At 43.2% G+C, this 144,179-nt stretch overlaps 1 protein-coding gene across 1 annotated transcript; it reads right to left on the reverse strand.

The window, feature by feature from the left end:
• Positions 1–7,397: 7,397 nt before the first annotated feature.
• LOC135008745 (twist-related protein 2-like) lies at positions 7,398–112,729 on the reverse strand. Its single transcript, XM_063952222.1, has 2 exons — positions 111,959–112,729; positions 7,398–8,333 (listed from the first exon to the last, which is right to left on the reverse strand). Exon 1 carries the CDS (start codon positions 112,484–112,486, stop codon positions 111,998–112,000), a length of 489 nt encoding a protein of 162 aa, XP_063808292.1. The 5' UTR covers positions 112,487–112,729; the 3' UTR covers positions 7,398–8,333; positions 111,959–111,997.
• Positions 112,730–144,179: the final 31,450 nt, after the last annotated feature.

Raw genomic sequence — 144,179 nt, forward strand, 5'->3', positions numbered from 1 at the left:
GAAATATGTACTTGTTTGTATAGATGTTTTCTCGAATTGGGTCGAAGCATTTCCAGCAGCTACAAATACTGCTATGTTTACAGCTAAGAAAATTGTGCAGGAATTTGTATGTAGATATGGTATCCCTAGAATCATTGAAAGTGATAGGGGTACCCATTTTACCGGTGATGTCTTTCAAGGAATGTGTAAATTAATGGGTATTGATAGCAAGCTGCACACTCCGTACCGTCCACAGGCGAGTGCGAAGGTCGAAAGAGTGAACAGCACTATTAAAAATAAATTGAGTAAAGTAATGGCAGAGACAGGATTGACGTGGCCAGAAGCTTTACCCATTGTTTTGTATAGCATCAGAACCACTCCCAGGTCCCCTCTTAACCTGTCCCCCTTTGAGATTCTGTTTGGTCGACAACCGCATGTCATGATTAACCCTCAGGATGATTTGAAATGTAACAATGAAGTAACTGTAAAATACTTGATTAACATGAGTAAGCAGTTGAGGAATCAAAATGATAATCTGAAGTTGGTGATTCCTGATTTACCAGATAGTAATTGTCATGACATTGAACCTGGGGATTATGTAATGATACGAAATTTTCTACGCTCAGGTTGTCTTATTGATAGATGGGAAGGACCATACCAGGTCTTATTGACTAGCACCACAGCATTGAAGGTTGCTGAGAGAGAGACTTGGGTCCATTCATCCCACTGCAAAAAGGTTGCTGATCCAGAGAAGTCCCGTGATAAGGAACAGACGGTAGAGGTTGTATCACTGGAGTGTCTGTTCCAGGAGGACTGAGGCGGCACCTGAGCCATGAAGACCGAAAGCAGCTGTCGACTCCCCATTCCCTTTTATTGTTTTCCTCCACTTCCCATCCCTTCCCCCAAAACATTTCTTTTTCCCCCTTCTCATTCTTCTCTATTTCCTCCTCAAAGATGGACTTGCCCCAAGAGACTGTGATCCGGATTTTGATGTTAACCATGATGTTGACCAGAGCAGTCTGTTCCGGCGAGAGTACCATAGAGGTCGAGAGAGGTTCTGGAATGGGTTCCGACTATGATGATGGAGGCGTAGTTTTCCAAGATCAACCAAACCAACAAGCAAAGGCGAGTATCAGAAAACGATCCGATAGAAGAAATTGTGATGGATTGTTAGCTGAAGAAAACTGTATCTGTAGGCTCTGTGACAATTTGATTGAGGATGGGTGCATAAAGAAATGCCAATCCAGTTTTAATATCCATATGGACCGGCATCCATTGAGTGACTATCACTCCTTAGTGGGTAACGTATTAAACCAAACAGATTGTTGGGTATGCTCTCAAGTACCTCAGGGTCATAGCAAATCAGGGCTAGTACCATTTCCTTTAACGTTAGGGGAGGTACTTGAGCTAAGTGGTGGGAGACCGGTGGACCGGAGGTTTAACATCTCCAGCCCTCCTAGTTTGAAGCTCCACCAATACCATGTGGATAGGTCCCTCTTATGTTTTAATATCTCCAATCCCCGTAAGCCGGGAAATTGGGAAGTGTCATGGAGCAACCTTACCATGACCTTTTCACACAGAGCAGATAGAATGCCTACAGATACAGAGCTTGTACGCCACATAGCCAGTAGAGGAAAATCTTTCCGGTATCGATATACCTTAGGAAATAGGATTACTAGAGTTGGAGAAGTATCACCAGGATACTGTGCACATATCGTACAAACTGATACGTGCATTAAGCAGATGGAAGAATTAGGGTCAGGAGAGTTCACCTGGAAGGTGTGTAATATGGTAATGTCCTTCTCCGTCCCATATGTTCTCCCCGATGATGCATATTTCATATGCGGGAGAAAGGCGTACAAGTGGCTTGCCCCAAACTCTGAAGGATTGTGTTATATTGGAAAAGTATTGCCTGAAGTGATGACTGTAACACATGACAAAATGAAGGACATACACCGTGGTGCCCAAGCTCCTTATACTCACACTCATTACGAGCACCGAGTTAAAAGACAACTGTCAGAAAGGTTGGAGCATCCGGCCTCTGACCTGATCCATGAATCCACCGGGATTCAGGTTCTGGTAGCGTTAGATTTCACTCGCACCGCTCGAGGAGTGATGAATTATAGATACATTTCCGCACTCGCCAATTTGTTAGATAATATCACTGAAATGTATGATGACACGTTTAGATACACTGGAAGAGAACTTCAAGCTTATAAAACAGAACTAGTTCAGCATAGGATGGTTCTTAATTATCTTACAGCAGTAACAGGCGGATATTGGGGGTAATTCCAAGTTGATCGCAGCAGGATTTTTGATAGCAATTGGGCAAAACCATGTGCACTGCAGGGGAGACAGATATAACATGTGCAGAAAGAGTTAGATTTGGGTGGGTTATTTTATTTCTGTGCAGGGTAAATACTGGCTGCTTTATTTTTACACTGCAAATTAGATTGCAGATTGAACACACCCCACCCGAATCTAACTCTCTCTGCACATGTTATATCTGCCTCCCCTGCAGTGCACATGGTTTTGCCCAACTGCTAAAAAATTTCCTGCTGCGATCAACTTGGAATTACCCCCATTGTGTTACATTGGCAACACAGTACGGTATAAAGTGTTGCACGTATATCACAAATAGCACCGAGGATCCGGTAGAGGTCATAGACCAAAAGATGGACGATATTCTCCAATTAAAGTGGGAATTTCGCCGAAAACACAATCTCACCCTTGCTGCTGTAGGTAATGAGCTGACTAGTTGGGTGTCATGGTTGAACCCGCAAAATTGGTTCTCCGGTTTGGGAGACTGGGCTCAAGGAGTCATAATGGATGTTGGAAAGTTTCTCCTATGTATTTTAGGTGTTGTTATATCTATTGGATTGATATTTAGATGCGGGCAGGCTTTAATGAGGTGCAAACAAAGTACAAGAGTGATGAGTTTGAGGAGTGAGGAAACTGTAATTAACCTGGATTTGATTTATGACCCAATGATAGAAACCATGATGTGATGAAAATGCGATTATAAGGTCCGTTTCTTTCACCTGTTTTTCTGCTTTTCACCAAGGTACAAAGACCCCCTTGGACGAGGAAGTTGACGAGACGCTATACAGACAACAGACAAGCACCAAAGATGAAGTTTTGACAACCTATGATATGGACACTTGATGAACTTTGCCATGGATCCCCAGTTTCCCTAGTATTTTTAAACTCACGCTAGCCCAACATTTTTGTAAATCTGATGGCACTGACAAAGCTATTTGCTCATGCCCAAGGAGCAATACAGCGCAAAGAAGACGACTCTCAACAGATACCGAACAAAACTTCAACAACAGATGTACATTTCCCTGACATAGAATACCACCGCATTTACCGTAATTATGTCTTTTCTTCATTTCTACAACCCTCAGGTAATGACACACATAGTATAGGGAATACAGGCACAGATATCAGCAATCACATATTCCCCCATTCATGTATCATCAACTAAAATGTGCTCCCCATTTTGTTCAAAATCCGAAAAAGAGCTCGGTAAAGTTTGACAGCCCATCCACAGACCTGTACCACGGGATAAGAAGGAATTCATATGTATACTTCGCAATACCTCGAAGCTTGATTTACCACACGTACGGCACGATGATACATGACCCTCCAAACATGGACTCATACACACATGCTTCTGCTTTCTCACTAGGTCATACCCTCTTCACACCTACTCCACTCTTCTTCCTTACCCCACCATGGAAATCAATTAACCCCTGACTTACATTTTTCTCCTTTTGAAATGTTTTAGAAGGTGGCAGTTATTATTGACTGCCAAAGGGTGGACTGTCAAAGTCAGAAAAATGTTTCTATACACATTGCCATATTTGCACCTCACCCTGGTACGCGCTGCGCATGCGTGCGCTTTCCCGTGAAGGCGCATACCCGCTACTGTGTGCACTCGCTCGCACTCGGTATGCGTATTTACGGTAAAGAGTATGTAGTCGTAGCGTGCGACTCATTCGTTACACATTTTTATAATTAATGTAGTTTATAGATCATGATCCCTTTGATAGTTTCTGAAAGTTTGGTTAATATAGAATGTCCCTGAACGGAGGAATCCCTCTTTGTATTGTACGAAGGGTCTAACAGGAGTCATACAGCAGTGTTTGGTACCCATCGGAAGAGAATTTAGTTAACAATATTCCGGTGTTGGTTTGGAGCGTATTAATCGCTCGTGTGGATAGTTATGGACATAAGAAGTTTATGTCCATTTCTATTATTTACTCATACTCAGGTATGCGGCGGGAAACCTAGTTTCCCACCCACCTGAGCTGTTGGAAATCGTCACAGCCCACCTGTATGAATCAACCTATGATCTATTGTTATGATGCAGGGCCGAATTCCTTCGTCCAATGGACAATGGGATTGTAGGGACTATGAGATTGCATTGTGTGTGGGGCATAAATAGGCAGGCCGACCATATCCAACTTCACTCTCATCAACGGTTTTCTTGCTGATAATCGGGAGCTGGATATCGAGGCGCATGCGATCATACCCTTTGTGCGTAAGTTTCTCTCCGTAATCATTGTCTTACTGTGAGTCAATTTCTCTCATCTCTCTCCATTTCTCTCTCTCTCTCTCCCTTCTCTTTTCTCTCACATCTCCCCTAGACTAGTATTGTATTGTATTAGATAGTATCGTATTTTGGTTAGGAAGTATCTGTTATATTGTAGTGTATCACTTGTACTGTTATTCTCTTTTACAAGTATATTAGATATAATACAGTTAATAGGCTTTGGACCCTAAACCACTATCTGTGTATTTCCTATAGTTTTAAGTGTTCACTTGAGCGTCGGTGACGCTCAAGCAGCTTTGTAATTAGTCAGGTTACACAAGGTTGCACTTACACCCTGTATTCACATTAAGGTATTCTGTGTATTTCATTGATAAAAGGTTTAGACATAAAGGTATAGCGTTGTGAGCGTCTGCGCCATTGGTGATCTCCTCGTGGTCTCGAGCGTCCGCTACGCCATAGCGAATCATTACTCTAGTCATAGCCAATAACGTGCTGTCCTGTGATCACTGGGCCGTGAGCGAACGTGACGCTTGAGCGTCTCGCCTTCGGCTGAGCGATCGTTACGCAACTAGCGTACCCTTACGGTACTTCTTAAGTAAACAGCGTACAGTGTTCTTAGACTTCATTAAGGGTTGTTTATACGACAAAAGAATTTAGCATTGTCAGACGTCACGCAGCCGCCGCAACCCGCCACAGCAACTGTCTGGACACGCCTCCGTTGTCCAGACCGCGCTCCTTAAACGGAGCGTTGATGCCCACAAAACGCGGCATTGACGCCCTGTACCCAACCCCCTCCAGATCTTCTGAAGAGAGCGCAGTTTAGGACCTTGCACATGCGTGTACCGGCGTACGCACATGTGCAGATGTGCAAAAATCACTTCATAGCAATTTTCACACATCAGCGATGGGGTCTGAATTAGGCCCCGTGAATACAGAGTGATTGAAACACATGGCTGGAATATTTTATTTCCATTATCATCCCTTTTATTTGAATGAATCATTACTAAAAAATACGCCTGCCTGCCCCAATGGAAAGTAGGAGCGCAATGCAAATCTTAAAGGAAAATTAAAACCCCCAATCCTTATTCTTGCAAGAAGCTTGGTGGAGGTACATATTGCATATTGTTCTGTTTTCATCCGCAACTATGAGACAGAAAGAAAAATATAATGGGAGAAACAAACATGCACAGCTCCTAGACATACAGTAAAATCCATGCACACCTATGGAATAAAAAGCTCCAATGGCGAAGCCTAGCACGACATGTATGTTTGCTGTGACACTGACACCTCTAGCTGCGCCTATGCTGCAGTCCACCAGTCTGTACACAGAATTTCTGTAACCATATAGACTGCAAATCAATCACTCAGACTTTATTGAGGTTGGTAACGCACAGAATTTCACATGCAGGTATATAAACGTTTATCTAGAATCTTTGAGAGTCAAGTCTATATTTTCCACACTATCTGGGAACTGCCGGCTTATTACCATGTGCAGCAATGATACTCACAGTGTCTGCCTGTTCAGTTCTTCCTAATACCAATGTGCATGCCACAATTCAGAATTGCACAGGAAAAACTCATGGCATGATGCAGCAGTATTGTTCTAGGTTCTAGTCAGTAATTTATAATCCTCCACGAAAGGGGCACTCCCGTGTACTGTGTAATCACCTAATGAGCACTCCTGTACATGATCACAGGACAGGATTCATTATTTCCTTTTTTAATGTCCAGTCTTGATATTACTGTAGGTCTCTGAACATGTGTAGAATGACCATTTTAGTATAGGGTGCAATTAGGGTGATGAGGGTGTAATTGGGGATGGAGAGGAACATCCCCCATTAAAACCCAGTGCAGCATAAGTGTTGCTGCAAACAGTCCCTAACCTCCTCTGATTTACTGAAGCTCCCGATACTGTAACCAAAAAGGAAGCCAGTGATTGGCTAACAGTGTCAGCTGGTTTATATTGGTTGCTACAGTATTACAGCATTCATGGACTGATTGATAGATGGAGCATCAGTAAGCCAGAGGTGATGAGAAGTTGTCTGCTTCATGCACATGGGGACACTTACAAACGTTTGCTATAGGATACAGAAACATAGGGGTCATTCCGAGTTGATCGCTTGCTGCCGATGTTCGCTGTGTATCGATAATTTTTTTTAAAATGGCAAAACTACACATGTGTATGGGGCGCAATGCGCACACGCGGCGTACGGGTACAAAGAGCATCAGCACAGCCGATCGCAAGGAGATTGACAGGAACTGGGAGTTTATGGGTGTCAACTGACCGTTTTCTGGGAGTGTTTGGAAAAACGCAGGAGTGTCTAGGCCAGGCATTCCCAACCACGGTCCTCAAGGCACACCAACAGTGCAGATTTTAGTGATATCCAGGCTTCAGCACAGGTGACTTAATTAGTAGCTCAGTTATTTTGATTTAACCATCTGTGCTGCAGCCTGGATATCACTAAAACCTGCACTGTTGGTGTGCCTTGAGGACCGTGGTTGGGAATGGCTGGTCTAGGCGTTTGCAGGGCGGGTATCTGACATCAGTTCCGAGACCTTTGTCGCTGCAATCATCGCACAGAATAAGTAACTACAGGGCTGGTCTTGTTTTGCACAAAATGTTTTTGTTTCGTTCGGCCGCACAGGCGTTCGCACTCTTGTAAAGTGAAAATACACTCCCCCATGGCCGGCGACTATGCGTTTGCACGGCCGCTAAAAGTAGCTAGCGTGCGATCAACTCGGAATGACCCCCATAGTGCTATTTCCCTCTCTCTGAATAAAACAATGTGTCACTACCTAGAGTGAATGGAAGAGCGCTGCTCCTTTCTTATTCACAAACTTTGAAAACAGATACAAAAAATAGTCTAATAAAGGTTTAATTCTTATTCTATTTCAGTTTCTCAGACAACACATAGATATTCACAGATTTCCTCCAACAGTGGAATAACCACAAAACAACCATCAAGGAGGGCATAAGAATAAGTAAGTCAGTGACATTATATTCTGACACTATACTGCTATTTAAGGACAGAATTGGCCATGTCTGCCTGTGACAATGCATAATATGTTTTTTTTTTATTTCCAAGCACCTATTACAGAAATATAAAATATCTTCCATTTTGTGTAATATAATGTTTTGCCTCGTTAATTTATCACCCCCCTTCTTCACCCCCTTCCTCACCCCTACCAAATTATATATCTATCTGGTGCAAATTTAATCAAGAGATTCCTGCTAGCCACTGGCTGATATATTTTCTTTGGGATATGTGCACAGATCATTGCTTGCTAAAGCTTGGAGTAGAATATACAGAAGGCCCTCTCCTAATACCATATGATGTATGTTGGAAAGCCTGAGATAAATGCAATGGAAGAGCCTTGTCTCTAAAGCTTGAGGAACCGCATAGGCAGTCAGTTGGCCTTCAGGTTACTGCTTGGGTTCAGTATTGCCGGAAATAAGCATTAAAATAAAAAAAAAGTGTTTTAGCTTTTGCAGATTTATTTAGTTTCCTGTTTTTTTCTCCTGAATAAATAACTTCCACAGGATATCCTTACAAGTGGTTGTATGTCCATAGTTGATTTTATATTTTTTGTGATGAAACGCTCAGCTGAATGAAGGTGCCATGTATCAGATGCCATAGATCCTATTTTACTATAGATCTTCCAAAGCATTATCCCAGTTGACTGGTTGTAACATCTTGTACAGTCCATTAGCTGTGAGAGACGTGGCGAATTGCAGCCATCAGATGAAGCCGTTTATCTTTTCCGGTAGTCCTTTTGATGGCCACTCTTGTCATATCTGTTAAAAGAGCATAATATAGTGAGATAATAAAATATTTTGTCCATTTACTTGTCTATATTCAGCAGAGTATACATATGACTTGCCTGTTGTAAATCTTCATCTATTTAACGTCAATACATTATTTTCCACACTAAAATGCACCAAGGACTTTTTCACCTTTGACCAGTTTATGTCATTGCCTAGTGTAGTTGCCCACGGCTTCGCGCGAATGGATTTTTTGTTATTGCTCAGCAGAACTAATTTTACAAACACAGTAGTGCCATCTAATATTGTGATGTCTATTTTATATTGTACACATTGATCACAAAAGTTTTTCATTCAGGGATTGCCACAAACAGATGCTTGGGGTTACTAACTCATGAGCAAGCCACGTAAAGCTGCCCATGGGAGAAACAGCTGGTCCTGAGATCTACGCCTACAGCACTGAGCGTTGCTCCGAGTCTCAAGCGTCTGGTTTTCCTTTATCGCTCCTCTCCCTGATGTCACATCGAGATCATACATACCTCAGTTTCTTTCTAGGTCACTAAGCTATACAATAGTGAAAAGGCAATCCAAATTCATTCAGTAGTTTTTGCATGATGCTGGAACAAACAGACATAAATTCACCAATTTTTTTTTTGTCTCCATAGTTCATAAATAGTCCCTAGAAGAATATTTCTCAAAAATTATTTCTATGTACAGATACAACCCTTACAGTTGCCTACTCTCCTGGAAGTTGCGGGAGACTCACAATTTTTGGGGTATTCCCTCGCAACCACAGAATAGCAGGCAGATCTCTCTCATCCCACCCTCATTCTCGGGCAGGATGGAGAGATAATCACAGGCAATCATGGTGCCGTGGGTAGGGGGCGGGGCTAAATACCATTACTATGGGCCAGATGTACTAATCCTTAAAAAGTGATAACGTGGAGAGTGATAAAGTGCCAGCCAAATCAGCACCTACCTGCCATGTCACAGGCCTTGTTTGAAAAATGGCAGTTAGGAGCTAATTGGTTGCTAGTTTATCACTCTCCACTTTATCACTTTTCGAGGATTAGTACATCTGGCCCTATATGAGGTGTCAGCATCTGTGAGAGATGTTAGGATAGTCTACCTATCTGCCCATCCATACAAATCATTAGTTTTAGCTACAGATGTGTCCTCATACATCATTGCTGACTCTGCGAGCATTGGGTGTCTATTTTGTGTCTTTTTTGACAAAAATGCATCTTAGTCGCAACGTGATGTGGCTAGGACATACCTGAAGATGCTGATTAATTTAATATGTGATGACTATGGGGGTCATTCCGAGTTGATCGCTCGCTAGCTATTTTTGCAGCGCTGAGAACAGATAGTCACCGCCTATGGGGGAGTATATTTTCGCTTTGCAAGTGTGCGAACGCTTGTGCAGCCGAGCACTACAAAAAAGTTTTGTGCAGTTTCTGAGTAGGTCTGAACTTACTCAGCCGCTGCGATCACTTCAGCCTGTCCGGTCCCGGAATTTACGTCAGACACCCGCCCTGCAAACGCTTGGACACGCCTGCGTTTTTCCAAACACTCCCTGAAAACGGTCAGTTGACACCCATAAACGCCTTCTTCCTGTCAATCTTCCTGCGATCGGCTGTGCGAATGGATTCTTCATTAAATCCATCACCCAGCACCGATCCGCTTTGTACCCGTATGACACGCCTGCGCATTGTGGTGCATGCGCAGGTTTGCCGAGTTTTGACCTGATCGCAGTGCTGCAAAAAATAGCTAGCATGCAATCAGGTCGTAATGACCCCCTATGTGCTACTTAGTCTCTGAATCTGTATACAAAGGAGGGTATCCAATTAGCCGTGGTTAATTACCCAATTAGCCCCGTAAAGCCACGGCTCGCACCAGCTTATCAGGGGTTTTGTTTCACCTGCCTCAGGCAGGCAAAACCAAATTCCCAGAAACAACCCCCGGGGCTGTTTCTACTGAAAACACACAGGTTTCACGGAACCTGTGTGTTTTTGGGAGATAATGTATTTTTTTACAGGCGACCAAATTGGATAGACATAAAAAATACAGGTGAAACATCTGGAAAAATTGTGAAAAACATCAGTTTTTCACGGCCGTTACTTCACCTGTAAGTGGATCAGTTACTTACATCAGTTACTTCACCTGTAAGTGGATACCCCCCAAAGTGCTACAATGCAGCAGTGCCATTTTTTTCCAATACAAGTTCCGTTGTGCATACACAGACTCAGGGCCTGATTCAGGTTGGATTGCTCTATGCATAGGACCCGTTCTGCAGATACTGTATGCAGAACAGGTCCTGCGATCGCATTTCAGAAATCAGGCAGCGGCGTTCTGGGGGAGGGACGGGGCGGCCAGCATTGCCAGAAACGGAGGCATGTCACCCCAATTTTCCAGGAGTGGCGAGGCCAAGGATAGCGTCATGAGATGCAGTTTCCTTGGCCTTGAAAGCCGCCCTGCGATGGCAAGCCTGCCGTTGCAGATGAACAGCAAGACTGATGGTCGCAATGTTCATTCCAGACTGTGATCGCATCAATCGTTGTATTGCTATTGCAAATGCAGGAAGGAGGTGCTATGCACCTCCTCCTGCATTTGCACTGCTAAGGATTGCATTTGCAAACCTGTTGCGATCAACTTTACAAATGCAATTCTTACTGAATGAGGGCCTCAGTCACACATAACATATACAAGTGTCATATAATCAGCACAGTCTCCTGGTGTGTCCTAGTCACATCGTGCTGTGACTAACATTTTTCATTAATAAAAAATCACCCTAGCAGAGGTGCACAGGACCTAATGGATCACTTTTGCCAGGCATCTCCCCCTATGTGGCATATTCAGGCTAAATGTATGCGTACACATCTGTCTCTAATGATGGGAATACCTTTGACAGTTTGCTATTAGCATGTATTAGATAGTAAATTGCATTATTCTGTTCCACTATAGATACCACTAGAGTCCAACTCCTTTAAATAAAACCTTGGTACATTTGGTGAACTAAAGCTGCCCAAACAGTAGAATGATATCATCCAAACTGGCATCCTCCCATCACCACCATCAGCACCTTATAGTGTCCCCAACTGCATGGTAGATGCAAGATCCAAGTGGGCAAAAGGACCTCTGACATCAGGGGGAGGAGCAAAGCCAGTGGGATAACACTTTCACTATCCAAGTCAACAACTATTCCCTTTAGTTACCTGGTGGCGCGTAAAACGAAGCAAGCCACCAAGCCCAAAGTGTAGCGAGCGAAGCAAGGGTAAATTTCGGGTCCCATGTTCTGACCTTGCTCCTCCCCCCTACTGTCACGCAACTTGGGTTTAGCCATAACTCTGCCCACAACCCCGTATACACCCCTCTCCCCCACGTTCACTGGCAACAGGATCTCACAGTGTCCCCTGCATGCAAACCGCCCTCCATATACAGCAGCAGCACAGTCTCCCCAGCAACACAGTCTCACCAGCAGCACAGTCTCCCCTGCCCATACCCCCCCCCCCCACACACCTTCCCACATACAGCAGCAGCACAGTCTCCCCTGCCCATACCCCCCCACACACACACCTTCCCACATACAGCAGCAGCACAGTCTCCCCTGCCCATACCCCCCCACACACACACACACACCTTCCCACATACAGCAGCAGCACAGTCTCCCCAGCAGCACAGTCTCCCCTGCCCATACCCCCCCACACACACACACCTTCCCACATACAGCAGCAGCACAGTCTCCCCAGCAGCACAGTCTCTCCTGCAGCAGCAGCAGCAGCACAGTCTCTCGTGCCCATACCCCCCCTCCCACACACACACACACACACACACACACGCGCGCGCACACGCATACACGCACACACGCACCTCCGCACATATAGCAGCAGCACAGTCTCCCCTGCCCATACCCTCCCCCCCCCACACACACACCTTCCCACATACAGCAGCAGTCTCCCCAGCAGCACAGTCTCTCCTGCAGCAGCAGCACAGTCTCCCCTGCCCATACCCCCCCCACACACACACACACGCACACGCACACACGCACACATGCACCTCCCCACATATAGCAGCAGCACAGTCTCCACCAAGCCCAAAGTGTAGCGAGCGAAGCAAGGGTAAATTTCGGGTCCCATGTTCTGACCTTGCTCCTCCCCCCTACTGTCACGCAACTTGGGTTTAGCCATAACTCTGCCCACAACCCCGTATACACCCCTCTCCCCCACGTTCACTGGCAACAGGATCTCACAGTGTCCCCTGCATGCAAACCGCCCTCCATATACAGCAGCAGCACAGTCTCCCCAGCAACACAGTCTCACCAGCAGCACAGTCTCCCCTGCCCATACCCCCCCCCCCCCACACACCTTCCCACATACAGCAGCAGCACAGTCTCCCCTGCCCATACCCCCCCACACACACACCTTCCCACATACAGCAGCAGCACAGTCTCCCCTGCCCATACCCCCCCACACACACACACACACCTTCCCACATACAGCAGCAGCACAGTCTCCCCAGCAGCACAGTCTCCCCTGCCCATACCCCCCCACACACACACACCTTCCCACATACAGCAGCAGCACAGTCTCCCCAGCAGCACAGTCTCTCCTGCAGCAGCAGCAGCAGCACAGTCTCTCGTGCCCATACCCCCCCCTCCCACACACACACACACACACGCGCGCGCACACGCATACACGCACACACGCACCTCCGCACATATAGCAGCAGCACAGTCTCCCCTGCCCATACCCTCCCCCCCCCACACACACACCTTCCCACATACAGCAGCAGTCTCCCCAGCAGCACAGTCTCTCCTGCAGCAGCAGCACAGTCTCCCCTGCCCATACCCCCCCCACACACACACACACGCACACGCACACACGCACACATGCACCTCCCCACATATAGCAGCAGCACAGTCTCCCCTGCCCATACCCCCCCTCCCACACACACACACACACACACACACACACACACACGCACACGCACACACGCACACATGCACCTCCCCACATATAGCAGCAGTACAGTCTTCTCTATTTCTGCATGTTTTGAATAAATAAATATTTGAGTTTTTATCTATTTTAATAAACTGTGGAATATACATATAATATATTTATATATAAAGATACACACACGCACACTTTTTACACAACGTAGAAGGTGCACTATTTCCAATGCATGCTGCACAACACCACAGTAGTCCACAACAATTTTACAAGATTACACATCACAGATCCCGTGCACGTACTTGAAGTCGGCTGAATTAGTTACCTTTGTTAAAGCCAACAAATAGATATTTTTTAATATATAAGATACAACATAAGCAGATACATAATGATACGTAGAAGCCGATATCTCTCTCACTACTCTCATTTAAACAAAATAAGATTTTTTTTTTGCAAATACAGAAATATAATATTAATATAGTGAAAATATTAATACATAATTAGAGATTTATCTACTCTTACAAATGTCCATAGTTGTAATCTATTAACTAATGTATTACATAGTAGTAATAATAATAATAATAATAATAATAATAACAACAAACTTAGCAGAATGTTCATAGACAAGCACAATGACAGTAAAACCTACTTACGAACTAAGTATTTTTTTTTAAATGATAGACTAGTGTATGACTTAAGTGTCTGATAATATATTAATTCCCTGATTGATTTGTCAGAAATTATATAGGCCCTGTGTAACTTTCCAGCATGGACATAATAATAATAATAATAATAATAATAATATAAAACAAAATATGCCAGTATGTGTACTTGATGTCTTCGAAACATGACAGTATGCTTATCAATACTTACAAGTATGACATGCTCTCTATATGGAATATATATGAAAGCTGACGAATTAGATGATCTGAAAAGTCACATGGAATGTTCTGCAAACCTTAGTTACCTGCACTACATTGTTCCTCGCTGTCCCTAAATACAGGAAACATGACAGCTTCTGTGTCTTATACTGCAAATAATTGCTAAAGACCCTGGGGATAAATTACTCATAGATGATTCCTATACCTCTACCTCATAGATGTTTCCTATACCTCTACCTCATAGATGTTTCCTATACCTCTACCTCATAGATGTTTCCTATACTGTACCTCTACCTCATAGATGTTTCCTATACCTTTCAAGAAGAGTTTCTATAGTTAAACTCCTTCATCCAGAACTGGCCCTAACCAATATGGTGCCCTAGGCAAGATTTTGGCAGGTGCCCCCTAGCACCGCCGCTAGTTACGCCTCTGACCCTGCACCCCTTTCCCAGCACCATCACCCCTCACCCTTAGCAGTTCTCATTTTGGTGTTCCTACCCCCTATATTTTAAATAGGAACATTGCGCATTTGGCGCACAGTCCAAAAAGGGGTGTGTTCTTGCTGGGAAGGGGCATGGCCACACAATAGTACCCCCAATTCAAATTACGCTACACAGTATTGAAACTATATTTACACACAGAATGCCCCTTACACATATGCAGAACACTACTGCAATACCAACCCACTTGCACACATCACTCACATGGCCACTAAAACTGTGACCTCTGCCTCTGCTTAGATACAGATGTGTCCTCATACATCTTGCCTCAATATGCCATGCAGCAGGAGATGCCTGGCGTGAGTCAGCTGGCAGCTCTGATAACGTTGGGCTCCTTTTTTTATGAAAATGTGTCTTATTTGCATTACTATGTGGCTAGAATGCACAAGCAGCTTCTGCTGATTACAATGATATGCAGCATGCCTATATTCTGTGTGCGACTGTGACTGTATCTGCATATGAAATGCTACGTTACAGTGATTTCCAGGTATACACTGTAACGTAGCATTTCAGATACAGCCACAATCACACCCAGAATATAGGCATGCTGCATATCATTTTAAACAGCAAAAGCTGCTTGTGCCCCTAGGCCTACCAAATGCCCTAGGCATTTGCCTAGTTTGCCTACGCCTAAGGCCGGCTCTGCCTTCATCACAATTATATTATGTTGTAGTTTTGTACTTCTGAAATTGTACTTGGCAAAGCAATGTGCTTTACTTGATATGTATTTGCATTTATTATTCTGAAAATCCCAGAAATTAAACCTATGGGGCTGTTTCTGAATATATACTGGGGATGGGGGGGGGGGGGGGGGATTGGAGGTGCCGTCTGTACGGGGGGGGGGGGGGGGGATTGGAGGTGCCGTCTGTACGGGGGAGGGGGGGGATCAGAGGTGCCATCTATGCTTATATTTCTGTCTAGTTAAACACTAGAAAATATGTTTTCATCAGTTGCTTATAATATTGCATGTGATCAAACAAAGGTAGGTGCTGTATATTGATGTGTTCAGAGTGATTTTGAATCGGAGGTGCAACGCCTCTCATACTGGCTGAGCTGCTGCTGTCCCCAGGGCCGGATTAAGGTCTGTGGGGGCCCCTGGGCAACAAATTTGTGGGGCCTCCTCGCATAGTCCTCACAACTGCAAAAAAAACATTGGAGTAGGAGTACAGCATTTACCTGTCTCCTCTCCGTCCTCCTCGGAGGCTGAGACGTTCCATTACAGCTGCGGCCGCCGAGGAGCTTCACTCACAGCAAATCTCACTCACTCACTCAAATCTCGCGAGACTTCACACTGCAGTGAGTGAAGCTCCTCGGCGGCCGCAGCTGTAATGGAACGTCTCAGCCTCCGAGGAGGACGGAGAGGAGACAGGTAAATGCTGTACTCCTACTCCAATGTTTTTTTTGCAGTTGTGAGGACTATGCGAGGAGGCCCCACAAATTTGTTGCCCAGGGGCCCCCACAGACCTCAGTTGCCGAGGAGGACAGAGAGGAGACAGGTACATGCTGTACTACTACTCCGAGGTTTTTTTGCAGTTGTGAGGACAGTGTGTGGGGGCCCGCTTGTGTGAGGGCCCTGGGACGACCGCCCCTTCCGCCCCGCCGTTAATCCGGCTCTGCCAATACATGACTTCTAGGGTGGTAGGGGGTGTTTAATACGTAAGGGAGGGGTGGATAGTGGAGTGTGCTTCGTAGTCATAATTTTCCGGTGGGAGGGCAACATGCTTGACTGCAAATATCTCCAGTTTCTGGAAATAGATTTATTAGCTTCCAATGGGATAAACAACTAGAGAGTCCCACCTTTCAGGAGATACTGAGGACTTGGGGATCAGAGTTCAGGAGCCAGAGCAATCCAGCGAAGTGAATCTAAAACTGTATACTAGGCGTGTGGAGATGGAGCAGGGAGCAGCTGCTGGAAGGCTGATATCTCTGGATCTGGGCGTAGTGGAGACAAGCTGCCAGTGTCCACCGAAAGGGGTGAGTCCCAGCTTTTGGAGTATACTCTCAGAAAAACTCTAAGTCAGACAGAACCCGAGCTATCTGGCTGGGAAGAGCAAGTAACAGACTTGGATGGGGACCACTGCTTTGACATTGGATATCTCTGGTTCCCCATGGCCGATTTTGAAAAATCTGGTATCCCTGGAAAGAGGGGACCCAAAGCTAGCAGCCTAGATCCCTTATACTCCTGGGGCCCTTGGGCAAGTGCCCATTGAGCCCATACGAAAAGACGGCCCTGGCTGTCCCCTCTACAGAAGTGTATGATGCCAGCACATCTCTGGCATCAGTATCAGCATGTCCCCAGCATCTCTCCCGCCCACAGCACTGCCACTCCAGACTGGGATGCTGAGAGCCCACACCACTGGCCCTCCATCCGTTCTAGAGGTGCCCATACCAGGATTCAGAGAGGCGGCAGCAGTACTGACAGATCTCCGAGGGCTTGTCATAAGAGGTGACTGTGAGAAAAGTAGGTGGACACTGACGGTCAAAGTCTGCTTACTTATCGTTGAGTTGTTTTTTTTGTATTTTATCAGCGCATGGGAGAAAACAAACGATTTATCATTTACTTCCATACACTGCTCTTTTATCGTTTCAACCAGCAACTAGTTGTCTGGTTGGAACAATATCGTCCTTATGTATGGCTAGCTTTAGAGATAAGTTTGGAATCAGTACGAGATCCTGCCTGATGGAATCCCGGCAGTCAGAATACCGACACCGGGATCCCGGCCGGCACAATCCCGACAGGGGGGCAAGCGCAATGCAGCCCCTTGCAGGCTCGCTGCGCTCGCCACGGCACACTAATTTATTCTCCCTCTATAGGTGTTGTGGACACCCACAGAGGGAGAATATGTCAGGCTTATGCCGGTCAGGATCCCGGTGTCGGTATTCTGACTGCAGGGATTCCGTCCGGCGAGATCTTGACCGCATCCCATTAGTTTATGTAGTCACTGTCCTAATGTGATTACAGTGATGTAACCATTTATACCCCTTTCACATAGAATGTGCAATTACCGGGTGAAGAAGTTCCAGGTGGTAATTTGATGATTAACACAGGTCCTTTTCCTGTGTGAAAGGGTCAACCCGGGAATTCCCAGGACTTTGACCCTTTCACACAGACAAAATACCCGTGTTGATCTGCAAATTACCGGGTGGAAATTCTTGACCTGGTAATTTGCTTGTCTGTGTGAAAGAGGGGTCAGGAAGGGGCCGGCTAAAGGACCCAGCATTGAAATGCTGGGTAAAAGCCGTGACTCTCAGACCTTTCTGTCTAAAAATGGTATCAGACGCCCTGCTGCTCCCAGCATGCTCAGCCAGACAGGAATTAGTATTATTACTAATACAGGTTTTATAACAAAAAAAAACCCCCAGACATTTAATTGTAGCAACACCAGCAAAAAACCACCAAATTAAAACAGCGGTGGTAACCACTTTGTTCAAGTTACAAACATTGGGGTCTATTTACTAAGCCTTGGAGAAAGATAAAGTACCAGCTCCTAACTACAATGTCACAGGCTGTGTTTGAAAAATGACAGTTAGGAGCAGACTGGTTGGTTCTTTATCTCCATCCACAAATGGGCCCTTATAGGTGTGTAAGGAGAAATATCCCAGCGGCCAGCATCCCGACTGCTGGATCCTGGCGGCAGAATGCTGGTGGGGGGAAGGCGAGCGCAACAAGCCCCTTGCCGGCTCGGTAATTATGGGTATCATGGACACCCACGAGTGGGAATAGTCCCTGCTGGTCGGCATGCCGACCATTGGGATTGTGAGGGGGGGGGGGCCCTTATATATGCACACTCGTATGGAGTATATATATGCACTCTTATACTAACTGCTGGGTGGTGCTACAGTGACTAACCTGGCTAGGTCCCGCCTTCCCTGACTCCCTAATATGAGATCTTCCGGAATGACACGTAATGACATCACAAGGCAATATCTGTCTCCTTCCCATCAAGTCTAGAGGAGTTCCAAGGAGGACCTCCAACCCATGCAGACGCCAACTGTGACAGTGTGGCTAAGCCTGCCTAAGGTCTATGAGGTCTATTTACTAAGCCTTAGGGGTCTATTCATGAAGCAGTGAAAAGAGTGGAGAAGTGAGCCGCTTGAGAAGTTGCCCATGGCAACCAATCAGCAATGAAGTAACATTTATAATTTGCATACTATACAATTGTACGGAGCAGCTGATTGGTTGCCATGAGCAACTTCTCCACAGGCTCACTTCTCCACTCTTTTCACTGCTTCATGAATAGACCCCTTGGAACTCCTCTATACTTGATGGGAAGGAGACAGATATCGCCTTATGATGTCATTACATCTCATTCCGGCCAATCTCATATTAGGGAGTCAGGGAAGGCAGGACCTAGCCAGGTTAGTCACTGTAGCACCACCCACATGCCATATCTGTTGATACGGGTGGCGCACAGTGTTACAGCATTCCAGTATCACTGCAGTTGAGTAGCTGCAGTAAGACTGAAACTGAGGCTGGGAGAGGTGGGCCAGCAGGGGAGGAAAGTGTTCTACCTCCAAATATAACTGACGGGATGCATTTCTGCTCTATTCCAGCCCAATTTAAACCGTGGTCGCTTTAACTATGTTACATTGTATTTAGGAAGCCACCTTCATGACATTGTGGGTCTGCAGAGGGACACTGTATCCTGCTCTTTGAATCATTAGCAGATTGTGTTGGCTGTAATATATTTAGTATTTGGGAATCTGACACAGCAATGAGTTAACAATCATCTGTAAACATATGTGGGTGGGAAGCAAGACTTGTAAACATAGAAGATTTATCAAAAAGAAATGTCTGTTTATTACAAAGTTCCCAAAGCTATGTCGGTGACCCTTTCAACATTTTGGCGAGCTCGCAGAGCATTGTAATACTGCTTGGAAACATATGCTCTGCAAATATTCACTCACCAGTAATAAGAATTTAACAAGAAGAGTCAGATAAATTGTGTCCCAATCTGAAGGGAGGAGAGATCCAAAGAACACTGTATCCTGTATGGAAACCAATGGAATCTTCTCACACACATGCATTCCTAAATCATGTCTCTGATCGCCTTGTTTGGCAGGTTTACCAATGTGAGATCATTTAGCATGTCTAGCCAGGGAGCATCAAGATTTATTATGGTGGCAGGTTGAGAAATTGAAGCATTAATACTAAATGGTGCAATTTATACCTTAGAAAACACAACATAATATCACAAGGCTATTTTGCAGGTTGCAATACTTTTCATTTAAACAGCTACATTTGTGATTTTCCAATGCATCATATGTGATGCCATTGTATATCAATGTTACATTATACAGTACCCCCGGTTTACCTGTTACACCTGTGAGTTGGGGAGGGCAGGGCATACTTGACGGCCTTATGACGTCCTCTCCAGGAAAAGTCCTGAGAGAAAACGCAGCTGGCCATTTTGGGTTCGGGCTCTCAAGTCATTAAGCCCCTCCCCTTCCATACAGACCCACAATTTCTGGAATTATCTCCTACATCTGGGTGCAGGAAATACACCTACTCTACTGTTAATCCAGGACCCAAAAAGTTGGGGGTACCTGAAAAATTGTGAGTCTACCACACCTTCTGGGTGGGTGAGTAGGTAGGTATGGGGCAGGGTTGCATCCACCCCTCCCCCTCTCCCCATCCAATGCTATTTGGGGGCTGCCAGCCACATGGGGCATACACATGCCTGGCAGGCAGGGAGACACACAGAGGATGCTCACCGGCTGCCCTTTTGTGTTCCAAAGATAAACAGAACAGCTGATCAGCATCTTCTGCAGGTCTCCTGGCTGCAGCAGGCTTGTACATGTAGCTTACATGCGGTCGTACTGCTAGGCTGTAGATCGGTTGGAGCTAATCAGAGTGCAGGAGGGAGGCTGCAAGGACTGGAGAAACAGCTAGCGACAGAAGAAGCCAGAAGGCATAGTGAGTAACTTGGTGAGTCACCCCATAGATCTGAGGTCTGATTCTTTAAGGAGTAGGAGAGGTCTTAAGGGCCGTACAGATAGGGAGATGTGGAGGGAGATGTTTGCTGAGTGAACCGTTTCTCAGAACTGGGCTTGGTTTTCAATTAGGGATGGGGGCTGCAGATTTTAGGTACAGTGTGGTGTTTTGTTTTGTTTTGTTTTCGGGGGGGGGGGGGGGGGGGGCAAGTTTAATACAGAACTCGCTTTGTTATTTATTATTCATTATACACTGTGTATACTGTGTGTGTGTGTATATAAATATATATATATATATATATATATATATATACAGGTTGAGTATCCCTTATCCAAAATTCAAAATCAGACATTTTTGGCTCCCCTACTGAGATAGTGACACAAATATACGTATATTATATTATATATCTATATATAAATATATCTATATATACACATAATATATAATATATATGTCATTATCTCAGTAGGGGACCCAAAAATGTGGGATTTTGAATTTTGGATAAGGGATACTCAACCTGTATATATATATATATATATATATATATATATATAAAGTAAGTGCATTTGGCCTCATACATAGATTGCTAGACTAAGGAGCTGTCCTTGCTTGCCTCTTATGCTTTTAGAATGTGACGTTATTATGCTGATATAGAAAAGGCGGTGTTCATCCGTGAATTTCTTTAAGTGATCAAATGAGTACATGTCTACTTAAACTATTATCAATTAATTAAGACAAAATTGTATTTTAAAAGACGTTATCAGGGTCACAAGCTTACTTGTCAGCAGGGACAGATGGAGGCCACTTTTCAGCCCTGGCATTTGCCAGAAGTGCCAGATGAGCAGTCCGGCCCTGATTGTCAGTATATAATAATTATAATAATAATAATAATAATAATAATAATAATCATTTTATCTATATAGTGCTCTTTCTCCAATGGTATTCAAGCACTCAACAGGTAGAAATAACATGGCAGAGAGGGATACATTTTCCAAACAGTGTGAAATATAACATAATATAACAAAGAACGTTTGAGTCATCAGTGTCAGGATTAATCATCCTACCCGCAAAGGATCCAGGTGAATGTGAGAACGCTATGAGCTTGTCACATGTCCTTAAGGCATGAAAATTAAACCTACAATATGGCAAAAGTCTATGAGGCAAACATACATATTATCCTTTATCATATACTTTATAATAATCTACCATCATTGCACTACCTTTTTCCCCCTAATAACTTCCAGGTATTTGCAATGTGTCAGCATCACTTTCTTACTTTTGTCACAGCCAGCTTTTAAATATTTTTCTTTTCTGTCACTGAAAGCCCAAATGGGTCTTCATTGTGAATCATGCACCGCTTCCCTGAGTGCTTGGAAGGGCAGAACATAAATAAACTGCATTTCCAAACCCCCCCCCCCCCCCTTAAACTTTGTTATGGCTCCAACAATGGAGTGTTGGGCACCTGCCACCAAGTCAGAGGATCAGGGATTAGACATACAGTACTGTTAGGGAAGCCATGTAGTAGAAACCATAAGCATCTGTATTAGTGACCTGGTTTCCCAGAATGACAAGTGACACCAAACCAGGTCACTGATATAGATGAGACAGATGCTTTATTCTGAAATCTATTAAAAAGGGAACATATCCTTAACACAACACAGTTCCATTAAAACTATAGGACTAAACTTGGAAGCTGCCATGAAATATACATGTTTTTTTTTTTCTGTAGAGTTATATGACTGTGTGCCTTTCTTCTATGTAAGGAGCATATTAAACATACATTTTCTATGTCTATTTTTTACACGTCAATGTACCTACTCTGTGCGTAGAGTAAGAATGGTCTCACTATAACCAACTCCTCTATCGACTACTTCAGACTTCTGTTATTCTGCAAATGTAGCCATTTTGTCCCACAAATCCATGCACTTTGATCAGGAGAGCTGAGACCATTTACAGTCGCATTCCACTTGACTTCCGGGCTATTCGTTCCACCTGTCTCCTCCATCTCCTCTCTCTGCGCCCCACAGGACGGCAGTGACTGTTACTCAGCTGCAGCTCCCGAGTGATGGCTGATACTGGGGGAGATGGGGGTGGGGGGGGGGGGGGAGAGGAAGCAGCATGTATGGTATTCCACCAATGGCAGTGGGGGTGGGACTTCAGATGGCATAAATACATTTCTGGGACACATGAGAGCACCATCTTGAATAAGACCTCTGGTCGAAATGCGTTGGTGTGATGCTTGCAGGAGACATACAGGGACCATTTAGGAACAATTATCCTCTGCACCTCTGGGTAAGACTTTTCCCGGGACTTATAACATCAATACCAGGGATTCATGTAGTGTATTTGACATCGAGAATTCCTAACTGTTGAACTGGATACCTGCATTTGGTTTTTATGTTATGCTGGAATAAAGTGTATAAAGTTTTATCCATACGTCTCTGTGATGGTCCATATTTGACGAAAACTGGAGGAGACCCCAAAAAGATACCTTGATGTGTGGACAACAAAATTACGAGATGTAAGAGTTTATGTGAGCATCCATTTTAAAGATACCTTTATAAGATTCGTCTTTACATTTTTATGTAAGAAACAAAAGGGGTCATTCCGAGTTGATTGCTCGCTAGCTAGTTTTAGCAGCCATGCAAACGCTATGCCGCCGCCCACTGGGGTGTGCATGTTAGCTTAGCAGAAGTGCAAACGCTTGTGCAGCCAAGCTCTGCAAAAACAGTTTGTGTAGTTTCAGAGCAGCTCTGTACCTACTCAGCGCTTGTGATTACTTCAGCCTATTCATGTCCAGATTTGACGTCATACACCCGCCCAGCGAACGCCCAGCCACGCCTGCATTTTTTCAGACCTGCCAATGCCGTGTTGACGCCCCCTAAGCGTAGACGCGACGCCCCCCCCGCCCCACGAACACCTCTGCCCATCAATCAGACAGAAGCATTCGCAGATGTGAGATACCGTCACATCTCACTGTGTGCGCACGCACATTGTGGCTGCTGCACGTGTGCACACTCCAAAAGGCCCCAGCAAGCGTTCCATGCTGAATCGGGCCCTAAATACATAAACAAATGAGCAAAACATGAAAACAGCAATTTACAGTACAATACAATGTAGGAGGACACATACATAGTAGTGATGAGCAGGTTCGGTTCCTCGGAATCCGAACCCCCCCGAACTTCACCCATTTTACACGGTTCCGAGGCAGACTCGGATCCTCCCGCCTTGCTCGGTTAACCCGAGCGCGCACGAACGTCATCATCCCGCTGTCGGATTCTCGCGAGATTCGTATTCTATATAAGGAGCCACGCGTCGCCGCCATTTTCACTCGTGCATTGGAGATGATAGGGAGAGGACGTGCAGCGTTCTCTCAGTTTCTGTGTTCAGTGTGCTGCAAATATCTGTGCTCAGTGTGCTGTAAATATCTGTGCTCAGTGTGCTTGCAAATATCTGTGCTCAGTGTGCTGAAAATATCTACGTTCTCTGCCTGAAAAACGCTCTATATCTGTGCCCAGTGTGCTGCAAATATCTGTGCTCAGTGTACTGAAATTATCTACGTTCTCTGCCTGAAAAATGCTCCATATCTGTGCTGCACTGTAGTATATAGTAGGAGGACAGTGCAGAATTTTGCTGACCAGTGACCACCAGTATCATATAGCAGTACGGTACAGTAGTCCACTGCTCTACCTCTGTGTCGTCAAGTATACTATCCATCCATACCTGTAGTGCATTTTAGTTGTGCGCAGTATATATAGTAGGAGGACAGTGCAGAATTTTGCTGACCACCAGTATATAATATATAGCAGTACGGTACAGTAGGTCACTGCTCTACCTACCGCTGTGTCGTCAAGTATACTATCCATCCATACCTGTGGTGCATTTTAGTTGTGCGCAGTATATATAGTAGGAGGACAGTGCAGAATTTTGCTGACCACCAGTATATATATATAGCAGTACGGTACAGTAGTCCACTGCTCTACCTCTGTGTCGTCAAGTATACTACAAAAGTTCAGTAAAATGACCCAAAAATCAAAATTAAAAGCGTCTGAGGAGAAGCGTAAACTTGCCAATATGCCATTTACGACCCGGAGTGGCAAGGAACGGCTGAGGCCCTGGCCTATGTTCATGGCTAGTGGTTCAGATTCACATGAGGATGGAAGCACTCATCCGCTCGCTAGAAAACTGCAGTGCCACTCCTAGATGGGCCAGGTGTTTGTGTCGGCCACTTGGGTCGCTTAGCTTAGTCACACAGCTACCTCATTGCACCTCTTTTTTTCTTTGCATCATGTGCTGTTTGGGGACTATTTTTTAAATCGGCCATCCTGTCTGACACTGCAGTGCCACTCCTAGATGGGCCAGGTGTTTGTGTCGGCCACTTGGGTCGCTTAGCTTAGTCACACAGCTAACTCATTGCACCTCTTTTTTTCTTTGCACATGTGCTGTTTAGGGACTATTTTTTAAATCTGCCATCCTGTCTGACACTGCAGTGCCACTCCTAGATGGGCCAGGTGTTTGTGTCGGCCACTTGGGTCACTTAGCTTAGTCACACAGCTACCTCATTGCACCTCTTTTTTCTTTGCATCATGTGCTGTTTGGGGACTATTTTTAAAATCTGCCATCCTGTCTGACACTGCAGTGCCACTCCTAGATGGGCCAGGTGTTTGTGTCGGCCACTTGGGTCGCTTAGCTTAGCCATCCAGCGACCTTGGTGCACCTCTTTTTTTCTTTGCATCATGTGCTATTTGGGGCCTATTTTTTAAATCAGCCATCCTGTCTGACACTGCAGTGCCACTCCTAGATGGGCCAGGTGTTTGTGTCGGCCACTTGGGTCGCTTAACTTAGCCATCCAGCGACCTTGGTGCACCTCTTTTTTTCTTTGCATCATGTGCTATTTGGGGCCTATTTTTTAAATCAGCCATCCTGTTTGACACTGCAGTGCCACTCCTAGATGGGACAGGTGTTTGTGTCGGCCACTTGGGTCGCTTAGCTTAGTCATCCAGTGACCTCGGTGCAAATTTTAGGACTAAAAATAATATTGTGAGGTGTTCAGAATAGACTGAAAATGAGTGGAAATTATGGTTATTGAGGTTAATAATACTATGGGATCAAAATGACCCCCAAATTCTATGATTTAAGCTATTTTTTGGGGGTTTTTTGTAAAAAAACACCCGAATCCAAAACACACCCGAATCCGACAAAAAATTTTCAGGGAGGTTTTGCCAAAACGCGTCCGAATCCAAAACACGGCCGCGGAACCGAATCCAAAACCAAAACACAAAACCCGAAAAATTTCCGGTGCACATCACTAAATTACATAGTATATAAACATAGCTGCATCAGGGGACAGGACACTACGATAAGCATTAGGGTGGCAGAAACCGAGGGTAAGGTGCCGTTGTAGGGAGTATAAAGCTGTTTTGTACGTCATAACTATGCCAATTTTTGTCATTTTTGCTAAATATCCAGATACTGTATCTTGCCACCCTCAGTGTAACTACCAGACATTACTTATGCCACTATAAGCAATTGCATTAATGTGTCAGAATTGTAACAGTAAAACCATGGTTGTATGTTAGTTCTAGAGGAAATGCATATAATGAGGATGGAGATGGACTCATGCCAAAATTTGCAATTCAACCATCAAGCATTACTGGTGCTATGTCATGCATGCGGGTGCTTTTTAATGTAATTGTGCTAGAAATTAAAACCAGATTTTAAGATTTATACAGGAATCTTATTCTAGGCTGGACTATTGATAATTTTAGTATTATTATTATTATTATTATTATTGTTATTACTACACATAACATTTGGAAGTAGGTCCTTAGGCTTATTTTCAGAGGTATAGAAAGTAGAACAACTGTGGAAATTTCAAAGTGGTAAAAATACTTTACCAATCTTCTTCCAGTTATAAAGTGTGCACATTGCATAGACGCAGTGGTGGCAGCCATTTGTGGGTTGAAGCCATGAGGAGGCAATCTATAACCGCATTAGGAATGCTTTACCTTTATGCCTAATGCCTTGTCCACATGGGATGCAGTCGATTTACCTACTGTACAATCATAATACCGACGGTCAAATTACCGTCAACCATTGACCGACAGTCAAAATCCCGACAAGGTCAAAATCCTGACATGGTCAAAATACAGAAAAATACTGACAAGGTCAAAATACTGACATTTAAAATGTCAACAGGTCAAAAAGACGACATGAATTTTTCATGATTTTTTCATTGAAACCAACTTGTTCATACTTTACGATCCCAGTAGTCCTGGAGGGGGAATATAATAGTGTTCTGAGCGCAGCGAGGCACCGTGCCTGAAGCATGGCAAGTGCAGCTCGCCATGTGAGGGGACGCTGTATACTTATACCGTGTCCATGTCGACATACACCAAAAAACCCTGAAAAACTTGTGTCGACTTTATGACCTGACGACATTTAAATGTCAGTATTTTGACCTTGTCGGGATTTTGACTGTCGGTCAATTGTTGTCGGGATTTTGATTGTAGGTATTTCATACTAAACTCTTCCATGTGATTGTTTCTTAATTAATTTATAGAGCCTACCCAAAAAGATGCCTCTATTATTATTATCATCATCATCATAATCATCATTATCATCAAGGCTGCACAAAGTGTAAACTGACATCTCAGAAGTACAACGCAAAGTAAATTTGCATATTTTAGGAACAACACAGGCTCGTACTGGCCTGCTGGGGTACTGAGGGATCTACCGATAGGCTCTGCCAGTTGATAGCCATGCCCATGTCTGCAGGGAGGCAGGACAGGAGGCAGGTTCTGTTCCCAGAGGAGCAGCGTCATGACATCACACTGCGCTGCACAGTCCCACCGTGTATCCCGCTGCCACGGTCCGCAGGAGGAGGAGGCACGCCCTGTAGCTGGTGAGTGTGGTCAGCGGGCACCACCAGTGGGAGGGGGCTGAGGGGGTCCTCTGGTGACACAGATGAGGGAGTCCACTGGTGACACAGATGAGGGGGTCCTCCGGTGCTGTCAATATTGGGAGCCTCTGCCAGCGGCAGTCCCAGCCCCCAGCTACTGTGAGCTGTTCAGTGTGCTGCCCGTGACGTCTGTATGTTTGGGGCTATATATTTGTTCTATGTAGACTTTGCAGTGAAGGATCCTGCCACCACAGATGACAGATGTCATTAGCAGGCTAGCTGCCTTGTCTGGTCCTGAATGACAGGCTAATTTTATATATATATATATATATATATATATAGTGTTCACGCTAGGCTGTTTTAAGAGCAATATCCGCCCTGCCTTTTCTGCGGTGCCCTGTTAAAACATTTGTCCGCTTCCTACCCTCCCAGCGTGTAAAGATGCCATGCGAATGCGCACGGCATCCATTCACACTGTGGTAGAGAGCTTGAGGGAAGCCCAGCACCTACAAACCCCCAACAGTGACGCCGCCGGCCGCCCACGCCCCCTGTAATAATATCTGTGGGCCACACCGCCCATTTCAATTACATAGAATGGTCACGCCCCCTATTTTGCATGGCCACACCCCCTTTTCGGCTGCGCACACGCACATGCCCCCCGCAGTCCATTGCCCTGCCCGATTCCTGGAGTGAACACTATATATATATATATATATATATATATATAAAAGTCAATGAAAGAGGCGGCACTCAGAATCTATTGAATAACCAAAAAAGTTACTTTAGTGCAACACTAGGGGCCGCAACATTGGAGACCACATAGTTAAGCTTGATGTCATCCAGCTGACTAGCACACAAGACACCCATTTTTTGAGAGTCAAGTTGGGTTGCTTTAGGTGCCTAGGATGCGCCACTTGTAACACACTAATGACAGGTAACACATTTAACCATCCGTTAACTGGGGAAAAAATGGCTATTAAACAACGTCTTACATGTACTTCTACACATGTGGTGTACCTTTTGACCTGTCCATGTGGTCTTGCCTATGTGGGCAAGACCATACGGCAGTTCCGAGAATGCATGGCCCTACATAGAAGTGCTATTAAAAAAGCCTTAGAGAAAGGTCACAGTGACAAACCTTTTGCTCGTCACTGTCTGGAATATAAACATGGGGTAGCGAGTATCAGAGCTATCCTGATTGACCAAGTTCCAAAGACACTTAGAGGGGGCGATAGGGACAGAGCGTTATTACAGCGGGAATCCAGATGGATTTATAAATTGGGGACTCTATCTCCTCGAGGCCTTAATGAAAACCTTGGTCTTCAGAGTTTTCTGTAACCTACTGAGTATATTCATTGGGTAGGGTCATCTTTGATTGAGTTATGCCATTTTAGCAGTAATTCCTTGATTCTCAGTTTAGATAATTGTGGAACACAGTTAGATGCCTTATCTAGTGTTGTTCAAATGTATAATATGCCATATATTAATTTGCTGCCCTAATAATGCCTTAACATGCTTTCAGTGTTTAACTGAGACCTGCAGAGTATCCTTCAACTAATGTGGCAGGGACGTAATGTTTTTAATATGTCACACATTTTATGTATGTATTAATTTCACTGGTTTTTGTTTGTAGAGTTCATGTGGTTGCCTTGGCAACCTCCCTGCAAAGCGCCGCCAGATGACATCACGGGCCGGCAGCGTGGGATCGATAAGTATCCCCCAGCGTCCAGCGGGAGCAGCATCATGTTACCTAGGTGACGGACCAGCGGCGCGGCTGGATGACGTCAGGGGTGAGCGACGAGTGAGCGCTGTACGGCGTCCGGATGATCAGGAAGGCGCCGTGGAGCAGGTGAGCGGGATTTCATCATGATTGTTTGTTCTGGGTTTGGTATAAATGTTGGTCTATTGCTCAGTTTGGGTTGTTAAGGCCCTGAGGACGGGGCAAGTCCCCGAAACATGTCGGATCATTAAACTGACCTATTTACACTAGCAAAAGCCTGTGTGAGTGCCGCCCTCATCTTTCACTCTCTCTCTCTCTCTCTCTCTCTCTCTCTCTCTCTATATATATATATATATATATATATATATATAAATGAGCAGCACTGTGGTGGCAGAATGTGTAACTAGCACAGAGGGGGATATGTGTATCTGTCACTGCACTACTGGAGGGTATGTGTATCTGTCACTGCACTACTGGGGGGTAGGTGTATCTCACTTCATGACTGGGGGCATATGTGTATCTGGCACTGCTGGGGGGTATGTGTATCTGGCACTGCTGGGGGGTATGTGTATCTGGCTCTGCTGGGGGTATGTGTATCTGTCATTGCACTATTGGGGGCAAATGTGTATCTAGTACTGCACTACTGGGGAGTATGTTTATCTGGCAATGCTGGGGGTATGTGTATCTGGCACTGCTGGGGGGTATGTGTATCTGGCTCTGCTGGGGGGTATATGTATCTGGCTCTGTTGGGGGGTATGTGTATCTGTCATTGCACTATTGGGGGCAAATGTGTATTTGGCACTGCACTACTGGGGGTATGTGTATCTGGCACTGCTGGGGGCACATATGTATCTGGCACTGCTGGGGGCATATGTCTGCTGCATATACTACTGTTCTCTCCCGGTGTAACCCAGGCACATACACAACAGCTAGAAATTGGTATAGAGGAAGATCTTTTTTTCTTTATATACTATGCTAGATGGTGCCTATAATGGCTGTCCACTCCTCTCTGGTCACGTGGCCAGTGGCCACACCGTTTTTAGAATATGGCAACGCGCCTTAGTGGGCCCCTGTGATTGCATTTCCCTGGTCGGCCCTTCATGGCCCAGTTCGACACTGCAACAGTCTATGCGGGACAAGGATATGGGGCAATGGAAGGCTGACTCCTTGTATCTTCTAGAGCAAGCAGTGGTAAGTCACAGGAAGAGGAGGCAAATCAGCAATGGATGAGCATATGCCCAACATAAGAGCGTATCAGAACTGCTGAAGAGGTCTCTCAGACAACAAACAAGGAACACCGATCGCATGGTCAAGGGAAGAAAGCAAAGAGTATATTTAGGAGGAGGATGGTAGGCTTTGATGAAAAAGTGTGTTTTAAAATGGACTGCACACCTTAATTTTAAACATAGTAAAAGGGGCTACCATGCTGAGACTTAAGGCCATGCAGCAAAAAGCCACTCCAAGCACCAAAGGACACTGATGGTTAAAACAATTATGATAAACTGTACAAGTAACATGGAGTATAAATGAGATATATATATATATATATATATATATACATATACACACTCTTCAGTTTAATTGTAGCGTTTATCAGAATTGTTTGAGTATCAGAGTTCTTAGTGCTTGGAGTGTGCACCTGTACTTTCTTTCACATCTCCCAACATTTCAGAGCAATCAGTTGGCACAGTGGGCTTCGTCACATCATGATTAGAGTGTGGCCGAGGCCGCTGGAACATGTCTAGTGCTCGTGAACTTCTAGGCTGCCCCTTAGCCACGTTCTCTACGAACACCAACTCCAGCACCAGTATATGCGGTTGGAAATGTGGGAGGAACTGAGAAATGCTGAGCTTGTGAGCCCATTTGATTGAGGCCACCCTTCTCTGTTTCATGTCTGTGTTAGTTATGTGTCAATGTACAACATTGTGTTACATGTTGACGCATTATACATAACATGTAATAATATTGTATTGTGACCTATTTGTGACTACTTTAAATATATTATATTGTTCTACCATGCAAAAATTCTGTTTAATGAAGACAAAATAAAAAAAGAAGGCATTTCTAAGACTGAAAAATGAATTGAGGAGTGCTCTAAGCATATGTAGACCTAAAGATTTCTAGAATATTACTGGAGGGGAAAATGGCAAGTTAGATAAACAGATGGATAAACAAATAGTTTGATATACTGCTAATTCACTGTGACAGGTCCACTGTATACTGCCAAGTTTCTGCCCAAAACGTTGTTTCTCTTGTACTCATTATGACTGATAGAGGATGTCAGGCATAGCGGTGTATACGACAATGGAGATGTATATTTGTAGGAAAGTCAGTCATGCCAGACCTACTGTATACCGTTGACATGCTGGAAATAGCTCAGCTTCCCGCAGCAAGATCTGCGTCCATTTACTCACATGCTGGGGACAGTCCAGCACAGGGCAAAGCTGCCCAGTATGTGTGTGGCGCCGCCCTGTGATGCTGACGCATCAATTTAGGGTCGACCCCTGCCAGCTCATCCTGGCTGTGCTGACAGGTAGTCCAGCACCATTTTTTATTTTAGCGGCTCCATGTGACGTCATGCAACCACCCTGAAAACTCTCCTGACACACCCGTTTTGTCCACCACGCTCCCGCAACGCACTATTGCCAGTGCACGTACACAGACTAGATGGATGCGGCCGCTGCGTACAGACATGCAACTGCATCTATCTCTGAATCCCCCCCACAGCGTGTTCTAGGTTTTCTTTTTACTCTTTACATAGGTATTACTGTATTAATCTTTTCTACTTTGTGCTTTGTTTTGATGACTGTAATTTTTGTTTTGTAAAATGCCTTGAGTCCTGCTGGTGTATGAGCACTATATAAATAATATTATCATCTATATATTAATATTAGAAGGATGACTTTTATGAGTGACTTATTTCTATGATGCCGTTGCCTGAGCAGGGCACATCAAATACCAAATGAAAGGTCGTGTGCATAGATTTGTAGAATTATATTGGCACTGTTATTGGTTGCTTCATTTTGGAGTTATGTGGCAAAATGTCTGCCTCTCCCTGTGCACCTGCTGAGTGACCTGGAACATGTGACCTGCTGGGTGCTCTGGAAACTGTGGGGTACATTTACTAAGCAGTGATAAGAACGGAGAAGTGAGCCAGTGGAGACATTTCCCCATCAACCAATCAGCAGCTCTGTATCATTTTATAGTATGCAAATTATAGATGTTACTTCAGTGCTTATTGGTTGCCATGGGCAACTTCTCCACTGGCTCACTTCTCTGCTCTTCTCACTGCTTAGTAAATGTACCCCTGTGACAGTTATTTGCAGCCATCCACTAAGCACTGATTTTTGGATTCCTAAGGGGGTGAAAACAAATGCGTAAAATGTTCTGCCAAGCAAACCTTTGCCTGTTTGAAACTGGGCACATCAGCTAGTTATTATTATTATTATTATTAATGTTTGCATCTTGAGTAGATGACAAAAATATAAAAACAATGTCTTTGAGGAGTCCCAGAGTGAAGGACCACATTTTTTTATTTCATAGGCGACTATTTCTGCTGTAGTCGATTATTAAGACATTGCACATAATGGGGTATATGCAATTGCGGTCGAATTCGCGGCAATTTTCGCCGTTTTTTAATTCGACTCAATTTGACAGGTGAATCCCGGAAGGTGGCTTCCGGAATTCACCATATTCAATGAAAAACGGATTCGCCAGAGTCGCGGGCGAAAATCGGCCGATTTGGCGGATTTTGCCGCGATTTTAAAAAATGGTAAAAAAACGTGAAAAACCCGGAAAAAAAATGGCGTGGGGTCCCCCCTCCAAAGCATAACCAGCCTCGGGCTCATCGAGCTGGTCCTGGTTCTAAAAATGCAGGGGAAAAATTGGCCAGGGATCCCCCGTATTTTTAAAACCAGCACCGGGCTCTGCGCCTGGTGCTGGTGCCAAAAATACGGGGGACAAAAAGAGTAGGGGTCCCCCGTATTTTTAACACCAGCATCGGGCTCCACTAGCTGGACAGATAATGCCACAGCCGGGGGTCACTTTTATGCCGTGCCCTGCGGCCGTGGCATTAAATATCCAACTAGTCACCCCTGGCCGGGGTACCCTGGGGGAGTGGGGACCCCTTCAATCAAGGGGTCCCCCCCCCAGCCACCCAAGGGCCAGGGGTGAAGCCCGAGGCTGTCCCCCCCCATCCAATGGGCTGCGGATGGGGGGGCTGATAGCCTTTTGTGATAATAAAAAGATATTGTTTTTTCCAGCAGTACTACAAGTCCCAGCAAGCCTCCCCCGCAAGCTGGTACTTGGAGAACCACAAGTACCAGCATGCGGGAGAAAAACGGGTCCGCTGGTACCTGTAGTACTACTGGGAAAAAAATACCCAAATAACACACACACACCTTGATAGTAAAACTTTATTACACACTACCGACACACACATACTTACCTATGTTGACACGCCGACTGCCACGGTCTCCGACGATCCGAGGGTACCTGTGAAAAAATTATACTCACCTTCCAGCGTCCAGAGATAAATCCACGTCCAGAGAGTAAAATCCACGTACTTGTTTAAAAAAAAAAAAACGCAAAAACCCGCTCCATACCGGACTAGAAAGGGGTCCAATGTTTTCACATCAGACCCCTTTCTCCCGAATGCCGGGACATCACGTGACTCCTGTCACTGACGTCCCTTCAGCCAATCAGGAAGCGCTACTTCCGTGGCGCTCACCTGATTGGCTGTGCGCTGTCTGTACTGTGACAGCACATCGCAAAGCCGCTCCATTACTTTCAATGGTGGGAACTTTGCGGGTAGCGGTGGGGTCACCCGCCGGTCAGCCGCTGACCGGCGGGTGACCTTACCGCTAACCGCTAAGTTCCCACCATTGAAAGTAATGGAGCGGCTTTGCGATGTGCTGTCACAGTACAGACAGCGCACAGCCAATCAGGTGAGCGCAACGAAGTTGCGCTTCCTGATTGGCTTAGAGACCTTTCTGTGACAGCTGTCACTGACAGGTCTCATTCGTGGAAAGGTGTCCCATGTGTCAGCATGGGACCCCTTTCAGTCCGGCATGGAGCGGGTGTTCGGTTTGTTTTTTTGCCAAGTACGTGGATTTATCTCTGGACCATGGCTGAGGTGAGTATATTGATCTTTTCTTTTCAGGTATCCGTGGATTCTACATGGAGAAGAGGACCGATGTCGGCGTGTGAACATAGGTAAGTATGTGTGTGTCGACGTATGAAATAAAGTTTTACTGTCGACGGTGTGTGTGTCCTGTTTTTATTTGGGTATTTTTTTCCCAGTAGTACTACAGGTACCAGCGGGCCCGTTTTTCTCCCGCATGCTGGTACTTGTGGTTCTCCAAGTACCAGCTTGCGGGGGAGGCTTGCTGGGACTTGTAGTACTACTGGAAAAAACAATATCTTTTTATTATCACAAAAGGCTATCAGCCCCCCCATCCGCAGCCCATTGGATGGGGGGGGACAGCCTCGTGCTTCACCCCTGGCCCTTGGGTGGCTGGGGGGGGGGACCCCTTGATTGAAGGGGTCCCCACTCCCCCAGGGTACCCCGGCCAGGGGTGACTAGTTGGATATTTAATGCCACGGCCGCAGGGCACGGCATAAAAGTGACCCCCGGCTGTGGCATTATCTGTCCAGCTAGTGGAGCCCGATGCTGGTGTTAAAAATACGGGGGACCCCTACTCTTTTTGTCCCCCGTATTTTTGGCACCAGCACCAGGCGCAGAGCCCGGTGCTGGTTTTAAAAATACGGGGGATCCCCTGTCAATTTTTTCCCCGCATTTTTAGAACCAGGACCAGCTCGAAGAGCCCGAGGCTGGTTATGCTTTGGAGGGGGGACCCCACGCCATTTTTTTTTATGATTTCACCGTTCCAGCATAAAAAAAATAAAAATAAAAAAATAATATTTTAAAAAATATATAAATAATATTTGTGCCTCCAAAAAAAAAAAAAAAAGTACCTAATCCCTTCTAATATAAATAGATCTGCTATTCCCCCCAAAAAAAACAAAAAAAAAACATGTTTAAAATTATTTTATTTGTTTTCACCCTCCAAAGTGTGGCGGATTGAAAATGACGAATTTGCTGTCTAAAAGCACTGCTGTCGAATTTCCAAACTTGAATTGAATATGCTTTGGTCGAATTGCAGCACTTGTATCATTGCAGAAAAGTCGAATTTGCAAAAAGTCGAATTTCAAAAAGTCGAATTTTGAAAGTCCGTTTTTTGGTCGGAAAGCACTGAATTGCATAGGCGATTTTTTTTTTTGGTCGAAAATGACCCGAAATTCGACAATTTCGGGAATTCGACCGCAATTGCATATACCCCATGTCTGCTGGGTGGTTCATCTAGGTATTGGAGCTATGTTGGACCTATAAATTGCTGTGAGAGATCTGAATGCTATTTACTGTAATTCTGAGCTTGCTCTCACCTTCACTTTGTAGGACTGTACCCATCTGAATTTGATTAAAATGTTATAGTTTGATCACATTATATTTTAGTTCAAAACAGATGGCATACAAAGAAATCCATCCAAGAGGACGGAGAAACATAACCCCCTCCTCCCTTTCCTAAAAGGGATTCTGGTCATAAAGAGAGAGAAGTATGGAAGTAATTGAGGGCTGAGATTAGTTCCTCTTTCATCTTCCAAAACATCCTGTCCCTAGAGATGAAATAGTGAGTGAGGATGATGGGAGCTTCACACGCTGGAAATAGCGGCATTGCTCCATGTTAAAGGAGTGATTCCTTGGATGAGCAGTGGGAGCCCTATTGTGCTGCCAGAACATAACATGGGGCAAGTTTTTCAATTTAGTTCTGGTGAAACATAACATTTAGTTTATGAAATGTGACACGCCCAGACCATCCCTTTGTGTTCCAGGTAGGAGTGAGGGGGAAATGGGAATACGGGTTTAGTGATCTCTGCTGCCTATTAGCCAAGAACTGGATTGTTGTTAACAATCTTATAAACTCTCAAGGCCAGTGCTGTTCCAGTGCATCGTGGTGCAGTATCAATACAATTTGTATCAAACATTTAATCGTCAATTTTGCACTAATCCAGTTTGGTGTCCCCTGTAACACAGATCTGACAAGTTTCTATCTAAAATGACCTAACAATCTTGTTATAAATTGCTAAGAAAACTTGTAAATATCTTACAACACTGCCGGTTCCTTTGCTAAATAAGTCTACTTTATTTCTCTAATATGCACCTACTCCTCTTATGCCTATCTGCCACCTTCAACTTTCTTGTCTGTCTAGCTGCTCGCTATCTAACAATGGGGGTAATTCCAAGTTGATCGCAGCAGGATTTTTGATAGCAACTGGGCAAAACCATGTGCACTGCAGGGGAGGCAGATATAACATGTGCAGAGAGAGTTAGATTTGGGTGTGGTGTGTTCAATCTGCAATCTAATTTGCAGTGTAAAAATAAAGCAGCCAGTATTTACCCTGCACAGAAACAATATAACCCACCCAAATCTAGCTCTTTCTGCACATGTTATATCGGCCTCCCCTGCAGTGCACATGGATTTGCCCAGTTGCTATCAAAAATCCTGCTGCGATCAACTTGGAATTACCCCCAATGTTTTATTTTCATGCCAGTCCCCCACATATCTTACCCACCCTCTACTATACTCCCCGATCCACCCACTTTATCATCTTCCGTCATCCCACCAGCAGCAGCAACACCGCCATTTCCTCAGTCCCACCTCACATCCAGTCTCACTAATGTTCTATCACCTCCATATTCAGATTATTAATAGAATACTCCCTTTTATTACCCAAAATGTTTCATAATTTCTCTCATCATTTCCTGCCTCAGCTACTGCAACCTTCTCCTCCCTGGCATTCTCCTCACCCATCTATCATGGTTTTTGTCCAACCTAAAGGCTTCAGCAGTACTGCTCTTCCTCTCTTTCCCCTCCACATTTACTGTATCACTATGCAGAACCATACAATGACTGCCCATAACCCCCATAACCTAAATTAAATAACACACCCTCAGCTACATAACCATCAACACCAACATATCTTCATATATCTCAAGCCTTATCTAGAAATACTCTAATTCAGTAGGCCACCCCCTTACTCTGACCTGTGCCTTACCTCATCAATGATATCACCTCTCACTATAATTGATATCACCTCTCACTATACATATCTGCTAAATACAATTTACCTTTTTGCACAAGTGGTTTTAACCCCTTCAATCTGACATACAATTGGAGATATGTTTTCAGATTTATTTTGAGTATAAAATATAAAACTCAGAGATTAAAATTTTGGATATTAGAGACGATCGGTCTGATGCAGGGCGAGTGCTGCACCAGTTGGCATAGTGTATCTTGTGTAAATTCTCCTTTTGCCACCCAGATCAGCAGGGCTGTAGAGAGCCAAGCCGGGCCCCGGTACTGTAACAAGGGTGTGGCCTAAATAGGGGGCATGTCTACGCCCTTGAAAAAAAAATCATAAATGATTAATTGTGGGGCCACTAAGCGGACCTGCATGCTCCACAGGGGGCACCATTTATTTTGGGGGGGGGGAGTAGAGCATGAGGAAGGTACCTGCTTCCTACCTTGCTTGCTTGGAGGCGGGTTACTCCTGTGCGGCCGTCACAATCTTCCCAGTGACATCTGGGAAGAGGTGCATGTGTACTAGAGAGCAAAGACTCTGACACAGTGTCAGAGTCTTTGCTTTCAAAGTACAGAACCCATCTTCCTGAAGTTGTCCCCGGGAAAGATGGCGCCACGCACCGGCCATAGGTAAGTATGTTCAGGGAAGCAGACCGGGCTCGGGTAATTACTTGCTCACCCCCACCCCTCTCGGTGCCACTGCAGATCAGTGGATAAATCCATTTGCACCCATGCAGAGTAGCATGACTCTGGGCAGGAGGTAGGATGGGGCGTACTCGTGGTGTGCATTTTGCATATAGACAGTCAATATGTGAAGAAGCATAAGACTGACAGCTATATGTTGATGGCAGTATACCAACAAAGTTAAAATGCATTATAAAGCAATTGAGTGGTGTCAGCAGTATAAATGTACATATGCTGCTTTACAGTATAAATGTGCATATACTGCCGACACTGTTAAAATGCTTTAAACTTAATTTAAACTTTGTGGGGATACTGCTGCCGACATATTGCTGCCAGCCTCATGCTTGTCAATGTAATGATTGTTGAGCAAGCATATGTATTCTGTTGTGATGTAGGCTGACTGCAGTAACTCAGTAAGTGTGTATTTGTCAGGGGCTGGTGCAACTAGCGTATGATGATGCTCACCAGCACTAGTGAACAGGTTACAATTGACTTTTCTGCATGCTCTGCCAGTGACCAGTGATATGCGCAAGGTGATAACGCACCAGCCGATCATTACGGATTTGAAAAATGACAGTTCGAAGCTGACTGGCTGGTGCATTATCACCTTCCATGTATCACCGGTTTATTACTTCTTTATCCCTTCTCTAGGCTTAGGGCCTAACTCTGAGTTGATCGCAGCAGCAAATTTGTTAGCAGTTGGGCAAAACCATGTGCACTGCAGGGGAGGTAGATATAACATGTGCAGAGAGAGTTAGATTTGGGTGGGGTGTATTCAAACTGAAATCTAAATTGCAGTGTAAAAAAAAAGCAGCCAGTATTTACCTTGCACAGAAACAAAATAACCCACCCAAATCTAACTCTCTCTGCAAATGTTATATCTGCCCGCCCCCCGCAGTGCACATGGTTTTGCCCAATTGCTAACAGACTTGCTGCTGCGATCAACTCAGAATTATCCCCTTAATACATCTGCCCCTTAGTTTGAACACAACCCTCCCAAATCTAACTCTCTCTGCACATGTTACATCTGCCCCACCTGCAGTGCAACATGGTTTTGCTCATTAGTGTGCTTTTTTGGTTTGCTTATGAACCTGAAAAAGGCACTTAATGCGCAGTCACCCATAGAATCCAGCACTTTACTCGGAATCTATGGGTTAACACATGATAATCCATGCATTACTACATAGAGAAAATGCTGAATAATTAACAAGCTCGGGGTGACAAACCCAGAGCTTTTCCCTGCATGGCAAACCCAATGCCTAATTGAATTCCCCCTCAGAGTTGCTAGTCTATAATACTGATAGCCCTCTTAATGAAATCACTGAATTGAAACCTTAACATAAATTGATTTAAAATTGCTTGTGTTTTATGAGAAGAAGAAGAAGATGAAGAAGAAGAAGAAGAAGATGAAGAAGAAGAATGATGTTTTTGTGATGTTGCTGTGCTGTTAGTGAAGATTGATGGAGAAACATTGCAGCTATTCCACAAGCTTTATATTGATAACCCATTCCAAGGGGTGTGGTATAGAAGATCTACAATGTCTAGGTCAAAAGTCATTAGGTCGACCCCATATGGTCGACATGCATTAGGTCAACACTGACAAAAGGTTGACATGCATTAGGTTGATGCTGACAAAAGAAAAGGTCAACAGGTACAAAAGGTCGACACAATTTTTTTGGGAGTGTCGTTTTCACCGTCAGAGCACAGGGAACCCCAATTAGTGTACTGTGTCCCCTTGCATTTCTTGCTTCACTCGCCATGCTGCACAATACACTGGTTACTATTCCCAATTGTAGTCCACGTGAATGGTAAAGTAAGAAAAAGGTGTAAAAAATGCAAAAAAAATCTTAAAAAGCAGTGTTGACCATGTGTGTTGACCAATGCCATGTCGACATTTGAACCCATCGACCTTTTGTACCTGTCAACCTTTTCCAGTGTCGACCCAATGCATGTCGACCATATGGGGCTGACCTATTGCTTGTCGACCTAGACATTGTCTATCTAAACATTGGAGCCCCATTCCATGAGTAGGGTTGAGGAAACACAAAATTTCTATCTTACATCTGGCCTTCCTAAACCCCAACTCCAATGTGTAAATTGCTTCATACAGGGACACAGAGATTTACGTGCATGTGTGGGGGCATTCTACAAAATACCCGCCCCTCCACGGGTCTGGGGCAAACACACACCTAAGATGGTGCTTGGCTACACCCCCAAACACTGTCCAAGCTCCCTTCTAGTACCAGAGTCTGAAAGATATCCAGGCATCATGGCTTTATATGAAATAGAAACTAGTATCCTAAAGGAAAATACAGATTTTACATTAAAACTAGGGAAGTACAGAGTAAGCAGTCACCGACATACTCAAACTCGCATGTCTGTTAGTGCAAGAAGAGTTTGCATATTTGCAGTCCACATTACAGTTTTCATCAGCACCATCGTTGGAACATGAAAACCTCTGTGCCTCATGCCTAAGGGGGGTCACCAGCCTAGGGAATAGATAGACTGCACCCTCATGAATTCTGTTTCAGCCCATAAAATCACCATTAGTAGATACGTGGTACAATGGCCCTCATTCCGAGTTGATCGGTCGCAAGGCGAATTTAGCAGAGTTACACACGCTAAGCCGCCGCCTACTGGGAGTGAATCTTAGCTTCTTAAAATTGCGACCGATGTATTCGCAATATTGCGATTACTAACTACTTAGCAGTTTCAGAGTAGCTTCAGACTTACTCTGCCTGTGCGATCATTTCAGTGCTTGTCGTTCCTGGTTGACGTCACAAACACACCCAGCGTTCGCCCAGGCACTCCCACCGTTTCCCCGGCCACTCCTGCGTTTTTTCCGGAAACGGTAGCGTTTTCAGCCACACGCCCCTGAAACGCCGTGTTTCCGCCCAGTAACACCCATTTCCTGTCAATCACATTACGATCGCCGGAGCGATGAAAAAGCCGTGAGTAAAATTACTTTCTTCATAGTAAAGTTACTTGGCGCAGTCGCAGTGCGAACATTGCGCATGCGTACTAAGCGGATTTTCACTGCGATGCGATGAAAAATACCGAGCGAACAACTCGGAATGAGGGCCAATATACAGTAAGTTTCATGGCTCTTAAACATCAAATCAGATATTTTTATTTTGAACTTTTTTAATTTTCAGTCCCAAAGGTTTTCTTTTTATATGCTTAACTATTGGAGTAAGGCACAGATCTTCCACTGAGCTATTACATGAAATGTAAAGTATTACCATGATACTGTCTTCTCTTTATACTCCATTATTTTGATGCTGCAGAATCTAAAGACCTTCCAGGCTTTGTTAAAATGTTGTGGAATATAATATACTGTAAATCCCAGGTTCTAGAGATGGGACAGATATATAGTAAGGTTTCCAACCAATTCTCCCAGCACCTCCTATGTATCAATACAGAAAGCAGAAGTGGTAGGAGCAGTGTAAAGACACCTCTTTACAAATTGTCTTTACTTTGCCATTTTTAATCCTTATCCAATAATTTACTGCAAATCCTACACTAAATTCTTTGTTTTTATTATGGTTTCTGTAAATGCTGCTTTATGACTCACTGTGATTACCAAAACGCTGAAATAGTTCATGCATTCCTTCCTGTGTTTTAAGCCCATAACTAGACCCCAAACCAAAGCGGGGTACCTTATATCCTGAGTAACGCGCACTTCCTGGGCTAGATATGTTGTGCAATTAACCATGCATTGAAGGAAAACGAACAATGATTAAAAAAATAACAGTTAACAATAGTACAGAGACCTTTAAAAGCTCTGTGCATTTCAGAAGTTTGTTTGAAATAATAGTGTAGAGTATTATGTTGCAAATTTTATTTTCAGTTCACTTCTTTAATGTGGGTTCCAGGGTTACAAAGTCACAGCACATTATGATTGTGGTAAATTCCGAAATTCAACCCTTTGCTGAAACATCCCCCCAAACCCCCCCCCCCCCCCCGCCCAAGATTTACACTAATGCTGAGCGATCAGTGCTCTAAAGTAAAGGTAAATGTTTCATCAGTCACTGGTGCAACGTGTAAGGTTTTACATTAACTCTTTACATTTGTGCCAACCCCCATACTATTTTATTAATTTTCAGAAGTACCACTATCCATTAGCAACATAGATATTAGCTGCAATTTGTGTCAGGATAATTGTGTGATCAGAAACATTATAATGAATTGACTGACTGACATATTTTTTTCTTGTGTAAAACAGTGAAGGCAAACATTGTTATCGGCTTGGAAGAATCGTCAGACAATACATGTATCATTCATAATATTAAAACATTGTGACTTTTAAGGGCCCTCCACACTAGAAGACATGACCAATGTGAAAGATGAACAATTTGAAAGATGACCAATTTCCCTTGAACTTCCAGGAGTCCTGACAAACGAAACTGAGTGTACACACTAAGCAATTTTACAAACAATTTGAAAGATGAAAGATATCTTTGGAATTGGCACCTTATTTACATATTTTAATATTGGTGAGGCATTTCTGGGTGTATGGGCAGGGCTGTAGAAGGGGGAACCAATTAAGTTTTTTTTATCACCCACTGCCGCACAAATTATATTTCCACTGTGTCACCAATGTAATTCAAAATTAAATATAATGGGTTCAATAAATGTAGACATGCATGTTGAATGACATTCAACATGCATGTCTCCATTTAAGTATCTCAGATGCCAAGAGTGCCACACCTGCCTATCTACATCATATTTATTACAGGGAGAGCTGGACCTGCATTTTATATATAAATATAAATATATATATGTATATATATATATATATATATATATTTGTGTGTGTGTATATATATATATGTATATATATATATATATCTATATTTATTTATTTTTTATTTATATATATATATATATATATACCAGATATTATCCAGATACACAACAGGGTCCAGAATAGAGGGCACTCACCAATCCAACTTCATTAAAGATTTTATTGGTACATCAAAGTCATCACATAATGTCGACGTTTCGGCTCTAGTAAGCCTTTTTCAAGACAGCCTCAGGAGACATCTGCTCAGCATGCCAGGAATAAGCATACTGACACCCTCTCACGGGCTCCCTTATATAGCACACACTCTCTCAATTAATCAACTTAATTACCGGAAATGCACAAATGGATTAGCCACACATGGCTCATGATATACCATCCGTTTATCTGTACAACAATACCTATTTTTTTTTAAAAAGCTAAATACTGACACACTGCATGACAGAAATGTATTTTAAACTGGCCGTTTATTCATACAAGATAGACAATAGGCTATATGCATACTTAATTTAATAATTACCGGAGTCCCACACTATCGGCATTTTACCGGAAGCGCCTCATTCGCGCTCCACCGGTACTAGATATGCGTTCCACCGCTAATGATGACGTCATTGCCGGAAGTCATCTCACGCTCATCCGGCAATGTTCCGAGCCGTGTACTATCCCAGGAAGCACATCATGTGCGCTCCACAGACAACACTGCCATGCGTTCCACCAATGTAACACCTAAACAAAACAACAAAGCCTATTATATATTACTTTCGGACACCAATTCAACATTGTCACTGCAGTATATATCTATGCTATAGAAAGGAGCCCGTGAGATACCAACACACATAAAAAAATAACTAACAAACAACTAAACTATTATGCTAATCATATCACCTCTGTGTCCAAGGAGAAAACTGCTAAGGGGCAGAGGGCATATATCAGCAAATCACCTCTATACACCAAAAATTAAAAAATAAAAATAAAAAAAAAAATATATATATATATATATATATATATATTCTTTATATATTATTTTAAAAAATTAAGATAAAATTGCATAGGGTATAATACTAAAGTGTACTTCTCGCTAAAAAATACATCAGGATCAAAATTAGATCCCCATTATAGTATTTTGAGATTAGTGAATAAAGATCTTTAGAGGGTTGTTCTCATTAATCCCGCGTGGTACAACCGTATCAAGTGTATAGATCCATCGTGCTTCAAGTTTCTTCAAGGCGAGGACACGATCTCCACCCCTCACTGGTTCTGGAACTTGGTCAATGACCATACAACGCATGGATGACACCTGATGATTATGCTGTAGACAGTGCTTAGCCACAGGTTTATCGGTCTCCTTTGTTTCAATCGCCGATCTGATTGAATATCTGTGGTTTGCCATTCGATCCCTGAATGGCCTGCTTGTCATCCCAGTGTAGTACAAGCCACACGGGCAGATCACCACATAAATGACGAAAGCACTCATACAGGTCAGGTTATACCGAATCCTGATTTTGGTACCATTATGTGGATGTCGGATGTCTCTTCCACTTATCATTGAATTACACGTGGTGCATCCTTTACATTTAAAGCAGCCTGTCCTCCCTGATCTTAACCAGTGTAAGGGAGTCTTGGTCGGCTGCATAGTTGGTCGCATTAATAATTGGCGTAAGTTAGGGCCCCTTCGATAGGCTCTCATTGGGGGTTTGCTACCCTTGAGATTCAATTGCGGATCAGACGTCAACAATGGTCAATGCTGATTATAGATGTCCCCAGTGATATGTGATGTATGGTCATAGGTGCTCACATGTACCATTCGATCACTTCTCCCAGATTTCTCTGTTTCACTCAACGGGTTTCTGAAGCGATGATATGCCTTTTTGATACATCTATTCAAGGTTATAGGTGAGTACCCTCTTTGCAAAAATCTGGTTTTCATTTCTTCTATCTGCAGTTTAGCAAGCTCACTTGACGAATTTATTCTCAGTACTCTAAGGAACTGTGATATCGGCAGACTTTCTTTTAACATTGGTGGATGTTGACTTGTAGCCTGTAATGTGGTATTACGGTCCGTCAACTTTCGGAACAGTGTTGTACTAAGTCCAGTTCCTTCTCTCCATACTTTCACATCAAGAAACGTGACTGTAGTCAGATCCATGTTGTAAGTGAATCTAATAGGTCCCTCAAGTCCATTGAGATTATCTATCATATTGGTCAATTCGTCCCTCGTGCCAGACCAGAGTAAAAAGATATCATCAATAAACCTCATATATTTAATCAAATTAGATGCATAATGTGACAATATATGTCGCCGTTCATAAAAAGCCATGTATAAATTTGCGTAAGCAGGTGCAACATTAGAGCCCATTGCTGTACCATTAATTTGGGCAAAATAGTCACTCCCATACATAAAGTAATTCTGTTTCAAGACCAATGTGATCAAATTAGCTAGAAATTCTACAGGGGTTTTTTTTATGTTGGGCTTCGATCAAATGCTGTTCAATTGCCTCAATCCCCTCTTGGTGCGGAATTACAGTATACAGTGACTGTACATCAAGCGTTGCTAACCACACTTCAGACTCGGGTAGCTCAATGTCTCTAATTTTAGACAAAAAATCAGATGTATCACGTACATAACTACTGGTCTTACCTACCAGGGGTTGCAAAAACTGGTCAACATAAATAGCCAGCGGTTGGAGAAGTGACCCTTTAGCTGAAACTATCGGACGTCCCGGCGGGTCCTCCAATTGTTTGTGGACCTTCGGCAAGGTATACAATATTGGTGTAATAGGGTATTCGACCTTCAAAAATTCAACTGTGACCTCATCGATCCAACCTGCCCTAAAACCTAAATCAATGGTCTCATCTATAGTTTTTTTGTACATATTAGTTGGATTACATTTAAGCTTCACATATGTGCAATCATCAGATAACTGGCGTCTGACCTCCTTGTCATATTGACACCAGTCCTGTATCACCACCGCCCCACCTTTATCGGCAGGGCGTATGGTGATATTTTTGTTATCCTTTAAGGATTTTAGTGCAGTCCTTTGTTCAGATGACAGATTGTAATATTTAGGCGTAGTTCTAACCCTCGTAATTTTTTCAGTTTCAACAAACCGTGTAAACGTTTTAATGCTGGCATTATAGGAAACTGGGTCATAGTGGCTTGGTTGTTTACATTTAATTGGATTTTTTAGGTCACTATTACTGCCAAATTGTTCCCTTAGTCTCAATTTACGTCCCAAGCGGTAGTTATCAATCATCCAATTAAATGGATCATGTTTCGTTGTAGGGACGAAAGAGAGACCAAGGGACAATACTGACAACTCAACTTCGTTTAGGGCATATGAGGAAAGATTAAACACTGTATTCAGGTCCGTGCTTTCGGACCTCTTCTTTTTACACTTCCCTCCCCTCCTTTGTTGGCCCCTCGGCCGCCTCCTCTTCGGAAGGGGGGATATACACGATCGCCTGTCCCTAAAAACGCTCCCTTATAGTTTCATTGGAGTCAGTAGTATCTCCCTCAGATGACGATTGTGCTACCGAATTACCTTCTTGTCGACCTAATCTCTGTCGACGATATCTAAATGGACGTCTGGTTTGATAGTCATTGGAATTTCCAAGTAACCACCTATAAACAGTATGCAGTTTATAGTCATTGTTTACGGTCTCAAGCTTTTTACGTTTAAATTGTAGTAATTCTTGTTGATATATATCAATCTGTCCCTTAAGTCTCTCCACCCAAGGTTCCGTTTTGTCACTTACAATTTTTTTCATATATAGACCTTTAAAGGCATCAATTTCCAACCGTAATTTCTTAAGTTCACTAGTCACCTCCTCTATTATGAGGAGGATAAGGTCGGACGAACACTTATTGAGGACAGCACACCATTTCGCACAGAATGTAGAGTTATTTCTCCCTAGGGTTGGTACATTATGTACCCTAAAACCCCTGGGTATTTTTTTAGACCGATGATATTCGCTGAGAAATTGACCATGCAGGACCAGGTCTGTTTCCCTTTTTCTCATTCTAAGAAGTTTACTATATAAATCAGGTACTGTTTCAGCAGGTAATTCGGAAAACTCAATCAGGTCAAAATAGATTTTATCTGCGTCGTCATCAGTAAGCGATAAAAAATTGGTTTCAGCTGCCCTCAACAAGTCTTCATCAAACACATTAGCACCTGTTTGAGACATGATAAATTACTCTAGTCTGGCACAAGTCTGGACAAACGCGAGAAGTACACACTATGCAATACATTTTTTTTTTACACATATAAGCCATCAACATGTGTGGTTATATGTCAGCATATCCTCCCAGCAAGGAGTATAATATCTCTGGCATTAAAAAGGTAAAAAACAAGACAAACTATTTGAAGAGAGTCATTCATAAATCAACCTTATAAGCGGGTGCTTGACAAAGTAATCCAAAGCAATGTAGTCCTGGATCCACCAATATTCAATGTGAAATGTCCGCACTCACAGCAATAAATGATCACCAATGGGGTGCTCCTCAAGAAAGTCCAAAATCGGACATCCACATATACCAGATATTATCCAGATCCACAACAGGGTCCAGAATAGAGGGCACTCACCAATCCAACTTCATTAAAGATTTTATTGGTACATCCAAGTCATCACATAATGTTGACGTTTCTGCTCTAGTAAGCCTTTTTCAAGACAGCCTCAGGAGACATCTGCTCAGCATGCCAGGAATAAGCATACTGACACCCTCTCACGGGCTCCCTTATATAGCACACACTCTCTCAATTAATCAACTTAATTACCGGAAATGCACAAATGGATTAGCCACACATGGCTCATGATATACCATCCGTTTATCTGTACAACAATACCTATTTTTTTTTTAAAAAGCTAAATACCAACACACTGCATGACAGAAATGTATTTTAAACTGGCCGTTTATTCGTACAAGATAGACAATAGGCTATATGCATACTTAATTTAATTATTACCGGAGTCCCACACTATCGGCATTTTACCGGAAGCGCCTCATTCGCGCTCCACCGATACTAGATATGCGTTCCACCGCTAATGATGACGTCATTGCCGGAAGTCATCTCACGCTCATCCGGCAATGTTCCGAGCCGTGTACTATCCCAGGAAGCGCATCATGTGCGCTCCACAGACAACACTGCCATGCGTTCCACCAATGTAACACCTAAACAAAACAACAAAGCCTATTATATATTACTATCGGACACCAATTCAACATTGTCACTGCAGTATATATCTATGCTATAGAAAGGAGCCCGTGAGATACCAACACACATAAAAAAATAACTAACAAACAACTAAACTATTATGCTAATCATATCACCTCTGTCCCCGAGGAGAAAACTACTAAGGGGCAGAGGGCATATATCAGCAAATCACCTCTATACACCCAAAACATTTAAAAAAATATATATATATATTGTCACTTGGTCTCTCTTTCGTCCCTACAACGAAACATGATCTATTTAATTGGATGATTGATAACTACCGCTTGGGACGTAAATTGAGACTAAGGGAACAATTTGGCAGTAATAGTGACCTCAAAAATCCAATTAAATGTAAACAACCAAGCCACTATGACCTAGTTTCCTATAATGCCAGCATTAAAACGTTTACACGGTTTGTTGAAACTGAAAAAATGACGAGAGTTAGAACTACGCCTAAATATTACAATCTGTCATCTGAACAAAGGACTGCACTAAAATCCTTAAAGGATAACAAAAATATCACCATATGCCCTGCCGATAAAGGTGGGGCGGTGGTGATACAGGACTGGTGTCAATATGACAAGAAGGTCAGACGCCAGTTATCTGATGATTGCACATATGTGAAGCTTAAATGTAATCCAACTAATATGTACAAAAAAACTATAGATGAGACCATTGATTTAGGTTTTAGGGCAGGTTGGATCGATGAGGTCACAGTTGAATTTTTGAAGGTCGAATACCCTATTACACCAATATTGTATACCTTGCCGAAGGCCCACAAACAATTGGAGGACCCGCCGGGACGTCCGATAGTTTCAGCTAAAGGGTCACTTCTCCAACCGCTGGCTATTTATGTTGACCAGTTTTTGCAACCCCTGGTAGGTAAGACCAGTAGTTATGTACGTGATACATCTGATTTTTTGTCTAAAATTAGAGACATTGAGCTACCTGAGTCTGAAGTGTGGTTAGCAACGCTTGATGTACAGTCACTGTATACTGTAATTCCGCACCAAGAGGGGATTGAGGCAATTGAACAGCATTTGATCGAAGCCCAACATAAAAAAAACCCTGTAGAATTTCTAGCTAATTTGATCACATTGGTCTTGAAACAGAATTACTTTATGTATGGGAGTGACTATTTTGCCCAAATTAATGGTACAGCAATGGGCTCTAATGTTGCACCTGCTTACGCAAATTTATACATGGCTTTATATGAACGGCGACATATATTGTCACATTATGCATCTAATTTGATTAAATATATGAGGTTTATTGATGATATCTTTTTACTCTGGTCTGGCACGAGGGACGAATTGACCAGTATGATAGATACTCTCAATGGACTTGAGGGACCTATTAGATTCACTTACAACATGGATCTGACTACAGTCACGTTTCTTGACGTGAAAGTATGGAGAGAAGGAACTGGACTTAGTACAACACTGTTCCGAAAGGTGACGGACCGTAATACCACATTACAGGCTACAAGTCAACATCCACCAATGTTAAAAGAAAGTCTGCCGATATCACAGTTCCTTAGAGTACTGAGAATAAATTCGTCAAGTGAGCTTGCTGAACTGCAGATAGAAGAAATGAAAACCAGATTTTTGCAAAGAGGGTACTCACCTATAACCTTGAATAGATGTATCAAAAAGGCATATCATCGCTTCAGAAACCCGTTAAGTGAAACAGAGAAATCTGGGAGAAGTGATCGAATGGTACATGTGAGCACCTATGACCATATATCACATATCACTGGGGACATCTATAATCAGCATTGGCCATTGTTGATGTCTGATCCGCAATTGAATCTCAAGGGTAGCAAACCCCCAATGAGGGCCTATCGAAGGGGCCCTAACTTACGCCAATTATTAATGCGACCAACTATGCAGCCGACCAAGACTCCCTTACACTGGTTAAGATCAGGGAGGACAGGCTGCTTTAAATGTAAAGGATGCACCACGTGTAATTCAATGATAAGTGGAAGAGACATCCGACATCCACATAATGGTACCAAAATCAGGATTCGGTATAACCTGACCTGTATGAGTGCTTTCGTCATTTATGTGGTGATCTGCCCGTGTGGCTTGTACTACACTGGGATGACAAGCAGGCCATTCAGGGATCGAATGGCAAACCACAGATATTCAATCAGATCGGCGATTGAAACAAAGGAGACCGATAAACCTGTGGCTAAGCACTTTCTACAGCATAATCATCAGGTGTCATCCATGCGTTGTATGGTCATTGACCAAGTTCCAGAACCAGTGAGGGGTGGAGATCGTGTCCTCGCCTTGAAGAAACTTGAAGCACGATGGATCTATACACTTGATACGGTTGTACCACGCGGGCTTAATGAGAACAACCCTCTAAAGATCTTTATTCACTAATCTCAGAATACTATAATGGGGATCTAATTTTGATCCTGATGTATTTTTTAGCGAGAAGTACACTTTAGTATTATACCCTATGCAATTTTATCTTAATTTTTAAAAATAATATATAAAGAATATATATATATATATATTTTTTTTTATTTTTTTTTTATTTTTGGGTGTATAGAGGTGATTTGCTGATATATGCCCTCTGCCCCTTAGTAGTTTTCTCCTCGGGGACAGAGGTGATATGATTAGCATAATAGTTTAGTTGTTTGTTAGTTATTTTTTTATGTGTGTTGGTATCTCACGGGCTCCTTTCTATAGCATAGATATATACTGCAGTGACAATGTTGAATTGGTGTCCGATAGTAATATATAATAGGCTTTGTTGTTTTGTTTAGGTGTTACATTGGTGGAACGCATGGCAGTGTTGTCTGTGGAGCGCACATGATGCGCTTCCTGGGATAGTACACGGAACATTGCCGGATGAGCGTGAGATGACTTCCGGCAATGACGTCATCATTAGCGGTGGAACGCATATCTAGTATCGGTGGAGCGCGAATGAGGCGCTTCCGGTAAAATGCCGATAGTGTGGGACTCCGGTAATTATTAAATTAAGTATGCATATAGCCTATTGTCTATCTTGTACGAATAAACGGCCAGTTTAAAATACATTTCTGTCATGCAGTGTGTCGGTATTTAGCTTTTTTTTAAAAAAATAGGTATTGTTGTACAGATAAACGGATGGTATATCATGAGCCATGTGTGGCTAATCCATTTGTGCATTTCCGGTAATTAAGTTGATTAATTGAGAGAGTGTGTGCTATATAAGGGAGCCCGTGAGATGGTGTCAGTATGCTTATTCCTGGTATGCTGAGCAGATGTCTCCTGAGGCTGTCTTGAAAAAGGCTTACTAGAGCCGAAACGTCGACATTATGTGATGACTTTGATGTACCAATAAAATCTTTAATGAAGTTGGATTGGTGAGTGCCCTCTATTCTGGACCCTGTTGTGGATCTGGATAATATCTGGTATATGTGGATGTCCGATTTTGGACTTTCTTGAGGAGCACCCCATTGGTGATCATTTATTGCTGTGAGTGCGGACATTTCACATAGAATATATATATATATATATATATATATATATATATATATGTATATATATATATATACAATATTTAAACCCATTATAATTCATTTTTAATTACGTTGGTGGCACAGTTGAAACATAATTGGTGGGGCAGTGGTTACATTGGTGGAGCAGTGGGTACATTGGTGGGGCAGCGTCTCCCCTCCAGCGGCTCCCGTCAGCGGCTCAGCTGCAAAGAAGACGCTGGCGGGGAGGGAGCCACTGGAGGGGAGATGCGGTGAGCTGTCAGCGGCTCCCGTCAGCGGCCTCAGACACTGCCGGGGAGGGAGCCGCCTGCGGGGGGAGAGCAATATCACATTGTGAACATCGCTCATCGCGGCTCCGTACACACATGCCGTGATGAGCGATGTCACAAGTGACATTGCTCACATTATGCGTGCTGCAGGGGCGACCGCCAACCTGCAATCAACGTGCGCGGGTGTTCGCATTGTAGATTGCAGGACCATACACACTAGATGATGTGAACGATGTATCGTTCACAATCGTCTGTATTGGCCAAATTAGTCAAAAAAATCGACTGGAGTCCTGGACCCACACAGAAAGGAGGGCCTGTGTTGGGTGGAGCTGCAACTGGCACTTAGATCAGTCAGTCTGCCTGCTAGAACTGTGCAGGGACTGTGGTGGCCACCCCTTCCCTCTCCTCCAGTCCTCACTTGATTGTGTGTGTATATGTGTGGTGTGTGTGTGTGTGTGTGTGTGTGTGTGTGTGTGTGTGTGTGTGTGTGTGTGTGTGTATATATATATGTATATATAGGCAGTACGGATGGTGTAATGGTTAGCATTACTGCATCACAGCACTGAAGTCATAGGTTCGGTTCCCACCATGGCCCTAACTGTGTGGAGTTTGTATATTCTCCCCATACTTGCGTAGGTTTCCTCCGAGTACTCCGGTTTCCTCCCACAATCCAAAAATATACTGGTAGGTGAATTGGCTTCCAACAAAATTAACACTAGCGTGAATGTGTGTGTGTACATGTGATAGGGAATATAGATTGTAAGCTCCACTGGGGCAGGGACTGATGTGAAAGGGCAAATATTCTCTGTAAAGTGCTGTGGAATATGTGTGAACTATATAAATAACTGGTAATAATAAATTATATATATATATATTAGTGATGAGCGGGTTCGGTTCCTCGGAATCCGAACCCCCCCGAACTTCACCCATTTTACACGGTTCCGAGGCGGACTCGAATCTTCCCGCCTTGCTCGGTTAACCCGACTGCACCCAAACGTCATCATCCCGCTGTCGGATTCTCGCGAGATTCGTATTCTATATAAGGAGCCGCGCGTCGCCGCCATTTTCACTCGTGCATTGGAGATGATAGGGAGAGGACATGTGCAGCGTTCTCTCAGTTATGTTCAGTGTGCTGCAAATATCTGTGCTCAGTGTGCTGCAAATATCTGTGCTCAGTGTGCTTGCAAATATCTGTGCTCAGTGTGCTGAGAATATCTACGTTCTCTGCCTGAAAAACGCTCCATATCTGTGCTGCATTGTAGTATATAGTAGGAGGACAGTGCAGCATTTTGCTGACCAGTGACCACCAGTATTATATCAGTACGGTACAGTAGTCCACTGCTCTACCTACCTCTGTGTCGTCAAGTATACTATCCATCCATAACTGTGGTGCATTTAAGTTTTGCGCAGTATATAGTAGGAGGACAGTGCATAATTTTGCTGACCACCAGTATATAATATATAGCAGTACGGTACAGTAGTCCACTGCTCTACCTGCCTCTGTGTCGTCGAGTATACTATCCATCCATACCTGTGGTGCATTTTAGTTGTTGTGCGCAGTATATATAGGAGGACAGTGCATAATTTCGCTGACCACCAGTATATAATATATAGCAGTACGGTACAGTAGTCCACTGCTCTACCTACCTCTGTGTCATCAAGTATACTATCCATCCATACCTGTGGTGCATTTAAGTTTTGCGCAGTATATATAGTAGGAGGACAGTGCATACTTTTGCTGACGACCAGTATATAATATATAGCAGTACGGTACAGTAGGCCATTGCTATTGATATATTACTGGCATATAATTCCACACATAAAAAAATGGAGAAGGGGGGCGTGGCCTGAAGGCTGAACAGAGTGGCTGCACAAACAGGGAGCTCTCTACCCCCTGAGGAAAATATCCATCTGTTTTCCTCCCCTGACCACTTTAACAAACCACCATACCATCCACTGCCCCTCCGGGACCCCCTCACTCTGGTGGACCTGTGCTGCGGAGTCGGGAAGCCGGTATACTGGCTTCTGCGGACTGCGGCCTACCCACCCACCTGAAGCCGGGGCCTCGATTTCCGGCGCTACCCGTCGCGGACGGCGTCCGCCCCTGGAGCCCCCGGAGTGCCCTCACAGGACTCCCATCCTGCTCTGAACGTCCAAACCTCCCTTACCTGGCACCGGGGATCGGCGGTGCTGCGGGAGGAGGAAGAGTCCGGGCAGACGCGGCTGCATGAGGCCCGGAGTCCTGACGGCGGCGGCCATCTTGGACCTCAGGACCCGGGCGGAGAAGTGGAGGACGTGCGGCCTGGCGAACCCGTCGGCGCAGAGGTGAGCCGCTCTCATTGATCCGTGCTCCCTGCGGTGGTCCCTCCCTCTGCGCCCCAGCCCACAGCACCCGCGAACGGCCGGCGGCCCTGCCACGCTTGAGGGGCTGGACGCAGCTCCATCCCCCCCCTCCTGCGACTTCTATTAAGAACTGGCTTTGTGCCCCTCCTGGGACTGAGGGGATCTCCTCCACTCCTGCCACCCACCTGGAAGCCCCTACACGCTCTCTCGGGAGGTGCCGGCTCGGACCACCCTCAACCTCCGGCTCTCTGCAACCCGCTCCAGCGGCGGCCGTTTAGTGGGTCTCTGGGACCGCGGTCCCATCTGCCTCCATCCACCTAAACTCCACTGAGGCCTCCACTGGAGCCCACCTGAGGGCCGCTTTCACACCTGTCCGCGGTCCTCTCCCCCACCGGGTCCCCGCCGCGGGGCCGCCCCGATCGCCGGCTGGTCCGTGCCCGGGACGCGTCCCTGTGGTCCCCGAGCGGTGGAGATAGTCTCCGGGGCCCCCTCTCCTGCGACTTCGGATTTACACTCTCCAGTCCGGGCCGGGGTGCCCTCCCTCTGCTCTCGTGGGCCTCCCTGGGCGGGCTCCATCTGCCGGGCTCGGCTGATGTCCACACCGTGATGTCTCCTTAAAGCCCCCGAGTCACCTTCCCTGGCCCTGAGCCTCACAGCGGGAGCGCCACCCCCATTCCCCACCCTGCTTTCCACCTACCCCCCTACGCCCCCAAGATGACCAGGGGTAACAAAAAATCCCAGGGGTCCGATCTCACACCATTTCTGACCAAAAAAGGCACCCCAGCCACGAACAGGCCCGACAATCCCGGCCCCTCTCAGGGCCCCTCCGAATCGGAGGCCGAGGATGACGATCTCACGCCCCTCACCCGCAAGGACTACCTCTCCCTCCTTAGGGAGATGCGGGACATTAAGTCCTCAGTCCAAGCTCTACACTCCCTGAAATCCGATATAGCCGATATCGGCTCCAGAACTGGCCAACTCGAAAGAAGAGTCGAAGAGGTGGTAACGTTCCAGCAAACAGCAGAGACCGAGCTGCACCAACTCCGTCAGGATGTTGCCCACCTCCGGGAGGAGAACGAGGACCAAGACAATAGAGCAAGGAGAAATAATATGAGGATTCGGGGTATCCCTGAGGAGGTCGAGGCGTCTCATCTTGAACTCCACCTCAAACGCCTTTTCGCACACCTGTCGCCTGACACCCCTGAGGAACATCTCCTCCTGGACCGAGCCCACCGGGCCTTGCGGCCGCGCTCCCAGGACTCTTCTCAGCCCAGAGATGTCATTCTCCGAATGCACTACTTCACTGCGAAGGAGGCCGTTATGAGGAAGGCCCGACGGCTGGGATCTGTGACTTTCCAAAATACCCCACTCCAGATTTTTCAGGATTTATCCCCGCTAACCTTAGCTAAATGCAGGGACTTCAAACCCATTACTTCTCTGCTCTCCCGTCACAACGTGAAGTACCATTGGGGTTTCCCTTTCCGGATCCTAGTGTGGCACCAAGGGAAGCTCCTCACAGCTAGAGACCAACCTGAGGCCCAAACGCTCCTCTCCAGACTGGGCATCCCCACTCCTGACCAAGATGTCCATTCTCCACGCCTCCCACCACGGACACAGCGGGATTCGCTTCGGTCTCCTCGTTCTGAGTGGTTCACGGTGCCGTCCTCCGGGGCCCCCCAGGCTCCACCTCCAGTGCCCTGAGAACTCTCACCTCTCTACGCTACAGCACCCCACATTGAATCGGGACGATCACCTCTGGTCGTACCCCCCCACCTGAAGTGCTACATTACCTTAGGTTCTTCGTGACCTTACCTCCTGATCCCTTGGTTGCTTCACAATAGCATTGTTGTTATTCTCTATTGAAATGTTACATTGTTTGAAAGTTTAAATGCCTAACTGCTTACATACCCAAATGTCACTCTCCTGATATGTTTCCATGCAGATACTTGACCCACTCTCTCCCATCCTCCCCCTCCTCCTATTCTTCACCCCTTGGGGCTGGCGCTCCGGCTGTCTTCTCTTCCTGTCTTCTCTCCAGCTCTCTCCCTCAGGTACCCCCAGGGGAGACTTGCCTCCTGTCCTTTCCCGAGCGGCTCGTGACCCGCGATCGGGGCCCCATGCCACGCCCCCACAGGGCCCCGGGCCCTACCGCTGACCTAGGTGCTCCCCCAACGCCTAGTACTCCTTCCCCTTGTCAGCTTTACCGGTCCTGGCCTCCTCCGCCAGACGACCAACCACCCCCCCCACCCCCTCCGGTCCTCTTTCCCTTCCACCCCTCCTCTGACCACACTCTCTCTCATTTCATATATCTTCGATCTGTCTCCCCCTCCCCCTTCTCCACCTCCAACCACTCCCGCCCTTTCAAATCTGCCTACCTCGCTGCTGCCTGCCCATGGGTCTCCGGGTACTCTCTCATAATGTGAAGGGCTTGAACAGCCCTCAAAAGAGAGGCAAGCTCTTTGCTTCCCTTAAGCACCATAGAGGCGATTTGATTTTCCTACAGGAAACTCACTTCGTGCACGGATCTCACCCTACCCTGCAATGTAAACCATTCCCCGTCTCCTTTCATGCCTGCGATCACCTAGCCAAAAAACGTGGAGTAGCGATCTTAGTTGCCCGCCACCTGTCTTTTGAACTCCTAGACTCTCATGCTGACAAAGACGGCCGATTCCTTGTCCTAGTGGGAAAACTCAACAATAATCTATGCACCCTGGTTAACGTTTACGCCCCTAATCAGCGACAGGAACGGTTTTTTACAAGGCTAGATAATCTCCTCACTTGAGTCCGACAGGGCGACCTTATACTTGCAGGTGACTTCAACTCCGTTCTCAACCCACAGCTAGATCGCTCTACCTCTTCCCCTACTCCTTCCCCGTCGGACTCCCTCCGCTCTAGATCCCTCCTCCGACTCATGCGATCCCAACTCCTCTACGACTCCTGGAGGATAAAAGACCCCTCTGCCCGCGACTATACCTTCTACTCTGCCCCTCATAACTCCTACTCCCGCATTGATATGGTCCTGCTCAGTCATGATCTTGCTTTGAACCTCCGTGATGCCCATATCCACCCACTAATCTGGTCCGACCACGCCCCCATCTCCTGCGACCTGGCAGGTTTGGCTTCCCGTCCTCGCCCTATGACATGGCGCCTCAACGACTCCCTCCTACACAACCCTGAGACAAAGTCCCATCTCCAAGACAAAATCTCTGATTATTTCACCTTAAATGACTCCCCCGATATTTCTAGACCCACCCTCTGGCTGGCGCACAAGGCCGTCCTTCGAGGACACCTCATCAGCCTAGCCTCAAAAGCTAAAAAGCAATCCCTTTCCCAATACAACAGGCTCTCCATTAAACTCCATGCACTTGAGACCCAACACAAGGCGTCCTCCGACCAGGCGGTCTTGTCCGAACTTCGCACCATTAAAGCGGAACTCGATCTTCTTCTTACTACACGGGTGGCCAAGCGTCTTAAGTGGCTTCGCCAGTCCTTTTATGAGAAGGGTGACAAGGCTACACTTTTCACACCCCAAGGAAGTTTGTCTGCAAATGTCTGTGATCCTTCTTCAATGCAAAATAACCTCTGTTAATTAGCTGAACTTCTGATTGCATACCTCCCCCTTTGCCAGCTGATATAGTTGGAGCATTTAAGAGCAATATTATCAAGGCCTGCAGTCAGGACTTGGCCTGCTTGCAATTGTGAAGAATGCAATTGTTAAGAATATGATTTAAGAATGGAGTTAGAACCGGAGTTTGAACTGGATTTGGACTACGCTAAAATCTCGAATAATACAATTTCCCCAAACACTGCAACTCGGGACCATCATGTGGCCTCTCCTCACCTCTGCCTTGAGAACACCAGGACCAATGCCTACTACTTCTCTGTCCAAGAACATCATGACTGCCCCCAAGACTACCCCTCAAGCTGAGCAGGGAACTGAGGGGCGTGCGCATCAGGACCAGATTTTGCTGGGTCAGTTCCATTGGACATTAGTGTGCACTCCACATTCTTACCCACCCGCACTGCTCCCCACACTCTCACACACACCCGCACTGCTCTCATGAGACCAGGACATTTATCATTTTCACAAATTAATGTTTTCCTGCAAATGTGTCTTTCTTTTCTTTCTTCTTACAGGGTACTTTCCCCCCACTGTGTGCTATTCCTGTAATGTGTACCTCCATTGGTTGCACACCCTGCCAGCAGTAACCTACACAGTGCGCCTCACATGGCTGCCTCGGATGGTTCCTCCATGGGCAGGGTGTGCTTCATTTGGATCTTTCCATGCAGGGTATAGCATACTCCTACACTCGTGTCAGTTTTCTCGTGAATGCATTTGGCCCTTGTATGGCTCATCTCCCACTGTGTAACCTTCGTAGTGCGTCCAACATGGCTGCCTTATCTGGTAAACTTGTGGATGGGATGAAAAATACATGGACCTGATGGTTTTACTGGAACCCTACTCTGAACCTAAGGACTCTGCAATCTCCCCGTTTTGTGTTCTCTTCTAGGGGTGGACTATTCCACCCTGGGTAATCCTACGCAGAGCGCCTAAGATGGCTGCCGCACCTGGTACCTTGTGAGGGTGGAATACACAACCCCTGGAGGTTATTACCCAAAATGCTTACACCAACCCTGCATTATGCTTTCTGTCTTTATTGTCTGTGTGGTTTATCTTTTGATGTAATACTTAAATCTTCTGTATTATGTGCATTGTTTGAGTTCTAGTTGGCGCCGCGGATGGCTGCCTCGGTGCTGCTCTGCCAAGCAGCCTTTGTGTTTAGTCCTACATGTATAATATGTCTAATATGTTGAGTCTATTGTACAGTTGCAATGTGCATTATCAACTCATACGTGTAATGTGTGTAATGTATGCTATGTTCTTCCCCCTTCGTATGCTATGTATTCCCCCTTCATGTTGCTGCTTGGCGATGCATTGTACCACAAAGAATTCCTAGTGTACGTGAGTACACCTGGCCAATAAAGCTGATTCTGATTCTGATTCTGATTCTGAAGATCCTGGCGGCTCGACTCCGCTCCACAAGAGCCAAAACCAACATTGTCACTATCAGAAATTCTCTCAACCAACTTATTCAGGATCCCACAGCCATTAGAGCTGCCTTCCAATCCTACTACACCGACCTATACAACCTTCCGCCCCCACCCCCCACCGGGCTCTTCCCCCTGACCCCGATCCGACCTTATCTCCCACTTTCTCTCTGCTTCTAAACTACCCAGACTACCCCCGGACGCCTTGGACCTTCTTAACGGTGAGATTACGGTGGAAGAAATCACCCAGACTATACTCATGCAAAAAATCGGCAAATCTCCGGGCCCGGATGGGTTCACCGCTCTCTACTACAAGAAATTCTCTGCCCTTCTCTCCCCCCACCTACACTCTCTCTTCAATGGGATTGTCCAAGGCGACCCTTTCCCCCCTGAGATGCTAGAGGCTAGAATTGTGGTGAACCCCAAAGAAGGCAAGGACCCCCTTAACTGCGCAAGCTATCGCCCCATATCTCTCCTGAACCTAGACCTGAAAATCTTCGCTAAGATCCTGGCCAACCGTCTTAACCCATACCTCCCTTCCCTTGTTCACTACGACCAAGTAGGCTTTATCCCGGGCCGCCAGGCAAGAGACAACACCAGACGTGCCATTGACCTTATACATATCTCGAATTCCAGGAGATCCCCCACTATCATGCTTTCCTTAGATGCCGAAAAAGCATTTGACCGGATCTCCTGGGACTTCCTGAGACCCGCCTTGGAGGCCTATGGCCTGTCCGGTGGCTTCCTCACTAGCATCCTAGCATTATACTCCACCCCCTCTGCCACCGTCCTTATCAATGGTACCCCATCTGCCCCACTTAGCATTTCCAATGGCACACGTCAGGGCTGCCCCCTCTCCCCCCTAATATTTGCCCTCATTATAGAACCCCTTGCCTCTCAAATTAGAGCACATCCGGATATACACGGAATACAGGTAGGCCCCACAGATCCCAAAATCTCCCTCTTCGCAGATGACATCCTACTCTCCCTGACCCAGCCCCTTATTTCACTCCCAAACCTATTCTCGGTTCTACAAGCCTATAGCCTTATCTCAGGCTATAAGATCAACTACTCCAAATCTGAGGCCATGATGCTACATATCCCCCAACACCAGGCTGAGTCCCTTCGCACCAATTTTAAATTTAAATGGCAGCCCACAAAGATAAAATACCTAGGGATATACCTAACCCCGCGTTACGACTCCCTCTTCCGGGAAAACTTCCCACCCCTTCTTACCAACACACTAGCCGACTTGACCTCTTGGAACAGTCTCTTCATCTCGTGGCCGGGCAGGATCATAGCAGTTAAAATGACCATAATCCCCAAATGGCTCTACCTTTTCCAGACTCTCCCTGTGGCGGTCCCGGCCCCCTTTCTCCGCAATATCCAACGAGCCCTTATACGCTTTATTTGGAACCACAGACCTCCCCGCATTGCTGCCAACACCCTGAAAAGAGCAACCTCCATGGGAGCCAGAGGCCTTCCCGATGTCAAATTATACTACCTCGCCTCCCACTTATCCCACATTGTCACTTCCTACGCTCCTCCAGGATCGGTTTCCTGGCTGGACATCGAAGCAGCCTTCATTGGCATCCCAGATCTGACCCCCCTATGGGGACTTCCCTCCGCCTCTCGACCCCCAACCTCTAAACTTCTTTCCACCATCAAATTCAACCTCAAAACCTGGGACACCCTCTCTCTGAAGTGGGGTCTCACTACTACACCCTCACCCTTGACCCCCATCTGGCAGAACCCCATGTTTCCCTCCGGACTCTCAGCTACGAGATCCCGGACGTGGATAACTCTGGGCCTTAAATTCCCAATTGACTTTGCCGATCGAGGCCAATGGCTGTCCCTCCAGGACCTCCAGCAGAAAACCCCCTCACAACCACTCAATCCCTTTCAATTCTTACAAACACGCCACTTTTTAACCTCCCTCCCTTCCACCGCCTTACTCCGTGCCCTTACTCCCTTTGAATCCCTATGTGTCAACTCCCACTCCTCCAAAGGCATAATCTCCCAACTTTACTCTCTCCTACTGAAATTTTCCCTGCCCCTATCCCGGCCCCATGAACTTGCATGGGAACGGGACCTCGGGCCTCCACCTGAAACTCAGGATTGGGAGGACATGAGACTAGGGATTGCTAAAAGCTCTATTGCCACTGCCTTTAAGGAAACGGCCTACAAAGTTTATTACCGCTGGTACTATACCCCCGACCGTCTTAACAAATTTTTCCCGTCCTCCTCTCCAGCCTGCTGGAGGAACTGTGGGGATAGAGGTACTATGCTCCACATATGGTGGACCTGCCCGGTTATCGTCCCCTTCTGGGATCTGGTTCACTCCCTCCTCAACTCACTTCTAGAATCCCCTGTAATGAAGGACCCTTGGGTCTCCTTACTGTGTTATCCCCCCCCACTCCTCAACAAATTCTCCCAAAAGCTGACCTCACACATTCTGGCCGCAGCTAAATCACTGATCGCCCTCAACTGGAATAACCCCTTACCACCCTCCCTACTATCCCTCAAAGCTAAAATCTGGCACATCGCCTCAATGGAAAAGATAACCTATTACCTCCACGACCGGGGCCACGTCTTCGAGCAGGTCTGGGCTCCCTGGCTCGCCGCTGAACGTGGTTGACCGGTTCCCTCCACCTGCTCCCGCCCCTCCCGTAGACCCATGGGCACCCACTTCCTTCTCCCTCTGACATTCCTCCTCATCTCATCTCTTATCTTTCTCAATTATCTCTTCCTCCTACTACCCTCTCTGTCTTCGTCTCTTCTCCGTTTCCTCCCCCCCCCCTATTATGATCTTGCTGTTCTTAAGACTTATATTATGTATGGATACAAATGTGGTCATTCCCCCCCCCCCTGTTTCTCTTCTCCTCCCCTCCCCCCCCCCTGATCCCCATGTTTGAACTTGATTGTTTTTCCCACACCAATTAACCCTGTTACTCATTTGAAAAATTGTGGTCTATTTTGGACACTGGCTATGTTGGCCATCTGTCCCATGTATTTCTAGAATGCCTTCTTTATGTACCTGACCACGTATAAATACAGAATTAAAAAAAAAAAAAATGGAGAACAAAATTGTGGAGGGTAAAATAGGGAAAGATCAAGATCCACTTCCACCTCGTGCTGAAGCTGCTGCCACTAGTCATGGTCGAGACGTTGAAATGCCATCAACGTCGTCTGCCAAGGCCGATGCCCAATGTCATAGTAGAGAGCATGTAAAATCCAAAAAACAAAAGTTCAGTAAAATGACCCAAAAATCAAAATTAAAAGCGTCTGATGAGAAGCGTAAACTTGCCAATATGCCATTTACGACACGGAGTGGCAAGGAACGGCTGAGGCTGAGGCCCTGGCCTATGTTCATGGCTAGTGGTTCAGATTCACATGAGGATGGAAGCACTCATCCTCTCGTTAGAAAACTGCAGTGCCACTCCTAGATGGGCCAGGTGTTTGTGTCGGCCACTTGGGTCGCTTAGCTTAGCCACACAGCTACCTCATTGCACCTCTTTTTTTCTTTGCATCGTGTGCTGTTTGGGGACTATTTTTTGAAGTGCCATCCTGTCTAACACTGCAGTGCCACTCCTAGATGGGCCAGGTGTTTGTGTCGGCCACTTGGGTCGCTTAACTTAGCCATCCAGCGACCTTGGTGCACCTCTTTTTTTCTTTGCATCATGTGCTGTTTGGGGACTATTTTTTGAAGTGCCATCCTGTCTGACACTGCAGTGCCACTCCTAGATGGGCCAGGTGTTTGTGTCGGCCACTTGGGTCGCTTAACTTAGTCACACAGCTAACTCATTGCACCTCTTTTTTTCTTTGCATCATGTGCTGTTTGGGGACTATTTTTTTGAAGTGCCATCCTGTCTGACACTGCAGTGCCACTCCTAGATGGGCCAGGTGTTTGTGTCGGCCACTTGGGTCGCTTAGCTTAGCCACACAGCTACCTCATTGCACCTCTTTTTTTCTTTGCATCATGTGCTGTTTGGGGACTATTTTTTGAAGTGCCATCCTGTCTGACACTGCAGTGCCACTCCTAGATGGGCCAGGTGTTTGTGTCGGCCACTTGGGTCGCTTAGCTTAGTCACACAGCTACCTCATTGCACCTCTTTTTTTCTTTGCATCATGTGCTGTTTGGGGACTATTTTTTAAATCTGCCATCCTGTCTGACACTGCAGTGCCACTCCTAGATGGGCCAGGTGTTTGTGTCGGCCACTTGGGTCGCTTAGCTTAGTCACACAGCTACCTCATTGCACCTCTTTTTTTCTTTGCATCATGTGCTGTTTGGGGACTATTTTTTAAATCTGCTATCCTGTCTGACACTGCAGTGCCACTCCTAGATGGGCCAGGTGTTTGTGTCGGCCACTTGGGTCGCTTAGCTTAGCCATCCAGCGACCTTGGTGCACCTCTTTTTTTCTTTGCATCATGTGCTGTTTGGGGACTATTTTTTAAAGCAGCCATCCTGTCTGACAGTGCAGTGCCACTCCTAGATGGGCCAGGTGTTTGTGTCGGCCACTTGGGTCGCTTAGCTTAGCCATCAAGCGACCTTGGTGCACCTCTTTTTTCTTTGCATCATGTGCTGTTTGGGGACTATTTTTTGAAGTGCCATCCTGTCTGACACTGCAGTGCCACTCCTAGATGGGCCACCAAAGATATGTCTAAAATCATTCCTTGGGTGTGTGAGTATGATGTGACAAGTAGGGAGACGCAACACCAATTAAGACAGCTGTGGCCCATAGTAGCATCAGATCCTGATCTGAAGATGCTACACGACAAACGCATTATGCCTAGCTATAAAAAAGGAAAAAGCATCAAGGACATTTTGGTTAAAACTGATATGGCAAAACTGAGAGTGAATCCTACACACTTTCTTACCAGGCGTAATGGCTGTTTCAAGTGTACCGGCTGCACAACATGTTCTCACATGTCACCAGGGACTACCATAGCTCACCCCTTTTCAGGGAAAAATTACAAAATCAAATGGCCTCTCACATGCATCATGAAGTTCGTAATTTATGCCATCATCTGCCCATGTGGGCGGTACTACATTGGCAAAACGGAATGCCAGTTCAAAATTCGAATGGCCCAGCACAGATTGGCCATCCGGAATGCCTTGGCATCGGGGAGCGGCGAGCAACCTGTGGCGAAACATTTCGTAACGTTTAGACACTCAATGGCCACGTTCAAACACCGTATCATCGATCATGTCCCTGATTCGATACGGGGGGGTGATAGGGGCCGCAAGCTATTACAGCTGGAGTCCATGTGGATTCATAGGTTAAACACTCTGAAACCTGGGGGTCTGAATGAAAATTTGGGATTAATTAATTTTTTGTGATTTTTGTCTGGCCCAATAGTGTTTATGTTGAGAAAGGTGTAGTGATGCAGTTTGGGCGCTATGCGCTCGTGCCTCTCACCATCTTGCATTAAGCCACAGGGTACTAATACAGGTTTGAGTTGTCAGGCAGTTGTTGCCACTTTTGATTGACATTTAATACACATCAGCAGGTCCTTTTTACATAAGAGGGGCCATGATGTATATTTTTTCCCTTGCACCTTCAGATGTTTTTAATTGTTTTTAATTTATTGTTTGCACCAGCACTTTAGTTTGATTTGTCAGTTTAACATTGACTTTTAAAAGTCATCTTAGTTTGTCACTTATGTTATTGTTTTTGTTTTATGTCTATCTACAGCTGACAGCGTTACCATGGTAACGCAGCGGGCTTCCGTGACGGGGCTTCAGACCTCGCGGTACTTGTGGATGCATTGGCGGCAGCAAGAGAGACGCGGTCAGGGGGCGACGCTCAGGCAGTGAGTATGTCTTGAGCGGTTGCCATGGTAACACGACTCGCTCTCGCGACGTCACTTCCGGTCCCGCCGAGACGCCAGTGAGCCGGGCGGAAGTCCTGAGCGGGCGGCCAGAGCGACACGCTGCAGCTGGTGATTGAATGGGGTCAGGGGGTAAGTGATTCCATGCTTATTTAAACACTCTTGTTTTGCACTCTTGTTATCCTGAAGAAGGGGACCAGGTCCCCGAAACGTTGATGTGACTATTTGCACCATTTGCACCATTATATGATTGCAGTGAAAAGTCTCTGAGTGTCGCCTCGTTTTTTCTACTATATATATATATATATATATATATATATATATATATATATTATGCAGCTCTGTCGTCCGGCACTCTTGGTAAATATGGTAATTCCTGCAGCCAGGTGCTTTTAGGAACAAAGTAGAGGAGGCACTCCACCCACGGGCTTTGTGCTAAAAAGTTTGTAATTGCATGACAAAGATATCAAATGTGCTCCAGTTACATAATGACAACAACATTTCAAGGCATTGCAGCCTTTTCCTCAGGTTGAGTAACCATGGTGAACAAAGCAAAAAAAACACAAACCGTGAACTAAAAAAAAAAAAAAGACACTCTCCTTCTTGGTGGACCACATAGTATAACAGCATACTCCAAAACACTATTTTTAGATACGTGGTCATGTTAATATGAATTAGCTCTAATTTTGATCATAACTAGTTTCCTATAAAGCATAAAGTGTGACCATACTGTAGCAGTTAGAGCTGTAACTTGTATCAGGAGATAATAAATTGTTTATAGGAGTAAATTGCTTATTTGCATTCCTTTAAAATGTCTAAAGAACAATTGTAGAAAGCTAATATAGCAGGATTTTAGATGGTAAGAGCTACTTTGCCCCTCTAAATTGAACAACGTGGTAGAATTAGCCTGTATTTGCTTATGTTTATTGTTAGCGGCTAGGCTCCTTGTGAAGTCATTGCGCCCACTCTCGGATGTGCAGGGGGAAGCAGGGACCTGATCTGTACACTAGAAGGAATTTAAGGTAACATTTGTTCATTATTTGTTCATCCTGATGAGAGGTGCCAATAAAGGAGCACCTGAAACGTTGATGTTAAAGCTGTTGGCTTTATTTACAAATCCGTGGAGTGCCGTCCGTCCTCTCTGTATTGTCTGCATGGCTAGCTGGTCCGTGGGAGGGCACTCAGGTACTTTATTTTAAAAGTGGAGTGCAGGTCTACTTGCATTGTGTGTGTGTGTGTGTGTGTGTGTGTGTGTGTGTGTGTGTGTGTGTGTGTGTGTGTGTGTGTGTGTGTGTGTGTGTATTATATATTTAGATTTATATAAAACTACTTTGAGTATTGAGATAACTTTCTATTGGATGATTTTCATTGTGTGGAGCTAATGGGAAGTGTTTTCATATGTTTTGTATGAATTTTTTTATTAATTTGTGGTGTTTAATATTAATGGTGTATATTTTTTGCCAATATTTCTATATATAATTTATGAAGTTCACATCCACAGTTTTCTTGTGATTAGAGAGGATTGTGGACAGTATTGGGGCTGGAGTCCATCTCATTAGTGGCCTCAGCTCATGAAGACCATAGGCTGCTACTGTGGCTGTCTGCTTTAACCCTGACGTCATCCGGAGTCATTTAGAGTGCATGTAGCCAGGTGTGCTCTTAAATTGTTCTAGATTTCTTTTATGTGGGTACATTTCTACCACCCTTGCTCATCTGAACACTGCAGTTATCACTCATCCTTCTCTACAATGTCACTTGCATTCCAGCAGGTTGAATGGGGACTGTTTAAAGCATGTATTGCAAGCATGTATGTAAACATGTATTCAGTGGAATCTTTGCCACTGTGCTACATTGATAAAGTGTGTATTTAAACAGTTCCCATGTGGATTTTGCAGTTTGCTTTGGGTTATGGGCTAAGAATTCCGGAATAAAATTATTTGTTGTCCGTAATGTCTCCTAATAAAATGTGAAATTATTTATATAGCTATAGCACATTGATTCGTATTGGCAACATTTAATGAATCTTCCACAAGCCATAAAAAGGTAAAGCAGTAAAGGAGCACATAAACAGGCAAATCCTTAATCCATCATCCCAACAGCTGTTTCGGTCCAGGGACCTTCATCAGGGGCCCATTTCAGATACAGTGCCTCAGTGCATATCTGTCAAGAACAATAGTAGTGCTTCTCATAATGTGCTGGGCAATTCACATTATTATAACCACCTCCTACATTTGATGTCGGCAGTGCGTAGCCTATGTAGTACATCACATGTCGTGCGCTGGCTTGGTGGCTATATAAGGTATGTGATAGGCCGTCTGCACACATATCACTCGTTGTTGTCATGGGTAAAGTGAGCGATTTATCCGAGTTGCAAAAAGGGATGAGTATCGGCTTTCGGACCAATGGTGGCAGTATTTCTGAAACAGCGCAGTTTGTGGATTGTTTGCTTGCTGCTGTGGTGAAGGTGTATCGTGAGTGGACAAATGCACCATTGCCAATAACTGACGTGGAAACTGTGGAGCACCACATGCCATTGATGTGAGAGGTGAGCGTCAGCTAAGAAGCTGAGTAAGGGCCAACCAACACGCAACAGTGTGTCTAAAATGACAGTTCAGCCCATCTAGCTGCTGTCCGTGCTGCACATGGCGGTTACTATGGCTGTCAGCTAGTGATCATAATAATATGACTCGACTGTGTGTATATATATATATATATATATAGAGAGAGAGAGAGGGGGGCGTGGTCTCAAAAAGAAAGGGCGTGGTCTCTCAATAGTATCCCCAATTCAAATTACGCTGCGCAGTAGCACAATCTTATTCACATTGCACCACATAGTAGTGTCCCTTATTCATGTTATGACACACATTAGTTTCCCTTGTACACAAAGCCCACTGTAGTGGTAGTACCTCTTATGTAGAGCCCATAGTATTGGTGCCCCTTATGCAGTGCCCCCAGTAGTAGTGACCCTTATGTCCCCAGAAGTGATGCCCCTTATGAAGTGCTCCCTATGCAATGCCCTCATTAGTTCTGCCCCCAGTAGTAATGCCCACATGTAGTATATTGCCCCCAGTAGTTATGCACCCTTTAGTTATGCCCCCAGTAGATATGCCCCCTTTAATTGTGCCCCCAGTAGATATGACCCCTTTAGTTATGCCCCCTCTATTAGCACTGCTTACACACAAAAAACCCAAACACAATACTCACCTTAAGCCCTGCTCCTGCAGTCCTTCCTTGCCATCCGCTCCTTGGAACTGTGGAAGAGACGTCATGACGTCTCTCCCATAGTGCACACTACCAGAGCCGGAAGCTGGAGCTCAGGATTGAGCTCCTGCCTCCAGCTTCCACTGCAGGTAATGAGCTGGGCACCCATTGGTAACACAATCTCAGCGGGCGCCCGGCATCTCCCTGCATGTCGGGAAGACATTCTGGGTTAGGTGAGCCGGAGGAATGCAGTTCTGTCCTGTTCCAGCTCACATTAACCTCTGGTTACAAGGGAAGACCCTGTGAATCAGAAGCAAAAATTAATTACTTATGGATTGTCTGAGGGCCTGTTTCAGTGATGTATGTGAATCACACAGCTATTGCGTTTTTGTATGTAGCAGCTGTGTGACAATATGCCAATACCGCAGAAAGCTTTGTGTGTAAATAGACAATTCGTATTGGCTTCTCTGATCCGCTGCTGCATCTGAGGCCGCAGCATCATTTCATCTGCACATACAAGGGTATTCACGCCAATGAAGCTGTGTCCAAAGACGCAGCCAAAACAGTTGCAGCCTGTCAAACAAGCTGCAGCGTCCAGGGCACTGTGAACGACGTCACAGAACGAGAGCTACACATGTCCAGTGCAGCCTCTGACATCTCACATCATGGCAGAAGTACATACACCATCGGGTTTGCATACATCTCTGAATAAGGGCCTGTTAAGAGGTTCTGTACCTGAAGTGTTAATATTTTCACCGCTACCATTTTGAACTTAAAACTGGAAAACCCTATCTTACTAAACAGGAAATTCTGAGGAATTTACTAGTTACAACTTTACTAATCTTTACTGTTTAGTAAAAATCAGTTCATGATAAAGAAGTACCACTCACTACTCACAAAGTATTGCCACTTACCTACACTTACAAGATTTATAGTAGCTTCCATACTGTGGATAAGTTTTTAGATTCTGATTCATTTCACAATTTATTACTCAGATTTATTCCTGTTTCTGGGTTTAGTTATAAGCATACTTGCCTACATTTTCTGTCTATAATCTATGTTGTCCCTAAGATATGGTCGGAAGGATTGTAGCACATACTCAGGGGTATTATAGTCAGGGATCAGCTTTCCTGCCTCCTTTGGTAGAAGCTCTCCCACGTTGCTATCTACTGTTGGCTCACTATATATATATATATATATAACTGTCCAACAATGAACGGCACTCAGAGTCAAAATGATGCAAAAAATTGTATTCCACGGTCAACGTTTCGGGGGACGGACCCCCGTCGTCAGGACACAACAGACGACGGGGGTCCGTCCCCCGAAACGTTGACCGTGGAATACAATTTTTTGCATCATTTTGACTCTGAGTGCCGTTCATTGTTGGACAGTTGTGTATTTTTGGTTCTGGCACCGGAGCAGCTGTATTAATCTAATTGGAGTGCCGGCTGCTGCTGGATCTATATATATATATATATATATATATATATATATATATACTTTGTAGCAATATTCATTGTGATGTTTGGGTTTTCTTTACAGTACGCCAATTAGCCAATTATCTTGAAGTACTACTAAATGATAGATGTGATTCCTAGGTTATTTCTTCTCATGCTGAGCTGAATGAAACAGGGCAGAGCTATTTGATACACATACACAGTATCCTGTAGTATAGAATGAGGAATGCTGGGCATAACTAGAACTTGGATAATAATTGGACCCCTAATTGAATACATACTGACTGTTCTTTCCAGCTTACTGAACTGTGAAGGGCTCGATATGACCACCTACACCCGTATGCTTACTCCTGTGTCTTCAAACAATTCTCATGTAGACGAATAGAAAATTCAACATAAAGGCTAAGGAATGACAACTGCGGTCCCTACTTAGGCTGATCTGATCACTGAGACGGATCACTAATTGACAGGATCCATTTCCAGTTTGACTAAATTGCAGAGATCTGACTGATCATATGGGAGTCTGTTTTTCTGGCAGCAGAACTTCCGGCTGGATTTATTGGCAGAAACACAATGATACAATTATCACCAGACAGATCATCATTTGGGCATAAGTCAGGAGGGGCATGTGGTGGAACGATATCTGCAGCTGCATCTCCCTGTATTTCATGTTTTGGTGGTACCATACAGTTAACCTGTTCCGTAATTCAATTACACAAGTTTGACTGTAATAGTTGGCACTTAAGGGGTTTAAGCTCTTCCACTCCCCTGTTCAGTGAATTTCCCAAATATCCCTTGTTTCCTGGATGTCTTTTCTCCTATAATGGAAAATGCTGGGTTTAATTGACGTCTTTAAACAGTAAAAAAAAAAAAAAATCCTGGCAGAGTATTTTAAGGGAAAAGAACTATGCTTAACTTCAAAAGAAAGTACCCTGGGATTCTAAATTAATGTGGGAGGGAGAGTGTAGAAGAAGGGGGCTTGTGTATATATGAATATTACAGCAATTTGGGGGCTGGAAATTCCTTTTGCTAGCATTGGGAATGAGATATGTAAAGTAGAAAAATTACAAGGGGAACTTATGTCTGTAGAACCTTTTGATGGGGTGGGTGACTACCTTATACTGTATAGCAATTTATATTTTTTATAGGGTTTTTTTCCCAATATATTTATATATATTTTATATATCTTGCCATACAATCTGGTTATCTCAATATGTGATCATAAGTAGTATTGTGATGTTTCTAGGTCCAAGAAAGGCCTCACCACACAACCGAATAAACTGACCATTGTTATCCCATCTCTATTGATATATATGCAGCAAAATGAGGTTCTGCAAGAGAGCCTGTTTACCTGTGAAACTCAATTCATGCAAGAACATTAGCCTTACTCACCTTCACAAGATGTAAAGGTTGGACGTGCCTACATTGAGGCTTCTGCGGTTTATTTCTTTCTCCACCCTCAGACTAAAATGTATATGAAATGGATTTGGACACAAGGAGTTGTGCGCAGTGGGGTGTAGCATGTGATTGGACAATCATGTTTCATATTCTTTATGCAATATAACTCTATTATCACTCAAATTTCCTTCAACTTGTGTTACAAATGCATTTCTCTATAGAATGGAGCTTGATCCTTTAGGCAACGTGGGACCCACTATCTCCTTCGCCAAGTGTACAACCACTGTCCAAAGAGGAATAATAAGGATACAATCCTACCATATATGAAAGAGGGTGTGCTTGGTCCCATTACATCCTCAGCAGAGGGAATATTTCACAAGAATATTTGAGAAGCATATCTGGACATCTGGTTGAACTGTGTTTCAAGACCTTACATGTTAGAAGAGCATATATTATTGAGCTGGAAGACCTTGTCCCAGCTGACTTGTTAATCCCCGGAGGCCAGATCTTTGTCTCATACCTCAGTGTATGGTGGAGAAGCTGGGAATATGATGCATAATTAATTAGTTCATATATTTCTGAGATTGTGTGCAATAGGACACTTTCTGAGGACATAAGGTTGCAAAGGTAGTTATGTCCGCTACTGGTGACCCCCTATTGAAAGAGGAAGTGATGGAACTTTAAGAAGCCCTAACGGTATCACTATAGTAGGGAATGGCCTGATTGTAAATAAGCAAAGGATTTGAACTTGCCTTTGAAAATCAGATGTCCTAACCTCTGAATGTCTGCTTCTGCTCAGGTCCACACATTCCAAGGCAGACACCAGACTCAAAAAGGAGATTATGAAAAGAAGAGATTTTTTTGTACTGGAGTGGCCAATTTTAGGATGCGTAGACTTGGTCCTTGTAGCCCATAGGAGAAATTGTAAGTGTGGTAGCATAGACTTGTTTTCTATAGTTATCCCATGTCATTTCTAAACCACTCCAGAATTCTACTGAAAGCAATTGTGTGGTGATATGGTTAAATCATGCTGAGTTGTTTGATCCTTTGGTGCTTATAGTTTTATAATAATTGCAAATAACTCTATGCAGATTTGCTAGGAAACTGTATGAAACTCTCAAGGATATTGTTAGGAGCATATAGAGGGGTTTCAAAAGCATATTTATAATATTTATTTTCACCAACCAAGAAAATCTTAAAAAATATTTTTTTTTTCGCTTCAAACATTAGGGGCGTGACATATGTTGAGTGCCGAGTTTTTGTAAAATGTATGTTATATTTGGATAAATAACTAAATCTGTGGAATTCTGCAAAACTAATTTTATAAAAGCTGGCATTAGAGGTCTTTATCAGTATGCATGTACAGGTCTCTAGGGAGTTGCTTTAGTTATTATTTTAATTCTACTTTTTTAGGACTGGTAGACCAAAATGTAAATTGGTTTATTAAAATGTTCCTCCAATTCCTCTGGTTGTGCCAATCATTACATATGCTATGAACTGGAAGAGGGGAAAGTAATAGAGACTATCCTCTGTACAGTATAGCTTGTCAGCTGAACATGAGGATTTTTGTCAGTGGAGAAACTTTCTTACTGAATCCCAGCTAGGAGTGTAGAGGGCAGAGGGGAAGAGGGCATACAGATACAAATATTTATACTTTAGGTTTAGTGGTTCTTTAATCCTTTTGAACTTTGTAACTGTTAAACTGTGTTATCACAGTCGCCATTGGACAATGGGTCTGATTCAGAGATTGTTGGTAATGCAGGCACGAGTGCAGCCACTCTCTCAATAGCATTTGCAGAAAAATACATATGCTAATCTCAGCCTTCCCTTTATGTTCCACTGTGGGATGCAGTGTACAAACACTGAGACGCCCACGTTCAGGCTCCATGGTCTGTGCATTTGTGATGGAGATTGTAAACACTCCAACACTGATGGAATATCAGTTGCATCATCCATACTTGCAGTAGCCTAGGGTCTGATCTAGCCACTCTCCACAAATCCAACTAGACATGGCACCTGAAACAGTGGACTTGCTGCAGTGTTCCCAGACACACCCATATAACATAACCATGAAACGGGGGCTTTAGGACACCACCCTCGTCTGTACTCTGAAACACCCAGAGATCGAAAACCCCTTCTCAAGTGTTAGCGATGCTGTACATAATTGCATACAACACTGGACCCATGGGTTCATGTGTACACATTAACGGTTGCCAGGACTATTTGCATATTGCAAAGTAGCAAAAAATCACTCAACTGAGGAAACATCAACACTGCATCTGCCTGTGAATCAGGGCCAATATGTAGCCACTTAATGAGCAGAATAATCCATCAGTCTTTTAGTATCAGGAATGTAGGTATATGGCAGGGACTTGCGGTGAGATAAATAGCTCAGGAGGCACTGGCTAGTACCAGAGCCAGATTTACACACAATATATGAGCCAAAGGGTTCATGTGGGCATTATACACATAGAAACATAGAAACATAGAATTTGACGACAGATAAGAACCACTTGGCCCATTTAGTCTGCCCCAGGTGCAGCAGTATATACATGTAGGCATTATACACAGGTGCAGAGTATATACTGCTAGAAATTTGGTGAGTTTTGATCAGAGATGTGTGGAAAAGATAGTATGGGTGCGGGGAGGGGGGGGGGGGGGGTCACTGCCTCACCTGTGATAGATTTTTTACTCCAGAGTTTGACTATACAAATGATTAGAATAACACAAAGAAGATATTCCTAATATATTCTTTGCATTTTTCATATACTTTATATAGATAGAACTCTGGCATATATGTTAGTATGACAGGAAAGGCTCTGCCTCACCTGCCTCACCTCACTGCACGTCACTGGTCTATGGCGATTATATGACTCTCAATGGTGCTGTCCCAATAGGCCCATGTGTTGAAATTGTGGACCTTGTCCAGCAGGTTATCTTCAGCTGTGAGTGGTCATGCTAAACACTATGGGTGGATTGTATAAATCCTTCCCTTCCATTAGAAACAGTTGGGGGTACACCCCATACTTTTTATGCATGGTGCTAATGGGATGGAAAACAGAAATCTGACGAAGTTTTCTAGCCATCGTCTCCATCCTACACATTACATTGCTATCCGTGTGGGTGGGATCCAGTCAGGATCCCTGCAGTCGGGATCCCGGCTGTCAAAGTACCGATGCCGGAATCCTGATCACCATGTGGACAGCATACCCAGCACCATATCAGTGTTTTTCTATTGTTTTTTTTTTTCATTGCTATGAAATAGAACTTTTGTGTGGAATATCCGCAAAGGGCCCCCTGCCCAACTGTTTGTTTCCTGACCAGAAAAGATAACAAACTATACTGGTTTGTTTGTTTTTTTACTAAAGAAAGTCCTTATGTTACAAAATCTGTCTGCAAAAATAACATACTAAACATTTAAAAACATTTTCCTTCCCTACAATGCACAATTACTAAATATGGAATTGGATAGGATCCTACTAATGGCGCAAAGATGAAATAACGGCGGTAGTTTACCGTAATGGTCACTGTCCGTCAATGCCACCGGAAAAGTCCGTCAATTTCACAGTAAATGGTCCATGTGTAAATTCAGTTCCATTAAATGATATGTGAACAAAACACAATTTGTATATAAAAGTTCAGTTCTAGTTCCAAGGAGAGTAAAAAGTAGGTGACTTCTGCCCGGACTTCTTAGACTATGGTGATTTGGGAAGTGTAGTGGTATCCGTATAGGTTCACTCCAGTGAAAATGGTGAAAACAGCTCCTCACATGTGTGCTTACTTTCATACACTCCGGACAAAACTTATAAAGGTTTCTTTTTAGCCCTTATCCGAAATATTTCTTATTAACCAAAATTCATATGCCACAAACATTCACGCTAGAATTCTTCTATATATGATGCTCACATCCGTGCTTACTTCAAGAGACGCTGTTCTTTCATATAACGGTTTCTTTTTCAGCAGGCTCGTTTGTCGTCCTCAATCACTCCATAGCTCCGTATTATGCTCGGTATTAAGCACAAACACGAAGGGATGTATGAGGATTCATATGTATTTATTAATAAAATTTCTTAAAAACAGTTTCTGGTTGATATACAGTACCACAACAGAACCAGCAATGCAGATGTAATACAGCACAGCACAACAGTGAAACAGATGGTAACCCGGGATATCTCACCGTTTTATTTGCTGAACTGGTTAGGGTGGTACTTCAACACTTCACATGCTCCACCAATGCGTTTCTACTGGTTAGTCTTTGTCAAGATCCTATCCAATTCCATATTTTGTATAATCCTTTATAGGTGTGTGTGGTGACACATCAGGGTAGGACCTTACGCCAGGCAGCAAAGAGAGTGCGCAGGAACATATCTTAAACTCTGTTTTATTTCATGCACAATTACTGTTCGCTATGAAACATCTTGTTTATCACATTCCTAATAATATTTCTGGAAAGAAAAATATTTCAAATACCTATTTAAACTTTATATACCGGGCAGAGTTGGATTAAGGGGGGGCCCAGGGGGTCAGTACCCCGGGCATCCCGTCATAAGGGCCCCCCCCCGGCTGGAACTTCTCTTCCACTCTGGTGCTGTCCTCTCTCCAGCCTCCACCTCCAGCAGCTCTCCTGGCAGCAGTGGAGGTTGGAGATTGCTGCCTCTATCAGTCTCTGACCCACGCAGCCCGTGAGGAGGGGGGAGGGAGCCGCATGCACAGCCGCATGCGGGACATCACCATACCTCCCAACATGATTCTCTCCAGGAGGGACAGGATGCTCTGCTCCTGGACTTCCCTCTTACTCTATGATTGCCATCACCTGTGCTGAAACACCTTTCTTATCCATTAACTTGTTCAAAACAGGTGCCAGCAATCACAAATTAAGAGGAAAGTCCAGTAGAAGAGCATTTTGTCTCTCCTGGGTCATGTTGGGAGGTATGCATCACACACCCGCTGGCATCACGGAATCCTTCCTCCCCGGCAGCCGGGAATCTTTCTTCTATCTTACTCTAAAGTAGATCAGTCTCAGCGTCCCCCCTGCACACATCTCTCGGATGCTTTCTGAATGATAGATAGCTATAACACACGTTTTTTGAAGTAATGTGAAATCATTCTTACAGAATCACGTCATATTAGCTCCACCCCCTTCCTGTCGACCCGCGATTCGTGGCATTTTTGCTGTGGGGGTGGGGCCTAATGGTGAACTGTTGCCCTGGCTCCCAGCAATATGTCCTGCGGCATCTTCACCCCTTTTCTCAGGACAGGCTTCGGTGTAAGTGTGCGCACCGTTTGTGTTCTATCTGTGTGTTTGTGCGTATATGTTCTATGTGTGTATATGTATATGTGTATATTTTCTATTTGTGTATATGTATGTGTGTATATTTTCTATGTGTGAGTTTTATGTGTATGTGGGTGTGTGTGAATGTGTGCATTTGTATGTGTTCTATGTAACTTGTGTGTGTGTGTGTGTATATATATATATATATATATATGAATGTATATATGTGTGTGTATGATGTATGTATATATATATATATATATATACACACACACACACACAAACAAACAAACACACGTGCGTGCTTCGAAGGAAACCCCCCCTTCCGAATCCTGCAGTTGCCCCTGCGGGGGTGGTTGCTGGTAGGGGGGGGTGGGGCTGTCTTGAGTACTCTGGGCCCCCCGAGGGCTTAATCCGGCCCTGATACCGGGCACCTGCTCATGTGCGCTACCAACTTCCAGGTCTTCATCTGTATTTTCAATGTAGTGTGTGAAATGAGGACCTGCATCTGTATGGTATTCATGTGTGGTCTTGCAGCATCAGTTCTGTGTAGTCATTAACCAGTGTCAGCTTTCTGAATAAAAACAGCCCCTTTCTATAATGTGTGAGTCTGGCTATGCTACGCTAATTTCACAAAAGTAAAACACTCAGTTGGTCTACCCCATTGATTGTGTTAAGAAAGAGGTGTTGACTCACATGTAGGTGCTAATTTCACCACTAATTTCATCTTTGTACACAGTGATGGTGCTAAAATATGCAAATGCCGCAGGAGGGGTCTTGCGTTAAGAGACACCCACTGCAGGCTTCTGTGATCCGCTGCTGCTTCCAAGGATGCAGCATCAGATCAACTGCGTTACCTTTGGACACCTCTGATTACTCAGGATATCTGGTGTAAATACGTTGCAGTGGCCAGTCATTCTTGTCGGAAGAGTCAGACCCTGGCCTTGGCATGCCTACAAAGCCTGTTTTGTCAAATGCTCCCAATCAGCCAGGACATGTGAGCAAGATGTGCCTCTCTAGATCAAGCCCAGAGTTCTATTTAAGGAAGAACTATCAGATTTTGTTTGGTAGTAGAGTGTTGTGGTCAGTGTCGGACTGGGGTATGAAGTGCTCTCCGGGGAACGTAGTAGTAGGGGCCCAAGTGGCTAGTCTCTAGAGGGAGTGAGGCCAGCCACCACAGAAACTTGGCTAATCATTAGAGAATGCATGGTTTGAGCCCCTTGATAAATATATATAGTAAATACTGCTAGTGCCTGCATGATAATGTACCAGATTAATAACAGCAATGCACTGTTGGAAATGCACCATAGTCCTGTGCAATATATTGTACCATGTGTATATAAGGTATAATCCAAGTGCACAGTCTAGAACATGGGTCTTGGACCTGTGGCCCTCCAGCTGCTGTGAATCTACACATCCCAGCAATGCCCTGCCACAGTGTTGCTACTAAGGTATGCTAAAACAGAGGCAGGGAATGCTGAGATATGTAGTTCCACAGGAGCTGGAGGGCAGCAGGTTGAAGACCCATGGTCTAGAACCTGATCCCTAGAGTAGGAGGTGGGCCCCCCTAGGCAGAGGAGCCCACCAGGGTTGTTCCCTGTACCCCTCTTGGCCAGTCTAACCATGGTTGTGGTGTAAAAATCTTTTTTTCGTTTTTTTGTTTATGTGTCTAATGTTGTCCTGGGGAGTAGCATAACCCTGCATTGCACACATATATTTCCCATTGTGTGGTTCATTAGGTCGACATGGAAAAAGGTCGACATGTTTTTTAAACTTTTTTCGGTGTCATTTTTTTCGAAAAGTGACGGGGAACCCCAATTAGTGCACCGTGTCCCCTCGCAATTGCAGTGTAAAAATAAAGAAGACAGTATTTACCCTGCACAGAAACAATATAACCCACCCAAATCTAACGTGTGTGGTTCATTAGGTTGACATGAGTTAGGTCGACATACATTGGGTCGACCATATTTGGTCGACATGCATTAGGTCAACATGATCACTAGGTCGACATGGAAAAAGGTTGACATTGAAATAGGTCGACATGAGTTTTTTTTACTTTTTTTGGTGTCATTTTCATCACAAAGTAACGGGGAACCCCAAATAGCGCACCGTGTCCCCTCACATGGCTCGCTTCGCTTGCCATGCTTCAGGCAAGGTTACCATTCCCAATTGTAATCCACGTGGATCGTTAAGTATGAACAAGGTCAAAAAATTGTGAAAAACTCATGTCGACCTTTTTCCATGTCGACCTAGTACATGTAGACCGAACTCATGTCGACCTAATGACCGCCATCCGAGAACCATTGTACGTATCTCTGCCCCACAATCTGCCAATCATTTCCCAAAGACCTCCTATTAATGTTGTTGATGTACAATGACCTTGCCACAACATAACAATTTCAGGACATATCCCAGAGGGAGAGGTCAGATCATTGCAGCATGGTATGATGTCATTGGTGGCTTGGTCAGATCCTAAAATATGTCAGGCAACCCACAAATGGGAAGCAGTAATAATGCTCTAAGCCTGGGTAGAGTGGGAACATAAAGTGATGTCTAATGTATGATTCAGCAAGTTCCAGACACAAATAAAGTACATTTTTGAGGCTAAAGAACCGTTATAGTACAACAAAGGCACTTTAGTGTTATCAGAAGATAAACTGCTATAGACACATACTGGGTGTGTTGCTATGCAACAGCCATTCACATCAAAATAAACGTTACTAACTACATAAGTGAACAGATGGAAATGAAATCAATGAAAGGGCATTCACACTAACCACATGAGGTTTACATCCAATCCTAGGAAGATATCTTTGACCAGGTATGTGCTGATTCATCCAGTGGTTTCCACCAGGGCCATCTCAATATATGGGCTCACTGGGCAGCTGCCTAGGGGCCCACAATTCTAGGGGCCTTCGAGCCAGGGTATGCTGGGCTGGGATAATTCTGTTTGATCCCCAGGCCAGTGCTTCTGGAACTTCTTGGGAGGCAGGTAGAGAATGCTGCCTGGCTGCACTGATTGTCAATTACATAGAGTGGCCAGACAGCATTATCTACCTGCCTCCCTGCCTCCAGCCAGACAGTGAATGGCTGTCAGCATGCTGATTGGTGGATGGCTGGAATCATCCACCAATCAGAGTGCTTAGAGCCATTCACTGTATGGAAGCATGTGGAGAGAGAGAGTGGAACTGCAGGAGGAGTAAGTTATTATTATAAGTTATTCCTGTGAAAGGGTGGATAGAGGCCCTAGTGCAATGACTTGCCCAGGGCCTACAGGGCAGTTAAGACGGCCCTAGTTTCCAGCCCATTTAAATATTCCAGATTAGCGAAATATATACTTAACATGAGATACAAAAATAGTTACTTTGCAAATGCTAACTGTTGTTAGGGCCCAGCCGTACAAAAGAAAATGTGTGTGTTTGTCCTGAAAATGTAGAGGCTTAGGAAGTGTATTTAGAGAAGAGAGTGTGCCACATGTTTGGCTGCACAGCACAGCTCAGCATCGGAAATAATTTCCCTTTGTGTGAATGCTTGCTGTAATCAGAGGAAAACAATCCAAGCGGCATTAAGTTTGAAGTTTGCATGTTTTGCTAAAAGGCCTTTGGCAATATTACATTGCTAATAGAGTCATAAAAATCAGGCGGAAAGTGTTCCGAGTTCACAAGAGCACAATATCTTTAACACCTTAACTACCATTGCAGTTGAAAACGTTCTTTTGCCTATTCTATCGATGGAAAGAGGAGGATTTGTAGACTAATATTGGCCACTCATTAAGTCATTCTGTCTGTTGTTTTTGCTGTTTTAGTCTAAATTGACCAAAATCTGTTAGATGGTTATGTGTGGCCAAATTTACCACATATCTGGTGATTCTTCCATTGGGTCAAATATGGTAATGGAATGTGTGACTGGTGCCAAGCCCAAGGGAACGGTAACATTACTACCCCAGTGGCAACCTTGCCTGTCTTGTATGGTGACTGAAACAGCACCCTGCTGCCTGGAGAAGTGGTTGGTGGCGCATCCTCATGATGCGCCCAACTACCTGGCTCTTCCTGACCGGGCACTAGTCCCTGCTGTGGGGTCAAAAGACCATATCTTGCCATGAACTAGCCTAAATAAAATCTATTTTTTTCATATGTTCCCAAATAAAGGAAAAGCAAATCCATCCATTAGATGCAATAGTGTAGCTCAGATCTTGAACAGATATTACGCACTGCAAATTATCATGTTTTTAAGGGACTATCTATTGACTATTTTAAAGTATTCCCTATTTAAATTGACAAGTGTGATATAGTGTGTGTGTGTTGGGAATTTGCCAATCTGGGAAATTTTAATGGCGTACCAAGAATAAGGTAAGCCATAAAGCAATGTCTATCTCCACCACCTGATTTCCTAAGAAAAGTGACTAAAGAGGATCGGATCTATTTATAAAAGAGATTGAGTTTTAAATCTAATATAGCTTTGTAGCAGTTGTGGACAGTGTACTGTACATACCAAAATGCACTTTTTACTGAAGTGCAGCTAGAGGCTTTCCATTAAAAAGGATAAGACCCGATTGTTGCCTTCTTAGATCTGGTGTAAAAATAAGTCATTTTGTGAACTAGTAATGGCCATATGCTAGGGTGTAGCTACCATGGGTGCAGGGAGTGCAGCTCCTATGGGGCCCAGAGCTGAGAGAAGCAACCTTCCCTGTCATAGTTACATGTATTAAATACATTTTTCACCGTTGGTAGATACTGTACATAGGTCCAAAGGGCATTATAATGTTACATAATATCAACTTGGGCTCTATAATTTGGCACAATATGAAGTGGAGGCACTATAGTGGGTCATAATATGAACTGGGGGACTGTAATGTGGCATAATATGGTACTGGGACACTGTAATGGGGCATAATATGAATTTGGAGCACTGTATGTCATAATGTGAATTGTGGGTACTGTGTTGCATAGTGTGCACTGGCAGCCTTGTAATGTGAACTAGGGCACCACTATGAGGCATATAATAAACTAGAGTATTATTATTATTATTATTATTATTATTATCCTTTATTTATATGGTGCCACATGGGATGCACAGCCCCCAATTATAGAGTAAACAAATAAGCAAAATATGAAGACAGTGACTTATAATTCAATGCATTATAGGACAAGTACCGGGTATATAAATATAGCTGCGTCAGTAAACAGCACTGAAGTAAGTATCAGGACGGCAGAAAACCGAGGGATTTGGTGCCGTCAAAGGGAGTATTGAAAAGAAGATAGGTTAAGTAAGAGACGTAAAAGCACATGAGGGAAGAGGGCCCTGATCGTGAAAGCTTACATTCTAAATTATGGGGCATAACATAACCTAGGGCACTGCTATGGTTCAGAAAATGAACTAAGACACTATTCTGAGGCATAAAATTAACAACTTCTGTGGAGATGTGTCTCTCTAGAAACATTTGGACAGGGGCCCCTTCAAAATGTTGCTATGAAGCCCAGAAAGTTCTGGTTATGCCCCTGGCTGGGTGTGGTATAGAAGATCTACAGTAATTAGATAGACAGCTATTAGCTTTGACCCATATAGTCGACATACATTAGGTCAACAAGGTCAAGAGATCGACAGGTTCAAAAGTACAAAAGGTCGAAGGGTACAAAAGGTTGATAGGGTCAAAAGGTCAACATGGAAACAGTTGAAAGAGAAAATGTTAACACAAGTTTTTATTTTTGTGTGTAATTTTCTGTTTCATGATATGGGACCACAATTATAGCAGATGTATACCCTTGGCATGCTTTGGGCAAGGCACCTAGTTCCGCTGCCGATGCGCTTGGCACAGGTTACTATTCCCAATCATGGTCCGCGGGGATGGTAAATCAAGCAAAGGTTGAAAAATATGTGACACCCACCAAAAAAACTTGTGTCAACCATATGTTTGTCGACCATTGTCATGTCAACCTTTTAAACCTATCAACCTTTTGTACCTGTCAACCTAAAGCACTGTCTACCTTTTATCTGTTGACCTTTTGACCCTGTCGGCCTAATGCATGTTGACCATATGGTGTCAACCTATTGGCTGTCTAACTAAACAGAGACATGTGACCGGCAGTCAGGAGACCAGCGGTTGCAATGCCGACACTTGCATCCCGACCCCTCAAAATCCCGTCAGTTGGCATGCTGACTAACAGGAACTCTTCCCACTCATGGGTCCACGACACCCATAGAGTGGGAATAGCACCTGTGGCAAGCCCGCAAGGGGCTTTGTTGGCATTCTACACTATGGGATCCCGGCATCGGTATGGTGACCAGCGGGATCCCAAACGCCAGTCACCCATACCCAATGCACTGAAGTACCCTCTTATGTAACATTACAGTTTCTGCAGTACATTCTTTACCATTGAGTTTGGGATTTATTTATGATTTATTTATTAACAGTTTCTTATATAGCGCAACATATTCCGTTGCCCTTTACAATTGGAACAACATTGATAACACAAAACTGGGTAATAAAAGACAGACATAGAGGTAGGAAGGCCCTGCTCGCAAGTTTACAATCTATAGGGAAATAAGCATTGATACACAAGGATAGGTACTACCTATTGCATAATGGTCCAGCCAGATTGGATGTAAACTGGAGTAGAGCTTTTTATAAGCTCTAATGCTAAACTACCATGCATGCATTTTAAATTGGGAGTTATTCCGTTTTCTGTGCTGCCAGCTAAACATTGTTTTCATATCTCTTTCCTGACAAAGTACCAAAACGTATTACTATTATTATTATTATTATTATTATTAAAAAAATATATATTATTATTATAAAAAAAATATTATTATTATTATTATTATTATAAAAAAAATAATAATAATAATGATAATAATAATAATTATTATTATTATTATTATTATTATTGTTGTTATTATTTATTGTATCACTAAAAAATTGAATATACAACTTTAAGAAGCAAATAGCACATGAGAGCTGTAATTTATAGCAGCTTAATCTAGAATTATGTATATAAAAGACATTTATCCATATCGGTAAAACTGAACTCACATTTGTTTTATTTTTAATCATTAATTCACAATTGAAAATAGGTGATTGTCAAATTATTGTTGACTGTTCCACAGCTTTTGCTTGAAAAGATACATAGCTTTAAAAGTCAAGTAACCCAGTTATCATACTCAGTACAATTGCAATTCTTATGATCTCCGAGAACTGTCCACAGCTGAGTTGAGTTTTGCATTTTGCTGTTTGATTATCTACAGCTGTCAAATAATAAATAGGTGTCTCACACATCTTATATATGATAAAAGTAAAAAGTTTTTTTTTTTTGCTGTTGCCATAATATAAAATTCCAAAGTGGCACTTCGAAATGCAAGAATACATTTTGTATTTAACACACCTTTATTTAAATTAGACAGTAAGTACAGATTATGCAGTAACAGTACCATATCTAGAGGCAGTTTAAGTCTTATTTCTTATATTTATTTACTGCTATTAGGCAGCAGACAACCAAGTTCATAAATAAAATTCCACAATAGAACTAGGGCAACACTTACAGTCGTTAAGGAAAAAGTTTGAGTGTTTTAATTTTTTTGTAGACACATTATTATTATTATTATTATTATATACAGGCTATATGTATGTAGACATATTAACTTATTTTTCTATATATTTTATTAATGTGTGTCTCAGACAGTGCACCAACAATTTAATACAATTCTGTAATGTCAAAATGTTTTTGTTTTGTTTTGTCTTTTTAATACAAGGGCAGGCCAATGCAAAGGCTGCCTCAGTTCCCGGCAATGTGAGAGTGTGTTTTTTGTTCACAACTCCAGTCCTGACTCCTGATGAGTCCTTCTATTGAAAATGCTACTACAAGCCTGCACCATCAAGAAATACAACTACCCCAGTACATGCACACTCCTACTCTGACTCAGTCTCGCTCCTCTCCCTCCTACTACCATCTACTGTAGACTTCAGTGACATCTCTCTGTGTAGCTAGCCAGCTACGAAGATGCAGCAGCAGTGAAGTTTTTTCATTACCCCCATCACCCGGCCCCATAGCCCTGCATGCTAATATGGACGAGATTGTCCATATTGGCTTGCATGCACAAATGAACCAGCACCAACGATGAACGAGCGCGGGGCCGCACATTGTTCATCGTTGGTGCATACACACTGAAAGATATGAACGAAATCTTGTTCATTAACGAACGAGATCGTTCATATCTTTTAGTGTAATCAGCCAGTGTGTAGGGCCCATAAGTGTTTTACTTTGTTGCAACAAAGTTACTGCACCCTACAAAACATGAAACCATTAAGGCTGTAAGTAAACTAGTCATTTAAAATATTTTTTTTTGCAGCTGTAAAGCATTAAAGAATAATAAGAATATTTCTAATACTTAATATTAAAGTTATAATCAGTTGGGGCTATGAATAGAAAGCAATAGTCGGTATGAATGAAAGATATTGTGCTGTCTCGAATACCAACATACAAAAGAAGAGATTTGGCATAGAAAGTGTGTTATATTCTATCCTTAGTGACAGTACGGGTGTGGTATAGAAGGTAGATAGTAACTAGGTCGACAGTGTCTAGGTCGACCCCTATTGGTCCACAGTAACTAGGCCGACAGGGTCTCTAGGTCGACAGGGTCTTTAGGTCGATATGGTCTAGGTTGACATGAGTTTTTTTATGTTTTTTTGGTGTTGTTTTCTTCGTAGAGTCTCCGGGAACCCCAATTAGTGCACCGTGTCCACTCGCATGGCTCGCTTTGCTTGCCATGCTTCAGGCAGATTACCGGTCCAGTCGTAGTCCACGTGGATCGTTAAGTATGAAAAGGTTCAAAAAAAGAAAAAAAATTGGGAAAAGCTCATGTCGACCTTTTGACCTGTCGATCTAGAACATGTCGACCTAGAGACCCCGTCGACCTAGAAACCCTGTCGAACTAGTTACTGTCGACCAATAGTGGTCGACCTAGATAGTGTCGACCTAGTTACTGTCAACCTAGAGACCGGATCCCTGACAGTACATTACACTCAGCAATGACCAATATATTGAATCAAGTAGTGCTCTGTATATTATAGTCTACCAGCTCTAGAAGTAGAACCAGCCATAGTTACATAATTTTAATATCAAGACCTGATGGAATTCTCTATTTACAGACTATTAAAAAAAACACACACACACACACACACACACACACACACACACGCTGTAACTTTCCCTGGCTATTAATGCAAGCAGGCAATATCTGAGGCAAATCATCTGTACCCACAACTCAGCTCTTTGGAAGGAATCAGCCCTGCGTACTTAACGTTTTTCCTGAGTTCCCATGAGTGCACTTGGCATGTCAATGTGCACGCTAAATTATTTTGGGCACAATTTCAGATATTTCTGGCAAAATCGCTTCTTAAAATTTAGTTAAAAAGCAATAATCATCTGAGAAACATACTGCGGGTATTTCTGTTGTCCTTTGAAGAGTCTGATCCCGTGGGACAAGATGAATTTAGAGCAAGTGTGCATAAATCAAACATAAGCCTCGTCTGCGTCTGTATACTTATAAAGCAGTTAACCCCTGTATGCATAATGTAACTGACAAAGTAATCCGTTATTTGTGATAAACTGTAGAGGTATGGGGCTGACTGACAAAATGGGTCAAAGTGACTACTATAATAAATGTGTCCGCATCAGTAGCATATGTGCCTGGTGTACCATCTTTACCAGCGGGTATTTGTATCTGCCCTCTGGCATGTGCAAAAGATGCGCCTCCTGAGTCCTAACAGGTATATATATATCTTATTATCTACCGAACATGCAGCTCAACTTTAACTATATCTTTGAGCTGCATGTTTTGTTGTTGTTTTTTTTTTTGGGGGGGAGGTTTGCGGGGGTGATGACACTGAACGATATCGTTCATTGATATCATTCAGTGTGTATGCACTGGCGATCTCACCTACACTGACTGCTAACTAGAGAAGGGAGCCCGGTGTGTACCCAGCATTAGACTGACGTACGTATATGTCTGTGTTCGTATGCATGTGTTCACTTTCAGAGCATCCACAGACAGATTTCATGCAAGATACACTAAGCACACTTGCGTAATTCTCAACCCGCAATGGCTCCTATGTGTATAGTTTAAATAAAGGGAATTTATTATGCACAGACCCTTAATTTAAAGTACTGTAAAGTATTTTCTAAATGCAGTCAGCTTAGGAGCCTTCAACATCATGAGTCTGAAGAAATCGCAAAGGTATCACAACTATCATGTGTAATCTATTCTGCCTAAAGCTGGGTGCACACCTGAACGATGTGCCGATCTTCCGACAGTCCTTCCGAAGGTGCGATCGCGTGTCCCGGTGTACACACTGCAACCATCATGAATGACGCCTGTATGTTCTCCACATCGCATTGTCCCATCTAACATGCAGCACATCAGATGGGACGATGTGATGAACAATGTGTACAACCAACATATTGCGAGTACACAGTACACGATAGACATGCAGAGTGGTCGCTCGCGGGTGCCATGATCGCACACCAAATCATGTAGTGCGTACCCAACTTTAGGCTACAGTGATATGTAACTGAATTGGGACAGAAGAAAGTTTGATGGTTTGTAGTTTTAAATGTAAGGGCTAGATAGAAAGAACCAATAGATGTGAACCAATACGATGATATTGCTGACACTGTTGGAGTCAGTAAATCTAGTTTTGCAAGACAGCTTAAAATTCACGGCAAAATAGGATCTCTATCTCCAAAATGGAATAATAGATGTGGACAAAAACATAAAATTACACCCGAAACTGACACATTTGTTGATTATAGTCTTACTTACCCCAACAAAATAGACAAGCATATACACCAAAGAGATTTACAAAGAGATTGGTGTCCAAACATAATTCTAAAATTTCTTGATGGACGGCACTCCAAACTGTGATCAATGACTACAGTTTGGAGTGCAGTTCATCAATGAACTTATATACAGTATATATATATATATATATATATATATATATATATATATAAATATGGGTTGGCAGTCGGGATGCCGATAGTCAGAAGACCTACAGCAGAATCCTGGCGACCAGAATCCAGACAGATCTCAGTAAGTATTTTCATCCTACCCATAATCCTAACCACACCTCTCTGGCAGCCTAACCCTAATCATAACCTTCTGCTGCCTAACCCTGACTTCCCCACCCACGTCTCTAACCCTCCCCCTAGTGCTTAATCCTAAACCCCCATACTTACATCTGCGATCTGTTGGTCTTCTGACTGGTCTACCGATATTATAAAAATAATCTAAAAACAGAAAGAAAAACTATGACCTAATTAATTTTGCACACAACTCTAAATTTGCCTTGGGCTACGTTCAGCTTTCCCTTTTGTTTGAGCAAATAGAAGTGATTGCAGATGTACTTTAATGTGCATAGGCCACCTCAGAGGGTGGAGAGTGAGCATGCACTTGCAAGTGTACTATGCACACATTTTAGGGGCAACAGTGTAAAACATCCAATTCTAATGCACGTCATTAATGAGATCCAATGAAGGCAACATGTACTTAGTTAAGAGAATCACCTCATACAGTTCATATGTTTTAGAATACAATGAAGGGAAAGAGTAGAATTTCATGTGCAAGATCCCACTTTGATGGCTTGTTCACACACATGGGAAAAACTGGTTAAAATGGACACACTTCAGGCGTTTTTTTGTGAGTATTTTAAAGTCTAATTCTGTGCACTTTTTGCACTGTTATCAGTGCAGAGCCTGTATACATAAGCAATAACTTACGTCATGTTCTACATTTTTAAGCGCATCATTAAAATTTGGGGACCTGGTATGTAGTCCAAATTTTTGACATTCAAATTGACATGGTCTGAATGATGACATTGGAATAATGTTGACATTGTGAATGTCGTCAACTCATGTTAAGGTAGGCTTAGGCAGTGGTTAGGGTAGGGTTATGCTGCAGTTAGGGTAGGGTTATGCTGCGGTTAGGGTAGGGTTAGACTGTGGTTAGGGTAAGGTTAGGCTGTGGTTAGGGTAAGGTTAGGCTACGTTAGGGTAGGATTCGGCTGCGGTTTGAGAAGTATTAGGCTGCGGTTAGGGTAGGTTTAGGCTGCGGTTTGAGTACGAATAGGCTGTGGTTTGGGTAGGATTATGCTGCAATTAGGGTAGGGTTAGGCTGTGGTTAGGGTAGGATTAGGCTGCAGTTAGGGTAGGATTAGGCTGCAGTTAGGGTAGGATTAGGCTGCGGTTAGGGTAGGATTAGGTTTTGGTTAGGGGGTAGGATCAGGCTGCGGTTTGGGTAGGATTAGGCTTTGGTTAGGGTAGGATTAGGCTGCGGTTAGGGTATGATTAGGATCCGGTAAGGGTAGGATTATGCTGCATTTAGGGTAGGGTTAGGTGGCAGTTAGGGTAGGATTAGGCTTTGGTTATGGGGTAGGATTATGCTGTGGTTTGGGTAGGATTAGGCAGTGGTTAGAGTAGGATTAGGCTGTGGTTAGGGTAGGATTAGGCTGCGGTTAGGGTATGATTAGGATCCGGTAAGGGTAGGATTATGCTGCAATTAGGGTAGGGTTAGGTGGCGGTTAGGGTAGAATTAGGCTTTGGTTATGGGGTAGGATTAGGCTGTGGTTTGGGTAGGATTAGGCAGCGGTTAGAGTAGGATTAGGCTGTGGTTAGGGTAGGATTATGCTGCAATTAGGGTAGGGTTAGTCTGTGGTTAGGGTAGGATTAAACTGTGGTTAAAGTAGTGATAGAGTTTAAATGGATGAGGAAAAATGCCGACTGTCAACATGTGACATTTCAACACAATGTTCATGTCAACATTCTGATTACCAACATTCAGACCATGTCAACATTTTGCACCACACTGACACCATGGACTCTTTATTTGACCTGGTTTTAGTGGGCTTTATATGCATTTAATGACAAATGAAAAGAGCACAAAGGAACCAAGTCAGAGGTGACTGCATGTCGGTGCTATTGGTGCATCGTGTATGCTTTTACAATGAGCACATCTTTACACAATTACCTGGGCATCAGCCTTTTACAAGCGTTTACAAGTACTGCCACGTCATACACAACCCAGCAGAATCTCTTCCTATGGCTAAAGTGGGGTAACTGTGTGGTAAAAGTCAATTTCCACATAAATTCAGTGAGGGCATGATGAGGGCTATGCCTCTATGTAATTATGCCTGTTGTCAGACGGCTTTTGCACCAAGACTAGAGCTGATGCCAGTGCACAATTGTAATGATGACTATAAAACCAAGTGCACAGTTAGTGGCAGAGACATGTACAACTGTGCACTGATGAATATCTGCATTTAGTTCAGTGCCCCCAATGTGGGTGTAATTACTGCCGACTTGTGCTCAAATCTGCATTGGCCCCAAAGAGAGGATAGAAAGATTTGTCTTCCCCAAAAATCCACAGCAAGGCAACATGATAGTTGGATTTTCTCATAGGCGTGCGCAGCACATTTTATTAGGGGGTGCACCGTCGGAGGGGTGTGTCTAGCACCGCCTTTTGGGCGTGTCTAGCACCATCTATTGATGGTCAACGCAATATAAAATGTCTACCCTTGTACCAATCCTAATAAAGCAGATACATTGTCAGATGTTGTGGTGTGCACCAAACAAACACCCCTGATAGCACTCACTGCAATTACACTGCTCCTCCTCAGCCTGGTCTGGCTCCCCCTCTCTTTCCTCTGCAAGCTGCAGTAGCTTACTTACAAGTCAGCCACTCACTGACACTGACAGTCGCAGACTAGTACTGCTGCTGCTGGAAAAATGAGTGACGTGTCAATGTTGCTGATCCTCATCAGTGGCTGGCGTTGGCATAGCATAGAAGGAGAGAGGTGGGCATGTGGCGGGTAATCACATCACATCATACTGTTTTTGTACATGGAGGTGGAGCTGGGAGTTTGAAAGCCAGTGGCAGTGGCACCCTTGATTAACCCAGGCGTCCGGTCAGTAATACAGTCCTGACAGGGTGCAGCGCAGAGGGGACAGTAATCAGCTTGCTCGGCGATCGATATATCAGGCATGTGAGATCAAGGTGCCAGACATTAAGGGGTGCCTGTGCGCACCAGGAACCCCCCCTGCGCACACCTATGGATTTTCTATGCATCATTTCTTAAAATTTCAAGTTGCTGTGTGACAGTAGTGATTTGTGTGTCACAGTAGTGATTAGTGTATCACAGTAGTGATTTGTGTGTCACGGTAGTGATTTTGTGTGTCACGGTAGTGATTTGTGTGTCACGGTAGTGATTTTGTGTGTCACGGTAGTGATTTTGTGTGTCACGGTAGTGATTTGTATGTGGCAATCTGGAAATCACTGATGTAAATATTGATTGTGTTTCTGACTATTTCATATATTGAGAAGTCAGAAGCTTAGCATAGGCATAGCCGCAATGAATAAGCTCTGTGTGCCAGGTAATTGCCAGATACTATTGGTTTCAATAGAGCTGCATTTTCCAGTAGTGTAGTGAGTGTGTAACACATTTTGCCAAATCATTGTCAGCAGCAGCTGAATCCGTTAATGCCATACCACGGATATCTAGGAAAACATATTTGCAAAGATTTCTCTGACGTCCTAGTGGATGCTGGGAACTCCGTAAGGACCATGGGGAATAGCGGGCTCCGAAGGAGGCTGGGCACTCTAGAAAGATTTCAGACTACCTGGTGTGCACTGGCTCCTCCCACTATGACCCTCCTCCAAGCCTCAGTTAGAATTCGTGCCCGGCCGAGGTTGGATGCACACTAGGGGCTCTCCTGAGCTCTTAGAAAGAATAGACTTAGGTTTTTTATTTTCAGTGAGACCTGCTGGCAACAGGCTCACTGCAGCGAGGGACTAAGGGGAGAAGAAGCGAACTCGCCTGCTTGCAGCCGGATTGGGCTTCTTAGGCTACTGGACACCATTAGCTCCAGAGGGATCGACCGCAGGCCCAGTCCTTGGTGTTCGGTCCCGGAGCCGCGCCGCCGTCCCCCTTACAGAGCCAGAAGCAAGAAGATGGTCCGGAAAATCGGCGGCATGAAGACTCTGTCTTCACCAAGGTAGCGCACAGCACTGCAGCTGTGCGCCATTGCTCCTCTCACACTTTACACTCCGGTCACTGAGGGTGCAGGGCGCTGGGGGGGGGGGGGCGCCCTGAGGCAGCAATAATAACACCTTGGCTGGCTAAAATACCTCAATATATAACCCCAGAGGCTATATATGAGGTAGATACCCCTGCCAGAATTCCATAAAAAGCGGGAGAATAGGCCGTGAAAAAGGGGCGGAGCCTATCTCCTCAGCACACTGGCGCCATTTTTCCCTCACAGCTCGGCTGGAAGGAAGCTCCCTGGCTCTTCCCTGCAATATACAGTAACAGTAAGAGGGAAAAGAGAGGGGGGGCATTAAATTTGGCAGTATATATACATATATTATATGAAAAGCAGCTATTAGGGACATAACTCAGTTAGTCCCTGTATATATATAGCGCTCTGGTGTGTGCTGGCATACTCTCACTTTGTCCCCCCAAAGGGCTTTTTGTGGGTCCTGTCCTCTGTTGAGCATTCCCTGTGTGTGTGGGATGTGTCGGTACGGCTGTGTCGACATGTTTGATGAGGATAATGAGGTGGAGGCGGAGCAGATGCATTTTGAAGGGACGTCACCCCCTGCGGGGCAGACACCCGAGTGGATGAACTTATGGAAAGAAATGAGTGCACGTATAGATTCTTTACATAAGAAATTTGACGACATGCCAAATGTGGGACAGCCGGGATCTCAGCTCGTGCCTGTCCAGGTGCCTCAGGGGTCGTCAGGGGCTCTAAAACGCCCGCTACCTCAGTTTGCAGACCCGGATGTCGACACGGATACTGATAACAGTGTCGACGACGATGAGTCAAACCTAATGCCTGTCAGGGCCATTCACTGCATGATTGAGGCAATGAAAGAGGTGTTAAACATTTCTGATTTACATCCAGGTACCACAAAAAAGGGTATTATGTTTGGGGAGAAAAAACTACCCGTAGTTTTTCCCCCATCAGATTAACTAAATGAAGTGTGTGAAGAAGCGTGGCTTTTCCCTGATAAAAAATTTGTAATTCCTAAGAAGGTACTAATGGCGTTCCCTTTCCCGCCAGAGGATAGGTCACGTTGGGAAACACCACCTAGGGTGGATAAAGCGCTCACACGTTTGTCAAAAAAGGTGGCACTACCCTCTCAGGATACGGCAGCCCTTAAGGAGCCTGCTGATAGAAAGCAGGAGGCAATCCTGAAGTCTGTATACACACACTCAGGCATTATACTTAGACCAGCTATTGCGTCAGCTTGGATGTGCAGTGCTGCCGCTGCATGGTCAGAAAAACTGTCAGAAAATATTGACACACTAGACAGAGACACTATTCTGCTAACGATTGACCATATAAAAGATTCAGTCTTATATATGAGAGATGCACAGAGGGAAATTTGCCGGCTGGCATCTAAAGTAAGTGCATTGTCTATCTCTGCTAGGAGATGCTTATGGACTCGTCAGTGGACGGGAGATGCAGATTCCAAGAGGCACATGAAAGTTTTGCCTTATAAAGGGGAGGAATTATTTGGGGATGGTCTCTCCGACCTAGTTTCCACAGCAACGTCTGGGAAGTCAGCATTTTTACCCCATGTTCCCGCACAGCCTAAGAAGGCGCCATTTTATCAGGTTCAGTCCTTTCGGACCCAGAAAAGCAAGCGTGGAAAAGGAGGGTCTTTTATGTCTAGAGGCAGAGGTAGGGGAAAAAGGCTGCAACAGACAGCAGGTTCCCAGGAACAAAAGTCCTCCCCCGCTTCCTCTTCCAAGTCCGCCGCATGACGATGGGGCTCCACAGGTGGAGCCAGGTACGGTGGGGGCCCGCCTCAGAAATTTCAGCGATCAGTGGGCTCGCTCACAGGTGGATCCCTGGATCCTTCAAGTAGTATCTCAGGGATACATGCTGGAATTCGAGACGGCTCCACCCCACCGGTTCCTAAAATCTGCCTTGCCGATTGCTCCCTCAGACAGGGAGGCGGTGCTAGCGGCAATTCACAAGCTCTATTCCCAGCAGGTGATAATCAAGGTACCCCTACTTCAACAAGGCCGGGGTTACTATTCCACACTATTTGTGGTACCGAAGCCGGACGGTTCGGTGAGACCCATTTTAAATTTGAAATCCTTGAACATGTACATAAAAAAATTCAAGTTCAAGATGGAATCGCTCAGGGCGGTTATTGCAAGCCTGGACGAGGGGGATTACATGGTTTCCCTGGACATCAAGGATGCTTACCTGCATGTCCCCATTTACCATCCTCACCAGGAGTACCTCAGATTTGTGGTACAGGATTGCCATTACCAATTCCAGACGCTGCCATTTGGACTCTCCACGGCACCAAGGGTATTTACCAAGGTTATGGCGGAAATGATGATACTCCTTCGAAGAAAGGGAGTTTTAATTATCCTGTACTTGGACGATCTCCTAATAAAGGCACGGTCCAAAGAACAGTTGTTGGTGGGAGTAGCACTATCTCAGGAAGTGCTGAACCAGCACGGCTGGATTCTGAATATCCCAAAGTCACAGCTGGTCCCGACGACACGTCTACTGTTCCTGGGGATGATTCTGGACACAGTCCAGAAAAAAGTGTTTCTCCCGGAGGAGAAAGCCAGGGAGTTGTCTTCTCTAGTCAGAGACCTCCTGAAACCAAAACAGGTATCGGTGCATCACTGCACGCGGGTCCTGGGAAAGATGGTAGCTTCTTACGAAGCAATTCCATTCGGCAGGTTCCATGCCAGAATCTTTCAGTGGGACCTGTTGGACAAGTGGTCCGGATCGCATCTTCAGATGCATCGCTTGATAACCCTGTCTGCAAGAACCAGGGTGTCTCTTCTGTGGTGGCTGCAGAGTGCTCATCTTCTGGAGGGTCGCAGATTCGGCATTCAGGACTGGGTCCTGGTGACCACGGATGCCAGCCTGCGAGGCTGGGGGGCAGTCACAAAGGGAAGAAACTTCCAAGGACTATGGACAAGTCAGGAGACTTCCCTTCACATAAATATTCTGGAACTAAGGGCCATCTACAATGCCCTAAGTCAAGCAAAATCCCTGCTCCTACACCAGCCGGTGCTGATCCAGTCAGACAACATCACGGCAGTCGCCCATGTGAATCGACAGGGCGGCACAAGAAGCAGGATGGCAATGACAGAAGCCACAAGAATTCTCCGATGGGCGGAAAATCATGTACTAGCACTGTCAGCAGTGTTCATTCCGGGAGTGGACAACTGGGAAGCAGACTTCCTCAGCAGACACGACCTCCACCCGGGAGAGTGGGGACTTCATCCAGAAGTCTTCCAAATGATTGTACATCAGTGGGGTCGTCCACAGGTGGACATGATGGCGTCCCGCCTAAACAAAAAACTAGAGAGGTATTGCACCAGGTCAAGAGACCCTCAAGCGATAGCTGTGGACGCTCTGGTGACACCGTGGGTGTACCAGTCAGTTTATGTGTTCCCTCCGCTGCCTCTCATACCAAAGGTATTGAGAATAATAAGAAAGCGAGGAGTAAACACAATTCTCGTGGTTCCGGATTGGCCAAGAAGAACATGGTACCCGGAACTTCAAGAGATGATCTCAGAGGACCCGTGGCCTCTGCTGCTAAGACAAGACCTGCTACAGCAGGGGCCCTGTCTGTTCCAAGACTTACCGCGGCTGCGTTTGACGGCATGGCGGTTGAACGCCGGATCCTGAAAGAAAAGGGCATTCCGGAGGAAGTCATTCCTACGCTTATTAAAGCCAGGAAAGAGGTTACAGAAAATCATTATCACCGCATATGGCGGAAATATGTTGCATGGTGTGAGGCCGAAAAGGCCCCAACTGAGGAATTTCAACTAGGTCGATTTCTGCATTTCCTGCAAGCAGGAGTGAATATGGGCCTAAAACTGGGTTCCATTAAGGTACAGATCTCGGCTCTATCGATTTTCTTTCAGAAAGAACTAGCTTCAGTACCTGAAGTTCAGACATTTGTAAAGGGAGTGCTGCATATTCAGCCCCCATATGTGCCTCCTGTGGCACCTTGGGATCTCAACGTGGTGTTGAGTTTCTTAAAATCACATTGGTTTGAACCACTAAAAACCGTGGATCTGAAATATCTCACGTGGAAGGTGGTCATGTTATTGACCATGGCTTCTGCCAGGCGTGTATCAGAATTGGCGGCTTTGTCTTATAAAAGCCCTTATCTGATTTTCCATATGGATTGGGCAGAATTGAGGACTCGTCCCCAGTTTCTCCCTAAGGTGGTGTCAGCGTTTCATTTGAACCAGCCTATTGTGGTGCCTGCGGCCACTAGGGACTTGGAGGACTCCAAGTTGTTAGACGTGGTCAGGGCCCTGAAAATATATGTTTCCAGGACGGCTGGAGTCAGAAAATCTAACTCGCTGTTTATCCTATATGCACCCAACAAGCTGGGTGCTCCTGCTTCTAAGCAGACTATTGCTCGTTGGATTTGTAGTAGTACAATTCAACTTGCACATTCTGTGGCAGGCCTGCCACAGCCAAAATCTGTCAATGCCCATTCCACAAGGAAGGTGGGCTCATCTTGGGCGGCTGCCCAAGGGGTCTCGGCTTTACAACTTTGCCGAGCTGCTACTTGGTCAGGGGCAAACACGTTTGCAAAATTCTATAAATTTGATACCCTGGCTGAGGAGGACCTGGAGTTCTCTCATTCGGTGTTGCAGAGTCATCCGCACTCTCCCGCCCGTTTGGGAGCTTTGGTATAATCCCCATGGTCCTTACGGAGTTCCCAGCATCCACTAGGACGTCAGAGAAAATAAGAATTTACTCACCGGTAATTCTATTTCTCGTAGTCCGTAGTGGATGCTGGGCGCCCATCCCAAGTGCGGTTTATCTGCAATACTTGTACATAGTTATTGTTAACTAAATCGGGTTATTGTTGAGCCATCTGTTGAGAGGCTCAGTTGTTTCATACTGTTAACTGGGTTTCATATCACGAGTTGTACGGTGTGATTGGTGTGGCTGGTATGAGTCTTACCCGGGATTCAAAATCCTTCCTTATTGTGTACGCTCGTCCGGGCACAGTATCCTAACTGAGGCTTGGAGGAGGGTCATAGTGGGAGGAGCCAGTGCACACCAGGTAGTCTGAAATCTTTCTAGAGTGCCCAGCCTCCTTCGGAGCCCGCTATTCCCCATGGTCCTTACGGAGTTCCCAGCATCCACTACGGACTACGAGAAATAGAATTACCGGTGAGTAAATTCTTATTTTTCAGCTGTGATTTATATAGACAAAAGCCTGATCTAGTCCTAACATAGCTGGAACATGAATATTCAGTATACTATAACAACATAATTCCACTGCATGCTTTAGGCTTAGCACATATGTTTACAGTGTGAGATTCACTTTAATGAGGTGGTAAGCCATTTTTATGCAGTCCTGTCAGTTGCAAAAATGAGCATTACTTGACAGAAAAATGTAATCACATCAATATCATAAATCTATGTCTGTCAGTTTTTACCCAGTTTTGTTCTATTAATGTTGTTCTAATTGTAAAGCGCAACGGAATATGCTGCGCTATATAAGAAATTGTTAATAAATAAATAATAAGAAATTGCATTTTTTTAAAAAGATGATTGTTATTGTGATTGATATACAGTATAACAAGGTCTCCTGCATTCATTCGGCATACTATAAATAGGAGCATCATCCACTGTGATTATTTATTATTACCATATTGCGAGATGGAGTGATATTTCTACATTACAATCGCATTTTAAATATGGCCCTTAGCCTGATAAACTTAAGCTGCACAGAACATATACTATAGCTAAAATTCTAAATTCAAGTGTATCTAATATTAAAAGCCACTTTCTAACAATATATCAAAATATTCCATTATACAATGTAAAACAGAAATGTATAAGTAGCATATCTAAATCTCTACTGTGTGTACTGACACAGTTTCCTATACGGTAGTTAGTGTTAAAATAAAACAGCAGCCATTGAGCAATATCCTTTAAACACACTGAGGAACATTTATGAAGGCTGATGCACAGGTAATTGTGTAAAGATGTGCTGTGCCTCAATACCAATTAATCAAGTTTCAATTATAATTTTGAGCACAATCTAGAATGTACGGCAGGACGGGTGTTGTAATGGTTAGCATTACTGCCTCACAGCACTGAGGTCATGAGTTCAATTCCCACCAGGCCCTAATTGTGTGGAGTTTGTATATTCTCCTTGTACTTGCGTAGGTTCCCTCCGAGTACTCCCACAATCCAAAAATATACTGGCAGGTTAATTGGCACCCAACAAAATTAACCCTAGTGTGGATGTGTCTGAGTGTACATGTGATAGGGAATATAGATTATAAGGTCCACTGGGGTAGGGACTAATGTGAATTGCCAAATATGCTCTGTAAAGCGCTGCAGAATATTTGTGCGCTATATAAATAACTTGTAATAATAATAATAATAATAATAATAATAATGAAAACAAACACCTGGTTACTATGAGTTACGGCAACTTTTCTGCAGTTACCTGCGAGCCTGTTGGTATAAAGTAGCAGATTAAGACTAATGATGTGTAGCGTGGGTCACTTGTATAGGACCTCTGTCTTTTGCGTTTTTAACCAGATTGTGTACTTTTTCCTAAATTTTGCGTATTACTTCTCTAATAGTGTACTAAGCATTTAGGATTAGTATTTAAGGGGCCCATTCATTGGACTTTATGTGCAGAAAACAACATCCATCTTCAGATGGCATTGATTCCTTGAGCCCTGCATCTTCCTATGGCAAGGAGGTCAGGGATTGCAAAGAGGTATACGCACTGAGTGCTCAGTCGGCCGACACGGCAGTGCTAAGTAACACTTCTACTTCATTAGTAGTGTTATAGATCACGGAGACAGCTGCCCTTGATGATAAATAACCCCCCTAAGGTACATGTTTTAAAAAAAAGTCATATGGCGTGGCTCCGTTGCACAGTCCGATTTGAAGGAAAGTGTACGTGGACACATCTGTAAATTCTATGCAGGAAAATAATATCTGTTGGACTACTTAATAACAATGGTACAATGTGCAAAGATGTGCTGCAGCCTTCAATTTACTTACATTTTCTTGACTGAAAAAAAAAGTGTGAACGTTATAATGGTTGCTATGTGTTACAGTATACACATACATGCTCACAGGTTGCCTTTGGCCGATTTAGAATATAAAAAAAAATATATATATATATAAAATTATATATGCTTTTGTTATCTAGTTATGAAATGTATCACCCTGCAGCTCCTTCATAGGGTTCCCTGCTATTTTTTTGCGTCGGCTTGTAAAATGGTAGAAAAAACGTAATCCACATAGTTACCATTATTCAAACTATACGTGATTCCTAAAGCAATTTTTGTTTCAATGTATCCTTGTTTCTGATTTATTTACTGTTCGTCATGTTTTCTGACTATGTAATTAACCAAATTCTGCCTTCAGTGCTTTATTGTGAACGCTCATTGTGCACAACGCGTTTTGCTCCATGTATAGTGCTTTATATTCTTGTGCACTTTAGGTCACCTTAGTCCATAAATGATAAGAGAACATCCTTTCAGCCTAAGGGTTCTTACTACCTCCTCATATGCCTGCATCAAAGTGCTTCAAAGGCACTAGAAGGCATGTAAAGACTTATACTTTCAGAAGGCTATTAAACACAGATAGAGTAAGTAAAATGTCCAAGTTAAAAGGAAAGCTGGGTTTATATCACATAAAAGCTCCAAAACTGTAAACATCTGGCATGGAGTGGCACCTGGGTCCTCCTTAAGACCTTTCATAATTCAGGTCAAGTTAAGAGATGGCTGGTTTATGCAACATATATTCCAGATGCCGAAGATAATATCAAAGAACACTGTATAACCAGCCTATGTATGTTCACTGCATTGCCTATCAGTCTATTCACACATACTTAATAAAAATAACATTCAAAGGTTGCAAAAAATAATCAGTCAACTTACATGCAATAAAAATGTCATCATAATGACAAATATCGAAACAAGGAAATAGTGTTAATAAAATATGGTGTTTTGCAGTTATTCCTTAAATTAACAGATGCATTTTGATTAAAATTCATCTGTCTAGATTGCAAGACTTTACCTCTGTATTCGCCACACAATTACTGTATGTAATCTGGGCACTAATATTATGTAATTATGTATATATATGTAAAAATTTGGTCCTTGTTTGTACCATTTTGTTCTTATGTAATTTATTGTATGTTTTACCCTTATGTACAGTGCTGCAAAACCTTTGTGGCTCCATATGAATAAAAGACAATTACATTTCTGTGGGAATTTGTGTAAAAAATAAAAATATAATTCAAAATTCCAATTTATTTTAAGCTTTTATGGGGGCGGCGTGTACAGAAAGAAACTTATACTGTTTATCTCAGTGGTTCTCAAACTGTGTGCCGTGGCACCATGGGGTGCCTCAGGACACTTGCAGGGGTGCACTGGGTTGGAGGTCCAGGACCAATTAAAATTATTTATGGTCAATGTAATAGACAAAGTCAGTGCTCGTGTCAGTGCTCGTGGCTTCCAGTCACAAAATATGTGGACAAACAAAAGTAAATCCTGTCCCTCACCACACACCTGAAGCTAAGGATGACATATAAACACAATTTACTTAATTTAATATTTCTTTATAAATTTATCAAAAATAAACTTTTGGCCTAGGGGTGCTGTGAAAAGAATTCTAATACTCTAGGGCGCCATGATTCAAAAAAGTTTGGGACCCACTGGTGTATCTTATTTGGAGAAGATATATATATATATATATATATATATATATATATACACGAAATTTGGCTCCGGCACTCGGCTCAGTCCCTACTATGGGACTGACTTGCTCCGGTGCCCTCCTCACAGGCAAAATACCTTTTGCATAACATCACACAGAGAATAATGAGGCGGCACTCAGAGTCTTGTGAAATAGCAACAAACTGTAATGGTGCAGAATCAACGTTTCGGGGTTTCCCCCTTCGTCAGGATAAGTGCAATACAAACAACTGTGGGTTTAAATACAACTTACCACCTCCTACAGTGCATCCCCTTCTGTCCGGTGTCGCTTGCCGCGCCGTCCCGAGCCCCAGACTGACATCACCGTCAGTCTGGGGCTCGGTGACGTCAGTCTGGGGCTCGGGACGGCGCGGCAAGCGACACCGGACAGAAGGGGATGCACTGTAGGAGGTGGTAAGTTGTATTTAAACCCACAGTTGTTTGTATTGCACTTATCCTGACGAAGGGGGAAACCCCGAAACGTTGATTCTGCACCATTACAGTTTGTTGCTATTTCACAAGACTCTGAGTGCCGCCTCATTATTCTCTGTGTGATATATATATATATATATATACACATACAGGTTGAGTATCCCATATCCAAATATTCTGAAATATGGAATATTCCAAAATACAGAATTTTTTGAGTGAGACTGAGATAGTGAAACCTTTGTTTTCTGATGGGTCAATGTACACAAACTTTGTTTAATACACAAAGTTATTAAAAATATTGTATTAAATGACCTTTAGGCTGTGTATATAAGGTGTATATGAAACATAAATGAATTGTGTGTATGTACACATACTTTGTTTAATGTAAAGTTATTAAAAATATTGGCTAAAATGACCTTCAGGCTCTGTGTGTATATAAGGTGTATATGAAACATAAATGCATTCTGTGCTTAGACTTGGGTCCCATCGCCAGGATATCTCATTATGGTATGCAATTATTCCAAAATTCGGAAAAATCCGATATTCAAAATACTTCTGTTCCCAAGCATTTTGGATACGGGATACTCAACCTGTATATAATTTTTTTATTTATTTTTTATTAGTGATAGTCTTTAATGTTTAACTTGTATCTTGCGGAAGTTTAATGTTTCAGGTTCCTTCATTTCTATAGCTGGTGTTGGTTAGGGATATGTGTTGCTAATAACTGTCCTTAACGGCTGCCCAGTTTTAGAAACCTGCAGCTTACCACATGGTCTTTTCCTCTAAAGCTGACCTGGAATTACAAGGTAAATGTAAATATTTCTCTGCCTGCTCTTATTGCTGTAGTAGTTCCAATGACAAATTGTTATATAATTTATGTCACAATGATTTCTGGTGCGTTTTCAAAGTGATCACTTAGCAATGAATTGTAATGATATGATGGGATGCAGGTGCAGCCGGTGGTGTTCCTGAGGGAGTTATGTCTGTCACTTACATCAGTCAGACTCACAATACTTTCCATGGTTTACACATTAATTGCTATGACTTCTTTACACTGACTTATTACATTTTAAACTACGGAGCAAAGTGCGGACCCAGGTAATTTCACAGAAATGTAACAACATAACCGGTGGTCCTTTACCTTGGTATCATTATCATTCTGTTTTATCTTGCTAGAAGCGGGATCTTCAGTATTGACTATCACTATACCCCTAATCCAATGGCTCCCAAACTGGGTGGCACGGGTTGGTGGTCCAAGACCAAATTAATTTATTTATGGTCAATGTGATAGGCAAAACCAGTGCTGAATGCTGCAATCATAACATTTTTGGACAAACAAAAGCCCCACTCTGTCCACCACCCCATCACTGATCATAAGGGTGAATGTAAGCACAATTTACTTAATTTAAAAAAGGATTCTGATTTTCTCAATTAGAAACTTGAAATTCAGACACGTCAGAGATGTTTTGGGAACCACTGCACTAATCTATTCCTACTTTGGAAGGACATTGCATCTTTTGGTCTCAAATGCTTATGTCCTTTTTATTTTTTCTGAAATGTCTTAGTTTGGGTTTTATGTAATGTCTTATGTGAATGAAGTCCTCTACTGTATACCATGTATGTCTGCTTTTCTTCTAAATGTATATATGCGTTTACCCTGCATAGTATTAATATTATCATTAGTAGTATAAGTAGTAGTAGTAACCTTTTATATAGAATTAGCTTATATCACGAGCGTCCTACAATCAGAACACATTATTACTGTCTGGTGGAGCAACCTGATTTCCCTACCTCAGGCATGGACACTTTAAAAGGTGAGGGCCCCATGTGCTTCACTTAAACACCTCCCCCCCCCCCCCCCCCTCCTTCACACCTTACCTGTTTCTGCTTGTGACTTATTTTTTCTCAAAAACATTACTGGAAAGATGGCAGTACCCCCACCAGCAAGAATATGCAGGTGCCGTCATATGGGACAGTGGAGAATCTGTTCTGGGTGCAGGATATCCACCCTTGGCACACGGGCCCATCACCCACTCTGCACCAATTATAGATATGATGCTGACACCAGAGCCAATTAAGCACTTCCTGTCTTTTGCCTTAGAATATTTCAACAATTAGGGGGGGGGGGGTTGCGTAGAGGCAAAAGACTGTTTGGTCTTTCTGCCCCAGAAAGACCAAACAGTCTTTTGCCTCTACGCAACCCCCCCCCCCCTAAAAACATAGTTTTTTCTGAACTATTTTCTGGGGGCACCGCCAACCAAGTAATCATTAGATTTTTTACCCACAAGGTCAATTCAATAATTCTATGTTGGTTCATGATACTATTCTATTTATGCTTTAATATTTTGCATGCTATCCAGTGCAGATCCCAAAACCCCCTACTTATATAATATTTCAGCAATTGTCAAGTCTGTGAACTATGCTCTGCAATATAAATCAATGCTATATAAGTAAATGTAACAAACAAAATACATAAAGAGAAATGTCCTGCCAAAATGGCAGCCAAACCTACATATGCTGTCACTGCAGCCAGACTATCACTGACAATTTCTAATTCCAGCCCTGTGACTGGGAACAATTAGTTCTTGTTCCCAATCATCTGATCGTTCAAGCAAACCACTCAATCAGTGCTCAGTGTTACCCAACTCAAAGGCATTATTTTCACTTGCATTTGCCTTGAAATCTCAGAGATGTGATAGGGTCTTCACTAGAGCTTCTCCCAAAAGTGACAGGTTATATTAGGTTACAATCTATGAATCTACGGTCTCAAGGTAGGGCTCCAACTAGCACTAGATCACTATTAGAAGTGATGTGACATTGCTGAGGGGAAGGGGTGACATACTATACATCATATGAGTGCCTGCTGCACTTCCACGGCCACAAAGAGCAAATAAATTACACAACGTGGAAGAAAAGATGAAAGAGCAAATTCCTGCCATGAACTCCATTTCCAATGCAAAATTGAGCATCAGTGTGACGTGTCATTTTCCATGGGTATTACCCACATATGCAATACAGCATAAACATCCCAGAAGGCATTTCCTCTTCTCCCTTTCAATGTTTGACCATCCACCTCTAAATAATTGCTTACCGACTGGGAGGAGGTGTGGGGGGGGGGTGGATAGGGGGGGGGGGGGGGCTGAATGCTTAAAACAAAAATGGATCTTTTATCGACCAGTAATGGGTACACATATTTGGTATTACTGTACTGAGAAGATGTATTTTAGGGGCTGTAGTGGATAAGTCACATTATATTAATTAAATGGACAATCAATCATTTATTTTTCTATTTTTTGTTTACTTTCCATTGAGTTATGGTTATATTGTGAGGCTATTTCTTATCAAAAGAAAGCCCTATATGCCCCAGAGAAAAGCAATGTAAAACTCTATTGAGTTAAAACTAAAGGCCAATTTGCAGTTGATTGTGCTATTAAATCTGCAATGTATGGGGTTCACAGATCACGGATTCAGACCAAAAATTGATTGCGATTGTTAAATTAGATTGTCCAACATGTTGGATTTCACAGATCATTTGGGGCTGTAGATTGCTAGTGTATGGCAACAATTAGCAGATTTGCAGTAAACTGATGAGTCTTTCAAGATAGGCAGATCTGTATTTGCTGAAAGTATCTGCAAATCACTGAAAAATATCTGTAATGTATGGGCGCAGATTGGTGGATTGGGGAATCTTTAAATCTGGGAAAAAAATTGAAGAATCTGCAAATTCCTTTTTTGTTATTGCTGATGTATGGGGGCCCTTAAGTTATAACAATAAGTTATTATTTATTGAGATTGATTCCAACTATTGATATTTGGTTTGGTCATGAAAGTGTGAAAACACTTTGGTCATTGGTGTTTAAGTCAGAAGCCAAATAACCAACCATTATTTATCAGGACTATGTGGGGTATTCAATTGAAGTCAGAAACTGCCATCTTGTCGGAAAGACGGCAGTTTCCGACTGTTTTAGGTTGGAAGGAGTTCCGACCTATTCAATGCTGCCCCCTTTTTTCCGACTTGTCGGAAACCTGTCGGAAAGCACACCGGTCCACGTGTATTGTCGGAAGTGCGGCCAAACCTGACAGGCTTTAGCCCCATTTCCGACAATGTCAATCCGACTTTAAAAAAAATCGGATTGGCATTGTCGGGAGCGGGCCAAACCTGTCAGGTTTGACGCAGCATTGAATATTCACATGTTGGATCCTTTCCGTCGGAAAGGATCCGACATGAATTGAATATACCTGTATGAGAGGAAAGCGGAGCACCTGGAGAAAATCAGTGCAATCATGGGAAGAACATAGAAACTCAACACATATAGCAAATAATATATATCTATTATATAAATGTTACTGTTCAGCCTCTTGAACTGTTTAGGTTAATGGCTATCACAGGAATAATGACAGATCCCTATTGCAGGAGTGCACTATAGTCATATAACAGAGTTTCTTGTGAACACACACAGCCTAGAACTATAGCAGTATATGGTGATGGGGAGCCATACCAGATGCATCCACCAGAATAAGACTGGAAAGAAAATTATTCTTATGCATAGAATGTTCAGAAATATGTACTGTAGCAGCAGAAATTTGTGTTATTACAGAATAACAGTTTCTATAGTATTTTACACAAGTATTTTACTTTATTCCATTATATGAATAGTATTTATGTTTAATTTTTCAGATGATCTTTGTTGCTTGCATATTTTTAAGTTTATTCTTTTAACTATTACAGTATATTGTCATTTATTTTCCAGCTTTTCCCTTTTTAATCAGTCGTTTCCAGTATACTAGAAAAGCATTTTCTGATAATAAAAATAACAATAATAATAATAATAATAATAATAATAATAATAATTATTATTATTATTATTATTATTATACATATAAGAAAAATAAGAAGAATTGTGGTTGATTTGGTCACAGAAGTTACTTTAAAATGTCAATACTGTTTATTTACTTCTTATCCTGTCTCTTCCCAATCAAATTAACAGCATAATTGTTTTACTAATCTACTTTCTGATAGCAGATTCCATTGTTGGTGAATTTTAAAGAAGCTCCCTAATGAAAGCACCCCCTCATACAGTATATTTCTATGGCTATCAGAACTGCTGAGTGCCCCCACGGAACCCCCCCCCCCCCTCCCCATACACACACACACACACACACACACACACACACACACACACACACACACACACTGGACTACTAATGTAATATTTTACTTTGTTAATTAAATAGAAAAACAATGCCCTCAGTATACTTTAGTTACTGCTGCAGATTCCATTTGTATCATTTTGGGCACTGTAGAACAAGTAACAGAAGTATGATATGTAATTTAATTTAAATAATCTAGTTAAGATGTTTGGTTTGGGGAAAGAGACACCAACAGAAATGAATCTGAGAATGCAGAATTGAATTGTTACCCACCAATTGGTAAGACTGTTGAGAGCTACTATGTTAAGCAGTGATGTAAGAAGCTGGCACACCATTTGCCGTAAGGTAAAACAGCATAAAAAAAAAAAAAGAACACATTACATAGAGAAGGATTCTTCCCCTCCTTTTTTACTCTGGTTTATGTTCCTCAGTGATTTTCACCTGTAGCAAATGTCCAAGAACCATCAGGAATATTCACTTTTCCTCCGCAAATAATATAAGGTATAGAGACAGAACGTGGGTATTTCATAAATCTTAGCTTTTCTTCAGAACTTCAGAGGATAGTCTCTCTTGTTTTGACACTTGCAGGGGTTATAAGGTTAGTTAGTTTTGTATATCGTCATGTGGTGAATTTATATAAGACCCAGGCTCACAGCTACTCTAGTAAAAGATTAAACTGTTTCCTGCAGAGATTCTCTCTATTAATACTCTACTATTTCTAACATATGTTTTTGAAAATAAGTACGCAAACCAGCAATAGGAAACTGATTGTAAGTTGAGATTTGTAGTTAAACAGAACAACCGAATTCTATGAACTATAAATAATATAAATAAAAATAATATAAATGTCTAAAGATATACAGATTTATATATATATATATATATATATATATATATATATATATATAAACACACTACACTCTAATGTGTGTTAGATTGAAGGCTATTCTATTATTGTACACAATTGCATTTTTTTATTCCAGTTACTGACAGTTTTAGGGTTATGCAATAAAACCAATTCTGTGTATTGAATTAGATATTTGTAGAATTTGTTGATTTCCCTGCATCCCCATCACAAATGATACCTTTTTCTATAATAACAGGAAACATCTGTAACATGGCCTTGGATCAAACAAGGAGGCTGACATAAGACAGAAAACATTGCAGCATAGGTAAGAGAGATATTGTACGTCATTGTCACTATACTTATAAGTTGATTTAATAAATTCTACAAAGCCTGACATTTTAAACGTGTGTATTTAGTGCAAATATAATAAATTACATGATTTAGAACTATTCTACAAAGTAAAATGTACTATATAATTAAACGCTAAAAGATACATTATGTTTGTTTCCCTTTGAAAACTTATCAATTATATTTAATATTGTTGAATAATTAATATTAGTTATTTCTAGTTATGCCAAACAATTTCACTCATTAAATATTCATGAGCAATGCTGGAAAGGCATAATTTATAATTTTAACATATGTATTTATTATTGCTACTGTCCCATACACTTGATAAAATGATATTAATACAATACTGATAGAGATGACCTGTGGGACAAATCTGAATGACTGATATTAGAAATCCCGTGAATATCACCACTAGCTCCTTTGCCTCCATAAAGTCACATTTATTTTAACTCTATCAACCCCGCCAGTGGCTGCATCAGCATTGGACAGAACTTCATCGACACATGAGTGTTGTTTGGTGGCATGCTCACTACAATATAATAAAAAAATCAAATTATACGGTTACCTTAGTATACTGTATATTCAGCATGTGGGAATAATATTAAATACCTTCACAAGTGCTACCCTTGCACATACAATTTAGCCAATTATAGGACTGTAATAAATACTGTAAATTTCACATGAAATTTCGCATGAAAACAAAAACTTATTGTTCTAGGGTCCCCATCATTTTACAGTGGATGAGTCACTGAAGTGGTGTTTCAAAGACAAAACAACATTTCCCTATATTATCACAGTATTTCACAAGATCAGTGCCGGAAAATTCAAACCGATCTGTACAGGAAAGGAAAAATTCCCACAAATAGATTATATTCCTCTGTGTAAATCAGCAGAAAGATGAACACTAATCCTCATAACAGGTTTTATTTCATGGCTAGGATCCTACTGTCCATTGCCAGAATTTGTAAGTGAGCACTAAAGTCTCTACTTCTGGAACCTGTTACTATTTCTGCTAAATTCTGATGAGTGAAATAAGCAATCTGTACCATATTCCTACAAATAAAATAATATGACATGCAATGACAGATCAAACGCAGCGTCAACTGTCACTGCTTAGTAGTTTCATGCCTAAATAGCACAATTTGCCAGCAAATCTCCTACCTTTTTTAACCTATTCTCTACTGCATGCCTACCAATATGTTATATTCTAGTAGTACAGTAATGCACCGTACACTTTGGAGGGTAAAATGCTTTAGGTCACCACAGTAGTAGGACTGTCCCCCTACTATTTTATTACTAAATATTATTGAAAGTGCTTAGTTTTATTGTTCAATAATTGCAGTAGGATATGTAGGAAAAGGAAAAGTCACTAATGAGACAGGATAGCAGTTTGGTACATTTGGGTGCCACCCTTAGGATGTAGCAATGGACTTTTTTGCATTTTCAAGTTTACATTACAATACACCTGAAAAAATAAATTGCAGCACTTGCTTATCAAAATAAAAATAATTCTAATAAAAAAATGGCCCCTAAAAGGTTATCAGTGAATAAGAAGAATAACTTTTATTATTATTATTATTATTATTATTATTATCCTTTATTTATATGGCGCCACAAGGGTTCCACAGGGCCCAATTACAGAGTACATAAACAAATAATCAAAACAGGAAAACAGCAACTTACTGTTGAAGGCAATATAGGACAAGTACAGAGTAAATAAACATCAGCAGATGACACTGACATAATAACAGGTGGCAGAAGACTGCTGGATTTGGTACAGCTGAGATTATTAAAGTAAGAAAAAGGATAAGCACATGAGGGAAGAGGGCCCTGCTCGTGAGAAACTATAACTGACTGCGTGTATATATATATATATATATATATACATACATATATTGATTAAACATACACACTTGGTTCAATATGAAACACATTTTAGCTGTATGCATCATGTCTTACAGTATCTGTATTTTTTAATTAACAGGATTATCCTCCCGGCTATTGTATAACACCATGGTGTGGGTAAAGTGTCACAGTACATAATGTAGGTCCTACAGGACTTTACATCACAAGATTCATATGGCTGACATCTCGTACACAGGGCACCTAGTTGCTTCACTTCCTGAAAAATAAAAATCAGTCTGTAACTCATTGCTCCTAGATTTACTAAAGGTCCCGACAGGAGCAGAGAGGTCAAGTGTTAATGAAACAAACATGATTTTGACATTTGTATCTATAAATGGATGTGTCTAATAAAACCCCTTCCCCATAGTGAGCTGAAAATAATATATCACCTTAATTACATCTTACAGCAGAAACATGATAAGCTTTGACACTGACAATAAATAAAATTTAAGTGTCACACTCTGCCTTTCTTTTAATCATTTAAAGGGAATTATTTAAGTGTTTTCATTATATTGCTGCAACATTCACATTTGTATATTTTTATATTAGGTTCTGTAACACTATTCATTATTTTATATTTTGAATATATTTCATATTTTGAATATATTTTATATTTTGTTTATTACTTTTCATTCTATTGTTTTAATAAATGTTTTTTTTTTTTTTTTTTCTTGCCTTTTAATTCTTTATAAACCCATATGTATGTTGATGGTAGAATTTGTATTTGTGCTAATATGGTGCCTGTTACACCCCAGTAGGGTTATTCCTGGCTGCACCATGTTATTAGTGACAGAGCAGTAGGTAATGACAATCTTTGTATTAGAGCACAGTGGCTTGATGTCCATTGCCTCCGCTCTGAGCGTGTGTAATGACTTCAGGGAATATAAACACTTTATTACGTACTTAGTGTATATAATGGGATACCAAACTGGTTACTGCAACACAAGAAGTAATGCAGGTTCAGCTAAACTATTCATTCCCTATAAAAATTGTTCATAAACCTCAGAACAAAGTACAAAGCTTGGTCATGCAGCACAGTTTCCACCATAATGGAATGCTTAAAAGCGTGTTTATTTTAGAACGTCCAAAATATATGAAACAAGTCATGTACTGCACAATATACAACATTAACAGCTTTCATTATTGCAGTAAGATTTAAATGCCACAGCTAAAAGGGCTCAGCGGTAGTGTAGCACTCACAGTGGGCTTGTAAACACAGGAGAAATAATCATTGTTACATAAGCAGTGCATGGGAAATAAACAGCACACGGAACCACACAGAGGATCACTGCAGTTGGTGTCTCTTGAGAATATATATATATATATATATATATATATTAATATATATATATATATATATATATATATATATAAAAATATATATATAAATATATATATAATTATATATAATATGTTCTTCTGCAGTACTGAAATGCATTACAATAGTTCAGATACATCTTTCTTAGAAGAACTTGCAGGAATTGAATTACTATTATTATTATTATTATTATTATTATTATAATACTGTGTTCACTGAAGTTTCATCTTGAATAGGAAATAAAAGAGGCATTTGGTTTGGGAGTACAGCATGTTTATATACTTATTTAGTGTTCAGAAGGCTTTAGCAGAAGATAAGAGATTAATAATATTTTATCATTTAAGAAACTCAAATGATTAGTAAATGATCAGCGTCTTGGAGATGTAAGAGCGTATAGGTGGATGAGAGTGACAGCGCCATTCCTACTGTCAGGTGTAACTGCTCACATGAACTATCTCTTCTCTCTATTTTTATTCTTGCCACAGGAAAACCTTTATCCCCAGTGGCAGCGCTAACCTAGGATACATACTCAGCACCCAGAGGAATGCTGAATAATAACCATTCCCGGCACATGTTGTCTCTGTTAGATCTTAGGGCAGAGAGTGCACCAGGCATACTGAATACATTTATATTATTATTTTCTATTTAGAATATAACATATACTGTATGTGCACATACCAATGTAGAGTCCTCAGCAGGCCTCTGTAACTGCTGTCCAATAAACCATCCTTTTTAAATATAATATAATTTCCATGTGGCATATCATTCCCTCTTTCATCTGTAAAACTATTACTTATTAATTTTTCAGCAATGTGCAGAGAATTTATTCAGTCATCCACAGCAGTCCCTGCCCAGGTGGAGCTTACAGTCTATGTCCTCTAAATCACAAGCACTGGGATTCATTTTGTCAGATGCCAGTTAACCTACCAGTGAGCTTTGGAGAACACACAATAACTCCACACAGTTAATGTCTTGGCTAGAATCGAACCAATAGCCCCCAAAGCTGCCAGGCAGTAATACTAACCACTGTGCCACTGTATACACCTTATCAACTGGACATCATAACGTGCTCAGTGCTGGGCCCCTTGTCTACAGTGAAGTGTGGTGAAAACCTTTCCGGCTGTACAATTAAATCAGTCTGGATAATGTAAAGAAGGAAGTGCTTCTTCCTAGTTTCTGCACAGGAGACATAATTAACCATGAAAAGTGATAATATGGCCTAGGTCAGTCAGGCTTTGCTATGTCTAATTCACAACAGGAGCGTATGACATCCCTTTCTGTTTAGTAGCAAGCATGTATGCCTAGGATATAAGTGACACGTGCTTCTGACATCTGCAAGACTGAGGGTGCATGGTAGTAAGATAATATAGCACCAACAATAAGCATGTAAGGAGTATGGGCCTTGCTGCCCCAACGTTTAAACTGTTTGCTTCCATACAGGGTTGAGCTTTTAAGAGTAATTGAAAGAACATTTTGCGAGAATGTCAAAATAGGATGCATGCCTGAAAGGCAAGGTTCTATGTTTGTGTGATTATGTTGTTACATGGGATGATCATCTATGTGCCTACTGTGCATGTGCAAATGCATATACTTCACTTCCTCTATTGTTGCTTGGTACAGAGTTCATGGCATCATTGATAACCAGTATCGGTAAGGCAGACAGTAGCAGATCCGAGGTGGCTTCTCAGCAATTCGTGACCTGAATTGTTCAGTCTGAGGATATTGGATGTGTTGGGGGATGTGTAGCTAATACAGACTTCACATACAAGTGATGACATGCTTCCCCAAGCACTGATGGTTTCCACGTACCTTCTTAAACAGCAGGCAAGAGGGGCATCGTCCGTTGGTTCAGTGGGATGTTGACATGGACCAGGCACCTTCCATTCTCCACACAGAGAAGGCATAGCTGAGTCTTTCATGGGCAAGGTAGTTACAACTGGCAATCTTGTGGTCCAGCTCATCGCTCTGCAAGACCTGGTACAGGAAATCAATATAACGTGAAGCCAGCTTCAGGGTTTGTATCTTGCTTAGTTTATCAGATGGTAACGTAGGAATGATCTTTCGCAACTCTGCAAAAGCATCGTTTAGAGACTGTGTGCGCTGCCGCTCTCTCACATTGGCGATAATTCTCTGTGTGTGTACATCCTCAAATGTTTCTATTTGGGGACTCCTTTTGCTGCGCTTGCACGTAGGTGATAGGGGCACCCTCCCCTCACCACCCTTGCCCACCAGCACTGTACGCTTACGTATGGCTTTATTCTGTTGGCGCTCAGCCTCTTCCTCACTGGTTACCAGGCTGTCTTCAGGGGAGTCAGGGCATGCTCCTTCTTCTTTCATGTTGTATGAGCTGGTTCCTGCTGCCTGAACCCTACTTGTGATCCTCCCCCAGCAGCCAGCAAGGGGATGCTGTCTTATTGTTGCCAGGACCTTTTAAAGTGGTAGAAGCAAGAGTCAATATTCAGTCTGGTAGCACAAATGTGGAAAGCTAGGTGTCAATGCCAGCACAATTGGTAGTCAGCTGTACCTCCCAGCAGCTTCACACACAGTGTCTGCTCCTGAACTTAGCAGGCTTTCCGAATAATGCTCATATCCTTTCCTTTTTTTCTTTCACTCCTCATCTTTGGATGTTAAGGAGGGATTTCACAAGAAATTGGCCTGGTGCTTCTTCTGATTGGATCGCCCAAGCCGATGAAGTGGGTAGGAGGGACCCATAAATTCTCTCTTCCTCCTTGATTCCAAATAGCCCCTTTTTCCTCCCCCCTCTCGCCTTTCCTTCAGTCAAAACCAATCCATCATGGAAAGGTAGTATAAACGTTGCTGGACATTATGGTTTCCAGATTTAAGCCCTGCAGGCACAGATGCACAGTGAACGGAAGGCTGAAGCAGACTGCCCATCAAGAAAGGAGTAACAAAGAGGCAGCATCAGACCCCTTAGGCGCCACTGAGGGGGTACGGGGGCCCTTTACCAGGGAGTCATTGCCACCCCTTAAATCTTTTGGACACTTCATCAGTTACACATAAATGTTGCACTAGGCTGTCTATTCAGAATTCCTCTATCAAGAAATGTGGCTGCTAGGCAGGGACTACCTTACAGAAAGACATTGGTGACAGTTCTCTGCAAGAGCGCAGCGTGGTAAACATACAGACATGTGACAGCATCCACTAGTGCAAATCCTAAACAGATGAATAGAAGAAGACTCTTTGCTTCCCGGACAGACTCTAGTGTTCACGTTTGTGTACCCAAATTTCCCAAACCCCCTAATCAGAACAAACTGGCAGTGATGTTTTGATGTTACTTTGCAGTACTCAGATACGTCCTGGGAAATAGACACACTGTGATGCTCCTGCCAATTCTAAAATCTACAGATATATATATATATACACATAAAGACGCAGAACCAACAACAAAAAGAACAAGATGAATCATCTTGTCTAAACAGGATAGCAAACATATGTGGTTATTGTTCCAACAAAAACAGGCAATGGCAAAAAATAACAATAACACTTTATTTTATGCTTGGCAGTTTATGCTGCACAGGATTTACAAGTCAATGTAGATTTTATAAAACTACGCACATCTCCATTCAAACGCATATAAATTAATGTTATGTGTTACGGAACATAAATCATTCATCATGGTGATATACCTACTGTACAGTACATACTGTAGAAGGAATGCAGTCCCTGCATTTTGACACTGTGCTACAAAAGCATGACAGCCAAGTGGGGATACCCAGGTTATCTACTTTATATTCCAATAGAGTGACCAGTGCTGAAGTCCTTCGGCTGAGTTTAACCTGCAACAGGTTTTTGTTTCTGAAGTATTCCCATCACAAACTTTTTTTGGAAAATTGGGAAATTCATCTTAATACACAGTAACCTGAATTCCAAATAGCCAATCTATACAGCTGAGAGCTGTACCTTCAGTTCTAGATAGAGACCCACAGTAGAAGCAGGTGTGTAAAGTCCTACAGAAAGTGGAAAAAAGAAAATGTATTAATAATTAATGCACGCATGACATTATAACATTATGACATTCTGAAGGGAGCAGATGTTGATCTCTCACAATTCCACTTGCTTTGCACTTGTAGTCAGTATTAAGATGTAAACTACAATAAGCAACCATCGCCATAGTTAATAAACAAATATATATTAATGAAATGTTAAATCTCCATGGACGAAATCAATTAATTCAAATGCAAAAATAAAATGATTTCATTTAGCCATATAGTAGTTATTTAATTTACCCATATAGTAATTTGTAAATAACCATCTTTTTTGTGTGGACAGCCATAGCACCAGTGCCACTTGCAAATTAAAAAGTAAAATATTGATTAGAATACAGAGGAGCCTCATAACAAAAACAAATATAAGGAACATTTTACTTATTAAGAATGTTTAATAACTATTATTTTTGCACAAAAATTAATTATAATTAGAGTTTTCCTTTCATGTATACCCAGGAAATAAAATAAAAATTATAGTTGTTTATTTCCAGGTAGTATGAACACTGGGGTAAAATATAAGGCGTTTAATATTGCACTTTATTAATAATAATATGTAAATCACCAATACAGTAGGGTATGAAACTTTTCATTTAGGTTTATATTATTTATGATACAACATCCTTGCCTAGCAGCTCAGCTGTCACTTAAACTGTGCTTGTTATAGTATAAAATATGCTCTCTCTGTTAGGATCATGTTGGTGACAGAACATGTAAATTGTCAATTGTAACAAATTTGTATGACGGTTAGAGATTGAAAAGGTGCATTACTATGTGACCTATAGGAGTCTTATCTGCAAAACAGAAGGGTCAGTTAAGTGTAGCTAGTGTGCCAGCCTACTCACCTTACAGATGTACAAGATCTAATTTGCATTTAGTCCAGACCTGTTGACCTGGTCAGATTATCAGGATCACGCTAAAATCTGTCTTGATTTAACCAGCTCACGGACAGATGTATATAGTTGGAATTTTAGAGAACAATCTCATTAGCCTTTAATTCAGTACACTCTTTCCTAAAGAGAAGTGTCCAACTTCTCTACATGATGAAGCAAAAGAGGTAAATTGACATTATATACTGTAGTTGCCAAATGTCCCTACTTTCCTATTTATCCAAATTGTGAGGACGAAATTGACTTTTTTTCTGTGTATTGAGCGCAGCTTTCACTGTCTATTCTTGATCTTTTGATTTATTTAAGTTAGTATTCATTAAACAGTACTATTTAAATCGCATTATAATTAAGGTCAGTAAACATAGAACAGCGGGGATTGTAGTACACAATTGTCCCGTCTAGATTGCCCTTTGCTTTAACTGCTTATAGGTTTTTGCTCAGCTACAAGGTGTATCTGGAAATTATTGTAATATGTTGGCAAATATGTATATAGATGGCTGCCCATCTTTGCGGTTTATATCAGAATTTGTTGGTATTTACCAAAAACATCTAAAACAATTTAGAGCAAGGTGGTGACAGTTTGGCAATGAAGGGGTAAAACAAGGATATACAGAGTCAAGCTGTGAAAGGGTTAATGGAAGAAACTGCTCAGAACAGGGTTCAGCTTTATCATATGTGAACAATTAGCACCATATTCCTACTAAATAAGATGCAGATGTGTCATGACCAGCACATTATCTTTGATGTCCTGTGGTCTGCCATGTGCTTTAACCCCATCACTGCTAAACGTTTACACCAATTTACTGTCTGCACTTCCTCATTCACCTATTAGAACACCAGAAATCCTCAGTACCAATATTAGACAATTTAAAGGTTTTCAACTGTAGCATTCATGAAGTTTAAATGATTAATATTGCATGAATAAAAAAATAGTATGTATGTATTTATTTATTTATAGACATATATGTTCTGATCATACTATGTATCCGCACCTACAACATATGTATATTTAAAGAATATGGAAGCATAAAATAAGCATAAAGTTCAGTCGATGCCTGACAACATCCTGAAGGACAGTGTAAGCACCTTGTCTTAAAGTTTTGTCTGTAAGAAGACGATATACTGTATGAAGAAGATGCGTCTTTAGTTCAAAAACTCCCATTAGATAAACACAATCTCTATCTGCCTACAAGACCCACTTCATCCAGTGATTTTCCAGCTGCATTATCCTGGGCTAAATTCAAGTAAATAATTGTCATTAATATACTGTACATTTATATTAAACTTGCTTTGGTTAAATAATCATCATTAATATGTATATTAACATGAATTAAATAAAGCAAGTTCATTGCACGTTGATAAACAATTTGAAAAATATTAGTCAATTAGTGGGTTGTATTATTGAAATAATTCCCAATTAAATCATTCCTAATTAAATTGTGCAAAAGTACGGCAACAAAGGAATACTTTAGCTAAATGACCTGTTAATGTTGTTGTTGTTGTTGTTGTTGTTGTTGTTGTTGTTATTATTACTATTATTATTTTTAATAATAATAATAGTAGTAAAAATAATAATAATAATAATAATAATAATAATAATAATAATCTCAATGAGTAAATGTATCTTATACAATCTTGTTGAGGTGCAAACATTTGTCTATTCTGTCTGTTGGTTCCCAGTCTTGTTTTATTACTGTTTTGTTCCAAATTGTAAAACGCAATAAAATATGCAGGCATTATATAAGTAGCTATTAATAAACACATATATTTACATTAATATATGAACAACAATATTAGCAATCAATCTTTTATGTTAGTTTTTAATGTATCATTGACATATCTGTATTTTGCTCCAATGTAAATATTGAGGAATACTGATAAATAAAAAGAAAAAATGTTTTACCATGTTTTTTAGATAATGATGCAACATATTTAAAAATATCAACATGCGTTAATGTTACAAAATTAGATGTTTAATATATCAAAAGTACTATTAGAAAAAAAAACTAATTTGTATTCCTTAATAATAATCATTCTCATTAATGTTAACATGTTAACAGTTAATGAGAATGCAAAACTAAAACAAAACCATGAATTCTAATGTGATCATTAAACATTTGAATGTAACTTCAGAACAATTTTTATTTCCATGTTGAAATTAGGATATATTTATTTGTTCATCCTTATAAATATATGCAGCTTTTCTTTATAAACAGTTCTGCTTTTTTACTACCTTATTACATGTATGTACTATACACCTTACTATTCATTTGTCCATGTTTCATTTAAAACAATCCAGATCCACTTTTCCTATTATCAGTCCCAAACAGTCATGAAAGTTGCACTTATTACAAAAATGGCGCTACAAATGTTGCAAACAGCAGTTACTCCCCTTAGCGGCATAACACCCAGGAGGGAGATCTTTTTCACAGTGCACCTCTCCATAGGTTTCCAACAAAGGAGGTCATTCCGAGTTGATCGCTAGCTGCCGATGTTCGCTGCGTAGCGATCATTTAAAAAACGGCAAAACTACGCATGCGTATGGGGCGCAATGCGCATGCGCAGCGTACGGGTACAAAGAGCATCATTGTTTTGCACTGCTTCTAGCGACGATTCCATTCGCACAGCCGATCGCAAGCAGATTGACAGGAAGTGGGAATTTATGGGTGCCAAGTGACCGTTTTCTGGGAGTGTTTGGAAAAACGCAGGCGTGTTCAGGCGTTTGCAGGGCGGGTATCTGACGTAAATTCCGGGGACCAGACAGACTGAAGTGATCGCACAGAATAAGTAACTACAGGGCTGGTCCTGTCCTGCACAAAATCTGTTTGTACCCGCTCGGCTGCACAGGCGTTCGCACACTTGCAAAGTGAAAATACACTCCCCCCGTGGGCGGCGACTATGCGTTTACACGGCTGCTAAAAGTAGCTAGCGAGCGATCAACTCGGAATGACCCCCAACGTGCCTATGTTTACACATCCAGGTGGCCGCAGTTGCAGATGAGCAGAAGCTTGGATTGGCAGAGGAGAGGAATTGCGCGGAGCGAGCACAGCAAGTACAGTAGGCACACTGGTACTTTTAATGGAACTAGGAGCAATGTGATAAATAGCTTTACTCACACAAAAAAATGCTACGTCATGAAGACAGTCTCCCCTCATAATTAATTTCAGCCATTAATAAAGCTAAACAAGAATGTATTTTAGCAGAAACACTGAAAAGTTAAATTTTATTTAAGGCAGAGTTTTAAAGAAATAGGAGGACTGGACTATATTAGAATGTTACACTCTTGCAGCTATTCAGATTTACAGTATATGTTGAGGAGCTGACTCTTGCATGTAGAAACAGGTGTGTGTGCCCTAGTCTCCACTCTGAGCCCATTTAAGCTCACCGTTGCAATACCAAGGTACAATATTCTGTTGCGTGCATCAAGTGTGCTTCACATGTGAGGCTCTATCTACTGTACAAACTTACGTGGCAAGGAAAGAAAATTAATACCTAAAGTAGTGTCCTTGAATTCAGAGTACATAGATCTAAATGAAGTTATGAAAACGAGAGACCCAGTTTAGTTGAAATAAATATCTGCAGATCTTGTGGTTATGTATTTATTTATGTACTGCACTTGTCCATTGCTCATAACAGAAACAGGACAACACTGAGCCAGATTAACAGCCCATGGAGATCAAGACAGGATACTGGTTTCTCAGTATCAAGGGGATCTCAGTACACCCCCCAGAGATGGATTAAGGATTTGGGGGAGCCCGGGGTACCTAAGACTGGGGGCCCTAAAGAGCAACATTGGGACACAAGGATTGGGTTATTGTGCTCAAGACCCAGGGCATACATGAAAAGGGAATGTGGTCACACATCACTCCCCCATTTTATGCTATGCAGGGTGTATGTACATCCCTTCTGCAGCTGCTGAGCTGGAAACTGCCATGTGCGAGCAGCAGGGGAGAGCGTTCCCTCCCTACTTTTCCTCCCCGTGGGACACTACAGCCCACACATATACACATTCATATAGTCACACACATTCATACGTACTGTCACACACCGATACTCAAACATACATACTGTCACATACATAGTCATACATATACACAGTCACATACATACATACACACTTACATAAATACTTTCAGCACCGATACACATTAATACATACAGGCCCGTTAGGTTGGTGATGCAGCCAGTGCCATCGCACAGTGAGGAGTGCCTTTGTTGGTGGCACGCTTGCTGCCTGTACATCTCCCTAGTAGGTTCAGCCAGTTTTACTACTGCATTGCTGCTAGCGTGTCCTTTGGACATTCCTGGAATGCACCCTATAGGATGTACAGCTGCTCCGAGATACCTAAGGATGCTTAGAGCTGTGCAGTAGTGTTCCGGAGATGGCGGACCAACACGACGGGCCGAGACTTATGACGGTATGTGCTCAGCTGGTGGGCTGCATATACATACATACATACATACATACAGTCAGTCAGTCACAGATATACAGTAGTCATATATACACACACATATATATATAGAGTGTATATATATATATATATATATATATATATATGTATAAATACCCCTTTAAACATACTGTACATACAGATGTGTCCACATACATCTTTGCTATATCCCGCCATGTATGGCACGGTTTTGCATGCCATAGACTCAGAGATTTAGCCATGCCTTGTGATTTTTTTTTCTTTAATATATTACTTTATACATATTCTATTATGGCAAACAAAAATTTTAAAATCCATCCACTCGCTACTCGTAAAAAACAGTTTAGCCATAATAAAATCAAAAGGGGTGAACTCTGGCACAAAGATTGGGTCTGCCCAATCAAACCCTTAAATACCTGCCCAAACAAGTAAGAATGAATATAAACACAAAGAAATGTAAGGAAATGATCAAAGGCGCCACCAATGAAACCATATAATACAATATGTATAAGACATAAAAGTTACTGTTTGATCTTGTTTCCAAAATGTACTTGGGATGCTCGTTATGGTCCAAAAGTCCACAGAAAGATATGCAAAAGAAAAGAATAATACACAATGTGTAGTAATGTTTAGAATGTATGAAATAGGCAATTCTTCATAGAGTGTTTGGAAAGAGAACTCTGACGTGCTGCTGGCCTTGATAAAAGAAAAGATAGGGTCTCACCACCACTTCAAATATATATTCAAGAGTACCGAGAACTCACATAACAAGGGATTAGGGAATGCACATAAAGGTATCTTTTGACGGAATCAGGCACAAATCACAACTGTAATGTGAATACTTTTACAGCGTACCCCACTCACGTGTTCACATAATTCTTTCCACATATAAAGGTATCTTTAAATTAAATTCCGCCATTACTGACTAATCAAGAGGTTCTTTATTTATTCTGAATCAGGCTCAGGCAGGAATGTGCAGCTGCCTGTGTCCAGACGAGACCATCACTGTCCTCCTTCAGCAGAGGATAGTCCTAGGCCGGCTCCAGTCCTGGCGTGTGTTTGGCTGTTGAAAATGGCAGGGTAAGGCAGGGCACATGTTTTGCATGTTGTGCCAAATTGAGCAAAATAGCAAAGATGTATGTGGACATATCCTGTATATACACATTCAGACACACACACACACACACACACACACACACACACACACACCTATACACATACATTTAGACAAACTGTGCCCCCTCTCTGAGTCTCTCCTACCTTATAGGCTGACTGCTGTGGATAGTCCTCATCACTATGGGACTGTGAGCTGCTCCTCCCCCTCCATTTTCCCACACTGCCGCTGCTTAGGGTAGAACTCCATCCCCAAGTCGGACTCTACCTCCATCTTCTTTTCTTTAGAATGCAGCATGCAGTTCCTGCTCTGTTTGCACTGCTGCAACCAGGACTAAAGTATGGGGGCCCCTGAGAGAGGGAGGCCCGGAGGCACTCACCCCCTGTGCTTCAATCTATATGCCGGTTCTGCACACCCCTGATCTATTTCCAGAGGCGTAACTAGGGTTTTCGGAGCCCAGGGCAAGATGGAAAATGGCGCCCCCCCCCCAAAAAAAAAAACACAAAAAGAACTGCAGCGCGTGGCAAAAAATGGGCATGGCCACACACCAGAAGGTGTGTGGCCACGCTCCAGAAGGGGTGTGGCCACTGAAAATGGCCCACAGTGCCAGTTACATTGCCCCACAGTGCTGGATACATGCCCCACAGTGCCAGTTACATTGCCCCACAGTGCCGGATACATGCCCCACAGTGCCGGATACATTGCCCCACAGTGCCGGATACATTGCCCCACAGTGCCAGATACATGCCCCACTCAGTGGCAGTTACATTGCCCCACAGTGCCAGTTACATTGCCCCACAGTGCCAGTTACATTGCCCCACAGTGCTGGATACATGCCCCACAGTGCCAGTTACATTGCCCCACAGTGCCGGATACATGCCCCACAGTGCCGGATACATTGCCCCACAGTGCCGGATACATTGCCCCACTGTGCCAGAAACATGCCCCACTCAGTGCCAGTTACATTGCCCCACAGTGCCAGTTACATGCCCCACAGTGCCAGTTACATTGCCCCACAGTGCCGGATACATGCCCCACAGTGCCAGATACATTGCCCCACAGTGCCAGATACATGCCCCACTCAGTGCCAGATACATGCCCCACAGTGCCAGTTACATTGCCCCACAGTGCCGGATACAATGCCCCACAGTGCCGGATACATGCCCCACAGTGCCAGATACATTGCCCCACAGTACCAGATACATGCCCCACTCAGTGCCAGATACATGCCCCACTCAGTGCCTGTTACATTGCCCCACAGTGCCGGATACATGCCCCACAGTGCCGGATACATTGCCCCACAGTGCCAGTTACATTAACCCACAGTGCCAGATACATTGCCCCACAGTGCCAGATACATTGCCCCACAGTGCCAGATACATGCCCCACAGTGCCAGATACATGCCCCACAGTGCCAGATACATTGCCCCACAGTGCCAGTTACATGCCCCACAGTGCCAGATACATGCCCCACAGTGCCAGGCCCCACTTGGTGCCAGATACATGCCCCACTGTGCCACCGGACCCCCCCCCCCCCCCCCGTGCCGCCGGACCCCCCCTTCACTTACCGGCCGCTTGTTGCTATGTGAGGGGAGGAGAGCGCAGCGCAGCGCCTCTCCTTCCCCTCACCGCTCCAGGTCTCCGGCGGCTGTCTGGCGCCGGTTCGCTAGCCAATCAGAGCTCACGCAACGGCAGCCAATCAGGAGCCGGTCCGCAAGCTCTGATTGGCTAACGCCGGAGACCGGACACAGCTAGTGCTGGCAGCGGCGGTGAGGGGAGGGAGAGACGCTGCGCTCTCCTCCCCTCACATTTAGGGTTGATGGCGGCGCCCCCCTCTCCTGGGCCTGCCAAGGCGCCCAGGGCACGTGCCCCACTCGCCCTACCCTAGATACGCCTCTGTCTATTTCCCAAGACATTACTATGCACCTTTCTACCTCTCATTATTTCTCCTTTACCTCTTTGTATTCAACATGATTTAAATACCTGTATAATAGTGTCCTTCAAACAACTAGTACAAAGCACACTCATGGCCCCTTTAACATAAGCATAAACCTGCAACTGTGTCCCTTGTTGACCTTATCCAGCAGACAGAAACTGTGCCACTCACAGAATATAAATTAAGGTCTTGCTGCCCCTTTGCCCTCTTTCAGACAAAATCACATCCTCAAAAATTACCCCCAACTATTCTTGACATCAAATTAATAGCATTTACAGTTTAGAAATAGTCTTATTTCACCCCCAATCAGCCACAGAGTTAAATAACCCCTATATTTAGAGATCCCATATTGCATTAATACATACAGTGCATCTGCTAGGTGACCTGCAAAATGTGACCTGTTTGGGGTCCTGACGACCGAACTTGAGAACCACTGCATTAATATCCTCAATAAACCCATGTTACATTAATAACCCCAGCCTCCATATTTAATAAAGAGTCACCACATAGCTTTCATAACTCCACCATCTCCATTAGATAGATTTAAGAACCAACATATTACAGTCACTGGGGTATATTTACTAAAATTCGTAATTTTCAGAATGAGGTTAAAGTTCAAACACGAATGACATCGAATGTGTGAAATTGCAACTTTTTGAATTTATTACGACTAATTTACTATGCTGTCGTATGTGTGTCCTGTATTTTGTTGGGTATTTTTTTAGTAGTAGTACTACTGGTACCAGCGGGCCCGGTTTTCCACCGCATGCTGGTACTTGTGGTTCTCCAAGTACCAGCTTGCGGGGAGGCTTGCTGGGACTTGTAGTACTGCTACTAAAAACAATATTCTGATTTTTTACACTTGGCTATCAGCCCCCCATCCGCCGCCCTTGGATGGGGGGGACAGCCTCGGGCTTCACCCCTGGCCCTTGGGTGGCTGGAGGGGGGGACCCCTTGATTTAAGGGGTTCCCACTCCTCCAGGGTACCCCGGCCAGGGGTGACTAGTTGGGGATGTAATGCCAGGGCTGCCAGGACCACAATAAAAGTGTCCCCCGGCTGTGGCATTATGTACCTGGCTAGTGGAGCCCGGTGCTGGTTCAAAAAATACGGGGGACCCCTACGCTTTTTGTCCCCCATATATGCTTTGCACCAGGACCAGGCGCAGAGCCCGGTGCTGGTTGATGAAATATGGGGGAACCCCTGTCATTTTTTTCCCCATATTTTGACAACCAGGACCGGCTCAAAGAGCCCGAGGCTGGTTTTGCTTAGGAGGGGGGACCCCACGCATTTTTTTTTAACACTTTCCCACCCCTTACCACTGATAAACATGCACGGATCTCATGGATCCGTGCATGCCTATCAGAACACGGTAAAAAAAAGCAGGTCTATTTAAAAACTGCTTTTTTTTACGATTTGTATTTATTCACGGCAGTGTTTGGCTATTGCCGGCAGTGTTTGTGAAATACAAATTTTAGTAAATAACCGAGTTCTAGCAAATAACAGGCGTATTTGACCGATGGTGTATTCATTCGTAATTTTTTTCTTTGACTTCAACAAAAATACGAATGCCCTCATCACTGCCGTGATTTGAGTTTAGTAAATTCCCGAGATGACACTTTGAAGAAAAAACACCATCTCGGTCAAAATCGGGAGCTTAGTAAATAAACCCCACTTTGTCTATGTAATGTTAACACCACAATGTTAACAGTTAATATCTAACATGTTGACATCTGGAAAATGTTGACACGGGCAGAATGTCACCATATGAAATGTCAAAATAGGGAAAATGTCAACAGTAGCATTAGGGCTTGCATTAGGATCAGGATAGAATGAGGCTAAAGTTATAAACCATATCACCTTCACTCCTTAGTGGGCAATATTTGGTGTATTTGACCCAAAACAACGAATGACCTTAGACAGCAACAAGCTTTTACTAACCTTAAGTGCCATGGGCAAAAAAACTATCTTACAGGGATGGATTGACTCTGCACCTCCTCAAATACCCCTCAGATTAAATAAACTCAACTTTTTATTTAGACTGGATTGGGTGGAAATTAGAGATGAGCGCCGGAAATTTTTCGGGTTTTGTGTTTTGGTTTTGGGTTCGGTTCCGCGGCCGTGTTTTGGGTTCGACCGCGTTTTGGCAAAACCTCACCGAATTTTTTTTGTCGGATTCGGGTGTGTTTTGGATTCGGGTGTTTTTTTCAAAAAACCCTAAAAAACAGCTTAAATCATAGAATTTGGGGGTCATTTTGATCCCAAAGTATTATTAACCTCAAAAACCATAATTTACACTCATTTTCAGTCTATTCTGAATACCTCACACCTCACAATATTATTTTTAGTCCTAAAATTTGCACCGAGGTCGCTGTGTGAGTAAGATAAGCGACCCTAGTGGCCGACACAAACACCGGGCCCATCTAGGAGTGGCACTGCAGTGTCACGCAGGATGTCCCTTCCAAAAAACCCTCCCCAAACAGCACATGACGCAAAGAAAAAAAGAGGCGCAATGAGGTAGCTGACTGTGTGAGTAAGATAAGCGACCCTAGTGGCCGACACAAACACCGGGCCCATCTAGGAGTGGCACTGCAGTGTCACGCAGGATGGCCCTTCCAAAAAACCCTCCCCAAACAGCACATGACGCAAAGAAAAAAAGAGGCGCAATGAGGTAGCTGACTGTGTGAGTAAGATAAGCGACCCTAGTGGCCGACACAAACACCGGGCCCATCTAGGAGTGGCACTGCAGTGTCACGCAGGATGTCCCTTCCAAAAAACCCTCCCCAAACAGCACATGACGCAAAGAAAAAAAGAGGCGCAATGAGGTAGCTGACTGTGTGAGTAAGATAAGCGACCCTAGTGGCCGACACAAACACCGGGCCCATCTAGGAGTGGCACTGCAGTGTCACGCAGGATGTCTCTTCCAAAAAACCCTCCCCAAACAGCACATGACGCAAAGAAAAAAAGAGGCGCAATGAGGTAGCTGACTGTGTGAGTAAGATAAGCGACCCTAGTGACCGACACAAACACCGGGCCCATCTAGGAGTGGCACTGCAGTGTCACGCAGGATGTCCCTTCCAAAAAACCCTCCCCAAACAGCACATGACGCAAAGAAAAAAAGAGGCGCAATGAGGTAGCTGACTGTGTGAGTAAGATAAGCGACCCTAGTGGCCGACACAAACACCGGGCCCATCTAGGAGTGGCACTGCAGTGTCACGCTTGATGGCCCTTCCAAAAAACCCTCCCCAAACAGCACATGACGCAAAGAAAAAAAGAGGCGCAATGAGGTAGCTGACTGTGTGAGTAAGATAAGCGACCCTAGTGGCCGACACAAACACCGGGCCCATCTAGGAGTGGCACTGCAGTGTCACGCAGGATGGCCCTTCCAAAAAACCCTCCCCAAACAGCACATGACGCAAAGAAAAAAAGAGGCGCAATGAGGTAGCTGACTGTGTGAGTAAGATAAGCGACCCTAGTGGCCGACACAAACACCGGGCCCATCTAGGAGTGGCACTGCAGTGTCACGCAGGATGGCCCTTCCAAAAAACCCTCCCCAAACAGCACATGACGCAAAGAAAAATAAAAGAAAAAAGAGGTGCAAGATGGAATTGTCCTTGGGCCCTCCCACCCACCCTTATGTTGTATAAACAGGACATGCACACTTTAACCAACCCATCATTTCAGTGACAGGGTCTGCCACACGACTGTGACTGATATGACGGGTTGGTTTGGACCCCCCCCAAAAAAGAAGCAATTAATCTCTCCTTGCACAAACTGGCTCTACAGAGGCAAGATGTCCACCTCATCATCATCCTCCGATATATCACCGTGTACATCCCCCTCCTCACAGATTATCAATTCGTCCCCACTGGAATCCACCATCTCAGCTCCCTGTGTACTTTGTGGAGGCAATTGCTGCTGGTCAATGTCTCCGCGGAGGAATTGATTATAATTAATTTTAATGAGCATCATCTTCTCCACATTTTCTGGATGTAACCTCGTACGCCGATTGCTGACAAGGTGAGCGGCGGCACTAAACACTCTTTCGGAGTACACACTTGTGGGAGGGCAACTTAGGTAGAATAAAGCCAGTTTGTGCAAGGGCCTCCAAATTGCCTCTTTTTCCTGCCAGTATAAGTACGGACTGTGTGACGTGCCTACTTGGATGCGGTCACTCATATAATCCTCCACCATTCTTTCAATGTTGAGAGAATCATATGCAGTGACAGTAGACGACATGTCCGTAATCGTTGTCAGGTCCTTCAGTCCGGACCAGATGTCAGCATCAGCAGTCGCTCCAGACTGCCCTGCATCACCGCCAGCGGGTGGGCTCGGAATTCTGAGCCTTTTCCTCGCACCCCCAGTTGCGGGAGAATGTGAAGGAGGAGATGTTGACAGGTCGCGTTCCGCTTGACTTGACAATTTTCTCACCAGCAGGTCTTTCAACCCCAGCAGACTTGTGTCTGCCGGAAAGAGAGATCCAAGGTAGGCTTTAAATCTAGGATCGAGCATGGTGGCCAAAATGTAGTGCTCTGATTTCAACAGATTGACCACCCGTGAATCCTTGTTAAGCGAATTAAGGGCTCCATCCACAAGTCCCACATGCCTAGCGGAATCGCTCCGTGTTAGCTCCTCCTTCAATGTCTCCAGCTTCTTCTGCAAAAGCCTGATGAGGGGAATGACCTGACTCAGGCTGGCAGTGTCTGAACTGACTTCACGTGTGGCAAGTTCAAAGGGCATCAGAACCTTGCACAACGTTGAAATCATTCTCCACTGCGCTTGAGACAGGTGCATTCCACCTCCTATATCGTGCTCAATTGTATAGGCTTGAATGGCCTTTTGCTGCTCCTCCAACCTCTGAAGCATATAGAGGGTTGAATTCCACCTCGTTACCACTTCTTGCTTCAGATGATGGCAGGGCAGGTTCAGTAGTTTTTGGTGGTGCTCCAGTCTTCTGTACGTGGTGCCTGTACGCCGAAAGTGTCCCGCAATTCTTCTGGCCACCGACAGCTCTCTTGCACGCCCCTGTCGTTTTTTTTAAAAATTCTGCACCACCAAATTCAAGGTATGTGCAAAACATGGGACGTGCTGGAATTTGCCCATATTTAATGCACACACAATATTGCTGGCGTTGTCCGATGCCACAAATCCACAGGAGAGTCCAATTGGGGTAAGCCATTCCGCGATGATCTTCCTCAGTTGCCGTAAGAGGTTTTCAGCTGTGTGCGTATTCTGGAAACCGGTGATACAAAGCGTAGCCTGCCTAGGAAAGAGTTGGCGTTTGCGAGATGCTGCTACTGGTGCCGCCGCTGCTGTTCTTGCGGCGGGAGTCCATACATCTACCCAGTGGGCTGTCACAGTCATATAGTCCTGACCCTGCCCTGCTCCACTTGTCCACATGTCCGTGGTTAAGTGGACATTGGGTACAGCTGCATTTTTTAGGACACTGGTGACTCTTTTTCTGAGGTCTGTGTACATTTTCGGTATCGCCTGCCTAGAGAAATGGAACCTAGATGGTATTTGGTACCGGGGACACAGTACCTCCAACAAGTCTCTAGTTGGCTCTGCAGTAATGATGGATACCGGAACCACGTTTCTCACCACCCAGGATGCCAAGGCCTCAGTTATCCGCTTTGCTGTAGGATGACTGCTGTGATATTTCATCTTCCTCGCAAAGGACTGTTGGACAGTCAATTGCTTGGTGGAAGTAGTAAAAGTGGTCTTACGACTTCCCCTCTGGGATGACCATCGACTCCCAGCAGCAACAACAGCAGCACCAGCAGCAGTAGGCGTTACACGCACGGATGCATCGTAGGAATCCCAGGCAGGAGAGGAATCGTCAGAATTGCCAGTGACATGGCCTGCAGGACTATTGGCATTCCTGGGGAAGGAGGAAATTGACACTGAGGGAGTTGGTGGGGTGGTTTGCGTGAGCTTGGTTACAAGAGGAAGGGATTTACTGGTCAGTGGACTGCTTCCGCTGTCACCCAAAGTTTTTGAACTTGTCACTGACTTATTATGAATGCGCTGCAGGTGACGTATAAGGGAGGATGTTCCGAGGTGGTTAACGTCCTTACCCCTACTTATTACAGCTTGACAAAGGGAACACACGGCTTGACACCTGTTGTCCGCATTTCTGTTGAAATAGTTCCACACCGAAGAGCTGATTTTTTTGGTATTTTCACCAGGCATGTCAACGGCCATATTCCTCCCACGGACAACAGGTGTCTCCCCGGGTGCCTGACTTAAACAAACCACCTCACCATCAGAATCCTCCTGGTCAATTTCCTCCCCAGCGCCAGCAACACCCATATCCTCCTCATCCTGGTGTACTTCAACACTGACATCTTCAATCTGACTATCAGGAACTGGACTGCGGGTGCTCCTTCCAGCACTTGCAGGGGGCGTGCAAATGGTGGAAGGCGCATGCTCTTCACGTCCAGTGTTGGGAAGGTCAGGCATCGCAACCGACACAATTGGACTCTCCTTGTGGATTTGGGATTTCGAAGAACGCACAGTTCTTTGCGGTGCTACTGCTTTTGCCAGCTTGAGTCTTTTCATTTTTCTAGCGAGAGGCTGAGTGCCTCCATCCTCATGTGAAGCTGAACCACTAGCCATGAACATAGGCCAGGGCCTCAGCCGTTCCTTGCCACTCCGTGTGGTAAATGGCATATTGGCAAGTTTACGCTTCTCCTCCGACAATTTTCTTTTAGGTTTTGGAGTCCTTTTTTTACTGATATTTGGTGTTTTGGATTTGACATGCTCTGTACTATGACATTGGGCATCGGCCTTGGCAGACGACGTTGCTGGCATTTCATCGTCTCGGCCATGACTAGTGGCAGCAGCTTCAGCACGAGGTGGAAGTGGATCTTGATCTTTCCCTAATTTTGGAACCTCAACATTTTTGTTCTCCATATTTTAATAGGCACAACTAAAAGGCACCTCAGGTAAACAATGGAGATGGATGGATACTAGTATACAATTATGGATGGACTGCCGAGTGCCGACACAGAGGTAGCTACAGCCGTGGACTATTGTACTGTACTGTGTCTGCTGCTAATATAGACTGGATGATAATGAGATGTAGTATGTATGTATAAAGAAGAAAGAAAAAAAACCACGGGTAGGTGGTATACAATTATGGACGGACTGCCGAGTGCCGACACAGAGGTAGCTACAGCCGTGGACTACCGTACTGTGTCTGCTGCTAATATAGACTGGTTGATAATGAGATGTAGTATGTATGTATAAAGAAGAAAGAAAAAAAAACCACGGGTAGGTGGTATACAATTATGGATGGACTGCCGAGTGCCGACACAGAGGTAGCTACAGCCGTGGACTACCGTACTGTGTCTGCTGCTAATATAGACTGGTTGATAAAGAGATGTAGTATGTATGTATAAAGAAGAAAGAAAAAAAACCACGGGTAGGTGGTATACAATTATGGACGGACTACCGAGTGCCGACACAGAGGTAGCTACAGCCGTGGACTACCGTACTGTGTCTGCTGCTAATATAGACTGGTTGATAAAGAGATGTAGTATGTATGTATAAAGAAGAAAGAAAAAAAAACACGGGTAGGTGGTATACAATTATGGACGGACTGACGAGTGCCGACACAGAGGTAGCTACAGCCGTGGACTACCGTACTGTACTGTGTCTGCTGCTAATATAGACTGGATGATAATGAGATGTAGTATGTATGTATAAAGAAGAAAGAAAAAAAAACCACGGGTAGGTGGTATACAATTATGGATGGACTGCCGAGTGCCGACACAGAGGTAGCTACAGCCGTGGACTACCGTACTGTGTCTGCTGCTAATATAGACTGGTTGATAAAGAGATGTAGTATGTATGTATAAAGAAGAAAGAAAAAAAAACCACGGGTAGGTGGTATACAATTATGGACGGACTGCCGAGTGCCGACACAGAGGTAGCTACAGCCGTGGACTACCGTACTGTGTCTGCTGCTAATATAGACTGGTTGATAAAGAGATGTAGTATGTATGTATAAAGAAGAAAGAAAAAAAAACCACGGGTAGGTGGTATACAATTATGGATGGACTGCCGAGTGCCGACACAGAGGTAGCTACAGCCGTGGACTACCGTGCTGTGTCTGCTGCTAATATAGACTGGTTGATAAAGAGATGTAGTATGTATGTATAAAGAAGAAAGAAAAAAAAACCACGGGTAGGTGGTATACAATTATGGATGGACTGCCGAGTGCCGACACAGAGGTAGCTACAGCCGTGGACTACCGTACTGTACTGTGTCTGCTGCTAATATAGACTGGATGATAATGAGATGTATTATGTATAAAGAAGAAAGAAAAAAAAAACACGGGTAGGTGGTATACAATTATGGATGGACTGCCGAGTGCCGACACAGAGGTAGCTACAGCCGTGGACTACCGTACTGTGTCTGCTGCTAATATAGACTGGTTGATAATGAGATGTAGTATGTATAAAGAAGAAAGAAAAAAAAACCACGGGTAGGTGGTATACAATTATGGACGGACTGCCGAGTGCCGACACAGAGGTAGCTACAGCCGTGGACTACCGTACTGTACTGTGTCTGCTGCTAATATAGACTGGATGATAATGAGATGTAGTATGTATAAAGAAGAAAGAAAAAAAAAACCACGGGTAGGTGGTATACAATTATGGATGGACTGCCGAGTGCCGACACAGAGGTAGCTACAGCCGTGAACTACCGTACTGTGTCTGCTGCGACTGGATGATAAATAATGATATAAAAAATATATATATATCACTACTGCAGCCGGACAGGTATATATTATATAATGACGGACCTGCTGGACACTGTCTGTCAGCAGAATGAGTTTTTTATTTTATAGAATAAAAAAACACCACACAAGTCACACGACGTGTGTTTAACTTTTACAGGCAGACATTCACAATACAATATAGTATACTATATACTGGTGGTCAGGTCACTGGTCAGTCACACTGGCAGTGGCACTCCTGCAGAAAAAAAGTGTGCACTGTTTAATTTTAATATGTACTCCTGGCTCCTGCTATAACCTAACTGCTCCCCAGTCTCCCCCACAATTAAGCTGTGTGAGCACAGTCAGATATTATACATAGATGATGCAGCAGCACACTGGGCAGAGCACAGATATGGTATGTGACTGAGTCACTGTGTATCGTTTTTTCAGGCAGAGAACGGATTATATTAAATAATATAAAACTGCACTGGTGGTCACTGGTCAGTCACAAGTATGACTAACTAATACTATCAGCAAAATTCTGCACTCTCTGTCTGAGTACTCCTCCTAAGCTCCAGTAAATGAAGTGTCACTGTCTCACTCTGTCACTAGTATAACTAACTAACTAATACTATCAGCAAAATTCTGCACTCTCTGTCTGAGTACTCCTCCTAAGCTCCAGTAAATGAAGTGTCACTGTCTCACTCTCACTCTCCTATCTATTTCTTCTCTAAACGGAGAGGACGCCAGCCACGTCCTCTCACTATCAATCTCAATGCACGTGTAAAATGGCGGCGACGCGCGGCTCCTTATATAGAATCCGAGTCTCGCGATAGAATCCGAGCCTCGCGAGAATCCGACAGCGTCATGATGACGTTCGGGCGCGCTCGGGTTAACCGAGCAAGGCGGGAAGATCCGAGTCGCTCGGATCCGTGTAAAAAAAGCTGAAGTTCGGGCGGGTTCGGATTCCGAGGAACCGAACCCGCTCATCACTAGTGGAAATGCTCTTGAACAAGGGAAAACAGGTGGAACACTTTTTTACATTATGGTAATCTTATATAGACACCCTCCCTCTACCAACTAGAGAACAAATGCCATAATGTCTGTTTTATATTATTGAATGATGCATACTCCTAGTATCCATTCCTCAGCAAGCACCATCCCAACATTGAAATATAGGGGAAGCAGCATCATGTTGTCGGCATGCTGTTCCTCAGTGGGCACTTGCCGCTTTTTTAATGTATAATGTGCCTGGATGCGGCCTGACCACTAAATTTGTCCCTGGCTGAAAGAAGAACGTGTACCCATCAAAAGGTTCTTTAGTAGACAGAAGAAAATCCACACCTGAAAAGATTATATTGCACTCTAATAACACTCTAATAATACTAATAACACTCTAATAACACTCTAATAGGCTGTGGTATGGTGATCATAATAGATTCTTACTAATATTATTTACTCCAATGAATATTAAGACTCCCATATACAGTGGATCACAAGTAAAGAACATAGGAAGGAACCTCACATAATACCATTGGGTAATATGGATTTACAATTTAACAGTAGGTATTGCACTAAATATGACACTATTAAATACATTTAGAATCCTATAAAAAAACATGTGAGGTCACAAGCTTCCTACCAAATAGTGGTAGTAGAAAAGTATATCATACAGAAGCCTCAAGATGAACCCAGGTCCTGGAGAGCGATTCTAGAAAAGTCTTCCCTGTAGATGAAGATGGATATAGGTCAGGAAACCAGATGTCCTCACCATGTTGATGCCTATCGATACTTTGTTTATCTTCATCAAGGCACAGGGTGAGTATCAAACCTCTCCTCCTTATAAACCTCCTCCCCCCAATTAGAAAAAATCAGGAGACGAAAACATTCTTTATGTTCCATTAAGTGCATTCCACAACCTGGTGTAGTTTGGCTGAAACAAGTCGTTGCACTTTATGGGCCTGATTCTGAGGTGGATGCAGACACTTTTGTGTCTTTTTCCGCAGTCACATATGCGTCTCAATGTCTAATGCCACATCCGATTTTCAAACAACTAAGACGCACCATCCTTGGATAGTGGGATTTACGTCACTGTGTATTTAGATTCACCATCGGTTGCATCATCGAAACATGCACCAGCCCTATGGTAGGTAGGTACAGTTTCTCTATCTGAGTGTGGCCTCTTGTGTGAGCGGCTGTGCCTTTTAGACCGCAGCTTCTTTCAGCGACACACCCGCTGTTTCCTCCCAGGAATGCCCACTGACATTGACCGTGCCTATGATTCTGTGACTCTGCCCAGAAACAGTCGTGAAGCATGTGTAGTGTGGTGAGACAAGTGTCCATTTATGTGCAACATCAACACTGCGTCCATCTCTCAATCAGGCCCTGTATCGGGTTAGTTAAAATTACATCAACATTTCATTTTCACACTCTTGGTGTTCTCAAAATGACGTTTTTCATGTATGCATACACATAAATATGAAAAATTAAAAGTAAGAAACACTGAGACAGCGCAGAGAGTAATATACCTTTATTTGCAAACTCTCCTAATGAAGCATTCATAGTCTTTACAGTATTTCCTGTGGTACAGAAAATATGTGTAAAGTGATTTTTTTTTAGTGGTTTTTATTAGAGATGAGCAGGTTCGGTTCTTTGAGATCTGGACCCACCCAAACTTCCCGATGCGGGCCAGGATCTGAGTCCGGATCAGATTTTCCCACCTGACTCGGTTTCCAAAACGACGCAAAACATCATCCTCCCGCTGTTGTATTCTTGCAGGTTTTGTATTCTATAAAGGTCCCCGGTGATCGCTGCATTTTCACTCTGGCTGTGGAGCTTGTATGGTGAAGATGTGCTTGTGCTGTGTCCAGGGGTGCTGTGTTGTCCATCCAGGGGTGCTGCTGTGTTGTCCATCAAGGGTTGGGGCTGCTATGTCCGATCAGGGGTTCTTTGTCCATCCATAAAGGGGCTGCTGTGTCCTCCAGGGATGCTGTGCCTTACATAATACTGCTGTGTCCATGTTTCAAGGGGCTGCTGTGTTCTTCAAGGGGCTGCTATGTCCATCTAAGGATGCTCTGCCCCAGTGTAAACAAAATAAAAGCTAAAAATATATTTGTAGATATATATACTGTATATATATATAAATATATATTTTTTTGTGCTATAACCAAGTGTACTATACTATTATATTATATTAACCTCTAGTCCCTCATAAATTTGGAATAAAAAATAATATTTGCCTGCCTTCCACTACATACATACTCCAACTCCCTCGGGCCTCTGATCTAGTTCTTGATAAATGAAAACACTTTTGGTTTCTATGGGTTTGTATAGTTGATTAAACTGCCTTCCTGTCTGCCACTGCAATGCCATTCTGTTTCCTGTTGGAAGTTTAAGTGCCACATGTTTGTGCCACCCATTGCTGTTGCTTAGCTTAGTCATCCAGCTACCTCGGTGCAACCTTTTGTCCTAAACTGGATTAAAACAATATTGTGAGCTGTGAGGTGGACAAAATTGACTTTAAATGACTGGAAATTAATGTTATTGAGGTTCATAATGCTGTACAAGCAAAAACAGGCCACAATTCTGTAATTTCAGCTGTTTTTATGATTTTTATATAAAAATACAGATTCAAAACCCACAAGGGCAGTTTTGGCAAAACCAGATCAAAAACACAAAGGAGATACAAATCCAAAAGCCATGATGGAGGCCGGCGCACATCTCTTGTTTTTATACAAGTGTGTAACCCAAAATGTCTGTAGAACAGGATAGGCCCACCACATATGTAATACTCTATATAGAGTATAGAGTATTACATCTGTGCACAGCGTAAACCTTCAAGTACATGATTATTCATTGGGAACAAAAATACCAGAGGTCCTGAACTATGACACTACAATTTTACCCTAGAAGAAAGATTTTCCCCACCATTTCATCTGCCTAGGGGGTGAGCACAAAAAAGTGAGTTTGTCAGGACAATGCACTGGGGGCTTGGAATTGAATTGCAAATGTAATTCATGGTGAATATAGGCCCTCATTCCGAGTTGTTCGCTCGCAAGGCGATTTTAGCAGAGTTACACACGCTAAGCCTCCGCCTACTGGGAGTGAATCTTAGCTTCTTAAAATTGCGAACGATGTATTCGCAATATTGCGATTACAAACTACTTAGCAGTTTCAGAGTAGCTTCAGACTTACTCGGCATCTGCGATCAGTTCAGTGCTTGTCGTTCCTGGTTTGACGTCACAAACACACCCAGCGTTCGCCCAGACACTCCCCCGTTTCTCCAGCCACTCCCGCGTTTTTTCCGGAAACGGTAGCGTTTTTATCCACACGCCCATAAAACGCCGTGTTTCCGCCCAGTAACACCCATTTCCTGTCAATCACATTACGATCGCCGGAGCGAAGAAAAAGCCGTGAGTAAAAAAACTATCTTCATAGCAAAATTACTTGGCGCAGTCGCAGTGCGAACATTGCGCATGCGTACTAAGCAGAAAAACGCTGCGATGCGAAGAAAATTACCGAGCGAACGACTCGGAATGAGGGCCATAGTTCATAGGACCCTTCTTACTTCTAACTAACTTGACCCCTTAGTGTTTCAGCATTTTTTTCAGAACACCCCTAAGCTAAAATAAATATTTAACAATTGCATTTATTAAGTAGTTGGACACAAACAGCTTAATTTGTAATAGTTAGTTCCCAATAACTTAGTAGTCATTTGAAAGTATAATACACATAAAATAAATTTAAAGAAAAAAATAATTGTTCAATTAATTTTAATGTTTCAGGACGCAGCAGGGATGAATAAAAAGTGGCCAATGTAAATGGCTATGCGCAGCCTCTCTAGTGTTACAAGCAGCGCATAGTATAGGGTTTAAACTTACCAAATTGGGGTACCATGGCACTCCATTTTGAAATCACTGGATTAATGGCATGGATTATATAGAAACAACATATTTTCTCAAATGTTGTAGAGCTAAGGATGGTGTGGGGATAAGCTTAAATTATTGGCATTGGCTAGATGCATGATGTGTCGTGAGCTGATTTTAATTTAGCCCCTGAATCTACCTATATTTTTCCATACTTTCTTAAAAAACGCAGAAAAACAAGCCACACCCCTGTTCATAATAATAAATGTAATTGTGGGTTTGTTGTTCCTCTGACTGGTGACTTTGCGTCATGTTTGTAAGACCATGTTTTGCCAAATGTATAGTCAATAATGGACCTGGGCCAATGACAGTTCATTTAATCAGCTCTGTGGTGTAGTTGGGTTGGGGTAAGGGAGATGTCTCAGCAGAACAGCAGATGTTCTTTTAATTCCAAATTCCACCAGAGAACCGTGCGAAGTACAATTCTTAAATGTATTAAAGAGATAAATATTCCCTTAGATACTTTTGTGCGGGATATAGTCATTAGGTCGACCACACTTAGGTTGACAGTCATTAGTTCGACCACTATTGGTCGACATGGTCATTAGGTCAACACGAACAAGGTCAACATGGAACAAATGTCGACATGAGTTTTTCAAAAAATTTTAAATTTTTTTAACTTTTTTATACTTTACGATCCATGTGGACTACGATTGGGAACAGTAACCTGTGCCAAGCGCAGCGCTAGCAGAGCGAGGCACCTTGCCTGAAGCATGGTGAGTGAAGAGAGCCATGCGAGGGGACATGGTGCACTAACTGGGGTTCCCGTCACTTTACGAAGAAAACAACACCAAAAAAAGTAAAAAAAACTCATGTTGACCTTTTTCCATGTCGACCTTGTTCATTTCGACCTAATGACCATGTCAACCTAGTGACCATGTCGACCTAATGCATGTCAACCAATAGTGGTCGACCTAATGACTGTCGACCTAAGTGTGGTCGACCTAATGACCCATACCCTTTTGTACATTGCACTCATCTCTAGTAGAGGTTTTCTAAATTATAATAATTACCTTAATAAATAATAATTAGAATTTAGAAGAAACACCTTAAAATGTAAAAAATACTGTAATAAGTCTGTAAATGTTAATATATGCTAAAGACAGTACTATTCTGTACAATGTGAAAATTTGGTGTTTCAATAAAAATTGTATTAAAACAAATACTGTAATTTAATTCTAAAACATTCTTATTAAAGATAAATTCCTCAAAACAATTTCTAGAAACAATTAAGGGAAATTATTATACACATGTTTAATTTAATGCATTTTTTTTGGTGTTCACTGTCCTTTAAAAAACATAATTTGGGTGTAAGTCTTGGGAAAAAAAATGTTAATTAAAAACTAGGAGATATAGTGTTGATTTTCTAAATTGCTTCCATTTTAATCCTAATTTGACTTTAAAAATAGAAGAAAAATATATAAAATAAGGTGCAATTTCTACAATGATGTGTTATTGTTTATTATTGTTGAAGTTTTGTTATTACAAGGGAAGTGTTAGCAATATTTTGTAATTTTATTCAGTTTATCCTCTCTGTAAATTGCTTGAATAAATTGAGAATATATCTTCTTTTAAAATTCCAGATGAGTTCTAACATTTTTCATTATTATTTGATCACATGGTGGCACTGTCATTTGCTGCCTGTTGACAATATTGATATGTCTTTTTACTAAATAGAAGACAATTTAGTCAATTTCAAAAGTGGCAAATTTGTTATTTTGTCTCTTACTGTAAACAAATGGTTTAAGATTGTTATTTTAACTAAATTAGGTCATAATTTATTCCAGTTAGTGCCTCTACTATTTAAATCAGGGCCATCTATTTAATTTACCATGAAAAAATGATTTATAGTTTGTGATGTCATTTTATCTTTCCATGAAAACAGAAGATAGGGATTGTGGCATCACAGGAGAGGAAAACCCAGCCTGGTCATACGGTTTCTATCAAAAATGTTTGTTGCATGCAGATTTTTTTCTTCCCTCACGGCTGAAAACTCTCAACAACCAATCATTCACATTCCTACCAGCAGCTTTCAAGTAGACTCTTTCTCCCCATGCAGAGCAGATACTTCTAGCCTTCAAAGGATCACAAAACCACAAGAGGGGAGCATGCTTCAAAAATGCACACCAGCAACAAGTTAGAAGGAAAACATTTATAAAGCCACTAGCAAATACAATTTAATAATCTGCATACTTGGTTATACAGTATACAGCTATATAGTTTACAGACAGATGCTACCTTCTGAGCTTTCCCAGTTTTTAGCATTTGCTGCTTCAATATATGTTTACATGTCACCTTCCCTGATTGCAGTATAAGCATGGGCGTAGGTATTGTTGGTGCCATTACTACAGGGTCCACAGGCTTAGGAGGCCCATCTACAGGGCTCTGCTCCCCTGTATTTAAGTCGTATAGTTATCTACCACATTCCCAGAATTGGCCACTAAGCAATTGTGTCAAGCCTTTCTCTCCATGGCCCCTCCTCCCTGTCTTTACAGCCAGAGACTTATTCTGTGTTGGAAGAAAAGCAAAAAAGAGTAAATAACTTTGAACCTTGTCCAGTGGTGGAACTAGCGGTGGTACACCTGGTGCTTCGCACTGGTGCCCGCCGCAGCCCGCTGCAATCAAGTGTCCCACAGCCCACACATTTTATGTTGCCTGCCGCTGTACTGTTGGCCATAACTAGTCGGAGGAGAGGAGCAGAGATGCAGCTACAGGGTATGGGGGAAGGGTACTTGTGAGTGGCATCGGCGTGATTGGTCCTATGTGTGTGCCACTGCAGCTGTCTCTCTGCCTCTCCATTGGCCCACCTGCAGTGAATGCTGGGAGGAGGGATGAATGAAAGCTGTCTGCAGTTACCACCACTAGAGCCACTGAGGAGAAAGCCAGTATTTATTTTGAAGTAAAAAATTTAAATCTCATGGCACAACTATCTATCTACTGTATGTATACAGATATAGTCATGCTAATGATTGCTGTAGTTTCACCATACATGCATGTTTGTTTTGGCATAAATATAGCGCAAGTAGGGGTGGTAAGGCATACTAAGGCGCAAGAGGATCCACAGCATGCAATACACAGCTTCACCACAGGTGGTGATTGCTCCACTAATGAAGACTACAGTGCTGAAAACAATAGCAGCGGAATGGCGCTACAGAATACTACTGTATACAAAAGCAAGCAATGACGAGTGGGACAGACATTTACTGTAAAGCTTTACAGTGTAAATGAAGTAAAGTTCTTTCTGTACAGTAATACAGGTCACACATGCTGTACAGTATAAATGGTAGGCTCCAAGGGTCCTGTTTGAAATTACCACTATGAGTCAGGACACAAAAAAACCACCTCTATGAACAGCTGAGTGTGCATCTTTTCACGTAAGCAAACTGCTTATACTATATATGGCTGAGACGTTCACTAGCACATCCATCAGTACAGAAAAAGGTATTTTTTGCGCTGAGCTGACTGCAACTTTTGCTTGAGGGGCCTGCACACTGTACGTGCTGAGTGTCAAGTATCTGTTTTTTCTCTATTGCTCCTCTCCTTGATGTCACATGGAGATAATACATATCTAGGTCACTAATCTATCCAATAGTGAAAACGCATTCCATATTCATCCAGTAGTTCCTGCGTGATACCAGAACAAATAGACATAGAAAAATTCTCTCCCATAATTTTTGTACAGTACATTTCTCCAAAAACATTTATATGTAAGACACAACCATTATAACTTTTTTCTAAGTATCGATATTCAGTATACAATTGATAACATCAGAATTCTACATTTGTAATTTCCGGGAATCTAACCCAGCTTCATGGGTATGCTAGGCAGTCACAATACCAAATAAGCCATTGTGTCAGCTTGCACACCAGCAGTTACATACTGTTGTCACTGTACGGTAGTTGCTCACTGTCAGTTTGAGTTGGGCAACAGATGCACCGTCAGCTCAATGCTATAATGGAGTGCCCCTGGAGCCCACTGTTTATTTGTAAGGCATGCTACAGTATCACTGTGTCTGTCGCATATCACTGCCAAAAATTGCAAGTACATGAGCATGGAACAAGTGGCAGTGTGTAAATTAGAGATGTGTGCCAACCCCTGTGTTTTGGTTTTGGTGTTGGATCTGTCTCTCCCTCATGTTTTGGATCTGTATTTGGTTTTGCCATAACCGCCCTAGTATTTTCGTTTTGGATCTGTATTTTTTTTTTAAATCATAAAAATATCTAAAATCACATAATTTGGGTCTGGTTTTGTTCCTACAGTTTTATTAATCTCAATTACATTCATTTCCAGTAATTTCCAGTTAATTTTGACCTCCTCACAGCTAACAATATTGTTTTCATCCATTTTAGGCCAAAGGCTGCAGCAAACCGGCTGGTTACTAACCGACACAGCAGCTGCACAAATACGCAGCAGTTTATAGCACATCTATAAAACATTGGCACACAGCAGTGCAGAAATGAAAATTGGTGCAAGATGGAATTGCCCTTGCCCCCCTCCCCCATGATGGATATCAAAAAGAACATGCACTGTTTAACAAACCAAGCACTTCAGTGAGAGGGAATGACACTTTTGTGGCTGAAGTGCTTACTTAATTTGGGCCCCTGCAAAACAATTTTTTGGAAGGACTATTAATCACTAATGAGGAGGTTGATAATGAGGGTGTTAATTACATTATAATCTTGTGCAATAAATCTCATGAACTCGCTGCAAATGACGTAACATGAAGGAGTTGTCTAGATGGCTTCCTCTACTAACTTTGGCCTCATAAATGGAGCACATGCCTGCTCAAACATTGTCAGGATTTGGGTAAAAATAATCCCACACCCAAGAAGTGTTTTTTTTTGGTCTTATGCCCATGCATCACAATCTCTTTCATTTTATCACGGGCAAGAACTGCAGCCACTGGTGGCTGACTTGCACAAACAACATCATCAACATCCTCCTCAGTGTCAGATACTGTAGTAGTACACACATATCATCCTCTTCCTGTTCCACTTCCACACACAAATCCTCAATTTCTATTATGCCCTCATCATCACCATCTTTACCTGTACTGCGCCCCACATGTGCAGATAGTGCAGAAATGGTGGAAGGTGGTGACAGAGGCTTCTCTATGAGGACAGTGTGAGAAATGTCAGACACATAGCTGACGTGCACATTTCTAAATGTTCCTCAGGAATGTGTGACGGTTCTGAAGGCACAGTTTGTTCTACTGCTTAGTGGTTTTTATTTTTTTTTACACCTCTTCTAGCCTCTGGGTGAAAAGTTATAGCATTGTCATGAGATGTAGAAGAAGATGCCTCACTGACAGCTGCAGAACCACAACTTGAATGCCAAGGCCTGAGTCTTTCCTTGCCACTTTCATGTTTCTCTGCAGCCAATGTTTCTTTCCTATCATATATTTAGATTTTATAACTGGTACAGAGCACTCCTAGATTGGCAGAGGACCCCTTCATGTACAACAAAGCAAGGACCACCTACAATGTCACAATACATGTATAATTATACACTGTGGTCTGACTGGCAGTGTCACAGATAAATAACAGCATAGTACACTGGGGTTTGACACCCAAAAAATAAATAAATAATTAAATTAAATATATAGTTTTCATAACTGGTGCAGCGCACCCCTAGATTGCAGAGGACCCCTATATTGACACAGCACACCTTTAATTACAACAAATCATGGACCACCTACATTGTCTCAATATGTGTATGATCATACACTGTGGTTTAACTGGCAGTGTCATAGAAAAATAATAATATAGTACACTGGGGTTTGGCACCCAAAAAATATATATATATTTTTTTAAAATTATAGATTTAACTTTACTGGGGCAGAGCACCTCTAGATTGGCAGATAACCCCTAGATTGACACAGCAACTTTATGTACAACAAAGCAAGGACCACCTATAGGGGGGAATGTAAGGGTGTGAGAATCAGAAAGTGAGAGATTTTGAGAGAATTCTCCTGTTTTTTTTAAAGTGGCAATCATTTACATGGCAAAATCAACCAGCGGGACGATGACGTTTTGCCTCAATTTGGGATCCGAGTCAGGCGGGAAAACCCGAGACAGACTCGGATCGCAATGTTCGGGTGGGTTTGGTTCTCGTAGAACAGGGCCCGCTAATCTCTAGTGTAAATAATATTAGATTTGTAATATAAACTGTACAGTATAACCAGCATAATATTGATAACATCAGAATTGTAAATTTTGTTAAAAAGTGTAAACATTTGTCATTTCCAGGAATCGAACCCAGGTTCATGGGTATGCTAGGTAGTCATGATAACACTAGACCAAAGAAGCCACAGTGTCAGCTTTTGCATACCAGCAAGCAGGGCCGTAACTAGGTATGTGTGCTGTGTGCCTGTATGTGCGCAGGATGAACTGGGGCGCACCCAGCCGCCAGCACAATCAATATTTTACAGTGCTTGTATCTCAGTTCTGCCACCCCGGCCTCCTCCCACCCCCGGTGCCGCGCCGGAGCTTACAGTGCAGCTGCGGGCAGTACTGCCCTCCCCCCCTCCCCCTTGTGGTTGCACTGTGCCGCGGCCGCAAGCAGTACTGCCCGAACCCCCACCCGCTGGAGCGTACAGCAGCGCTGGACACCTGGCTACTCTGTGTGTGCAGTGCACTGCAGATTGATCCGTGGCTGTGCTGTGCTGCTGTGCTTCTGTAAGCTGAGCTCCACATCCTCCCCGCCTCCTGATGTCTGAAGGGAGTGACTGCCATCGGATATACCTGGGGAGCCACTCCGTGGTTCAGCACATCAGGTAAAGTCCGCAAAGCGAGCAGCACCAGTGGCAAACGCAGGATTTGCATGGGGGGGTTTCCAGAACTGGGCGGAGCCAATCACGGGGGTGGGGACTGAGGTGACCCAGCATATGCTGGGTCCGTAAACCTAGTGTGTGTGTATATATATATATATATATATTGACAATGCTAAATTCCTTTGCCTTATAACAACCCTTTATGAAGCTAAGAACACTGTACGCTGTTTACTTAAGAAGTACCGTAATGGTACGCTAGTTGCGTAACGATCGCTCAGCCGTAGGCGAGACGCTCAAGCGTCACGTTCGCTCACGGCCCAGTGATCACAGGACACGTTATTGGTTATGTCTAGGGGAATGATTCGCTGTAGCGTAGCATACGCTCGAGACCACGAGGAGGTCACCAGCGATGCAGACGCTCACAACACTATACCTTTATGATAAAACCTTATACCAATGAAATACTCTGAATACCTTAATGTGAGTACAGGGTGTAAGTGCAACCTTGTGTAACCTGACTAACTACAAAGCTGCTTGAGCGTCACCGACGCTCAAGTGAACACTTAACACTATAGAAAATACACAGATACTGGTTTAGGTTCCAAAGCCTATTAACTGTATTATATCTAATATACTTGTAAAAGGGGATAACAGTACAAATGATACACTACAATATAACAGAGACTACCTAACCAGATAACTACACAAGAAATACAATACAATACAATTACTATTTATGGGAAAATGGAAGGGGAAGAGAAGAAGAGAGAGATAGAGAGAAATGGCTCATGATAACATTAAATAAGAGACAACATGGTTGCAGATAAAACTACACATGTGAGAGACAATCGCTGCGCAGTTAGTCAATGCTGAATACAGCATGGGATGGAAGCTAGACTCCATTTTGAGAAACCTCCACTTGATTCCAAAGACCACACCACATGGCTGAAAGGGGGAGGGGAAGACATCCAGCAGCAGCCATTTTAGATTTGCAGGTCCAAACACATGGCACTCTATACTAAACCACAATCACATAGCAGAAAACACAAGACTCCATTTTCTTCCAAAATGTCCAAGCCTCAAAACAATGCATATGTTCTGATTTTACAATTCCAAACCATCTAAAACACCTTTCACAATGTAATCCAACTTCCTAGAACCATCTCATAATTTCACATCCCAAACAACTTCAGTATCTCAATAACCAGAGCATATGAGTTATCACAAGACCA

This window comes from Pseudophryne corroboree, chromosome 2 (genome assembly GCF_028390025.1).
Source record: "Pseudophryne corroboree isolate aPseCor3 chromosome 2, aPseCor3.hap2, whole genome shotgun sequence".
In the NCBI taxonomy this organism is placed as follows: domain Eukaryota; kingdom Metazoa; phylum Chordata; class Amphibia; order Anura; family Myobatrachidae; genus Pseudophryne; species Pseudophryne corroboree.

What these genes read in the sequence shown, in the direction of transcription:
- LOC135008745 (XM_063952222.1), bottom strand. Translation starts at nt 112,486, where the DNA reads ATGAAAGAAGAAGGAGCATGCCCTGACTCCCCTGAAGACAGCCTGGTA.